At 35.7% G+C, this 144,179-nt stretch overlaps 5 protein-coding genes across 6 annotated transcripts; 3 read left to right on the top strand and 2 right to left on the bottom strand.

The window, feature by feature from the left end:
* Nucleotides 1-5,968: 5,968 nt before the first annotated feature.
* Nucleotides 5,969-15,434, bottom strand: LOC128229293 (N-acetylgalactosamine kinase-like). The gene is made up of 10 exons (XM_052941126.1): nt 15,354-15,434; nt 14,114-14,202; nt 13,521-13,644; nt 11,745-11,827; nt 11,302-11,456; nt 10,795-10,893; nt 10,309-10,461; nt 9,441-9,651; nt 9,007-9,202; nt 5,969-8,089 (listed from the first exon to the last, which is right to left on the bottom strand). Exons 1-10 carry the CDS (start codon nt 15,407-15,409, stop codon nt 7,885-7,887), a joined length of 1,371 nt encoding a protein of 456 aa, XP_052797086.1. The 5' UTR covers nt 15,410-15,434; the 3' UTR covers nt 5,969-7,884.
* A 64-nt stretch (nt 15,435-15,498) lies between these two features.
* On the top strand, nt 15,499-25,491 carry LOC128227265 (28S ribosomal protein S30, mitochondrial-like). The gene is made up of 5 exons (XM_052937628.1): nt 15,499-15,696; nt 18,820-19,451; nt 21,244-21,355; nt 22,792-22,956; nt 24,631-25,491. Exons 1-5 carry the CDS (start codon nt 15,507-15,509, stop codon nt 24,996-24,998), a joined length of 1,467 nt encoding a protein of 488 aa, XP_052793588.1. The 5' UTR covers nt 15,499-15,506; the 3' UTR covers nt 24,999-25,491.
* Nucleotides 25,492-25,622: 131 nt separating this feature from the next.
* Nucleotides 25,623-94,034, bottom strand: LOC128227264 (adhesion G-protein coupled receptor V1-like). The gene is made up of 85 exons (XM_052937627.1): nt 93,839-94,034; nt 93,206-93,337; nt 92,694-92,908; nt 92,154-92,392; nt 91,457-91,717; nt 89,751-89,888; nt 86,811-87,083; nt 86,284-86,487; nt 85,828-85,951; nt 84,841-84,974; nt 84,341-84,491; nt 82,291-82,463; nt 81,306-81,561; nt 80,902-81,027; nt 80,573-80,691; nt 79,732-79,910; nt 76,772-76,949; nt 76,296-76,454; nt 75,565-75,940; nt 75,003-75,128; nt 74,437-74,619; nt 73,906-74,045; nt 73,083-73,182; nt 72,707-72,886; nt 72,183-72,437; nt 71,734-71,818; nt 71,330-71,477; nt 66,492-66,633; nt 65,490-65,734; nt 64,800-64,984; nt 64,339-64,498; nt 63,847-64,044; nt 62,887-63,033; nt 62,447-62,721; nt 61,771-62,036; nt 61,315-61,546; nt 60,658-60,862; nt 60,253-60,411; nt 59,876-60,023; nt 59,508-59,679; nt 59,029-59,158; nt 58,579-58,755; nt 58,030-58,269; nt 57,413-57,535; nt 56,992-57,159; nt 56,471-56,675; nt 55,996-56,183; nt 55,554-55,748; nt 55,154-55,279; nt 54,637-54,746; nt 54,156-54,301; nt 53,111-53,353; nt 52,683-52,870; nt 51,648-51,923; nt 51,158-51,310; nt 50,616-50,836; nt 50,158-50,317; nt 49,727-49,889; nt 49,394-49,507; nt 48,987-49,168; nt 48,656-48,838; nt 44,948-45,106; nt 44,534-44,621; nt 43,837-43,986; nt 43,329-43,522; nt 42,377-42,517; nt 39,821-39,973; nt 39,242-39,388; nt 38,864-39,009; nt 38,286-38,594; nt 37,971-38,087; nt 37,427-37,540; nt 36,949-37,200; nt 36,391-36,454; nt 36,061-36,141; nt 35,681-35,784; nt 35,176-35,380; nt 34,842-34,946; nt 34,327-34,467; nt 33,843-33,924; nt 33,495-33,609; nt 33,074-33,231; nt 32,375-32,496; nt 31,556-31,777; nt 25,623-30,187 (listed from the first exon to the last, which is right to left on the bottom strand). Exons 1-85 carry the CDS (start codon nt 93,934-93,936, stop codon nt 29,906-29,908), a joined length of 14,628 nt encoding a protein of 4,875 aa, XP_052793587.1. The 5' UTR covers nt 93,937-94,034; the 3' UTR covers nt 25,623-29,905.
* Nucleotides 88,024-89,714, top strand: LOC128227266 (perlucin-like). Its single transcript, XM_052937629.1, has 2 exons — nt 88,024-88,836; nt 89,251-89,714. Exons 1-2 carry the CDS (start codon nt 88,335-88,337, stop codon nt 89,493-89,495), a joined length of 747 nt encoding a protein of 248 aa, XP_052793589.1. The 5' UTR covers nt 88,024-88,334; the 3' UTR covers nt 89,496-89,714.
* Nucleotides 94,035-125,966: 31,932 nt separating the features above from the next.
* LOC128228895 (glutamate receptor U1-like) lies at nt 125,967-133,607 on the top strand. Of its 2 annotated transcripts, none has more exons than XM_052940439.1 (6): nt 125,967-126,100; nt 127,899-127,979; nt 128,237-128,413; nt 130,205-130,496; nt 132,076-132,788; nt 133,006-133,607. In XM_052940439.1, the coding sequence occupies exons 1-6, from the start codon at nt 126,053-126,055 to the stop codon at nt 133,057-133,059; spliced, it is 1,365 nt and encodes a 454-aa protein (XP_052796399.1). In that variant the 5' UTR covers nt 125,967-126,052; the 3' UTR covers nt 133,060-133,607. The 2 variants fall into 2 exon arrangements, with proteins under 2 accessions (XP_052796399.1, XP_052796398.1); XM_052940438.1 differs by having other exon boundaries at nt 125,990-126,100; nt 127,896-127,979.
* The last annotated feature ends 10,572 nt before the right edge of the window (nt 133,608-144,179 follow it).

Consider the following 144,179-nt stretch of genomic DNA (forward strand, 5'->3'; position numbering starts at 1 on the left):
CAATATTCATATTATGAATATTGAAAAGTATCAATTTCTACTTTAAATAGACAATATTATAAGGGAATAAAGCAAAAAATAAAATTGCAAGTTGATTTGTCATTTTGCGAGTTGCCTCAAAATGCACTCGCAAAATTTTGCGAGTGCTCCTCAAAGTTAAATTCGAACCCTGCTGTCCCTACCTAAGACCACTTAGCGCGTGCATGGCACGTGTCCTAACCTCTGAGTCAAAGGTCACACTGTTTGTTCACAATGAAATTATGCATATAAAGACAAAGAGTATAGGTGGTTGTGTCCGGGCTGTACCTCACTCTTTTTGTATGGTACTTTCTACATGTATTTTTCACCTTCATTGTGCCACTGACTTCTGAGTAACTGTTGCACTTTTCTGGGCAACATATTCTAATGATGACTAAGGCATATAAAATCTCTCAAAGGTCTATGAAATTGGGTTTGATTAAAGGTTGGTTAGAAAACGCAACTGACTCAATGATAGTTAAACCTTGGTAACATTTAAGAGGCCATACATGTATTTTAGATGCCAATCAGTATCAAACTCGGCTAGAACATGTGTCTTCATAAACACATGGTTAATTTTGAGTATGGGTCAAAACTTGTCAAAGGGTAAGATAAAAGGTCAAATGTTGGCAACCTTATGCTCGTCTGTTTTTTTTGCGAGCGTCTGACTTGATCTTCATTAAACTCAAGATATTCAACTGGAACACAAGTGCCACTTCTCACGTGCACAATAAGGGCCACAGCCTTATATTTGTCTAAAAAAGAACCATGTTAAAAGTAACTGCTTGTTATTTACTCAGATAGGACCATTATACTGTGACACCGAGCAGGACACTTTGTCGGCTTCTTTCCACACGGCCACAAGTTGACATTTTCTGTATTTTTCAGAAAACACGGCTTTAAAGTTTTTAATTTGAACGCTCAAAAAGAACTTGAGGCACTATTGAACTCTGATTAACATTTTTTAATAATACTTCATAATTATGATAGATCTTTTCAAAAAAAAATCCAACAGTACCAATGTCTCAATATTTTCGAAAAAGTGTTGTAATAAAAGTGTGGCAATAAGCAGACGACTTTTGCACTTTTTCGCGTTTATTTACAGTTGTTATAAATTGTGAAACAAGATTATATTCAGTATTTTTTTATATTCGAAGATTTTATTCTTATTTTAAATAAATATGTAGCGAATATTCCAGAGACCATTCTCACTGCAACATGTACTCTCCGGAACTTGGTAGAAATCCGCAGAAAAAAAATCTTGTCGCGATGGCCCGATATTGTAATTGTATGTGCTGCTACCGACGTTTTTCAAGACGGATTTGAACGTATGAGCTGTTACCAAAGTTAATTGATAAAGCCTGAATGAATTGACTGAATTTCACCAGGTATAAAACAGTGAAGAATTGCCACACCGATGACTCCATTTCAAAATAGTTTTATTGGTCCTCTCTTTACGTTGTTGTTTAAAATCTTTGCTGTATACGTCATGTCCGGTATCATCTTGGAACTACATGTAGGTGAGCCATCTAATGTCACCATAGCTCTTATGTTAAAGACATATTGACCTGGAAAGGAACCCAAAAAGAGCATAGAATGCCTCCCGCTCATGACGGCAATATACGTGGAGAAATTATGCATCTGATTCTCACAAAAAATAATTACAAAAATAAAAAAGATATAAACTGAACGAACAAGAAACCGAGTATCTAAATGTTGTGAGATTAAATTTATTCCATGGCGTTTCACAATAATAATAATAATAATAATAATAATAATAATAATAATAATAAAGCAATCATAATGATAATGATAATAATAATAATAATAATAAACAACAATAACAATAATAACAATAACAATAATAATGATAATAATCATCATCATCATCATCATCATCATCATCATCATCATCATCATCATTATGCGTCGAAGTACACAGAAAAATTGAATGTTAATTCAGTTTCAATCTGAAATTTTAATTCCGCCAAAGAACGCCACTTCAATTGCGTTATATATATACGAGCAAAAACAGACACTTGAATAGTTTCACCAGTTGCAAACACAACAACATTGCATGATTAGTTTTGTAAATACACCATCAGTTTGCAGCTCAATCGACCGGAAGTGTTCATTCCCGACTGTTCCGGAAGCGACGCCACTCTGTCTTGGCCTCCGTGGTACAACGGGTCAGCTCAATTTGCCACTCCACGAAGCATGTCTTTGAAAACATGTTTGTGTAGTGATACAGTCGGGCGCGCATTCCCGTCTCCCGGACCGCGTACTTGTCCTTCGCCGGAAGGTTTAACCGATGAGACCGGAAGCTATAGTCATCACGTGAATCTATCAGCGTCACTTTCTTCGAACGGCGACCGACGAGCGCCACGGACACCTTCAGTTTAGAGTAGCGGTATTTGTAAAGGCGATCAGGGAGAACACCTGTTTGCTGCACGATAATTTCTAGATTCGTCGTCCCCGGGACAAACCTATAAATGAAGCCCACCCAGTAAGACGGTGGCTCCCTGACAAAATCACATATCTTCAGGTCATTCGAGATATACTTTTTTGGCAAGTACCTTTCAGACAAATACTTTTCATAGTTGTTGCAAATATTGCCTTGGGTATCGCTTTTTAAATAGTCCAATCTTCGAACCGGCTTCTTAGTGTTGTCCCAACAGAGTTTTTCAGTTTCTTGATAGACCGAATGAACACTTTCCTTGTCTTTTTTCGTTTCGCAACGATTTGGTAATGTTTCACAATCTTGTGGAGTCTCGGCTACCGACTCTTGCCCATGTTTATAATCCTTGAAAAGGGCCTTGTCAAGTAGAACGTGGTCAAAAACGTCGTCAGAACTCACGCGACTGAAGAAACGTCGACGTTCACCCATTTTTATTATTATTATTATTATTTAACAAATAAAATCTTACATTTGCTTTGTGGTACGGTCATAGAAGTTGAATACGTACATAACCTACAAACGCTTATATACTCATTTTACATGTGACAATCCTTCCTTTGGCAGTTTGGACGTTATGTTAGCGACATTAGCACTAGGACGTTGTGTTTTGTGCATAAAAAGGCCAAGAAAACCTGCTGAAATGTTGGTATTGTAGAAATGTCTGAAAAAATTTATCTCACCAAACAACGTCCATAAATGCAATTGTTCTCTCTTACCTGTATATATTAGCAAGCTCCTTTCGCCGCGGACCCTCGGGTAGATGATGATTTCTACCCAATTCTGACCCGTTGAAATTGACAGCATGTGTTGATCACTGACCCTTATAATTGTTAATAAAAGTGGTTTGAAACTGATCGATCGGTGTTATATTTTGAACAGCAATGGTGTCATTTTAAACTGTTACTATGAAAAATAAGTGTCAGCGATCGCCTGTCCGCAGAAAATTAACACATAGAAATCACCTAGGTAACGACATCCGCAAACTCATTTGCTTACTTCTTTACGTACAATGTCGAGGCCGAACTGGAACGTACAGTTTCCTCGCTGGTGATAGTAGTATCTATATATGGTACACACATAACTGTTAAAGGCAAGCAAACACTACTTTCAGTGATTAAATCCAAGGAGACCGGGAGGTATGAATATACAGGGGATATTGGAGATGTTTTTTTAAATAAAGAGAATGGATGGGGGAGGTAGGCACGCCGAGACCGCCACAAATAAAGTGTTTTTGACCGTTTCTATCACGGACTTTAAATTCATAGATATCCCCCAACCTGTTTACTGGAAAAAAAACCCGTCTGTTTCAGAGACACCACTGCTTTTTGTAATATGAATGAATCGCTACCGTATACTATTTTGATTTTTAAAAAAAGAAGGAACCAGAAGCTTTTCATGAGGAATGCATTCAAAGCAAATACAAGTATTTCAAACAAATACAAAACATTACTGTCCTGCACTGACGAACTATTTGGAGTGTATAAGCTTTACAATTTAAATGGAGTATGGTGTGACATTATAAGTTTATTACTGACAGTACAATCAATGGCAATCGACTATATTGTGTACTGTATGGTAATAAGTAACATATGCATGCGACTATTGGGTCAGTTTTTAACGTTTCGAAATGTCCCGACTACAGTTTGGGTGGTATTCATTATAGGTCTTAATTGTATTTATAAATTGATGTAGCTAATCGGATTGCATGGTATAAATGACACACACATATAATGAATAAAGTCAATGACGAACGACTTATCGATTGACTAAAAATTTGATATTGAATCTTTATCACGCGATGAAGGATCATTAATTTAAGGTCGGAATCAGTTTTCCGGTGACAAACGTTACTGGTCTACCGAAGAGGTCGAACTTTAAAATCAATTTGAATGTATGCCTTATCGGTGTGTTGTGTCATTGATAAACGCTACATTCCCTTCTTCAAGATGTTCCGGCAAGTCTTCGCCGAGCACACAGGTCAAGTTCCTGTCAACACACATGCTGTAAATGTGTTGCATATCGATGGCACTGTTTAAAAATGCCGAACCGTCAATGTTTTACTTTTTTCAGGGGAATGAAAAAGTGAGATATATTTAAGTACGCGTATTATATCAATATTCAGAATCCTAAACATTCTTAACATTACTGTTCTTACATATCGATGAAATTAAATTATCCTTAATAATTTAAGTTAAAATTCTATGTTCGGGATTATCATGTTATTTATATGCACGTCAGGGTTTTGCACACTGACACTAAACATATTAATATCCAACAAAATAACAAGTCGACCAAAAAATTCTTTAAAATTCGCCTTGCTGTCAGGAGCAAAAGTAACAGTGATAATAGTGTTCATAGTAATTAAGAGAATATTTTTTCTATATACATTCGTGTTACAGAAACATCGGAATGCCAATTCCGGGTAAATTATTATTTTTTAAAACAACAACAACAATAAATTGATCAGCGCCTACTTCCTTTTGTTAGAATAGTTGATACTAAACAACCTTAGCTTTCCTTATATAACTATTCTAACTCTATTTTACCAGGTTTTCAAAAAGTGAAATTTGGTTATTAGAATGACGTATGTCGTTGTTCGAGCGGGCGTCGTCAAACTCACCTATGAAACTGAATAACTTTAGTAAGTAGGGACATATCTTGACCAAACTTTGTAAATAAGAAGAGATTGAGGATATCTGTTATGGAATTGCGTGTGGGGTCCCTAGAGTCAAGGTCAAGAACACTGTTACTTAAAATAGAAAAACGGTCGAAACTGAATTACTTTAGTCAGGGTTGACATCTCTTGACTAAATTTGGAATTAAGGAAGAGTTTATGGAGACCTTACATGGGATTGCGTTTTGGGCCACTGGGGTTAAGGTCACTGAAACTAAAAATAGAAAAAGGGATGAAATTGAACTTTAGTTAGGGTTGACATATCTTGACTAAACTTCATATAAAGGAATAGTTTAAGGATATCTTTTATGTGATTGCCCTATGAGCGCCCCTAGAGTCAAGGTCAGGTGAATCCTGTTGAATCCTCGAAATATATTCAACGAAATTGATAACATATTAATTGAAAAAAAACATCTGCAAATTATTGACCTTTATACAATGTACAGTAGCATGCATATACCTGACCAAAACACTTTACAAGATTTTGATGCGAATTAACTGTGTAACTGCTACTAGGAGTTTTCATACAACGAACATTTTAACGATCGACCGACGTAAACCCTGAGCAGTAACGCCGCGTTTTTCATAATTGTTCAGCAATTGTCTTTAGTCGCGGCGAGTAAGCACGATGTGTCGCGGCGGATTCCGCGTAAAGAATTTTTTAACGATATGGATATTACCGTAGTCGGTGTCGTTGTCAGGAAGTAGTATATAAGTCAAAACGGTAATATCCATATCGTTACAAAAATCTTTACGAGCGATAGACAATACCTCAACTGCAAATTAAAACTTTCTAAAAGATATACACAAACACGTCAAATGTAAATAACGCTCTTTATTGGAATGATACAATTAAAACAAGTGGCCCTTTATCGCTCACCTGATTAAAATGACCAACAAGTCAGTGGTTATAAAGGATGTTCCTGATTGCTATATATTAAGAAAGTGCAGAAGGGAGAAAGCCGCATTGAATTTAAGTATTGTATATCTAAGACAATACAGTTCCAATGAGGTCATAGCCAGAATTTTAATTTCATTTCCGTGTTTAAAAGTGTGTTTACTAGGTACTGTTAATATAGGCAAACTATTACACATTCTTACTTCTGAATAATCATGAAAATATTTATAAATGAAACATTATTGAACAATCTTGGTTAATGACCACTACAAGAGGCTGCACAACAAATATCAAGGGTCTAGGACTTGCGGTATAAGAGAAGACGATTTTCAAAGATTTACCTGTATTTAGAAAACTTGTGGCCCCTTGGGATGGGCCACTTTTAAGGGACATAATTTGAACAATCTTGGTAAAGGACCACTACCTGAGGCTGCATACCAAATGTCATTGGTTGAGGCCATGGGGTTTCAGTGAAATTGTTTAAAGTTTTTAACTGTTGACGTTGGATGCTGGACATTGGATGATCACAATAGCTCATCTTGAGCACTTTGAGCTCAGGTGAGCTAAATTACAGCGTACTTGTGCAATCAAATTATATAGTCACCCCCTTACAAAATATCTACACTTAATGGTATAGATTGGCTTTCTAAAACTAGGATCAGTTAGTTAAAGAGTAAACTTAAACACATACATATAATTATATATACATTTATAATATACTTAACGCGACCAAATTTTATATTGCACCAGCTAAACATTAAATATGAAATACTATGAACAACCAATTAAGATTAACATTATTAAAATCATCCCAAACTTAACACCTACTACTATGTATTCCTTATTAAATGAACATATAAATAGAGTATGAGTACTGAATGTATATCATGAATGTATAACAAAATCCCCACCCCTCCAGACAAAATACACTCGTGCATGGACAAAATACCCTCCTGCTTCTGAAATATGCTGCTGATTTTTTATCAGTTGAAATGTTGTAAAATGTAATAAAATGATATATTTATTATACACTTTGTACAATGCATATGGTAAACAGCTCTATGAAGATGGCAAGAAAAGTTCAATGCCTTGGGGGGGGGGGGGGGCATTTTATCCCACTGTGCAAAATTTTATTTGAGGGGAATTTGTCCGATGGTGGGGATATTTTGTCCGAGGGAGGGGGAAGTTCATCTGTCACTAATGAATGCAAAATTAAGTCATGTATCTTTAATCATTGAATTTACATTTTACAGACATGTATTCATCAGCAAATAACACCCAAAACAAGCATAAAAATGTTCTTTGAAAAAGCATAAAAATATGCAGTGAATTCCTGAATATAATTACGACCTTATTAATTAACTAATACTCTCAATAGAGATCATGTAGTTAATTGGAATTAGAAGGTTAAAAGTAAACCTGTAAAAAAACAGTACATAATTTTAATCAATAATCTTAATGATAATACTATACACTCATAGCAGACACCTCATTGCAAATTCTTCAAACAGGTTGTGTCCACACATTTTTTACTCACAAGTCAAAGTTGTTTATCATGATTGTGCCAGACTATTACCTTTTATCTTTTGAAGGTCATCAGATACTATGAATTCAGCTTTCATGGCAGATTAAAAGGAATAAAATAGTTTTTCATTTTAATGAACATGTATACATGTTACTTGGAAGATTAACATAAATTTGTTACGGAGATAAAATAAAATGTGAATTTATGTTTGTATGGGTAATTCACATTAACCAGTACTGTCATGTATTTGGTGAGGTACACTTCTACTGCCTTGCCAGGCTTAAAAATTTGCCCTTTCCCTGTCCAGCCATTCACTTGGCAAGGTACACAGCAGCTCCACTGCCAGGTTGCGTGGCAAACAGAGCCTCATTCACTGCAGCTCCCAGTCCACGGGGCTCGTAATACTCCCGCCGCACCCGCTCGAGGAAATCACCCAGTTTCTCCCTTGGGACCATGGATATGGCGCACCCACCCCAGCCTGCGCCTGTCAAACGAGAGCCTATGGCACCTGACTTACTGCAAGGAAGATTTGTTTATGTCTTAGATATAGGAGAAAAGAAAAGCACTTCAAGCAGACAACAATGCTCATCCCTTTTTCACTGACATATTAAATAAACATAACTCAACAAATACTTCTTCCGAAAATTGACAAGCTAAATAGCAGATCATTTACATCTGTTAATATAACAATGGAAACTCCACGGACAAGCCCAGCAACCTAAAATTTAACCAAGATCCTTATCAAGGATCAAGGCCTGACAACATCAAACACGAGACAAGAAACATTGTGGGGGGGGGGGGGGCATTGGTGCCTCGTTAGCAGGCAATCATACCTATTTTTATGTATGTTCAAAACACTTCATTAATCAATTTTAATCAATTTTACACATTGTTATAAGTGTGTGTTTTGTAATGTTATTGTTTGCCGAATATTTAGGTGGTCTGGTTAGCACATGGGTTAGCACAATCATTCTCACCTAGTGGACCTGGGTTCGATTTCCAGTTCTTGGCTAATGTGAGTTTAGTTTGCGGTCACCAAGCTAGACAAGTGGGTTTCCTCTGGGTACTCAAATTTCGCCCACAACACAAAACCTCACTCTCGCATCACATCAAGCCAATGAGAGTGAGGAATATAATGTTGTAATGACTTGTTCCACTATAATCGTAAAATAAATATGTTTTAACCTATTAAATTATTATTATTATTTAGATTACAACAACCATAATTATATGACAAGAACAAACCAATGTCAATCTATTTCTAGCATTTCTCAACAAAATGTATTCTGTGAACTTCAATCTATTTTTGTTTACCTTAACTGAACATAAAGAAGATGACTGCCCCTCTTGCCTTTATTCTTTTAAACCAATTTTGGCATTTAAGCATTTTGCCTACATTTTCTGAAATCCGTGGCAGACAATACCTCACTTACACACACAGTGCGACCAATTCATCCAGCTCTGCACAGCTACACTGGTAGAGTCGGGAGCAGCTGTCATGGCTTGCGTTCATCAATCCTCCGAGGGTCAATGAAGCCCCGCTCGTGTCACATATTGCACGGAATTCCTCTACACGCCCTGCCTCACCGTACACGTGCATGGCTCGATCATACAGTTGAAATGCCTGAACTGCAAATGTTTCATTGATTGATATTTAACACTGATGATAACCCAACAATAAACTCTGTAAGCATGAACACACCTTCACCTTTTTTCTTGGATTTATCACTGTCAGATGTCACATCATACATAAAACTCCAGACCTATTTTCGTAAGACATACATGTAGCTTCTAACAGCATTCACAATCAGACTAAAATGAATGATAAAAAACTTAACTCATGAATAATATGTGTGAATATACTTACCATGTAAAGTGTTTGGGCTAAGGCTTGTCTCTGCCAGCTCTTCAGGTGTGACACCCAGTATCTGACACACCTCGGGCTTACTGTAAGTCCCCGGGTGTAGCTCCGCCCCGACCACACCCATCATATCACCAAGGCCCAACCCCAGACACCCCTGCAGGTCAGCAAATCGCCGGAACTGACGCCACTCTAGACCCTTCGACTTGGCCATAATCTAAATGAAAATTAATGTAAATGATACCATAAAAGTACACAGCTCAAGTCAGTATACTCACAGAGCACATAATACACATTGCTGAGACTAATGCCATCATCCCCTGACATAGGCTACAAGTTAAGAGGCAGGTCACCTGGGGTTTAGCCAGACGAAAAGGACAGGGAGCTAAGAGCATGGTCGGCAGAAAAAAGGCACAACATATCAGGCTGTGAAGAGTTTTCATGATTTCAGCAATTGACAGAAGTCAGTTTAGGATTAAGCAATCAAATATGTAAAATTTGTACGTGCATATAATAATAAAATAATTTCTCAGAACAAGAGAAAATAATATTTGATTATAAACATAAGCATTAAATTCTATGAAGGGTGCACATGTTGGTCTCATGAGAGCAGAAGGAGGGAAAAACAAGGACAGGGGGGTAGCCCTCTTCTACAGTTGCATAGATAAACCTAAAGAGGCGGACACATCACGTTAGTAGACCACCTCTATTCTGGAAATTGATTTTAAAATGCTTTATATCAGCTAGCACCTCTCTAATCAATATATGATAGACAGATGGCTAAAGGAACATTTGGAAACAAGGAAACTAATTACTGTAGAACTGGATATGTATCTGTTGAAGTTGACGAAATAAGGAATTATGCAATACCAACCTGTGAAGCGATCCTGCACTCCACTACACGAGTGTTGAAGTCCGAAGAGGCAGCCTTGTTTTTCTCTACACAGCAGTTTGACACAACAAACACGACATCACCAGGCAGGCTCACAGACATCTCCCGAAGAGGGTTGAAGTCTATCTTTTTGGCCTAGAATAAAAGAATTTCCATGAATACAAAATCACTGTGAATGGGATTAATACTGCAATATTCTCAAGAAACATTTCAGGTTGCCATGCTGATATTTCTAACATATCATTATCCCCTTACTTTTATGAGAAACGAAAATGTCACAGAAGATAATGGAAATCACAAAATAAAACAAAAGAACTTCAAGCCCCTTGCAGGTGCAGTGATACTCCTCTAAAACACCAATCCTGCCTTGTTTGAGATATTAACGTCATTGCAAAAATTATTATGGATTTACTGTTGAAAAGATGTTAACCAAAATCATTTAGCATATCTCAAAGAAATAAAGTATACCGTGCCGGCCTCTGCCATAAAAGAGATGGCCTGGTCCATTCCCCCGCCCTGGGTCCCAATGTAGCGCTCACACGCTGCACACATGTCAGCTATATCTTTCTACAGTAAGGTAAGACAAGATAAGATAATATTTATCCAAGGTCAGCAAGTTACAAGTCCTACAGAGCTTTAGAGTTGACTACAAAACTTTTGCGATTTTCTGTATGTCTAAGAGTCAGTTCAACATAATTAATCATTACTGTTGACATAAACATTATTTACTGGTATATGCAACTGTCTTACAAAGAGAAATGTTGAACAAGTCATACAAAGTAAATCAAACAATTAGAAAATGAAACTGTTATAAGGAATATCAGGAGCCTTGTAGCCTTAAGGAATGACTACAATTAAAGAAGTGTAAAAATGCCTAAAACTATATGGCTGGTGTCCTTATTCCTTATACCCCCCATCCCCAAAATACCCTTCAAATGTTTTACTTAGAGAATTAAGTGAAAGTATACAGCTTACCTTGGACCTGGTACTTCCATTTGCCTGCATGGTTGCAAGGGCTGCACAGCACACAAGGGCGCTGGAACTAGAGAGGCCAGCGTTACACGGAATGTGCCCATCCACTATACACTCCATGCCGGTTGGCCGGGAGAGCCCGAGCATCTCACACATACCTAAATATTAGTTTTGACACACTTAAGAATGACAAGAGTACTTTTTTTTCATGATTGTTTTACATATTTATAGCAAACAAATATTTTATAGGAATTTTAGGGCCACTTAAAGAGTGTATTAATACATAAAATAAATAAAGCGTGCACATTTTCAACACTATTCATTGATGACATCATGTCATACTGGTAAGTTATTACGTTTGTTACATATACAAAAAAATATTGAGGTTATAATCATGATGGTGAGGTTATTTATGCAATAAAAACATTTATAGACTAAAACTTTACCTTTAAATCCACAGAGGAAGTAATGAAACCACTGTGGACTATTCTTGTCAATTTCATAGTCATCCACACTGCACTCAAACTGCCTGAAAACATTCAAAGTGTGAATACAACAAGATAAGTTTGTAAAACATGTATGCCCACTAATGGTGGCAAATTTGTCATCTGCATAAGTTGCATTTGGGTTAATAAGATCATGACCTTTAACCTACTGACCTCATAACCAATAAGGGTCATCTGCTTGTCATGACCAACCTCTGTACTTACACAATTTGAGCCGTGACAGCGCCACTATGGGGTCAAGCCATAATGCAGCCAATGGGTCCGAGCAGACCTCAATAAAACTCCATACTAAGTTCAAGGACTGTACACCAAAGCATATTCTAGTTATCAATCAGAATAGCTTTTTTCTTCTAAAACACCACAACCTTTGACCTCAAAATCAATAGGGGTCACCCTTTGATCATGACCAACCTCCCTAACAAGTTATTAATCAGACAAGGTTTGGTCTAGTGACAGACTGTTTCAAACCCTAGTCTTCATTTGTAATGATATGGGTTAAATACCAAGTCCTCCATATATTTAACAATCAGGAGTACATTTTCATAACTTCAAGACAAATTTGACTGAATTTGATCAATTATCTAAACACTGTTCTTACCCCATATTTCTGTACCATTTAACAAAATTAGCGCATTCATTTCGTCAAAAAGGTAAGTTGAACTTGCAGGCCATCTGGTTTACAGAGAACAACCCTTGCTTGATTTGTATAATCAATGAAAAAGATGGCCTTGACATGTAGATTTATGTGTGGTGATTTTGAGTGCAATTTCAAATATTGTGTTATATCAAAGGAAGCAAATATTCAGATAACATTCTTTGGGATGTGCTCTTATATAAATGTGTAAATTGAAAAGCAATGTTTTAACTAAATATGAAACTGTTTTTAAGCAATTAAAAAAGAGTTTGATTGAACTAATGTGTAAAAGTACAGTTTGTGTCCATATTTGTTCTTTATATCCTTAAAAAACTTAAAACTAGATTTCAAACTAGACATTACCCAGATAAGATTTCAAAGTTCTTGTTGATATGAAGGAAAACTGAATTTAGTATATTTTTTACAGGCATTGTTTTTCAAATATTGATAGTCATATATAACTGAACTGTGTGGTATTCCAAGAAATGCGGGTACACAAGTAATATGCATGCACTTTAAGTCATAATTATATGTGTATTCAGCTTCCAGATTGTTATTTCATGCAGATTTTGAAATTTAAGTATTGAGACATTGATGCATTTGTAGCTAATGCTTTCGTTCTTATTTGCTGTTCCATATCAGTGGTGCGTTAGTAGCTGTTCCTTACAGAGGCACATTAGAGGCAGTCACTCCTCTAACAGTAGCATTTTTGTAGTCATCACTTTCCTCCCTGTGATGCATTTGTAGCTTTTGTTTTCCTCTAAATGGATCAATGATAGCATTTATTTGCTTCAGCAAGGCTATATCATGAGGATTTGAGCCATGTGGATCAAGATACATGTATACTTTTTGAATAATTTGATTTTCATAAATACATTCAGATTGAAGATTAATACTCAAATCATCATTTGAATAATTCATTACATTTACTTTATATGCATTGAAATGAGAGAGTGAATGTTTTATCAATGAAGCTTCAAGCCCATGAAGGCATCACCTAATATATTAAATTGCAATGGTATTACAACAAATAGATATGCTTAACTTGAAAGTATAAATCCTAAAGGATTGCAAAGTCATACCTGTATTTTTGATCTGCATTGGCTAGTCTGAGCTTGTTGGTGTTGTTGGTTGAAACAGCAATGACAATGTCCTGTTCCACTGCCATTGGCAGTACTCCATATCCGCAGTAGTCAATGTGCTCTCCTAAAACATGGACATATACCGCTAGCTGGTTAACAGTGAGAGGTCTAGCTGGACCTCCAGACAATGACTTTATACTTCCCTATTTCATACGAAACATTTGATACTTATACAAAATGTACATGTTAATGCAAGAAATTGGAATGACTTATTCACTTTAATCACTTGAATATATCAGACATTGCTTTGTCAAAAAATAAACTTAAAATTCATCAAAACGATAAATAGCCCAGTTAAACTAGAAGTGGTTTAGGGGTGCGAGTGGTCTAGTGTCTGCCTCTCACCCAAGAGGTTGTGGGTTTGATCCCCACCAGGGGTACTCTATCATGGTCTCTCTCAAAAAAAGGACAGAATACTGGTTTCTGCCAAAGAAACAGGCTAAAATAAATAAGTATAAACTAAACTAGTACCATGCATTGAAAGCTATGGCATACCATTAATTAATTTGACCTTACACAGAGAAATTTATTACCAATCAAATTCACTCTTCCTGGTGCTCTGGCATAAAATGATGGTTCAGTACCAAAGGTTTCCATAAACTTTTTACATATTTCATTGTACCTGAAATAGAGAGAATAAGTTAATTTACATCAACACATCAGACATCTCATCTCACTTATCCTTGTCTGAGACCGGAATAATTTTTTCATTGACAAAAAATTTAGCTCAGTATAGGAAGTGTTCAGGTCTAACATCAGGGAAAATGTGCAAATTATTGTGGTTGGATTTAAAAAGGAGGATTTGTCTTTTATAGCTTATGCAATACTTTTATAAATGTAATTGGACTACAGGATAGATTTTTGCAATCTGTTTAATTGTGTTTGATGTTGACACAATTGATGAATTTTGCCATAGATATTGATTAGTAAAGTTATAGTAAAATAAGTAACAAAAATTATCCCCTGTGAGTGAAACACATTTTTGTGACTTTTTATTTTCCCAGTATGTTCAAGTTTGAATAATTTTGTTTTAATTATGAAAACGAGCGTACACCAGTTTGTAACCTAAATGGATGTCACACATCTTCTGGAATTTTATCCTCGGAAATATAGTATGTTTTGAAAGTAAACAGCTAGTAAATATTATTGATTATCTTAAAGCTGTTATAACTTAAAAGTGATGTCCCGAGTGTAACACTGTCTTGAAAATGTTATAAAAAGGCACCTGGAATTGTTCAAAGCTTGTCATTTGTAGTTTGGTTGCTTTCATAAATGGAACTTTGACTTTAAGCAGCTTGGAATGATAGAATATTATTTTATAGAATATAGTATCTTACTTGATAGAATATAATATGTTATTTAAAAGGATATAATATGTTATTTTATTTTTTAAGGTCTGTATTTAATAAACAAAATTAATACATATACTTATAGAACAAATGAAAAAGAATCAGTGGAATAGAATGATATCTTCATTTGACCCTCCTTTGTTATTGTACACAGTAACACATGATCCCCCTTTTCTTAATCCACCCATGTTTGTGTAACATATCCCTGTAATACAAATGCCCCAACCCAGACTATGCAAATCTTTGGATTCATCATCATTTTCTTGTTGAGTACTACATATATGATAACAAATGGTTGTATGTAATCTTCAGCATACGTTGCAGTATTTCATTGAAACGAAATTGTCACGCTTTGAAATCTTAAATTTATAAAATATTCCAGTATAAAGTCGTGTTCACGTGTCCAAAAATATGTCATCTTTACCTGTCAGCATACAATAAAGGAATTTCATTATTTACAGGTGGTGGTGCATCAGCCATTTTCGGATCATGTGACGGTATTAAGTCAAAACGTCTCTTAGGTATCAGTTCAGGATTTTCCCATGCAGATATTTTGATTCGACATTGGAAAATCAAAATGGCAGCGCTCATGAGAAATGGCATTTTGTATGCAAAAACTGTCAATCTTTTACCATCGATGAGAAGTTTAAGCTCTAAGATAGCTGCAAATGTGAATGATCTTACAGATCAAACTGCGCTAGTTGAAGATGACGATGAATTTAAACCAGATCCTAAATACCCCCGAATTTCAACAAGGTTCCCCCCAGGTATGGATTTCTCAAGGTTGTTTAAGTTAACAGCTCCCATCTTGGGACATCTGACAGCTGCTTCAGAGTCTTTGACGTTTTTTGTGTTGGCGACTCTACGAAATGAATATCCAAATGTAAAAACAGTTCCCGAAATGCGCATTATTGTGGCTAAGCTCCCATCTAGTCTAGTCTAAAATTGGAATAGACATGTTAAACTGGATTCTTCCAATCCCTAACGTTTAAACGGGGGTGTTTTAAATATATTGAAATTGTTTTATGTGAAGTATTTTATGGTTAAAATTAATCATAAAGAGTTATATTGATATTTTACCATGTAAGTGAAATGTTATTTTGCACTAAACAAGCATTTAATGCATTAAAACAAGTTGTTTACCTTTCCAATAAAACGAAAGTTGACTGACACAGACAACAATTATGCGAAGGGGAACAACTCGATACAATGGTAATAACTTGGCCTCCTCCAACAAAGCTTCGAGATAGACCTCGTTATACAATCGTAACATTATTCGGCCATGGCCGAAATGTTTCGAGCGATTTAAAACTGTGCCCTGAAGTCTTGCAGGTGCCCTTCATGTATATATCGTTATGTTTTGACAGAATGAAATGAAGAAAAGCCGTCAAACTCATAAATATAAGTTGGATATTTATTGTTTGTGTATGGAACTAATATAAAATAACATTATCTGGTAATATTTCTTGTTTTTATGATATTTTATAGACGCTATATGCTTTAACCCGGAATCCTGATCAGAACAACTACCCACTTTTGATACTAAACAATTTGTACGTGAAGGATTTGCCATATCAAAAATCTAAAAAAAATCCGTCAACGTACAATTATTTGGACTACCATCTAGTCTAAAATTATAGACGTGTTGTACAGGATTCTTCCAATCCCTAACGTCTAAACGGGTTTGTGCAAAAACCGGGAGTGTTTTGAAAAATATTAAAGTTGTATTAAGTGAAGTATTTTATGGTTTAATTTGATCATAAAGGTTTATATTCATATTTTACCATGTAAGTGAAATGTTATTTTGCACGAAACAAGCATTTAATGCATTAAAACACATTATTTACCTTTCCAATAAAACGAAAGTTGAATGACACAGACAACAATTATGCCAAGCGGAACAACTCGACCCAATCGTAATAACTCGGCCACCTCCGACAAGCTTAACGTACAATTATTTGGACAATTATTTGGACTAAGCTCCCATCTGACTCAAGAGTTCTCAAAAAGTTAAGTTTCCGAACAGCTGCTACTTATTTTAATAAAATTCACTTATTAAGTAATTTTTTTCCAAATTTGAACAGGCCCATTTGTTATTTGAAGTGTCCAATGAAGCTGGCAGCCAGTTCTTATTGAGAAGGCTGTCAGACTTTTCAACCCTTTTGTCATTTCAACCCTTAAAATTAAAAGTGCTAAAGACTTTTAGGCGTAGCTGCCTATACACAAGTATTCTGACACAAAAATTAAAACAATCAGCCAAAGTTGCAGTATGCATACTTCACTATATACACCAGTTTATATTTAGTAGAGCTGCTAATAATTCAATCAGACTGCCAAACAGGTCTAGAGCAGACGACTGCAAAATTGCGTAAATTAATTTTCATGCCAAATGTCGTAAAATTTTAAACATTAATTGAAGATAAATAAAACTTTGGGAATGTTAATTCTATGCAGTAATGTTTTGATCAAAGCATTAAAAGATATGTCTTTAAGATTAACAAAGAATATTTATTAGTAGGATGCCAATTAGCAAAGAATGCTGAATAGTAGGATGCAGGTGATCTTGAGTGCTGTAACTTAGCAAAGATCTTGGCTGAGGTGTTAAGTTATTTGACAGGTTGTTTATTGCACCAGTTCCTTAGATTGACAGATTATGGGGCATGGTTGAAAGAATTTTGAGAGTTTTCAAATGAACAAAAATTGTTTAGATTTTTGTTTTTCAAGAGCGGTAGTGTTTGTCGGGTACAAAGTGGTAATTTTGCAAGACATCAAATCTATGTGGTTTAATTTGATGTGACGTCAACATTTCTAAATGTCAATAGGCACAGAGCAATGATGTTGCAGTGGGATTTAATTGTTTTTAAATTGAAATCCTCCAATAAATATCATAGCGCATCACAGGTTCCGGAAACACATTGTTGTTATCCAAAATGGTGGGGTGGGTGTAACATTGGCTAATTAATCATGCTGAACATAAACAATTATGCATTAATATTATATTATTCTGATCATGCATATATGGACTTAGAGGTAACATTTTGTTTTATTCCAAACAAAGTAAAAGTCAAACAGGCTGCTTGAAGTTTATTTCTAAAAGGGACTCGCCCAAGTTCTGGCTTCAAAAATAATTCTCCCGGTAATGCATCTGAAAACACATAATTATTGTAATTATTTTATTCTTGGATACCAAAATTGGAGAAATAAATACAATTTAAGTATTTAAAGGGGCTGTACTCCATATGATAAAATAGCAAAAATAAAAGAAAATTGTTGAAAACTGACATAAACTTGGCATCGATGTGTACAATGCATTGAAACTTACTAACTGAAGTACCCCATAGTTTACAATTTATTTAAGTTTAGCAGTTATTTCGTATTTTTCCATTAATAAAGATTACTGGGTATGTCTACCAGGTAGAATTCATTCCTTATACGTGATTGGCTAGTCGGTGTTATCAGGTGATATTACCGAGGTAGGTGTATAGCTTAATTATGTCACCCAATTAGAGTAAGCCTTCAGAGCTCAGTGGATACGACGCTGAACTGCAATTTTGGCGACACGGGTTCGAACCCGGTCTCCGACAATTTTTTGAAGGGTTCCAGCCATCAGTATCTTAGTTATAACACTCCCAATCATTTGCCACACTTCATTTCTTATTATATATTTCTAACGGTGCATTTTACAAACCTTGAAAGTCATAAAACTTTAATTTGCCATACCGGTAATTTTCTGATTGCCTGTTTGAATGTTTTTACTTTATTTACATTTTTAAAACTGCCATACATGCAGCCAGGTTTTTTTCCAGGGCCTTCCATTGTAGCACAAAATATTGTTTTGTGTTCAGTAAATCATAAATGTTCATGTTGTGTATGTACAATGTATGTTTCAGGAGACTGGAAAGGGATGGACAGGTTGTTGGCCTGGAATTGGTACGGCTATCATCTACACTTCAAAAGAGTTAAGGGACCTGCCACTAGCAAGATCAGACGCTTGAACCAACAATCATGCACTACATGGGCCTTCCCAGCCATCAACAATCAGCCGGGTGCCTATGAATATCAACAAAAGATAACTAACACATATTTGTTGGGATCTAAGGATACAGGGATATTTTTACCAGATTTGTATCAGTCTGTTGATGTCACTGAAGACTTTCCAGCCTTGAAATCTGCCATTGTTGAGGCCATTGAGCTAGAAAATGATATGTACAGACCAGCCCAAAGCAAGTTGACAAATGCTAACCGCTACCTGCATTTCAGAGCTTGCTTGAGAATGGAGGCTATTGTGAATACCATTTTAGCCATGCTTGGTGCAAAGTATCAGCATATTGGAAACTGTTCAGTAGACCGCTCTGTAAAAGTGGAAGCATGTTTCAATAGACACAATGTCAAAAGGGTTCATGTTCCCAGAAGGTTCAGGAATCCTCTTAAGAGTGACCTGCTGTACAAGCAGAACAATGCACCATTTCAGGGAACAAATAAAGTGGATTTTCAATTCAGGAAATCTTTGCCTCTACCAAATGTAAGTTTAGTTATAATATTCAGGCTATATTTGTTAAAAAATTACAGATATTAAAGTTATGTGCAGAAAATACATATATTTTTTTTAACTGTTCTAAGTCTTAAAAAGTACATGAACTTATGATATGTTTACATATATGCAAGATGATCAATGCTGCAAGTAAGGCTTACTACATACCATACGTGGAATATGATCAGTGCTGCAGTTCTACAGGTACATGTAGCTTACTACATACCTCAATTATGATCAGTGCTGCAGTTCTACAGGTGAAGCTTAGTGCATATGCGTTATGATCAGTGCTGCTGTTCTACAGGTAAGGCTTAGTACATGTGTGTAATATGATCAGTGCTGCAGTTCTAAGGGTAAGGCTTAGTACATGTGTGTTATATGATCAGTGCTGCAGTTCTAAAGGTAAGGCTTAGTACATGTGTGTAATATGATCAGTGCTGCAGTTCTACAGGTATGGCTTAATACATGTGTGTTGTATGATCAGTGCTGCAGTTCCAAGGGTAAGGCTTAGTACATGTGTGTTATATGATCAGTGCTGCAGTTCCAAGGGTAAGGCTTAGTACATGTGTGTTATATGATCAGTGCTGCAGTTCTAAAGGTAAGGCTTAGTACATGTGTGTTATATGATCAATGCTGCAGTTCTAAAGGTAAGGCTTAGTACATGTGTGTTATATGATCAGTGCTGCAGTTCTAAAGGTAAGGCTTGGTACATGTGTGTTATATGATCAGTGCTGCAGTTCTAAGGGTAAGGCTTAGTACATGTGTGTTATATGATCAGTGCTGCAGTTCTAAAGGTAAGGCTTAGTACATATGTGTTATATGATCAGTGCTGCAGTTCTACAGGTATGGCTTAATACATGTGTGTTGTATGATCAGTGCTGCAGTTCTACAGGTATGGCTTAATACATGTGTGTTGTATGATCAGTGCTGCAGTTCTACAGGTATGGCTTAATACATGTGTGTTATATGATCAGTGCTGCAGTTCTACAGGTATGGCTTAATACATGTGTGTTGTATGATCAGTGCTGCAGTTCTACAGGTATGGCTTAATACATGTGTGTTATGACCAGTGCTGCAGTTCTACAGGTAAGGCTTAGTACATGTGTGTTATGATCAGTGCTGCAGTTCTACAGGTATGGCTTAATACATGTGTGTTGTATGATCAGTGCTGCAGTTCTACAGGTATGGCTTAATACATGTGTGTTGTATGATCAGTGCTGCAGTTCTACAGGTATGGCTTAATACATGTGTGTTATATGATCAGTGCTGCAGTTCTACAGGTATGGCTTAATACATGTGTGTTGTATGATCAGTGCTGCAGTTCTACAGGTATGGCTTAATACATGTGTGTTGTATGATCAGTGCTGCAGTTCTACAGGTATGGCTTAATACATGTGTGTTATATGATCAGTGCTGCAGCTCTACAGGTAAGGCTTAGTATACATGTGTGTTATGATCAGTGCTGCAGTTCTGCAGGTAAGGATTTCTTCATATGTGTATTATGATCAGTGCTGCAGTTCTGCAGGTAAGGCTTTAATAGTACATGACTATGTTTAATATGATCAGTGTTGCAGTTCTGCATGTAAAGATTCCTACATATGTATATTATGATCAGTGACACAGTTCTACAGGTAAGGCTTAGTACATATCTGCATTATTATCAGTGCTGCAGTTCTATGGTTTTGGCTTACTACAAATGAAATAGTGCATAATGATCAGTGGTGCAGTTTTACAGGCAAGGCTGTTTTTCTAGATTTACATGCTATATATATTTCTACTGCAGTTTGTGCCTATCGATTCGGAGGCATGTAAGCAGGCAAGGAACCTCCAGCCGGAGTATAACCCCATGGTCCAGGGACAGTTCTCTCGTAGAACGACACTAAACATCACCCCAGGTATGGGACAAACTAAAGATTGCTGGGCTTCTTACAAATTAATAATTTGTTTTCATTGACAATGTCTGAATCTTGGAAATACAAGAGAAAGTATTCTGCAGTCAGCTTAACATAATTGTCAAAATGGTGGTTTGGTGTATGTGTGTGCATGTGTCTGTCCACTGTCTAGGTCATTGGTCAATGCATTTGGGGATTTAAATAATAGTTTGCCATCAAAATGTTAACATGAGAAGTGTGTTGCCTACAAGACCAATGTCTGTAGGTAAAAAGTCACATCTAGTTTTGGTCAAAGTCACATGTATGTTCTGGCTTGTTTGACATCATATGTCATGCATAGCCATTGACTTTTCAACAATAACTTTCAAGATCAGAGAGCAAATTTTCTCAGAACTGTTCCATGAGTTTGACATAATTAAGGAATGAATTGCGGGGTTGATGTCATTATCGGGGTATGAAAGCAATTGGGCTGGTCAAAGTGTGTGGAGTCCGAAGGACTCCACATGTACTTTGACCAGCCCAATTGCGTTCATATCCCCGATAATTACATCAAGCCCGCAATTCATTCCTTATATTTACACCAATAGTTCATTATTTCATTCAAGAATTGTTCAAAAAATATTAATTTCATTTAAGAATTTTTTTTAGTTATCCTTTCTTACCCATTCTGTAAATAGACTGTAACCGGAAACATTTTTTCAAATGACATCTCAATAATGTGGGAAAAGATCGACCACTTAAAATCACTTTTAAATGTAAAATTGAAACACTTATGGCAACAAAATATTTAAAATATAATAAATTAACACTTTCTATAATGTTGATTTATATTTTACGGGACCTGCTGACACAATACAAACAATAACAAGATCAATAGTTTCCATGTTTATTGTTATGCGATGAATTGCGATCCAAACTTATCCGAAGATGTTGCGTTCATCGATTGATGAAAGCAATTGTCGAAAGGCAGTTCATAAGGAATGGAAGCTGAGGTGTTAATATTGACTGTGTGTAGTTCAGAGTTATTGCCATATCATATTAAACAATTATAGTATTTTAATGTCTTGTGCAGGGTCTGTTGCAAGCATGGGGCATAAAACAAGGTGTTTACAGCAAGCATGGGGCATTCAAAACGTCACTATGTGCAATTCATAGTTAGCTTTTATATTATTTAATTATTGCCCTTAAAACTGATCTAAAGTTGTGAATGATTGTATTGCCGGTTAAGGCATAATATTATTATATATAGGCGTATATATATTTGACATTAGACTCTGTGTATGGGATACTTCGCTTTAGATTATGGAGGCAAAATAAAATAAGTTTACAAATGATCAAAGTTCATGTATGATACTACACCGTTATTATTCAATACTGGTCTGCAATCATGTGATATGCATTTTATATTATATATCATATCTAAATTTTGGTATTTCCAGGCCACAACATTGGTGATGAAGATTTTTTCACCAACCTGAGTGTAATGTGTGCTGGGCTGGAGAAGATCCGGGAGTGTCACGGGGAGGAGACCTGGAAATCGACACGCTCAGGGCTGTCCCTTGTCACCGGCTTCCTTGCCTGCCTCTCACAGGCACATGCAGTTGGTGAGTTGATTTTAGTTGAAGGGACGGAGAGAGTGAATGTTTCTAGCTCACCTGACCATGAAGTGACTCACCAGACTCATTTTTAGCTCTACTGGCCAAAGGCCAGAAGAGCTTATGAGATGGTAATGTGTACGTAGTATGTGCATCCGTGCGGTCGTGCGTTCGTGCGTCTGTAAACAATTGCTTGTGAACACGATACAGTCTTCAGTTTTGATTGTATCTCGATGAAACTTGTACAGTATCTAGATATCCATTAGAGCTCGGTTCCTTTTGAAAACCAGCCATATCCGCCCATGCATGCCTAGATTATGGCCCTTGATAGTATAAAAAAATGCTATTGTGTATACAATTGGTTGTGAACACGATACAGTCTTCAGTTTTGATTATATCTAGATGAAACTTGTACAGTATCTAGATATCCATTAGAGCTTGGTTCCTTTCGAAAACCAGCAAGATCTGCCCATGAATGCCTAGATTATGGGCCATGAAAGTTTTAAAGAAATGCTTTCTATTTTTAGCCAGGTCTGCATGAGGGAATTCTATTTTTAGCCAAGTTTACATGTATATGTAAATTCAAGTCTAGAGTTAAGGGAGACAATTTGCAAGTCTAGGATTTTGAGAGACAATTTGCTTTTTGCTTCTGCAGTTGATTTTGTGAATTACTCAGCCTTGTTCTTGTTGAAAGCCCAAAGGCCATTTTTTAGCTTTAAGTTCTGTAGTTTGCGCATTCATCTTAACAAAATTGGTTGTGAATGTGTAAGTTATGCACCTGTTGTCATTACTGGCCACACCCAAGGTTCACAGGTTTGGTAAACATAAATCTGGAAAGGTTTGAAAATCTTTTTGTGTGTTTGTGCATCCATCTCAGCACAATTGATTGTGAATGTTTGTTCAAATTGATCAATGTTGTCCTAGGATGCCCTTGACTTTGACCTTTTGACCAACTTTTTTTAACTTTTAAAACTACAGAAATTTTTACTATGAGTACAGTTTTGAAAGCATTTTTTTTTTTTGTCAGATGACTTTTACTTGGCACATATTAAAATAGTTCATGCAACTTATCTGCTTACAATACTTTCTGGGCTCAGATGTTGAACGTGCTACGTTTTCAGGTAACCCAAACACAAAACATAAACTATATGTCTGTTGCCTTTTACCCATACATACATGCTCTGGATTGATATGACCACAAAAGCCATGCCAGTAGAGCATAGGCCCTTTTGGGCCTCTTGTTATTTGTTGCCTTCAAAGCATGGGCAGAGGTCTTGCGAGGTGGCGCCTTCTGCAAAATAATCGCCTTAAATTTCAAGACTTCGACCATTTATAACATCAAAGGGATATTGAATTTGCCGACAATTTTTAGCAAATTGGCGGATGAACAATTTATTATAATGGATGCTTTGTTCTGTATATTGTGCCAGCATACATTATGGGGCATATACCTATGTCCAAGGACTCTTACTGTCCCAGATTCAACAGTTAAACTCTCTAGCAGAATGTCACACTTGTGCAGTATAACAGACTTGGTCAGAATGTACTTGGAAGTATTTTGCACAAGTGTTTACCACTTAAAAAGGAAATGTCTGCTGCATGACTAGTCTAAAGTAACCTGTTAATCGATCAACCAATCCGTCGTTTAATGTTTATTTTGGTTATATTTATTTTTTAATTCAGGTTTCAACATGCATGAGGAGCTAAGATACCCCATATCAAGTCAGACAATTCTGACAGATGGCCGTACCTTTGAATTTTCTGGCTACCAGCTGAACACCACTCAACTTTGGAAGCCTCCCTCAGCCAACCGAGTATCAAACGTGGCGTTCGTCAACCCCAGGGAGGAGCTATACAAGGACTTTGAACACGGCCGAGTTGTAGGCTTCAATGACAATGTTCTGAAGACTTTGTTGAAATATTTCTTGGTCAAGCCAACTGACTTAGATGGTGCCGAGTTGCTTAACTGTGTGAAACCAAAGGGAAAATCTATCGCAAATTACGTAAAGGATAATGTTGTTGTTAAAAAACTGCAGTATGACCAGGACTAGGATTAATTGTAATGAAAAGTGCCCTGTTGTATGTGACTTGTTAAAAGTTAGTATCAAATTTGTCTTTTTTATGTCAGAGCAGTTTGTTGTTCTATTGAATTTGTGGGGAAATTTGAAAGTTCTTCATTTATGATTAACACATTAAAAATTTAAGCTCAAAGGTCAAACTTCAAGCCCATTAAGACATTGTTACAGTTGTTAACATTTTTTTTCTTTGGCAGGAATTTCAAATCCTCTGCCTGGCACCTTTTCAACCACATTCCCCCGTAAAATAATTTTTTATTCCCCAACAAGGGTCAAAATTCCCCAGCAGGAAAAGCATTGACAAAAAGTCCTCTATTTTTTATGACCCTTACATTCATATAGAATTAAGATAAAGGAAGAGCATATTTTTTTCTAAATACCGGTACCCAATTTTGTTTGATATATCTCATGTCAAAAGCCTACAGCTACATTGTTACATGATGAGGTGATAATAAAGACAAGAAATTGATTGGGGTTATTAATTTTATTGCAGATCATATAGAAATTACAAATACACACTGCACAGTTAATATGTTGAAAGCTGTGATTTTGAAAAATGGTCAAACAAATACATGTTCTGACTGCAAACTCAATGTTTGCTGTTATCATCAGTATCAAAAATACCTCAAATAGTATGAAATAAAATATCAACAACAAATATTCATATAAATAAATAATTTGACAAGTTGATCAAATTTATGTGTAAATAGGGTACACTAGACAAACTACAAATATAATTATTAAAATACTACACAGAAACTAGACAAGACACTATTGTTGAAAAAAATATTTTGGGTTTAAATCTGTTTGTATTTTAGTTATAAATACATTCATTTTTAGCTTGACTATTCGAAGAATAGGTGGGCTATACTACTCGCCCCAGCGTCGGGTTAAAGTTTTAGGGCAAGTTTGGGATTTTCACTTAAAACTCCCAGGGTTCGAATTTAGACTCGCATACTCGCAAAATGCGAGCGACATTTGGAAATTGCGAGTGACTTTTATTCAAGCTCGCAAAATTCTGCGAGTGGCTTTTTCTAGACCACAAAATGTTAAAAGGAAAGTAGAATAAACATGAACTTAATTCCGCTATGTAGTCGAGTGTAAACAGCCTATAAGTGGCATGTTTACACTACCGGTATAAAGAAGACAGTACGGAGTCACGCTCTAGTAGGTTTTCAAAAATAGAACAAATACGGAAAAGGCGGAGTTTTATATCGAATTTTTTCCGGGATGCTCCGAGGCGTGCATAATACAAAGTAAATACGAATGACGTAATCACCTAGCTCAATCATTGGCTAAATTTAGCGCTTTTGCGCACTATATGTAAACCCCATCATCCTTTGAATACATTTCCGCCCAACTGTCAAAATGAATAGACTTCGTTGATCGATATATTTCATGGTCCAAAGTATCCACGCTACATTTACTGTTGCTTTTTTATTTTAAATTTATTACTTTATTGTTTTTAATACTTATAGACTTAATGAAATCTGTAGCGTGCTTGTCGAATGGGAATTAAATTACCCGATGGCGAGGGTAAATATACAAAGTGAACAATGTCAAATTATTGGACAGCTTTGTTATCAAAAAGCTGCCAGCATCAGACGAGTCTTTCCATACCCCCCAAATAGAATCAGCCATCAACAAGTTCTAGTAGTCGAGTCACTCAAGATTGATACTTTTTAATATTCATAATATGTCTTAGGTGTTAATTTCTACTTTAATATAAAAATATTATAAGAAAATAAAGCAAATAATAAAATTGCAAGTTGAATTGTCATTTTGCGAGTTGCCTCAAAATGCACTCGCAAAATTTTGCGAGTGCTCCTAAAGTTAAATTCGAACCCTGACTCTAATACCTTTCATTCAATTGAGTTAATACTTCACACAGTTGTTCAGAGCCATCACATGATGAGGTTAGATAACTCCATATTATTCTTTACACAGATTATGGCCCCTGATTGACTATGAAACTCGGGTTAAAGTTTTAGGGCAGGTTGGGATATTTATAAATAACTTCTATACCCTTTGTTCAATTGACTTAATACTTCAAACAGTTGTTCAGGACCATCACACAATAAGGTTACAAAACTCCATATTATCCTTAATACAAGTTATGGCCCCTGATTGTCTTAGGTTAAAGTTTTAGGGCAGGTTAAAGTTTTAGGGCAAGTTGGGATTTTCACTTAAAACTCCAATACCTTTCATTCAATTGAGTAAATACTTCACACAGTTGTTCAGGGCCATCACATGATGAGGTTAATATAACTCCATATTATTTTTTACACAGATTATGGCCCCTGATTGACTATGAAACTCAGGTTAAAGTTTTAGGGCAGGTTTGGATATTTATAAATAACTTCTATACCCTTTGTTCAATTGACTTAATACTTCACACAGTTGTTCAGGAGCATCACACAATGAGGTTACATAACTCAATATTATCCTTAATACAAGTTATGGCCCCTGATTGACTTAGGTAAAAGTTTTAGGGTAGGTTGGGATTTTCACTTAAAACTCCAATACCATTCATTCAATTGACTTAATACTTCACACAGTTGTTCAGGAGCATCACACAATGAGGTTACATAACTCAGTATTATCCTTAATACAAGTTATGGCCCCTGATTGACTTAGGTAAAAGTTTATGGGTAGGTTGGGATTTTCACTTAAAAACTCCAATACCATTCATTCAATTGACTTAATACTTCACACAGTTGTTCAGAGCCATCACATAATGAGGTTAGATATTATCTTTTATACAAATTATGGCCCTTGATTGACTAGTGGACTTAGGTTAAAGTTTTAGGGCAGGTTGGGATATTTATTAATAACTTCTATACCCTTCATTCAATTGACTTAATACTTCACACAATTGTTCAGGACCATCACCCAATGAGGTTACATAACTCCATATCCTTAATACAAGTTATGGCCCCTGATTGACTTAGGTTAAAGTTTTAAGCAAGTAAAAGTTAAGGGCAAGTTGGGATTTTAATAAAAAAACTTTTATACCTTTCATTCAATGCACTTAATAAAATTCAAAATTATTTACGACCATCTTACAACAAGAAACATAACTCCATTTTAAGCCTAAATACAAATTATGTCCCTTGAATATTTTTTTTTTTTTTTAATTTCTTTTGACAGGCACATTTTTACATTCTTAACCAGTTTTTTACCAAGGGAAAACAAGGAGGGCTATACTATTTGGCCATTGAATTTTTTGTATTATTATAAAAAAAATTAAATTTTATTTTAATTTCTTTTGAAAGGCATATTTGTATATTCTTTACCACATTTTCATAATGGGAAATCAAGTTATTTGAATGACTTGCGTCATTTTTCGGGTGGTCGGAGGGCAGCATCAAAGTCACCTTATGTATTGAATAATTTTAGTTAGGTTTGACATAAATAGACCAAACTTGGTAATATTACATTGTTATGGTATTCACTTCTAAGTCAAAGCGGCGAAGTCAAGCACGCTGTCTTACGACGGCTCTTGTTTATCAAAGATCTTCTCTACAATGCAAGATTGGCTGAACTGAGCCAAGACAGTTGTTTTTGAAAACAATTACAGATGTCTTTCCCGTAATTGTCTCATTTTAATCCAGGACACTTGATGTGGAAATATTATATAATGAAGCAAATTGTGGGCATTGTGTTCATGAGGTAAACATTTTACCAAAATTTCATAAAAATCCTTTAAGGGATTAAGCTGTTTGTCGAGTGCTGCTTTTTACACATTAATTTTTTTAAGATATTCACCAAAGAATCAATAACATTTTTTTTCAAGGAACATTCCGTATTTCCTGAAGAAATTATTAAAAATATATTTGATTTGTGTTTATTTTCAAGGAAATGCACTAAATTATTAATAAGAGTTTTCCTGAATAGAAAGTTTCAGGAAATGTTTGTGTACAGGCTACATGTAAGTGCAGTTTATTTGGTTAAAATTACAAACAGTTTGAAATAACATGGAAATAAGCGAAGGAGGCATATAATAAAAGGACCATTTTGATTGGACACTTCTGACAATCAGTATCATGTCTCGTTGATGTTCGTATCGACCACTATGAGGTCTTGACTGTAATGTGTTACAGTACTGAAATTCATGTGAGACAGACCTCGGAAATGCTTACTATCATAATAACCCTTATGTTGTGCTACATTTCTTTAATACAAAATATCATCCAATACATGTGCACGAGCAATACAACAGCCAGCGTGTTTTTAATTTACGGTGTGCTTGATAAGGAATGTAAATGGAATAGCAAACTCCATACAGAGTGTCATATCAAATGGTGAGCAACTTCTATTTCAATTTAACATAAAAATAAAATCTAGTCACATCAACAAGAGGTGATAAAATAATGACATGAAAACCGCCATTCATCTCGTACAACTACAATTAAGATGAATTAAGTTATAAAAATACAAGCTTTGATGATTGTGTAAGGCATATATATATCATACCAGTAGTCTACACACTTGCCACTACACACCTAAAGTATTGCACATTTTACATAATACAATGTATTTACATAATTAAGCATTGCAAATGAAATAACATCTCCATGATCTTTACGTACGAAAGTATTGCAAGTTGCCTTAAAAAGTGTCTTATAAATAGTTTAGCAGTGCACATAAAATTATACCTCCATGACAATATCTTGAAATACAAAAGTATTGCACAGTGTACATAAAACAATGTTTGAAATAGTTAAGCATTGTAAATTAGATTATATGTCCATGACGATGCTTTTAAGTACTAAAGTATTGCACCATTTACAAATGAGTATCTGCATTATCGGGGTATCTATTATCTATAATAATGTTAAATGTCCATGACGATGTCTTAAAATACATAAGTATTGAACAGTTTACAAATGAGTATCTGCAATATCTATCCTCCGCAGTTCGTACTTGTCAATGTTACTTGACTCATCCGATGCCCGATCACTAATCACACTTCCATCACTGGGTGTGAAACTTCCACCAGTCTTCAGAGCGTACAATAGATCATCAAAGTCCTTGGTGTCGGATATGGTGTTCTGGTGATAAACAGGGGGGTCCACATAAAGATTCCCGCTATGTGGAAGGGTCCGCTTCACCTTCATCGTGCTCCTCGTCCCACGGGAGGGCAGCGAATCCCGCTCCCAACTCTGACAGGTGAGAAGAAATTGGTAAAGATTTTTCTTAAATAGAGGAAGTTTTTATTTATCACAAGGGATTCAGCAACAGGAAAGTATCACTTTCATATATTCAAGAAAGATTAAGATACCAGTAGTTTTGGTTCTCATGTAAACTCTTTGACAGACAGTATTCATAAATTTCTCGAGTTGAACACAAACTTGAGCTTATAAAGGGAGATATTCGAACTACTTTTAATAACTATTTATATAAAGCTAAAACAATCGGCAGTTTGCCATTTGCCTTACAGTTAATACCACCAACTGAAATTCAAAATATAATTTCTTCATTTTAACAAGTATTTTTATGTAGAACTTGTTTACATATTACACTTAGCAATTCTTTTTTTTAAACCAGGAAATTTTGAACAATTGTGACAAACATGTAAAAACACTGATAAAATTGATATTTCAACAAATAGTATACACAAGAAAAATACAAGGAATTATGAGTCATGGCATTGTTGTGTGACATTGAACTTTAACCTACAGGACATATGTGTACTCATGGATAACATTTGTGCCAATTTATTTTAAAATCAATCTATGCATGGCAAAGTTCCACCCTGAACATAAAGAATAAGGCATTTTAACCAATGGACTTGAAGTGTGACATTGACCTGACCTTTGATATACAAACCTGGGTATTGTACATGACACACTGTCTAGTCATGGAGAATATTTGTATTTTTAAAACCTTCTATGCATGCAAAGAGTCAAATACAAAGTACAAGGCATTTTGATAAACGACCTTTACTTGTGACCTTGACCTTTGATATATAGACATGGGTCTTGTACAGGACACAATTCTAGTCATGGAAATCATTTGTACATAGATATTTAAAAATCCCTCTGTATGGCAAAGGCAATTTGATCAATAACCTTAAGAGTGACCTTTGATATACAGACCTGTGTTTTAGGGGGCCAAACTACGGATAATTTGTTACAGTATGCCTCATGTAAAATCTTAAAATTTTGGGCAAAGATATTTTTCTTTTTAAGTTGTTTCACTGTTCTTGTGTAGGGAACCTAGTCCAATCAAACGTTTAACACTTCATGCCATAGCAGCCATGTACAATGGCAACAAAAACATTCCATTTCAGCAATGAAATGTGAGTCTGTCTATGGTCAGCAAACACCAGGAAATATCATGCATATAATCTACTTGACAATAATTGTGAAACAAGTTATTACAACAATACGCACATCTATTAGGACAACTTTTAACAAATAGGATGTACAACATCAGAAATTGGTTGCACCAAAACACAAAAAACAAAAGCCATGCCACACTAACACCAAACCAAATTACACAATGCCAAGTATACACACTGTAAGTACCTCGTTGAGAAGCGATGCTCTTGAGCCCTTGAGAGATCCCACATCCAGGGTAGAAGGATGGAACTGGTACTGACCCTGAGGCGGTCCAGCGCCCTGGTGTGTGGACAGGGCTGGGTCAAACATGTGCCCTGTCATGGAGTAGGAGCTAGCCCGCTGTGGAGCCAGGAAGCCCGCCAGGCAGGGGTTACGCAGCAGGGCGTAGGCAACTACAGCCATCAAACCCTGAAATACAGATGATAGATTTGCTCATACTTCTTATTACTTGAGTATCAAACTTGTATCAGAAAATTTTACTCAACAGGTTTTGAAAGATTAGAACAGTTATAAATGGAAGATATGAATTGATCGACTTGCTTTAATGATATTATCTATCATAAAAATATCAATTGATTGACCGAGGTAATTAGTTAGTTTGTCTGAATAGGTCCCTGAAAAGGGTTGAAAAAGCCGAACATATCTAAATGACTAATAAAATTGCTTTCATCCCTTGATTAATTATGTAATACCCTTTTCCAGGACCCATGTTTACGAACAGTCAAGACCCAAGACTAAAAACTGCAAATCTTAATTTCAATAATTTTTTTATATAAGAACAGCTTAGATTATGAAAACCGCTGTATTCATTACCATACAGGCATGTCATTGCTATTGACAAAGATTATGTGAAATAATTTCATGAGTTTTAAAAATTTGCTTTATAGACTCTAAGTCTACAGTGTGGCTTCAGTCTACTAATAAACACTGGTTCTGGCACTTTCTGAAACTACTATTGATAAGCTTTGTACAAAATTATTGCATTAGCAAATATCAAGTACATACCTGTAGAATGTTGAAAATGGCAAACATTATGAGCATCCAGAGTTGGCCGTACACAAGATGGAGCCCGCCCCATAGCCATGTTATAATAATCACACCCCAGAACAGCAACAGGGTACGGACCTCTGAAAACATAATTCAACAAGTCAGTTGGTTTTGTAATAAAAACAGATGTATCCCCCTATGGTTGAATGAGACATTCAGTTCCACGGCAGTTCTATGACATTTGACATTGGGAAAAAGAACAAAATATGGATGGAAAAAGCATATTATGCTTGAAACAGAAGGACATAAACAACAAGTACCTACTGTTGCTGACACTGTCATCTGAATAAAATGCTTGAGACCAGGTAGGTTGTATCTTCAAGGCATGGTAGTCTGGTTAAAGTGATGTACTCTGTTAAAAGTATACTTGAAGATGAGTTTGAAATGGGACACACTGATAATCAGTAGTTTCCATATTAAGGGGGTTTTGTGATTTTGACCTTGAACGGGGCTTATTGTTACATTCGCTCTGCACATCATCTCAATATAGTGAGCAATTGTGGGTAGTTATTTCATAATCCTTCAACGGATTTGGAGCGTCAATGATTTGTGACAGACAGACCAGCATTACTCTTGTGATTGAAAGTCCACTCTCATGCTAATGTGCTTGTTTATAATCTTAAAACTTGGGTTTTAGGTCCCATAACTCTTCCTTACCGCTGATGTTGTATCTGCCCCTGTAAATGTCATCATAGGCCTGCCATTGAGGTGTGACCTGGAATGCTTTAACGAAGACGACAGCAACAACAACCAGCATCAGCAGCACTGGCAATATCACTCCCGCCAGACCTGCATACGCATTCGTTATGAAACACCTGGAAGTAAAATGTGATCATGTATTAAAACTTATTGCATTAACATAAGCTTTGAAATATCAACAGTATAGTGTTTTATTTGTTGCCAAATATTTTCTTTTTTTATTAGAAGATATAGTTCTCACAGGACAAAAGCGAGAATTGATGAAAAGCTGATGCAATGTTATTACCGGGTATAAGCATTATCTCAGAAAAAAAAACACATTTTAAGAGATGTTCTTAAAACTGAAGTGTAAAGAACCACTTCTACTCTCTCTACTCACATGTCTCCGTTATTGTTAATATCTCCATAGATGAAGTCGTATGGCATGTCATACACATACTTGTACAAGTTAAACGTCACTGTGTAGAATGCTGCTACAATTACAACTGGTAGTCCTGAAAAATATGAGTATGAAGAGTTCTACAAAAGAGCATAAATATATGATTTGTGCAGTAGAGCTAGTAAGTTATATAGATGCCTGGAAGGCTTGGGATATAACTTGTTACACCGTAACATTTTTAATTATTTTAATTGAGCCGCACATGTTCACCCCAAATAACAAGATGCACAGTCCTCCTCAAGGCAATATGTACATACATGCAGTCATTTAACCTTGAAAAAAACTTACCCCACCCGAGCAGGAAAAAGAGCACATATTTCCTGTCTGTGTGTTCATCATTCATGATCAAGATCTTCCAGAAGTTGATGGCCTGTAATATCAATTAAGCAAATCCAAACACAGTTAAAACTCGCTATGTCAAAGTCATTGGGACCTAAGGAAATACTTGAAAATTTGATACAACAATCATACAAAACATGTCTTATTAAACCCAATATATATAAAAAAAAAATTTGACATAACCAGACCATCGAGATAACAGAGTTCAACATAGCCAGTTTCGACAGTAATTTATTTTTTAAAAATTGTAAGAGGCATACATAGTCTATTCTTAAACACACTTCATGGAAGTACCTAGTTTTTTTAATTTTAATACCTGTTTTCAAAACATAAAAGATAAAGAAAACCTTTGAAAATGGATACGGAGATTCTCTTTTACACAAAAATTGTATACAATGAAATACTAAAGATGATCTGAGAAGTTTTTTCTCACCTGTGTCATCATCCATGAGAACTGCGTCAAGAAAAAATAGTGTAGAAAAAGCCCCATCACAATACATCGGTAGTTGTCCTCTCCGAGTGTGTAGACGAGGATCTCATCTGCACTTAGGTACGCTGCCACCACGTAACAGATCTAGATAATATGAATGCATATTAATGTTTAAGTTGATCAAAATTAATGTTCAGCAGACAAGAGACGCCATGAACATCAATTTTAGTTTATCAAAATAATTATCTGCAGTTAAGTGCCGCCATGTACATCAATGTTATAGTTTATCAAAATAATAATCTACTGACATGATATCAATGGGTTTTTTTATGAAATGTTGGTCTGCAGTAAATCAGTGCCCAGACTTGCCTCTGCATTTGATGAATTAATTTCAGTTATACATATAAAGTGGTGGAATCATTTATCAGGTCATGACATAATTACTTGAATATCAATGAGCACATTTATTCCGTTAGATACATTTTAGGAGAGGCAGAAGGAGGCAATGATGCGTGTACCTGTGTTGCCATGGCAGCAAAGCACATGTGCATGAGAAGACTGGCTGCAAACATGGCGCTGATAGAGCAGAGATGGTGTGCCAGGATTGCCAGGAGAAGACCCGCCTACGAGAGGAGAAAATATCACATGGTTATGAAAGGATGAAAAAAACAATAAACAAGTAAACAGTCCCATCAGCTGAGCGATTAATAGTAAACAATTAAAGTCATCGACCTGACTCTATTTACAGATAATGGGAATGTGAATATTTTCTTATTTTGTTTGTTTTGATATGCAGCCATGTGCAGAGTGCAGATGTTTGTGTTAGGTAAACCCTTGTGAAGCCCATCTCACCATACAAATGAAGCATGAAATGAAGAACCAGACTGTATATCCAACCAGTCCAGGGTCAGAGGTTGTGGCCTGTACTGCATAGTGGGTCAAATGACGACATGAACACCCGACAAAGTCATCAACCCCAAGGTCAAGGTCATTTGTGACCTCACAAATCTCGTTTGGGGACACCCACGTGCGAACTGATAGGTCGAAGTACACACACCTGGGAAAAAAGAAAAATGACTTGTATTATACTTGTGTTATATTATTATTATAGTTCCCTACACCACAAGGGGTAATGTTATCAAGAATTATAGGAGTGGTTTTGTACTTCAACCAGAACACTGCAAGTGGATGGTAAGTGTTTGAATCAATGCTTTTCAAGAGCCAGAGTTATGGGTATGGCTACACATATGCATAATGTCACAGTTTATACATATACTAAGTTTAATGTGAATATTTTTTTGAGTTTAATGCATGAAAAATCAAGCAGAAATCTAAAATGCCAGAACGGCATACATACTGGGCCTGCCTGGTAGCAATGCGTCGGTCAGGGCTGTGGATACGGTACACAGCAGGGTAGTCGGAATAGGACGATGGTCGCCCCTTCAGTCCAAACGATATGACCTGAAATGTTGATGCAACACTATCATTTTCAAGGTAATCATGTATTATCTCATCACAACTTTAATTGAACAATTTAAAAAGTATTGCATACTGCATCAGAAGTTCATAAGACAGGAGATACTGATTATAACTGCTATCCCTTGCTTAAAGCCACTTTTAATTAAGTGATTCCAAAAGGAGTTGTATACTCAAACTATTCCGAGATTGGATGTTAATAGAGTCATTTAAAACATATTCAACTGGAGTAAAATATTGACTTGATTACAAATGCATTACCTTGTTGCTAAGGAGCTGTTTTTCTGCCGATCTCTGGAACCATTGTTCGCTGTTGTACTCGATAAAGTGGAAATCTGCACACTAAAGAATTAGAGGTTAAATATGTACCATAACTGACCATTACATGTACATATAGGTTGTCTCATTTTCAACCAAAGTCCATTTTTGGTTAATCAAGATACTGGAAAACATTCAATAGAATAATGCAAAATGTTACTGATTGTATTCAAATCCCCTCTTTTTTTGGTTTCTAAAATAGTATTGGAGCTTTTTTTTTCTGAACAAAAAACAATTTTGATAAACTGTTATTTTTTAACATTTTTAACTTACTGAAGAATTGTCGTTTGTTGTAGCATCAGGGATTGTAGAGGGAATTATAAATTCATCTTGCCTCCTGAAAGAAATCATTGTTATTTAAACTTCAACATTATTGCCTCACAGTAACAAGAATGAAAAGTAAAATTGCAACACATACAAAACCTACTGAAATTGGTGATATTTTATGGCCAATATTTGTATATTACATGCAATGATTTAATTAAGATAATATGTGGACAGACACTATTCAAATCAAAAATCTTTAAAATTTAATCAATAAAATATCCCTTATGCAAATGTGACTTTAGACAGGGGATTATTCCCAACAAGCAGGATTTTGACCGAATTGGAATAGACTTGGCTGGAACTGGATTTAGTGGGGAGCATCTACAGTCACAGAGATTTCACATTTTTCTCTTTTTATGCAGTGAGATTTTGACCAAACACAACAGTTTGTCTGAGTCCCATGTGCGTCCAGCCACCAGGGGATTGGCCAAATCTTTGATAGATGCATAGTATGCCACTAAGAACATTTTGCCTCCAACCCTCTTATGCTGTCATTGTACTCACTGTCCCTGGTACTGGAAGCCTTGTATCTTGCCAAGGGGCCAGCGCCCAGCCACAATCTTGGCATGCACACACTGCAACTGGAGCACGTCTGGGGGACTAGGGGTGGGGCACACAGCTCCTGTAACCATCATGTATGCCGTGTCCTCCAATATGGCAGCAAGCTGGGACCGCCCTCGTGTTGCGTCATCCTTGTCCGGGGTAAGGAGCTTACATAACAGTGACAGGACCTGGTTGATAATGGTTGATGGTAACCTGTAAATTAAACTCGTGATTATGATTTCATAGAAATTATTATCTATTATGATATCAAATTCAATGTCCAAAACAGAACTTATCAATCTAATAAAGTTAACAATTTTATGCCTATAAACAAAATATGCCCTAAGCAGTCATTCACACTAAATCAGCTACACTACCACAATGTAAAACTTTATCTATCTTTCCCATTACATCATCTATCAATGTTATCTCCACTTACGGTCTATCAAGCCCCTCTTCTATGATCTTCTCCAGTACATCTTCAGTCAGTGTAATCTCTGTGTCACTGACCGCATCTGTCACCTGTAGCGCAGTGTCCAGCTCTACCAACACACTGAAAAATAGCTTAAGGTTATTTTATACCAATTAACTTTACTTTACTTATCAATGACAGTCATAAACTGATGAACACATTGCAAAGGAGGGTCTAGTATTTTTCCAGGGAAGAAATCAGCCTGATATCCACTTAGAGTTTATGATAGACAAAAGTGCGCCTTTGGTTTTCAACCCAGAATTTTTTATGTGATGTATTAATAATGCCAGTAAACCAACCCCAACACGGCTGGTTTAATAAATTGCATGAAATGTATCTTGGGATGATATAACACACTAAGGTCAGTAAGGAGTAACTCTCACTTCTGCAGGTTACATGTTGAAGATGAGAACTTTAAAGACCTGCCATTAACACTCATTTGTGTACTTTTGGATTAGTGAATGTTTAGAAGAGTTTAAATCTGGAGGCAAGTTTAAAGCTGGTGCCCTACTTCCTGATCTGGTCGTTGGAGAGTGGTCTGTCAGGCATGCCCTTGATAATGTCCCAAATGTCAACATCCCTGTCCTCCACTATCAGGATAGACGCCCTGGAGGAATCTGGGTTTACACTGTGGAAAATAAATATCTTTATTAATCCTTGAATAACTTCCTCTGGTAACAAGTTATTATTAAGATGAGACCTGACAATTTTCATTTACAGTCTTCTTAACAAGTAGGATTTCTATAAATTAATTCAGTATTTCTTAGAGACCAAAAAAACACCTTGTTTAAAACGAAATACTTAGCTCATGTAAAAATTAACATACCTAGCCCCATTAGTTGGATTCCTAAGCTCTAAGAAGAACTGTTTTGGGTATGGGTTACTGGAGGCCTCAAAGGGTGTAAGTGTAACATCAATGTAAGCGATCTCCTGCCGTCCTGCCTCGAACACCAGTATCCCCGTCTGCCCTGTGTAATCCTCCCCCTCAAGGGCAGGGTAAACAGTGACTCCGTCCTGGGGCTGCTGGGAGGTCATCATAAGGGATCGGTACCCGACCTCAACACGATAATCCTGACCCATCACACGCTGTACACCCAACCGCACCACTGTGTCTATGTTACTGGCTATCATGCTCCTGGATGTTATAAATACATTTTTATTGAAAAACTAGTCTAAGATGTAATTGAAAAAAGGCTTGTTAATGACAAAGCTAACAAAACTGTTCAGTGATTTCATAAACTGTGATCGAGTTCATGTAAGGGTAAAATTTAGTTAAAATTCTTGGTCTTAATGGAAGATACAAAACTGAACCTAAGGTATTATAGCAATCAGTTTTATTATGAATCTGAATGTTGTTGTTTTATCAACGTCACTATTATACAGCTGCAATAACTGAGGCCTTACCTAGAGTCAATTGTAAACTCAACAAGGCCCCGTATGTAGTCACTGGCAGCCACTGTAACTTGTGCTGTCAGGGCCTCCATGTTTAATTTGGCATCATTCTTCACTGACATGAGCTTTACCACGAAACTGTGCTCTTCCTCAGGGATCTAAGCAGTGGAAACATATATAAAAGCTTGTAAGCAACTGGATTACAATCCACCTCACTCAATTTAAGACCAACTTACAGTAACATCAGTAACCTTAATGGGCTATTTCATGTGAATTTCGTAATGAGAACACTAAATATAACTAATATGCTGTATTATTTTTTTATTTTTTTTTTACATCTTTCACTATTAAACAGGAAAGTCACCACACAGACTATGAACATCAACTAACGTCATCATTCTGAAGTGTAATATTGAAGAGGCAGACATCTTTGCGCCCCGGGCAGATAGCAGTGCCTGCAGTCCGCACGAGTTGTGAGGCTAGAATCACATCCTCTGTCTCCGTACTGTCCTCTGACACCTTGGCCAACCATGAGATCTATATATGAAGTTTTTTATAATTACAACAAACACATTTACAACAAACAATGTGTTTGTCATAAGTCATTAATGTATTTCTTTGTCAAAATTATTTTTATCTTGATTGTGAAGACAACTGGGAGCTACTATGGCTTACTCTTAACATTGTTCAATGGATTTTCTTTTTTCTTTATTTCAGTAAAGAGAATAAAGTTCAATTAATTTAATAATCACTATTACATTGCAATCATGCTAATTATAATAACATGAAAGGTTCAATATCCTGTCAATTGACAATTATCAATAAGACAATTATGATCAACAGATTGCACCTCCACTTCTCTGAAGCTAATTTGAAAGTGTCAATCATTTCCTCATGTAAAATCTATTGTGATTTAGTAAGAACAAGATTCAGTTTTTGTTTTTTGACAATTATCACAATGAGTCTCACCTCCACTTCTCCAAAGAATGCGTCAGTCCTGGCCAGCTTAAGACTGACCACTGGAGACTTATCCTCGTCCGCAGTCACTGACATGGAGTCTGCGGAGAAGCCAATCACACCGTTGGACAGGTCATTCTGGGCGATCGTTATCACAGAGTAGCCCTGACATGGCAAATAAAGATGCTACCGAAATGTATAATTAAAATCTTACATTTGCTCAAGATAACTCTAGGATCAGAGATTAAGTATTTTTCTCTAGATGATATATTATTTTCATTCAATACATCAACAAAATGCATAAGTTAGTAAATACCATCACTTTACTGGCATGTAATTTGTTACGAAATACATAAATATCGTAAATGTCCTATTAGTTGTGTTGCTCTAAAAAACAGACAGGGGGTCTTTCTGTGGGTCTCTTCCAATTCTGCAACTTAAACAATACTTACCCTAACTTAGAACTTAAAGATATGCAATTCATTCCAATGACAAGACGCCAATGCGACAACGCCGCATTAAAGCCGGATTTTTCATTTGAAGATGCAATTTTGCAATCCTAGGATTTGAGCTAGTGACCTAGTATTTTTAAACCAAAAAGACCCATATTTATATATCAGAGATATCATTCATACAAATAATCTGATCAACAGAAACTATTCAAATTGTGTGAGGAAAAAATGAACATTTTATAAATACTTGATATAAAGATTTGGCAAAAATTATTGAATTTTTATGACCGTGGTATTCTTTCTCCTAAGATTTGACCTTGTGACCTAGATTTTGACCGGGGATGACCCATATAAAAGAACTTTAAAGATATTATGCAGACAAATATTCTGACCAAGTTTCATAAAGATTTGACAAAAATTGTTGAATTTATGACGTAGAAAGATTTTCCTAAGATTTGACCTAGAATTTGACCCGGGATGACAGATTTATAAAAAATAAGCAAGATATTGCAGACAAATATTCTGACCAAGTTTTATCAAGATATGAAAAACTAGAAATGTGTCCATAGGACACGGATGCCCCCACTTCGATTTTTTGTCACAGAAAATAAGCCATAATGATTATTCAGGATAATCTGCACATATAGGATAAGTTAAGTTGAGTTGGGTTTTACGGCATCGCAAGACTGTATAGGTTATATGGCGCCATTCAGGCAGGAAAAAACTTGTTGGATCCACATTGGACACATACTTTTCAAGAATTAGATTGGAAACATATATTTTTGAAGTATTTTTGGCAAAAAAGGGCCGTAACTCCTAAATGACTAAAGCGATTTCCATGACTATCGAACTTGATCAAGATATTATGGTCACAAACATGTGTTTAAAGTTTGGTGAGGATTGGACAAACAGTTTTCAAGAATTAGATTGGAAACATATATTTTTGAAGTATTTTTGGCAAAAAAGGGCCGTATCTCCTAAATGACTAAAGCGATTTCCATGACTATCGAACTTGATCAAGATATTATGGTCACAAACATGTGTTTAAAGTTTGGTGAGGATTGGACAAACGGTTTTCAAGAATTAGATCGGAAACAATCTTCGGGACGTACGTACGTACAGACAGACAGACGTACGTACGGACAAGGGCAACCCTATATGCCGCCACTTTGTGGGGGCATAAAAATGTTAAATTTATGACATGGAAATATTTTTCCTAAGATTTGACCTAGTGACCTAGTTTTTGACCCGAGATGACCCATATTCATAAATATTCAGGATAACATGCCAACAAATAGTCTGACCAAATTTGATAACCATTGGATAAAAATTCTTGATTTTATTACATAAAATGAAAAGTTTAACGCAGAATTGTTAACGCCCGCCAACCCGCCCGCCCCCCGGTCTTCGTCATTCTATAACCTGTAATTTTTCGATGAAAAATCTGGCTAAAAAGCATTACATTGGTGCCATTTGTTTATTGTGCATCTGCCCCGGCTTCAGCAATTATAATAAATCCTATCATTCAATTAAGGTTACACTCATAGTCAGTATTTGATATTTATGACTCTATGCATGACTGATTATTAAATTTAGTGAATTTTAAATAGTTTGTTAACAGGGAAAAAAACAACTTATTTAGCGGGTATAATAGGACAATTATGGAAGAATGATAAAAAATCATGTAAAATCAGTTGAAACTAGAGCTATAGCAGCAATGATGAATACCCACAATTCACAGGATGATTAAATGTTGTTGATATGGATTTAACAATATTAGTATGGAGACTATAAAACCCGACATCATTCGGCCATTGTTACATCAGCCTGGAGGTTATATGATCATTGTTTAAAAGTAAAGGGCAAAAACAAAGGAAAAGTGTAATGTCACATAAATCCCAGGTGCACAATATCCCAAGTTGATCAACATTTCAATGAAGTTTCATGAGTGCAATACTTTTGGAGCTACATGCAAAACAAGACTTTGTGACGTAACGTGACAAGCCCATCTCCTATTTATAAACCCCAGATATATCTATCTGTGGATAAAGAGATACATGTCACTACAGTACACAGATCAGTTAAGACTAATCAATTCATAATATTCACTGTATACCTTTTTCCCGCCATCTGGTTCCCCGGCAGCTATTCTGGCTCCCCCTGTAGGCTGTGTAAGGTAGACTAGTACCGTCTCTGCCGGTTCAGCCATGTCGTCAGCAAGTATCGTTACGATAACATTCTTCTCCAACTCACCAGGCTGCAAAACCCAGGGAATACAGAACAAGGCATCTTTTTGTGTGATTGTTTACGCATGTCATGATATGATGTAGGAAAAAAACTATGGTTACATGCATTGTTGATGCAAAACTACCTCTATCCTTTAATACAATAAATCTGATTTAGTGATGAGACAAAAACTTCTGTTTGCAAATTAACTTAGCATTTCAAATTTGTTCAAACATTGAATGATAGTGCCTATAACACAGCCTAAATATGTCAGTAAATTTAAAATCAAGTGCATCATTTATAGCCTGTCGATGGACTTTACACATCAAAGAAACTGACTGCCGCCATCAGCGACTGGACATATTCTCCCTTATATCACATTGAACTTACTACTGATAAAGCAAGCTCATATCCCCACAAAGCACCCATACATGTACAGTTTGCATTAGTTTCAGTTCAACCAACCGACAGAAGCAAAGCTCTAAATTAGGCTTGCAAGAACAGCATGGTGACAAAGATACACTTTTAAGTGTTAAAACTGACTGTCCCAATCTGGTATAGGGATGATACAAATTGAAAGTCTTTTCAGTGAAAAGTGGCATTGCAATTGGACATTGTTGAACTGACTGACAAGCAAGTGTATTCGCTAACAGTAGTCACAATGCATAATTTGTTATTGTATCATTCTTATGCTGGATGAAAATCTTAGCAAAAAAACATTTTCATAATTCTTCTTTATAAAATGTAACAATTACATCACTGCAGAGCTACCAAAAATAGGATGTTTACTTATCACCTTAATGATCCTGTATATTTTTTTTTATGTGGCTATGAACACTTACCTTGAAATCTACTTTAGTATCAAGTACAACATAGTCAGTGCCGCCAACAGCAGAAGTGAACCTGTCCCTGTTTCCCAGCACCTCAGTGATTGTATCGTTCCCCTCGGCCCTAGGGCGGGACACAATCTGTGATGTCCAGTCCTCTCCACCACCAACTGTACGCACCAGTACACTTACAGAGCCAAATATACCTCCTGGTAACAGTATAAGACATTATCATGTAACAATTCATACAATGAAAGAGATATTTCTATATTTTGTATAAACTAATTCCACTTTTTTAAATCAAAAACCCATTTAAGCCGTGATTAAAGACACCGTTTTTGGTCTTTCAACTAGTAGGTATAAAATAAGGTTTAAAAATATAATGGCTACAAATATCTTGACCAAGTTTCATAAAGATTGGATAAATACTGTTAAATTTATGAACATAATTGTGACCCAGTTTTTTACTAAAGGTGACCCATATTTCACACAGACAATAATGTAGTACAATATGAAAAGGTACCTGTGCGTTTCACAGTTATATTGACATCCTGGTATATCTCGGCAACCTCGGAATGTTCAGGCTCCATATTCAACACACCGTATGGGTCGTTACTTTCCTTGATGGTCACTACAGATCCTCCATACAGGTAGCTGATACGTGGAGATACACCTGCATGTCATAGTTTATCATTAATGTCTACCCCTGTACTTACTTTCCTATCACTTCATTTTTACTTCTTTTGCCATTTCAAAACAATGGGCAGATTGTTAATTGTTATTAAAGTTCAAAATGTGATTAAAAACATTTTTGTTAACTTTTAAAAGTGAAAATGTTGAAAATGTGCTCATATATATACATAATACAAGAAACAGCTTTTTCAAAGTTTGTCACAAATACTGCAGATCACAAAAAAGTCATGTGTATCCATTCCAGTGCAGTATAGATTTGAAAGTTAACAGCAAAAAAGCTAACAACGTTACTGACTTGACTATTTGGCACATGGTGTGTTTGCAAGCATTATTAATATTATTTGTATATAACTGTTAACATGTGCAAAATCAATTATAAAAAAAATCTAGTCCTTGTAACAGTATAATTCTAGATACAGGGCTGTTATAAAATGATTATACAGCTAAATGAAAGAGAAGTTTCATGCAAACAAGATACTTCAATTGATATTGACAAATTTAAGAAATTATTATAAGTTAATTCTTACTAGGTTTTGTTTCGGTAGGGAATTTCTCCACTGCTGTAAGATTCACATGGAAGATTTCTGCCTGCTCTGGGGTGTGGTCTTGTACAATCTGTAAAACATTTGGGATGTTCATGAAATAAATACAATTATGACAATTTACTGTTGAATATTCTCCTCCCACAGCAGATAAGTAGATCTTAATCTGGGTTGGAATGAACCTTTCTTACACTCTTGACCATGAAAGATACTTATAATATAACATGCCAACATCAATGTAAAGAATTGAAATTTTATCTTTGCAAATTATTGTACTCAATAAAATGAGCATTTCAATCGAAGTTACCACAAACAGACACAAAATCAGTATGTGGCACTACCCCTTAAGGCAACCAAATTCTAGCAACTGTTTAAATACATAAACTAGCTTAAACTCACATCAACCAGGATGAGTCCTGAGGTTTGCATTGGCTCCATGACGACTGCATGGTTCTCTATGGTATTGAAGTCAAACGGTGATGCGGAGATACCCTCAGCAGTATAGCGGACCTCTAGTTTCCCCTCGGACCCATACACACGAAGTACTTGTAGGTAAATCTTAAACAAAAGGACATGGATTATAATCTTTAAAACAGTGGATCATAAAATTATGGTACTCAAACCCTACAGCAATTGGTCAACAAACAACCCCTGTGGGTACATACCTGAAACTCAGGGGCAGGGGTGGCAACTATGTTCATGTTTAAATGTAGATCAAAACAAGTTATATGCTTAAAATAAATTATATCAACTAAAGAAATGCCAATAAATTGAGGATGAATATCACTGGATAACAATGATTGAGCAACATCATCTCATAGTAACAGTTTTGGCTCATGTTTTAATGTAGAACCAGCTTTGTAGAACCAACAACCTCATGCTCATTTCTGGTATAAACTAGAAATGTGTCCATAGGACACGGATGCCCCCACTTCGATTTTTTGTCACAGAAAATAAGCCATAATGATTATTCAGGATAATCTGAGGGCCCTAACTCCTAAATGATTAAAGCGATTTCCATGGCTATCGAACTTGATCAAGATATTATGGTCACAAACATGTGTTAAAAGTTTGGTGAGGATTGGACAACAGTTTTCAAGAATTAGATCGGAAACAATCTTCGGGACATATTTTTCAAGTCTTTTTTTGCAAATAAAGGGCCGTAACTCCTAAATGACAAAAGCGATTTCCATGGCTATCGAACTTGATCAAGATATTATGGTCACAATCATGTATGTAAAGTTTGGTGAGGATTGGACACATACTTTTCAAGAATTAGATTGGAAACATATATTTTTGAAGTATTTTTGGCAAAAAAGGGCCGTAACTCCTAAATGACTAAAGCGATTTCCATGACTATCGAACTTGATCAAGATATTATGGTCACAAACATGTGTTTAAAGTTTGGTGAGGATTGGACAAACGGTTTTCAAGAATTAGATCGGAAACAATCTTCGGGAATTTTTGGCAAAAAAGGGCCGTAACTCCTAAATGACTAAAGCGATTTCCATGACTATCGAACTTGATCAAGATATTATGGTCACAAACATGTGTTTAAAGTTTGGTGAGGATTGGACAAACGGTTTTCAAGAATTAGATCGGAAACAATCTTCGGGACGTACGTACGTACGTACGTACGTACGTACGTACGTACGGACAAGGGCAACCCTATATGCCGCCACTTTGTGGGGGCATAATAAAAGTATACCCCTTTCAGATTGCTTTTTTAAATTATCTTCAAGACTAAAGACTGTGCTGAAGGTGGAAAGAAACCCCTTCCCATGATGTTCAAGAGGCTACGTGTAGACTACATTTATTTCTAAGTTGGCATAATGACTCAACACCATGAGTAGATGTAAAAGGTTTTCCAGTCACATTCAAGATGGTTGACTGGCTGTCATATTGGATTTTGTCCATACTTTTGTGGAGCGAACTACTCTTCATGATACTTCACTTAAATAAAAGTCTTGTTTTCAAAATAGCTTCAAGATGACTGACTGAAAGCCATATTTAAAAATGATAAACAACAAAATGTACAAATTCTTATGGAATGGAAAACCCGATAAAATATCAAGAAATCAAATAATTCAGGAATATGAGAATGGTGGTTTAAAAATGCTCAATATATCTATTTTTGTCAAAGCAATTAAAGCAAGCTGGGTAAAAAGAATTGTTTTAAACAAACAATCTATATGGGTTAAATTGTATTATATGCAAATGACCAAACAGTTTGGAGAAGATCTAATTTTTAAAAGTTGTTTGGATCCGAAAAGCACTCAAAATCTTAAATTAAAATCTGTTTTTCTTCTAGAAGTCATACAATCATGGGCTTCGTTTACATATAAGACGGATACTGCGATCGTAGCAAAAGAAATTATATGGAACAACATCAAAATAAAACTCCCTAATAATCAAACATTTTTTTACAAAGAATGGCATAATAGGGGTATAAAATATGTCGAACATTTGTATGACTACAGAAAAAAAACTTTTTATGACTTTAACAACTTATCGAGACTATACCTATATATATATCTTGGTACACATGATTTTTTGAAATATCATGCTTTAATCAGCAGTATTCCTGATGACTGGAAAACCCGGTTGAAAATGAAGGCATATCATATAACACACCAACTTACTTTGTAGATAAAATGGAGGAAAATACAAAAATTAGTAAAATAGTCTACAAGAATCTTATTATACAACTTAAACCTGAAAATAGATCTCGAGAAGAAAACTGGGAATCTCAATTTGATCTTAACTCTATACAATGGAAAAATGTGTACACACAGGCGCTCAAACTAACAATAGATACGAAACTTCGGGAATTCCAATATAAATACATAATGAATATCCTTCCAAACAATGATAAGCTTTACAAGTACAATATTGTTGCATCAAGGTTATGTGATTTTTGTGTAATGAACATCGACTCAAACATCCATATGCTTTGGGAATGTCATATTTCGCAGACGTTTTGGGGTGAATTTAGAACATTCATAACAAATTCTTTCAATGAAGTGAGCTTTAGAGAACTATCATATAAAACCATAAGCTTTTGTGATTTAATGCCAAACAAAGAAAAATTTGGTTATCAAATAAATTTTATGATACTTATAGGAAAATATTTCATTTTTAAATCAAAATGTGAAGGAAAGATACCAACATGTGCCATGTTTGTCCAATATCTCAATAAACGACTAAAAATAGAGAAAACAATAGCAACAATGAAGAATAAAATCAACACCTATAATAGACGATGGCAACAATTAGAACACTTATTATCTTTATAAAACAGCTCCAGTATATAGTAGTATTGTAAAGCGCATTTGAATGAAATATCCACCAAAGAACTGCACTTTATAAGATTCATTTTTTTAAACTAAGTAGGTTTTTTAAAGTTAGTAGGCTTTTTTTCGTTTTTAAATTTAACATTTAAGTTAGGAACACTATTCTGAAACATCAAATACACACCACCTCTTCCATTTTTCATATTATTTTGTGTACCTTTTTTTTTTAGAAAAGTCCCAAACGCTTATAGGAGTTTTCATACAAAGAGTTAGATCAATATTTATTTGTTCAAATTGATATTATTTAGTATAACGGTTTGTATTAAATGGTATACATATATATGTCATTTATAAATGTTTGTATGAATGAACATTTGGGCAATAAAAAAACAGAAACCAAAAAAAAAGATTTTGCCTTTGTTAGTTTTTCACATTATATTGTCCGTCAATTAGATTTGAATAATCTTCCTTTGTTTATTGATTGTCAACCATGCAAAAAATCTCAGCAGCCATTGTCCAGCAATCTCTGAGTTGCAATTTTTGCAATGGTCCTCTTCTCTTGGCATATTGAGGTGGGGAGGGGGAAATAAACTTTTCCCTAGAAAAATGTCTAGTTTGATTATCTTAAACGGTAATGGCCTTGGTAAAATTGTTTGAGCGCCGACAAAGATGCTAAGGCTATAACAATACCTTGAATCCTTTTTTGAAAAAAAACAGACAATCTAAAAATAATCATTAAACAATTTCTGGATTCACAAACCGATACAGAACAAGTCTTTGATTATTCCATTATTATTCAAGACTTTCAACCCACCTTGCCATACATCTCGGAGACCTCTGGCTGCGTTGAGTTCTGGGCAAACCTAACAAGGCCATATGGCTCTATCCGGACCATGGCAAGTTCTGGAATAAGCCTTGTACCACCGGGAACGGTCGTAGATGGTGGGCTTGGCAGGTGCACAGCAAACAACTCCGCTGTGTTCAACTTGGCTGACAACTGGAATCATTTTGAGTTTTCGTTTTCAGTCACTTAAATGAAATATCAATTCTAGCAATTTTAAACTGACTAAAAAATGCCACAACTTGGATCATTGAAATATATTTTCTTTATAATATGAACAATCACAATTCCACTGATTACATACCTCCACCGTGAAGTTTTTCTCAGCAACACCATGCGTTATAATGACACTGCTGGATGCCGGCAGCACGGTACCCTCAGTGAATCCCGCCAGAACACGTCCGCCAGGAAAACCACTCTGCCATGATACGTTCACTGTGCCATATGTGCCCTCACGCCGTACTGTCAGGCTGCAGGTACCTGTATCTGGAGGGGATATATAAGACTATCTCAGCTATGGAAATAGCATCTTAAACATTCAAAATATGTTCCTGCCTAATCAACAGACCAAATTTTTCAACAGCTGTGTGTTCAATACTCATTAGGACAATGAAAGTGAATCTTTATTTCATTTTTGTCATTTAATTTAAACTAATAGCATTCAGCAATGAAAACATTTTTCCTATATTACAGCATTCAGTTTATCTTTACCTTCCAGTACTGACGCGAGTGTGGTTTTGAAGCCCACTTTACTGTTGGCAGCTTCAAAGGGTACAGTGACCTTGGCCTCCGTCATACCAGCCCGAAACTGTGGAGGCTTTGTCACTGAAATATGCATAGTAATATTGATTACAATTAAGTTGTAAGAAATAAACTATATGATTATAAAAATGCATGGAGGCTCTCAGTCCTATCGAAAATACAGATGTAACTATTTTAAGTATTTACATAGAAAATGATTGTTCCGCAAACAGCTTACATTAAGTATTTATAAAATACTATTCACAAATCTGATGCCAGACAAAAAAAATGATATAAGCTTACCTCCTTCCCCAAGATAATTAACCTCGACGAGTTTTACAGAGAAAGTGGTTCCCAGCTCAAGGAAGCCGGTTCCCTCAATGCCAACCATGACAACTTTATTCCCCTCTCCCTCCCCGAAAGTCACAGTACCGTCAGACAGCGAGAGCAAGATACCAGACTGGGGCTGAAAGTTAGAATTATTAGTGTTTACTAATACTCATTTTAGAGGCCAGGAGAATGTGCCCCTGAGTTGTTTTTAAGAGGCAAGGAAAACATGGCCCTTAATGAGAGGCATACACCTATATCACCTCATAGATAGAAGATAGAACTATTGTTATTGCTAGTATCTGCAAAATTATTCAGTAGGAAAGAAGGAAATAATTAACTATTTTATAAACTCATGTTTTTATTCCTTAAAACACTTTCATAACTATACAATTTGCAATACTTACAATATCATATTTGATGCTAAATGTGAGTATGACATTTCCAAAGTGTCCCCCATATCGTGTAATGTTGAGCTGCACGTGCCTAGTCAGGTCCACAGGGTCCACCACAATGGCTTGGTACTCTGGCATGATACCAAACAGGCCGTGGGGTTCATCATTGAACCTTAAAGTTCATATAGTGAAAGTCTTAGTCTTAGCTAGATCATAGTATGTAAAGTCACATACATATTAAAACAGTCTACTCCTAACAAGCATGATTGCTTTTTTTATTCATTTGTTTGCATATAATTCAATCAATAACAATTAAAGACGGATTTCTTCCTTCTCCACACAAAAGTCTCAGTTTAAAGAATAAATATATGCATGTTGAACACATAAAAGTGATCAAGTATGTATTATCAGTGTCAACTGTTTTAAAACAAACCACTTTTGATGGGCTAATATTAGGCCAATGTACATACTTGATGGTGAATGTTGATAGGTTATACTGGGTATCAATCTCTGCTCCACCCACAATTTGAGTAATGGCGAGCCTGAATGTCTCGGAAAGTTCCGGAACACTGTCAGGGAGAATCTCCAGCGTGATGCTGGATGTACGCTCCTCATCGGCAACTAGCACTGAGCCGTTTCGAGGCTGAAAGTCAGCAACCTCATCTTGATGGCCTTGAACCTCCCAGAACACCTGGTGAAGAAAATGTGAATAGAAAATGTGTTGTTTTTTTAATCGATAATGCAATCAAGTTTAGCAGCTAATGATCGTTTTAATAATAATTACTGGTAAAAAGAAAGCAAATCAAAGAAAAAAAAAGCTGTCATATACTAAGTAACAATCATCATAATAAAGGCAGTATTAGAATTAAATATTTAAAAAAAATCATATACATTGTAATTAATCATGACATCCCAAATTATGATAATGGGCTTGCTCAGACTATATTATTAAAGGCCATAAATAAGATAAACTGACATCATCACATATGATAACACACCTACACGGACCTACCTCAATATTTCCCACAGTTCCCGTGTCCTGTCTCCGTATCAGTGGGAACTGCACAGTCAGTGTTCCGGTCCCCTCTGGTTCCTCATACTCTCGTGCAAGCTGTGCTGGGCCGTCAAAACGCACTATACCATTCGGATGACCAAATTTGGAAATCTAAAATTCACACGTGTCAAATTATTACTATTACCAAGCTCTTTCAAAATGATTTTACCAGCTTGGTACTCTTCCAAATATATCTCAGTATTGTACACAACAATGTTAAATAGTAGTATTTTCCTCTTTTCATTTATGTCTTAAATATGTCAATATGTATTATTTTACTATTGTTAAATGCATGAGCATTTTTACAAAATCCACTCAAAGTATGGTTACCAGATTTGGTTCGTCAAACAAAATTTGTCTTATTTATTTTAGTCATAAATGGTAGGTCATAACCTTTAAACATTATTGCTTTACATACTCACAACAAACCTTTACAAAAAAGACTTACAGTCAGGGAGACACTGCCCATAGTTGGGCTGACCTCCCCATTCCCAACAGTGGCCGGCGACCCCTCCACCTTCTCAAGACCAATCACAAACGTCTTCTCTATCTCCCAGCTTGAGAACGGCTTAATATCCAAGGTAATTGTTCTTTCACCTGCCTGTCCGTCCGCCCACTTGAGGGTCCCTGATGTCAACTCCATGTTTCCAGATTTGAACGCAATGTCATTTGTGGATTGTAGGGGTGACTTGGGGTTATTAGGGCCAAATATCCTCCAGTAAACCTGCCAAAAATAAAGTTCATGAATTCCTGGATTAGAAGTAGGGCCGGTATTCAAATAAAATTTTAAATCATTACTTAACTTTCATACATGTAAGTTTACTTGCTATTCATATTTTCAAATCAAATTCAAAGAAAAGTATAAGTGTTTTAAACATCAAAGTATTATAATGTGTGTATAATACATAAAATAAGTACATTATTTTATTTATTATTAAGTTATTATATCATATGACCAGTGTGATACTTATGTTACAGCTGAAAAAGGATAGTCACTTAAGTTGGAAAATGATTTAGGATGTTTTATGAACACTGGCCCTGTACTAGTACCAATTATGAAAGACAATATGAAAATCATTCAGGATCAAACTAGGAATCTCTTGAGTATGAATTAAAAAAACACATCCTATGTACAAATAAGTAAATTATGGATGCCTCAGGTGACCCAGATTATTTTGGTATCATTTGAAAGGGTTTGATGTCTAGAAAAAGAATATGAAAGGTATACTGAAAACAGTATCACAAAATTTTTGGCCTTGAAAGATTGTAAAAAAAGTAATTCCATGTATAATATCAGATGCAATACAAATACACAAACTGCAATAACTTTATCTGTAATTTATGTTACATATAAGTTTTCAGCAAGCAATTACATTTGAAATAATACCACACATATATGTGATGACTAGGCATCAAAATTAATCATGCAATATTTGTCAAGAAAGAATATAAAGCCCTTCAAATTGCCAAGTCTTTAACTCACAGTCTGTTCGCCAAGCAGGCCTCCAGTTCTCTCCACTGTGAGCATGCGCTGTACCATCTTGGCCGTATTATTCATTATTATCTTCGTGTCAATCCCTGGCTGACCTTTAAATCCAAACTGCCCATTGGGGTAATCTGACTTGGCAATCTCCACTGTCATCATCTTTCTCACCCCCAGCCTTGCCCCTCCTGTATCATAATAAGTGATGCATCATATATTTGACATGGAAGATATTAGATTAACTAATATTCATTACAAATTTGAAATAAACCCATTTTACATGTTCATACCTGCTTCTTGAAATTACAACATTCTTTTTGTTCACAGAGATATAAACAGGGATTCAAATATTGGAAGTATTTTTATCAGTTAAAATAAATACAATGGAAACAAATGCCAAAATTGTATAATTCAACTACAGTACCCACCAGTTGTGCTAACCAGCTCCACACTGAAGGTTTCTGCATATTCCATCTCTGGATCATTTCGTATTGTAATATCCAATGTCGCGTTTCTTGTCCCATCGGAAAAGGACACCTCCCCTTGCCTGCCAACAAAGTCCAAACCCTCTGTGGCAGTGTCGTTGTGGACAACATAAAGGACGGACACAGCACCGAAGTTTCCGCCACTCCGCATCAGCGGGATCTTGGCCACACCCTGGTCTTCCGTTACTGTCAGAGGATAGGAATAAAGTGTTGGTATACTCAAATTACATTATTCTTCTTTATAAGTACATATCCTGTAAAAATCTTAATGATTTATAAGAGAGGAGCTAATAAGCCTTCGTAGTCATTAAGACTGTTCACAATAGGTTTAACTGACTAAGGTTATAAAATGTCTTCTGCAGACAGGTTTAAAATTTTGACGATATGTCTGTTAAGTTGAAAAACTAAAAGTCTTGACAATTAAGTTCAGTAATAAGTGGGGACCAACAGGTGATTTCATTGGCTGGAAAAAAAAGGTTATAATCTACAGATAGAAAAATCGTTTTGTATCCAAAGTATCATACAGGTTATATGAGTTTAACAACACTCTTTTGCTTATGACAGATTTTATCACCACACAATCAATTATGTATCTTTACACTTAAATGTTTATGTTACACAAATATCTTTGTAATTATTCTACTAAGAGTATTTCAACTTAACCTCACTTTTTTTTAGATGATTTTATATACAAAATAAACATTTATTATGTACAATACCCCAAACAAGAAATTGCAAAGTGACACTAAACCTTCACACATACAGAATTTGAATGAAATGTTGGGGTCTGACATATTCATATTTGAACTATACATCAATGGTACAGCTGATGATGCCGATACATCCATGCTTAACATCATTTTGGAAAGTCAGAGAAACTTATTGCACAAATAAGTATAAAATCTCAGAGAACAGAAAGGTGAGGCATTTGATACTGTAACTGATGTAGCCCAGAGACATTGGCCTCGCTACACCCCTATACATGTACCTTTAAACTGTGCGGCCTCGTCCAGAAACTGTATGGTGCCCTCCGCATTATCATTTTTCTCTATCTCAATGATCTTGACACCTGGCGTCCCGATCATTGGTTTCTGGTCTAGCTGTAGACCGTCCACGATGGTGTAGTTGTTAGTGCTGAAAATATAGGAAAATTTAAATGGCAAATGTATTATATATTTTTTATATATATGTAGCGTCAACAAGACTTTCTTTGCACATTCAAAATCCATTGAAGATTAAGTAAACATTCTTGCTTGAATACTTACAGCTTACATAATACATGTTTCTCCAGAACATGTTGAAGGTTTACATAAATTAACAAAACTACCGTAATGAAATAATTGATAAATAATGGTGCAATGAAGTTTCACCTTGAGTCTGGAAGAATTAACAAGGCTTTACATTGAATAATGACAACTTCTATGGCAAATTTTTCATAATGTACAATATGCATGTAAACTAAGTATCACCTTGTGTCTACAAGCCTAGCTGATGTAAGATTGAGGTAGAAAGTCTCAAGCCCCTCCGGGATATCATCCTGCTTCAGCTGAATGTCTATAAACAGCTGATTTTGGCCATGCTGCAAGTAGAGGGTACATCATTATATTAGTAAATGCTAGTAGTCCTCATGTTCCAGTGCGGTGTCTGGTCAAGTCTTGTACGCCATAAACATGATTTACACTAAACTTAATATAACACATGCAAACATATAGCCTGAAAATACAACTCTTCAATCCCACCTGGAAAGTGAGCATGCCCTATGCGGGAAAGTAGTCCTCAAGTTTGGGTGCGGTGTCTGGTCAAGACTTGTATGCCACAAACATAAGGATATATGCTGAACTTAAACCTCTCATGCTAACATACAGTCCTCATGTTATGGTGCAAGGTCGAGCCTTGTACGCCACAAACATATGATACATGCTGAACTTGCTGAACTTAATACCATCCATGCTACCATACAGATAATATATATCACTACAATCCTACCTGGAATGTCAGCGTGCCCTCCTTGGGAAAGTAGTCTTCAAGCTCATGTGCAGTGCCTGGCCAAGTCTTGTACGTCACAAACACCTGCTGGTTCAAACCAGCCCGCCGTATCACAGGTAAACTCACCTAGAAATGTATGTAAAGAGTTTCTGGTAAATCACATGTGCTTTTAAATATATGATTATAATTTTTAAGAGCAACATTCTTTTAATAACCTGAAATCAAGATGGCAATTGTACATATGTGTTAGACAATACATCAAATACACTCACAAAGCTTTCAATTGCAACACAGTAAGACACATTTTAACAGTTTTTTTACTTTAAAGAATCAGTTTAATAATACCTGTTTAACTGACAAACTTAGAATGTCTTGTGATATATTATATGAGAAACCCTACAGAGAATCTGTCCTCAGTGGTGACAGTGGTCTGTGGCAGATCGAACACAAACTCCCCATGAGGGTGGTCACTCGCAACAAACACAATGTCTGCTGTTGTTGCCCCGGTAACAGATGACAATATGGCCCCACCAGTAGCCGAGCTCAGCTGCAGTGTGTAGATACTGCGCAACTCCGGGATTGTGTCATCCAGGGCCTTCAAACACGTATATATAACATTAAATGCCCATCCACTTTTTTCTGTAGATCCATGCCAACATTGATTTAGAATGTATAGTAAATCATCAATATCTTTAAAATCATCATATCAGTTATCATATACACAATAAATGCGAGGAAAAAATATGGTAAAAGGTACAGATACTATTAAATCTTAACCTAACTTTTTTAGATTTTTAAATAAATGCAATTTAAATATTATGGAAAGCCAAACAAAGCTCTACCTGTATGGTAATGGCTGCCTGTTTCTGCAAGTTAGCTATTGTGACCGTGCCCTCGACCTGAAGGAAGGCACTCTCGTCCCGTGGGGTGATGGCCCAGGATACAGACACATCCCCATAAATCCCTTCCCCACGTGTCAGCACGACCTGCACCTGACCTGCATAGTTTGGGCTGCTTTCACCTGGCTCACCTGGAAATAAATAACAATGTAAAAGAAATCGCACAACATTCAAACTTCCTATGGGGTATTATAACAAACTTGTCAATTATATATTTCATTATAGATTGATTAAAATTCTTACACAAGAATAGTAACATGTAATTGTATAGAATAGAACAAGTAATGTTGATATCCCCATTCATCTATTTTCAAACCAAGGTATTTAACCTATCCAGATCCTAATTTAAAAATTCATCACTTTTCTCTTCTCGCCAATATTGATTTTAATCACAAACTTATAGTTCATTCTTGCTTACCTATATAAACTTTTCTATGTTCCTGCATGATGGATATAGTGCCGCTGGCCCCTGGGTCAGGAAGCACCCTTATCCTGGCGTCACCCTGGGTGTGACTAATGTCTGCGTTGTTGTCTGCGGTTATCAGTGACACACGGAACTGTTCCTCACCCTCCAGAATGTTGTCAGGTCGAGTACGGAGACTCAGTGATTTTGTCTTCTCTCCCTGTGTAATACCAGAAATATAATATGAAGAAAAATATAGCATGTGACTAAAACAAATTAAACTTAGACCAACCTTAATACAGAGTGACAGGGCAAATTCTATTTAGAGAGCACCCTTAAACCTTTTCCAACCTTTGAACATTAGCATGCTTATCAAACATAGGACTGAAATTCAAAAGTTTATATCTTGTCAATGGTAAATTATGTATGAAATGTACACTATTATTCTAAAAAAAATCTTTAAATATTGTTTTATCTGAATGATTAGCTATGATGCATTGGTTTCACTATTGTCATCAAAATATTGTCTGTGTTACCTGAGCAAAAAGAAGCGTCCCAGTGTGTGGCTCGTAGAAGTCATATACAGCTTCTGCATTGAGTCTCCATTGCACATTGACCACACCCTCTGACCCCTGGATACGCTCCACAATCAGCCGAACCTCACCATCAGGGTCATCAGGGGTCAAGGACTCTCGCACCACTGCCTAGGCAAAATTAAAACATAACGTATTACTTAAATGAACAAATAATGCATTCTGATATAATCCAAATTTAAACTGTAGACATATAATGTAATCTTTTTGGAAAAAGTTACAGACTTGATTAAATATATTCAAATTATGATTTTATACATAATGAAACTGTCCTGTTTCAGCAGTAGTTTTTTTAAATATGTAAAAGTGACGAAACAGTTTTTCATTGCATTAATAATTCTTTGTAATTTTAAAATGAACAGACCTGTGTGGAGACAAATCTAAAGAGCCCATTTGGCGAGTCATTCTTGAGGATAGCGATGCGGACAGAACTGACAGGTCCTAACAAAGCCCCTCCTGTGACACTGATCAGCTCTATGTCAAACGTCTGTGTGGAATAGACACATGTATATTTAGTATAAGTATTCTTTTTTACAAGAACAAGGGTTGTATGAAACAAAGTTTGAGCAACCTGGCGAGTGTTTTCTTTGTTTTTGTTTATTCATTTTCTATTTAATTATACAATGAACATAAATATAAGTTATGAGCTTTGATCTGGAATCAGAAACCATTACTTTTAATAATTCTTTCATAGTGTAGTATATATAAAAAAATTGAGAAATGATAAACTATCTCCCCTGACAACTTGTTAAAAAAATACATGTATAGACCATGTTAAGTAAAGTGTCAATTCAATAAACAAAAGATACAAGCCAAATTTACTAATGTGGTGATTTTAAGCTTATTTCACCTCTTAGAAATGGACTTCAATCATTCAAAATGACTGTGCAGGAGACTAGGAGTAAGCATTTATGCTAACAGGAACAATAATACCTTTTTGTTTAAATATTAATTTTAAGAACTGAATCTCACAATTCATACCTCCATATTTTCAGGAATACTATCATCCACCACTGTCACATATATATTGGCACTCTGCTGTGTGTCTGCCAGAATCAGAGTGCCACTGGATGGGCTGAAGTCAAGTATAGTCGCCTCCCTTGGTTCAGCCTGCCATGTAACGGTCACCTGACCATGGAAGCCGACAGTCCGGCTCACTGTCAGTGGGATGGTTGTGTTGAGCCCAAACTCTTCATATACATCTATCCTGCCCTCTATGTTCTGCAATATTCATATCAAGAAATATACAAATAAGAAACTTTGCCTATTTTGCATTAAACACAGATTTCAAGAGCCTATTTATTAGATGTTAATGAAATTATTACCTATGAGCAAGTTAAACTGCATTTTATTACACATTTGAAATGTTCTGTAAATTTAATTTTGATTGCCAATTTCAGTTAATTGATATGACAAGGCTCACTGTTAAAGCATTATTCAAACCTTGATCTTCATAAAACCTTGCTCAATGTATTTACTGAACCACTCACTAGTAACATAAAGATATATATTTCAAATTGAGTAACATACGGTTGTAACATTAAACTGCACTATTCCCCTAGCATTGTCATTCTCCGCTATGGTGACAGCCACAATGTTGCCTGGGATACGGACACTTGGCTCCGCCCCTGGGGGTGGGACATTGCCTAGCAACACAACCCCAGTGATGTTCACAAGGAACATTTCCGCTGCCTCAGGAAGGCTGTCCTGAAGTTAAATAGTTAATGACACATACAAGCCTAAACTATTAGTCACATGGGGTTAAAAGTAAATGTCGATAAAAGATGCGCAGTTAAGTTTCATTCATTATTCTATGAAATAAAAATTGATGATAACACATGAAGTGTTTATAGTGTAAAGTCTAATATCTAAGCCATTTCTGTTCAAAACATTAATTTTGCTAATTACTGGACAACACAAGCATTTTAAAAGAAGCATTAATTAAATAAAAGAGTTTCTAACATAAATAGTTCTACAAACCTGTTTGATGACGACCTCTACAGGAACCTTAGAAACGTTCTCCTGGAGTATGACCATCCCCTGACGCGAGATGAAGTCTTCCCCCGACACCGCCTGCTCACTGGATGTCAACCTCCCATCAACTGATGTACTGGGTGAAAACACATAAATCTGTATCAGTATTCCATAAGAAAAACATACAAGTACATAATATGTATTGTTCAATTTCAAATTATGTAGCACAATCACTTACATGTAATTTTGTAACCTAAATGATAAATGGCATTAAGATCATTACGATAAGAATCAACTGTTGCTAACAATATCAGGTCAAAGACTGTCCAGTGTCCATTAGGCTGTATTTTAAAACCAGGGATTTTTTATTTGAAATGCAGATTATTCTATTCATTTATTAGTATATACATTTATTTAACAGTATATAAATGTAGATGACAACAACATGTTCACATGATCTGGTAATTTCCGACAATGGTACGTACATGTATGTGACCTGTAGATCCCCAGTTAAGCCTTGTTCCCGCACTATGTTTAGAATAATAGTGGCATCTGACCCCTCTGGCTCCTGAACAGTGATGGTTGATTTCTCCCACCGCACTACACCATACGGTGAGTCATTCGCCAACACAATAACCATTGCTGTCTTATTGGCACCTGGTTTGGCAGTTGTCAAAAATGTATTCAAAATATTTGTTTTCAAATATTGCAACAAAAGCTCAATCAATTTTCTTTTCATATGGATTCCAATTGTTTTAGTCACAGCAATTAAATGTACTTGTAACTTTCCACAAACAAACTTGTTACATTTGATACAAAAAAACAAATTTCAAACAAATGTTGCCCAACCCACCTATTACAGCTCCTCTGCCTGGCAGACTGGTTCCCGTCTCCACAATCTGAGTCAGTTGGATGTATGTGACTTCCTGAAGTTCTGCAACATCATCATCCCGCACAGTCAGGCTCACTGTCGACACTGCCTGGCCAGTGGCAAACTCCACCTACAAACATTGACAAGGAGATACACGCACACAATCATAATGATTTGAGTATCAGTAACATTTATCTCCACTTTCACTTAAAAGAAGCAGATGACTCAAAGTATAGCTAACTAATAGGAATTGTTCTTACTGGAACACTGATTTTTTTTTAAATTTATCAAAGGTTTTCACAGATTAGCTCTTTCATTCATAAACGATGTGTATTTCTTCTGTTCAAAAGCAGACTTACAATGCCCTCTAGAGGTGTGATGTCATTGGTTCCATCATGGTCGCCAGTGGCAACCCACTTGACAGTCACATGACCAAAGAAGCCACCATGTCTGATCACGTTAACCTGAACTGTGTTGTCACGATCTACCAACTCTTGAGTTTGTAACTCGATGGAGTCCTGAAAATATTTATATAAATCCATATATAGGCAAACTAAATGCTACATGAACATGTATGTGTGCTTTTTCATTTATCATATTAAAAACACATTGATGCATATATATAAATATGATGTCATATGATGGAGGAATCTATTTCTAGGAAAATGTTAACACAAATTATTTTAATTTTGCAGCTTACATTCATTTTCAGAGTCATTATCAAATTCAAAACTATAACCAAAAAACCATAACAGAAATCTTACAGGCGCAATCTCTATCACCCCATGTGCATTATCATTGGACAGAATGTTAACAGCAATGCGATTGTCAAGGCCAATCTCCGCCCCACCCCCAGAGTTACGGAGTGTCACATAGAAAGTTTCCGTATCTTCAGGAATGGTATCCTGAAACACGTACACAGTGGCATGGAGAAGGTCTTCATTCTCATCCATCGTCATAGTAACCGTCCTGAAACAAAGATTATTTTGAAAATAATTCATTGAAGCAACAGAATCTTTCTCGCATTATTTGTTAAATGAATGTTTTTTATGTATAAGGACAGAAAGTACTTTATTTAGCAAATACTATTCATTTAGATCAGGCTTTTGTTTGAAGTGAACATTTTATAGGTTTTCCAGTCAATATTGCATTTCAGTTGGAAAATATTTGTACTGCAGATTTATCATATTCAATCTGTGAGGGTCAATTTTCTTCCCGGATTGAAAACTTCAAAAAAACAATACATGGAAAACCAACTGTGTAGGAAGCAATTCATATTGAAGAGGTTAAGACAATACCTATTGATACAGACAAGGCTAAAATAATGTTTATTATTTACTAGTAAACCTGCTTGAATTTACAGCAATTTACATTATTAAATTTGTTGGCATTGAGACACAGACTAAACATATAGTTTTCACCTTGGGGCAAAGTCACTGTCCTTGACCTTAACAAGCTGGTAGAGGGTGGGGTTTGTGGTGATGTTCTTGTTGGCAACAGCAACCAGGTCCATTTGGTTGGTCCCCTGCTTGATGGTAATTGGTTGCATGCTTAGTGCAGGGGAACCAGTCCAGGCAGATTGGAACCGGATGTTTTGGATGTCCCATGCATACATTACAGATGAAGAAATTGTATTGGAAAACACTGCATAGACTGAAAGTAAAAGAATTCGTATGTTAAAATATATCAATATGTACATTTAGAAGGTTCACTTGGTCCAATAACATGCTGGTAAAGACATGCAGAACTATTTAAGATAAAACAATAAAAGAAATTGGTTAATAAGACTTTTATGTAATATAAGATTGTGTATCAGAAATTGTAACTACAACTAATAATCTTCAAACAATTGATCAAATTATTTTTACAAGTCCCACCTGTATCATCAAATGCAGTGAATATCTCCACATCCTGTACGCGGTTGGTTTCCAGCCTCTCATGCAGCACAAATCCCAGCTGGGTCACATCCCAGCGATATACATCAGATTTTTGTGGACTGCTCACTGTATTGTCCCGATTATTGGCGATTATGAGAATGTCAAGGGAGCGAATTTTTGTGTGTTCCACATCAATGGCCCCAAGAGTTGGCAAGCTTTGATGTTGGGAGAACTGGCCACTTGTGTCAAACTTGTAAACTTTAGAACTGAAAAAGTTCCATACAATGTAAGACCAACTCTTTAAAATATTCAATGATCAAAAAGCATAGATCAGCTTAAACATCAGCAGACAATTGTTTTAAGACATTGATAAATTGTCCACATGTCATTTATTGGTTGGCTTGTAATTTTAGTGAGTTGATTGGTTAATAGTATTAAATTGATAAATATCAACCAATCAAAAAACATTTTGGTAAACTTTGATCAAACCAAAGAATTAATTGGGTTTATACAATTGGCTGCAGCCATAGCCGGCAGTATCAGTCAGACATTCATCATTCAACCGCACTTGGCCTAACAACAATGTACAACTACAGGCTACATGGCCATTTACACCAACTTTAGTAACATAAAGCCAAAAGCAAATTCGTCTGGCCTGACTACAAGAACAACTTACTCAACTTGGTATGTCTTATCCACACTGTCATAATAGTTAGCAACAGCAAGGAAGAGGTTTCCATCGATGTCCACTACCTCCACCGCTTGTGCCCCAACTGTTTTCAGTGTGGACACTTTGGAGAAGCGTTTATTTCCTGGTTCCCACCTCCACACATCAGAATCAACCCTTGTGTTTCCAGAGTTGTCCTGGGAGTTTGCTATGACAATGTAGTGGATGGTGTTCTTTGTGAAGTAGGCAATGTCCGTAGCACCCTTGGTGTCCAGGTTTTGAAGCTAAATTAGATATAAATGACAAAATTCAATGATTGTGGAGGCTACTAATTTTTTCATTATTTAGCAGATGTTTTAAAACCGCAAGTTTTATTAAAATTAAACCAAGAGATGAAAGAAGGTGAAAACATTAAAACATTATAGATATTGTACTCTCTCAAAACATACTAGTGTAAGGGAGCCATCCGTGTTGATCCTGTACAGTCGGGAGACAGTCTCGTATCTATTATGGTTGCCCTTGTTTACGACCATCAGATACTGAACCCCATTGATGACAAATGACTCTGCTCCGGAAACACCATCTGTCTCCACTGTCTGTAATATATTAGAATTAAAATGGGTTGAAAATATCAAAATTTGCCTTGCCAGAACCTTGAAACCAATATAAAATTTATAAATGTAATATATATATTTTTTTTAATTTTCTTATTATTGAGATATGGCCCTACCAACAAACTTAATCAAGCTTGATCTGGCAGGTGAGTTCAGTTTAATACACTAAACACATATTGAATATGAAAAATATGTTTTAGTTTTTCTGGTAGATATAAGCAGCCTATTGTATAAAATTTGGTTAGTTGTCCAAGGGTTATCTTCAGGCCAGTTTGCAAATGTAGATGATTTTGATTGGTTAACAGTAATTATTGGATAAATATTGACTAATCAATACTCATTTTAGCTAAATTTTACAAAATCAAAGAATTAACAGGTAAAATACATTGGCTGCAGCTTTCCAGTAAGCTTGAGGTAAATTAAACACTGTTATAGAGGTGAGAACAGTATCTGGGTCGGTATTCATAAAACGTCTTAAGTCATTTCTTAACTTAAGTCAAATTCTTAAATTTTCAAAGTGAAATTAAAAAGGAAATCGTTGTTTTTTGAAAAATGTAAGTTATTATGTCAAATGACCAGTGACATACTTAATTTAGGAAAATGACTTCAGTAAGGAAATGACTTAAGATGTTTTATGAATACCGGCTCTTGCCTTGCTAAACTGAGTAGAAAAGATGGCCTTTTCCTTCAATTCACTTTTGCTTTAAGTTTAGTTGTAAAGAGAATGTTTTTGGCGATAAAAAAGATAACAGGGGAGAGTACCCCATCTTCTTTCGAAGCGCAAAAATACTCTACCTGTACTGGAGTAAGTTCCCCTTGCCAGCGGAACAGTGTGGTGTAAAGCAGGGTTGCCATGTCAACAGGCCCCTGTGAACCATCTGACCCCATGTCAGAGGTCAGTTCCCCAACCACAGATGGCTTCATCATAAGCAGGTACACTGTGCCATTCACCATGTAACTGTACCAGTCCTCTACGTATGTGGTGGGAATAACCTTTTTTTACAAACAAAAAATATAATTGCATGCTGAATGTGAAATTCTGCAGATAAATCAATGCAGCATATTTCGAAACTGACTCCAAAACTGTTTTCATAATATGTCAATCACTTCTATATCTATGTTTTTTATCAATTATGTTTATCATACAGAGGAAGTATATTGAAATTCACCATTTCAACATAAAATGCAAAGCTGTTAGATAAACTTTTAGTGTAAGCGTAAATAACTTGTGACTTTCATGTAATTGGTATTCTGAAGCTTTTGAAGGTTAATAATATAATTTCTCACCTGGACGGGCACCAGATGAACGCTCAATACATCTGCCATTGTTTCAGCAGTGCCGGGCTCTGTTGCCATGTCAACTGTGACAAGCCCTTCCATCCCCTGGGTGCGGACAATGTCAAAGTGCAGCATCCCCACCCCCTCCTCGACAGAGATCTCACGCATTCTGGAAAATTAAAAAGTGCAGATCTTGAACAAACTGTAAATGAACAAACATTAACACCAAATGAAAACTAAAAATATAAAAAAATAAAATCAACAATACAGACATTTATGTCATAAAATTTCTGATTACTAAACCACTAGTCAAAATTTCTATACTAATTTGTAATAAATAAAAAAAAATCCCTCACTCAAACACATTGTGTTTGTTAGTTTAAAACACCAACTTATATTTTACCTATGAACTATTGTGAATTTTGATCACTGCAACTGATGATATTTTTACTCTTTATCTACATTCCTACCTGGTACCAGCAGCGTACAGACTGAACAGCCCATTAGGGGAATCGTTAGCGTTGACGATGATGGTTCGTTCCGTCTTGGTGCCAAGCTGAGCAGTGTTGTCTGGGGTCAAAAGTCGAAGGGTGAACCTCTCTGTGTCTTCCGGGATTTCATCATCAAGCACAGACAAGGTCAGCATCACACTGGTCTGTAATATGAGCAAGATAGTATTTATAATAACTTATATAAAGACACAGATTGAATAAGTTTTATTTCCTTGTAAATATTGTATAAACAGAGTTGATTATGTTTTCAATATTTTAGAAATTTAAAGCTGCACTCTCACAGAATGACTGATTTGACAACTTTTTCATTTTTTGTCTCAGATTCTAATCAGCTGATTTTGACATCAGTGTTTTCAAATCAGTCATATAGGATAACATACAATAGAACAGATCTTAATTGTTTGGAAAACTGCTGATTTTTCATTTTTCTTAAAGCGGTAGTAACGCTTTTAGCCATAAAATATCAAATTTCAAGCGTAAACATTTTAAACTGCAATCTGATCTTTTATCAGCAGTCTTATATCACCCTTTTTCAGACAATTACGCAAAATTTGGCTGATTTCAAGACATGAAATTGTCAAAAAGCATGATCTGTGATATTTTTACATGTCTCTTAGAGACTATTATGGATTATTCTTGCTCACTGACCTGTTTATTTTCGAATGTAATGGACCCCTGCATGGGAGAGAGGTCATCTCTGTTCTCCTCAAGCTCGGGTATAACTTCAAATGGCACATTAACTTGACCGTACATTCCTGGTCCACGGCTGACAGCAATATTTACGCTGGATTTGAGGGAACCGTCCCGCAACGGCTCGTCCAGGGTGATCAAATCAACTGATTCCAGGTAGACAAAACCAGCCGGGTCATCATTGGCCAGGATTGTCACTGTGGCTAGAAATTGAGTCAAGTTTAATAAATTTCTAGACTTAAATCAGATTATTTCAAATGATGCATCGTTTTCAAAGATTCAACATAAATTCTGAACAGACACTAGTTTATCTCAAAACCCTTCTATTCAATTAAAGAACTAAGACACAATGAAATACACCATTTCATTGGATGATAAGTGCTGGTTTTGATTCAATAATGCTTCAAACCCTATCCTTAAATACATATAACATTCCTGCACTGATATCTTTTTTAAATTAGAACTTTGTTTAAGTCAACAATGCTGTTAAAAAATGAAATATTTTAAGATAAGCTCATGTATTTGCATATTACAAATACTCCTAAAAAAGCTGTCTCAAAATATTGTTAGAAATACTGCTGATCACAAGTGTATCCATTAAACTTCCAGTTCAGTAAAAATTTCATAGTTAAGTCATGATTTTTAAGTAAACAATGATGATGTTTAGAACCTTGATAACTTTTACAAAGTTCTGAGCAATCGGCCCATTGTTTACCATATCATTTATCTTTCAAATTTCAACTACTCATGGACACATTTGTGATCTGCAGTAATTCTTACAAATGTTGAGACAACTCAAAACTGTTTCTGCTGTGCTTGTTTTAATTACATATTTTACCACATCATACAATAGTTTACCTTTAAAATGAACAACAAGGCCATTTACATTGTTGTTAATTTTAACAAAGTTCAGAAAATCGGCCGCCAACACATTATGAGTAAAATTTACTTTTCACCTACCTCTGCTGGGAGTTCCAAGCCTGAGGCCATTTTTAGCATTGGAAAGGATGACCTCAAATGTTTCGTCTGGTTCTGGGATTTCATCGTCAATGATCTCTATAAGGATCTGTTTGCTTGTCTCACCATTCAGAAACACTATTTCCTATTTGTAAGATGAGGAATAATGTAAATAAAGTTAGAATTAAGACTGGTTTGCTTGTTTTCTACAAACTGCTTTTCTCACTACATAAAAATGTACTTATTTGAAATATGCTCTAGTAATTTACACCTAGTTACTTAAAGCAGCACTCTCACAGATTTACCGTTTTTACAACTTTTTTGTCTTGGAAAGAGCAATTTTTTGCATAAGTATCTGCAAACCAATGATAAAAGATTGCTGACAAAAGATCAGAGTGCAGATTTGCATATTTCCGTTCGAAAATTAATATTTTATGGCTTAAACTGTTAGTAACGGTTTAAGAAAAATACATAAAACATGAACTTTTTAACTTAAATATAAAGATCAGCGATTTAATTTTTTGTCAGCAGTCTTATATCACTGGTTTCCATGGATTTTCGCAAAAATTGTCTCATTCCAAGACAAACTAGAAGTGCCGCAATGCGACGAAACCAGGTTTTTGTTATGGGCAATCAGAAATTATAGCCAATTAATTTGTTGTATGAGCAAGTTCAATCTGCAGCTTCATATAAGCTATATTCACACTAAGATTCATCACTATCCATCAATTCTAACTAAGTTGTTGGGCAGAAAAACATTTTTCTATTTTTAGGAACAGTGACCTTGACCCCACCTCCCAAGCTAGCTCTTCACATAAGCTACCTTCCCTCTAAGTTTCATCAATATCTATCAATGCTAACTAAAGTTATTGGGCAGACACCATTTTTCTATTTTGAGCAACAGTGACCTTGACCCCCCCCCAAAAGAAATTCCAAGCTTGCTCTTCACATAAGCTACTAGTACCTACACACAAAATTTCGTCAATATCTATCAATCCTAACTAAAGTTATTGGGCAGAAACCATTTTTCTATTTTTAGTAACAGTGATCTTGAACTTAGCTCCACCCCCCTCAAAAGCAATCCTAAGCTAGCTCTGTACATAAGCTACCTACACACCAAGTTTTATCAATATCTATCAATGCTAACTAAAGTTATTGGGCGGAAACCATTTTTAAATTTTTAGTAACAGTGACCTTGACCTTAGCCCCACCCCCCTCAAAAGCAATCCCAAGCTAGCTCTTTACATAAGCTACCCACACACCAAGTTTAATCAATATCTATCAATGCTATCAAAAGTTATTTGGCAAAAAACATTTTTCTATTTCAAGTAACAGTGACATTGACCGTAGCCCCTCCACACTCAAAAGCAATCCCAAGCTAGCTCTTCACATGCTACCTACACACCAAGTTTCATCAATATCTGTCAATCCTAACTAAAGTTATTGGGCAGAAACCATTTTTCTATTTTGAGTAATAGTGACCTTGACCTTAGCCCCTCCCCACTCAAAAGCAATTCCAAGCTAGCTCTTCACATAAGCTACCTACACACTAAGTTTCATCAATATCTATCAATACTAACTTATGTTATTGGGCAGAAACCATTTTTTGTATTTTTAGTAGGGATGGCAATGAGTACCCGAGTACTCGAGTACTCGATCGAACGTCCGAGTACTCGAGTACCAAATCACTTCTCGAGTACTCAGATTTTTATTTTAAAAAATCTAACAAAATAAAATACACAATTTACAGACAAAATATCAGATCTGGTTAGTTGCCAAGATGACAATTTACGGTCCCTCTAATCCCCGCTGTGTACACAATTGACCTCAATCAATTAGTTGACAGTTGTTGTGATAGTTGCAAACTGTCAACAAAGGACCCCTATTTCAAATTAGCACTTATGTCAAATAGCGAATTTTGATAGCGGTACTTTCACCTACACAATACTATTGTATACCAATTAGAGACCTATCACCAAACAATGGACACTAACGAGCGAAAGAGTATCGACCGTTACGCGAATTGATTTCTTAATGGGCGTATTTTAACTATTTTTGCAATGATTATCACAATTGATTGGTTGATATTTTAAATCAAGAATTATAAATATTAATGAGGTAAACAACAATTACACAGTACGAAAAACTATCATTTAAAAAAAAATAATTTGAAGAGTAAACAACTGAACAACTGAACTTCGTATTGAATTTCGTTCACTATTTTTATGTATGCTATTAGATTTCGTTCATTGTAATTCTAATTGTTGTTCATTTCTGCACTGCATACTTCTATAAAATGAAACAAATATGACAAATTAAAAGCCTGAAACAACAATTGTTTCCTTTTTATATCATTTTTTGTTAAAATACCTAATTGAAGTTTACTTTAAAGGTGAAAATGACCAATGATACGACCAACGCACAATACTAGTATGCATCATTAACGATACATGTATACACAATCTTGTCTTAGCGAACACATACTGTATTCAATTTTTCCGAGTAATCGAGTACCCGAGTACTCGATCGAACGATTGTCCGAGTACTCGAGTATTAATTTTACTACTCGTTGCCATCCTTAATTTTTAGTTACAGGCGACCTTGACCTTAGCCCCACCCCCCTCAAAAGCAATCCCAAGCTAGCTCTGTACATAAGCTACCTACACACCAAGTTTCATCAATAGCGGTCAATGCTAACTAAAGTTATTGGGCAGAAACCATTTTTCTATTTTACGTAACAGGCGACCTGGACCTTAGCCCCATCCCCCTCAAAAGCAATCCCAAGCTAGCTCTTCCCATAAGCTACCTACACACCAAGTTTCATCAATATCTATCAATGCTAACTAAAGTTATTGAACAGAAACCAATGTTTGACGAACGCCCGCCCGCCCGTCAGCCCGTCCGTCCGTCCGCCCCCCCCCCAACGACAACCTCATTCTAATAACCCGGTTTTTGTTGAAAACCTGGTTAAAAATTAAAAAGTTGTCAAAACATTCAATCCGTGAGAGTGCAGCTTTAAACTTTGTTTTCCTACATTAAAAACTTCTCATCATCAATGTTTAAAATAGTATGTTTTTTCAAACATAATGATTTAATTTGATGCCAAACTTACTGTGATATAATTACTGATTCTAAGAAAGATGCAACTGTAATCTGTGATATTTGTTTCATTGATGTAACATGTACTGTCTGTATTTACGAGCTATTTCATTGCATGTCTATCCATCTATTCAACATCATTAATTTGATAATAGACTTGAAAAAGAGGCTGGAATGAAATGATGGATAATTTTTCTCAGTGATGAAAAATCAATCTTTTCATGTTTTTCAGATTTAAATGATACTCTATCTTAACAATTATTGGAATACTCAGAATACAGACAGATGTTAAACTTAATATTGTGTGTAAAAGAATTTTTATTGAAAACAAAATTGTTGTATGACATGCTGATGAACATATTCAGAACATATGCCATTTTGTTTCCAAATGTTATGATATTTTATTGAGGTTCCATTTATGTGTCAATAATTAAACACAAATTATTATACTGGCAATATACTGCATTAGAAGTATCTGATATGAAATAGTCTTAACATCAATCAGAATGTTTATGCAGGCCTATCACTTTCTATGCAAAATATACAAAGTTATATGAACATTTCCAGTACAGTGTTCACATTGTAAAGCAGCAGTTCAGTACCAAGTGAATTCATTAAATGTAACTGTTTCACAATAAAAACACTTCAGTGTTAAGGCTCATGCCTCAGCCAATGGGATCGCTGGACAGATTCACATTTAATCATTAAGAAGAGCACTAACCATACCGACAATAATAAAAATCCATAAAGCAGATTACAACCACAAAATTTGCTAGTAATTGGCTTTACCAAGTGGGTTTAATAAGAAGGGTGTGTATGTGAGCTGGTTAGCATAGAGACATTTCAAGCTCAACAGTATGGAAATAAGGATTTTTTATCAGTCTTTTAAACACATTAAAAACTCATAGGGGTCATTTCATCAAGAAACCAAGGAAAGATTTATAGTACTGCAGTGTTTTAAATTCACTCTTAGGTATGAAAACGGCCCTTATGGTTCTTAATGAAACAGCCCCATGGTTAGACTTTTTCTAAAGTCTAATCTTACCTGGCCCCGTCATCCCGTAAGAACCAACACCAAACATAGGAAAGGTGCAGATGTGAGCTCAACTAAACTGAAAATCATGTGATATAAACTCAAACTTCCCGCAACCATGCCATGGTGATAATAAAACTTATTTACATGTGGAAACATAAGTGACTAGTTAACGCCTACATGTGTCGAAAGTAATTGAATAATACAACTTAATAAAGTAACACTTTCTATAATCAGAGAAACATGATTCAGGTCTTCCAACATACATTTCGCTGTTGTTTTTTTACGTTTTAAGTATAATTGTAGGAACCAATGTAGTGGTTTGCACTACATATCACTATTGCGCCATGATTCTTTAGTATTAATTTATACACACATTTAATATTCCATGCATTACTATAAACTACTAGTATTGTGCTGTTATACCTGAAACCTTGAAAATGCAAACTGAATGTAAATAATATCAAGATCATCCAAACAACGTCAAATATATCAAACAAAACATCTTCCAAGTAAACTCCATGCCATGCCATTCTTATTTAAACATTCTTCATTAAACATAAAATTACAGACCAGCAAGTCATAATTTTATTACAACAAAACAATATATTATACCAGGATGATCGTCAGGCAAAAATAAGAAAATCAATATTAGTCAAACCAAAAAACACCCTTAATATTCATTCAACTCCAAACATGCACAACCAACCTCTGGTGTAATTTTGTAGTCCAGACCTAGGTTGGTTCCCTCGACGACGCTCTGGGCATAGAAAAAGACAGAGACATCCCCGAATGTTCCGCGAGTACGCTCCACGTTAAGTGTAATGTTACGACTGGTTGTCTCATCCACCAACACACTGCAAACACAGGAGGTTTTTCTAGTACAGGTCTGGGAAATGTCTAAAGGCAATATGTACAAAGTGAAGCAAATGTTTAGTACGATTAATATTGTGGCTTTATCCTGACAAGGTCATCAGTCATTAGTTTAAACTTTCATTGTTTTGTAGAAGCATGCATCAGTCAGTTTTAATAGAAATAAACGGCGCTTAATTTTCCTTTTGTAGTTAAAATCAAATTTGTTATTAAGACAAACTTATTATTTTTAAGACATACTTCACCGAGTCCTGTTTGAAGATGACTTCTCCTTTCGTTCCATCATTGGCGTTAATGATCACTTGCGAAACTGTTCCTGTGCTCCCTGCAAACATTTCAAATAGGAAATATTTATTTTTTGTTAGGCTACTGGTACTCATTTTGATCATAGATGTCCTTAAAACTGAGTTACAAGCACTGCACACCCATATTATCATACTATTACAATATTACTTATGGGCTAATCGAACAAAAACACAGGCATTAAGTACAACATTTATCAAACTCAATTGTTGTTGTTTTGTTTTTGTTTTTTTTCATATGTATACAACAAGAATATAGATACAAAACATGGTATATCATATGCACTAGTGAAAAGAAGATATCCTTCTTCGGAATAAATGTTAAAAGAAATATCTTTTTTTGACATACTAGAAATGACTAGTAAACACAAGTCTGGTTTTGCCTACCTAGAACTGGGGGTTCACCCGATGCCTGCTCATTGATGAGGGTGACAGACAACAGTCGAACAACAAAGACCTCATCAACTTCTGGAATTTCATCTTCCATTATTGTCACAGTGATTGCAGCAGACGACACACCTTCCACCAAATCTACAAATGTCCTCTCAGCGGCAAAGTCTTCATTGGCTGAGGCGTAGATCAGTTCATCGTTGGTCTGGGAGAGTGACCCTGCAGTGATCTCGTATTCCACCCTGATGTTACCTACAAATCAAGGAATAATGAAATCATTCTAAAACATGGCAACATTTACCTAACAGCAATGAAAAAATACAAACTTATCATTTCTTCAACAACTATATAATGTAGAAAATGTATGGTCTTATGTGCATCAATAGATACACTGTACAATCATGCAGTGAATATAATTTATTTACCTCATTACATTTCATTTATATTATTTGGATACATGTAAGAATACAAGTGGTAGGGCTCAAAACTGCAAATGTTATTTTAATTAATTGAATAACTACCGATAGCCCCAAACTTCCTATCCAGTTGTACGTTGACAGACCCACTGGCCTCATTGACTCGCACATTGAGCGAATTAGAGCTGAACTGGAGCACGCCATGGGGGTTGTTGCTGCCCTGGATCGTGATACTGGCCGTACGTAACTGCGGGTCCAGAGTCGCTGAGCCACTAACACCAACACCTGGCAGGTGAACAGTGCAATTACACAATCATAAAAATAATTTAATCTTGACAACAATTATTATACTTTTTAAACAGAACTTTCAATCTGGTCTTATATAATGAAATAAAAAATATATTAACACACATGACTTTGACATATCTAAGGACTCATCTCAGTAAATTATTACCCTTATGGACTGTGCAAAACCACTTACCTGTTGTCCTGATATTGACAAGGTGTAGTTCATATTCCTCGTTCACTTCAGGAATATTATCTGTTAGCACGTCCAGCACAATTGTCTTCCTCTCAACACCCTGACAAGAAACACACATGTTCATTGAGGTTGACATCAAGTAGGTTTTCAGGGGCATTCAAGGGACTCATACACTCTAAGACATCAACAAGTTTTAATTTTGTGTGAAATGTGAACAAAAGGCTTGTTTCAATGATAAGTTCAAATAAAAGCTATATTATTAATAACCCCTTAAAAATGTGACAAAGAAGCAGAAAACTACTAACGCTATTGAAAAAAGTTTAATTTGAATTTTCAATATTCTGTTCAAATGAGTATCTGCCATTGCTGTTTGGAGTATGTTCATAACAGTAAGGGAAAGAACTTATGTTCAACAAAGCTTTAAACAACTGTTGCCAATGTAAAATCTGTGAGGCCCTATTAATAAAGAAGATTTTTGCCTACATCTCTCGACACTTTTACTGATATTTCCTACTCAAGGAGTCAAGGTATTTACTACAGTAGTTTTATTAATACCCATATTCTGAAACCACAACAGTTTTGGCAGTTTAAATTACATTTTACATGCTTTGATTTCCAATCATCAATACAGTTAATTTTGTGTGTTTTTTTCCCTCATGATTTTGTGGATTTTGCCAAATTCACAAGGTTAGAAATTTGCGACACCATTACTTTATTGTTGACAAATTTCCCTTTGCAAAAAATGACCAATTTACACTACAAAATTGCTGTTTCTAAACATGTTCCTTAATACCTAATAGTCTGCAATCATGGCACAACTTACGGGCAAGAACTGCAGTGTTCCCTCATAGGTCTGGAATCCCCCAGCAGGGTCAAGGCCATTCAGTCCCTGTATTGACCAATCAACATTCACCGTACCAAACTGGGAGGGGCTACGTACAACATCTACACTGATTGTGTCACCTGGAAACCAAAAAAAGGCAGGTTTCAAAAAGTTTTGCAATTGACATGAAAAAACCTCACCATTTCTGTATATTCATACAAAGAAAAGAGAGCATATGGTTTGCTTTTAGTTTTGTATATTCAGAATTTGGAAAATCAACTGACACTAATTATTGCCATGCTATGTGGATCTTTCAAATAACTTCCTTTTTTTTAACATCAGGTGTATTTTCAACTAAGTCGGCAATAAACTTTTTAATTTTATTAAAAAAAACAAAATAAGAATGACACAACATAATGATACTACCATGACAACATCTTCAAATTGACATTTGTAGGAAAGACATACTTCAACTGCATTAGCAATAAGAATTCCAACATACTATTTAACATGTAATTTTTGAACACCGACCTTCTTTAGCTGGTAGTGAGGTAGATGTGAGGGAGAGGACGCCGGCAACATTGTCATTCTCCATGATGCTGATAGTAGCATTGTCGTAGTTGATGGTTGCTCCTCCTGTGGGGGCAGACAGACGGACGACAACTGTCTTCACCAGCTCTGGCATTGTGTCGTCCAGGATTGTCACACTTATTACTGTAAAAATGCAAAAGTTTCATAACAGATTGCTTTTGATTGATATCTTATAGATAAATTATATAAGTATAGTATAATACCCTAGTTACAGTGGCTGGAGATTAAGATTTAAGGATAGTTTGATAGCAAAGTACTTGTTTCCAAAGAAGTTTCTTCCTTTATTAATATAAAGATGCAAAAATATTTGGAAAACTACTAACATTTATGTTAATATTATATTTTTATTAATAAGCAAGTATTATATAATAAATAGGGATTGATATATTAGTCTTTATGTGGGCAACTTCAAGTGATATAATCCCACAAATCAACCGACATGATACTGTCCCCAAGTCCATATTCTATGTTTTAATGACAAATTGTTGCATGCTTATAAAACTCACATTTCCTGCTCTCTCCAGGGTTGAATGTAAGTATAGCGCCGTCAGCTCTGTAGTCGACCCCATACACAGCAGTGCTGGCTGTTCTGTCCACTGACCACATCACTGACACAAGGCCAATTGTCCCACCTGGAATCAGAACATATAAATATTGAAACCACATGGATTTGAATCACTGATACAGGATAGCAAATAAACTGTTCAACAGAATGATTTTAAGTTTTATGTGAAAAAATAAATCAATTAGAAATAAGAATAAAATACATGTTACAGATGCATATAAGTTTGATAAAACTTCTACAGAATCAAACTTTAAAACCTTAAGTTGTAAGTTTCATTTAGGCCACACCAATTTATTATTTTGTTTGACAGATTTTGGCTAAAACATTGGAACAGCAAGCAATATCACCACAGATGACACTTTTGTTCCATTTGAAGTGACAATGCTTCACTAGAAAGCATTTTTTGCATTTAGTAGTGTCAAAACATGACAAACATTCTGATTCACAATTTTTATTGGAGCTTTTTGCTGTGACAATTAGCCTTGATAGGCTTTAGTTCTCACCTTGTCTCTCTACAATCAAGTCCACCGCATAGTTTTGTCTTTCTTCCACCTGAATCAAATGACCTTCGTCAGTAGCCAATGGGCTGTCACTATACACTGTAAATGCCCCGTAAGTATCGTCATTCGCCTGTATGGTTACAGTGGCGTTCCTCAGATCCCCGAGATATGGAGAATTCTGGGGTGAGGGGGTGGCTCCTGTGACATCAACACGTGTCAAGGTCAGAAGAAACATCTCATCGAGTTCCGGTATGTTGTCAGTAATGATCATGATTGGCAGTTGACCCTCTGTTACGCCCTCGTCAATCAGAATGTAGCCATTGGTCACCACACCATAGTCATCTCCAGGAGTGGCTCTTACCCCTGTCAGCTCTCCTGCCTACAATTTGTAAATCATGAGTCAATATAACATAATTTTTATTATTATTTTACTTTTGGAATGGTGTTTATAAGATTTGTTATTCAAAATAATTTCTTAGAACGGCATTTTTTTCACAATGAGTTTATTTCATTTCTAATGCTTATAGACAACGGCAGAAATTATGCATGCATTTGAACAAAATCATACTTTCTTAAAAGGTTAGTGTGGGAAGGATTGGCTATATAACAGGTCTACTTTTTATTGTATTTTTAAAATTGTTATGACCGTATCATTGTCAGCCTTGGTTTCAAAAGTTAACCCATTCAAATTAATGATTAAATCGTTTTTAAAGAAGCTCTAATGGCAATGTGACCTTGACAAAGTCCTTCTCATAGTACTGTATACTGGTGGAGGAGATGGCGAGTGGGTCGGAGGTGGTTGTTTCAAACAGTGTACATGTGCCTGTCTCATTGAACATGTACACTTCGAATGCCAGGCACGCTATCCTTGCCAAGCAAGCTTCTGCGCATGTCTGAAATAAAAATGTTATTGTGAAAAATGTAATGAACCTTTCATATTCTTAAGAAATAGCAGAAAAAAGATACGGACACCACCAACCCTATATGAGTTTTTATGATTGATTCAACAAAATTTAAATTTAATATTTACAATTTTTCATTCTATTTTTCTTAAATCAATATTACCGGTATATTTTTGATCATTCGGTTGTCGTACCATTGAAAAATTGTCAAAACCGGCAGCAGTCAAATTTGTTTTATTGAATCCATTGTTCACCATAATACAAAAAATCTATTTATTATATTATTAAGTTATAATACTATAGCCTACCACAGAGTAGTCAATGTTTTCCTCAAGGGGAATTGGTATTCCCATGACCCCACGACCACCAAACACTGGCCCCTGGAAGTAGGTCAGCACACGTTCGCCCATAGAGGACACATCTTCCAGCACAAACATGACCGGCCCTGTACTGTAGTACACCTGCAACTGACCATAACTGCCACCACTGAAATTGAATGTGACATAGCATATGTAGTTATATTAACTCAAATGAATTTCACAAATTAAAAGAACCAAAGTAGTTGTCAGTTCAATGATTAATGAACTCTTTTGTTACATGTCATCAAGTATTATTGAAAGCCCGAAACAGCAATGCGTTTTTTTCTCAATGATGTACACAGTTTATTTAAAATAAAAACATACCCCAGGGTGAAGGCACACACTATCATCATGTTATCAGTCACAAGTTCTAGCTGTATTGCACATAATGGAGTTCAATAACTATTAGGGATGCAAACGCATGGCAAAACAGATATTCAAATATTTGGTAATTCTTTTGATCGAATATTCGATTACCGAAATACATATTTTGAAAGATGTATTAAACTACTATTATTATTCGCTTAAGTAATAGCCGGGGCAATTTTACCCTATTTGTTGTAGCGGCGGACCCTGATTTTCCCCAAATAAGCCTTTGAAATTCGCAATTTTCAGGAAGAAAAAAACAATACATTATAAACAGAACAAGAGCTGTCACAGAGACAGCGCGCTCGACTATTCCGCCGCTTTTCAATGTAAGGATTGAAAAGTTTTGGCGAAACATGCATGGATCACCGTTAGATTAGATTTCAATGCAATACATGGTGTGCTGAGATATAAACATAAATGTGGTTCCATGCAAAATATTAACGAGAATTTCTAAGTCTAATAATAAAGGGCCATTATTTGCAAAATATAGTTATCTAACCTGGTTATTCAATTAAGTTGGGTGGATGAAAACCATTGTATAAAGTCTAATATCCTATGTGTGCTAACATGCAAGACCTTAACCAGAATTTCTAAGTCGCATAATAAAGGGGCAAAAATTATATATTATAAAAGATAGAGTTATCTTACTTGATTAAATAAGAAGGTTAAATAGATGGGAGCCTGTGTGTAAATTTTCAATGCAATACATGACGCTAAAGTATTGACTTAAAAGTGGTTACATACAAAACCTTAACCAGAATTTCTATGTCGAATAAAAAAGGGGCCATTATTTTAATTTAATGCAAACTGGAGTTATCTTACTTGGTTATTTAAGTAGATGGTTGAGTACCATTGTATAAGGTATCAATGCAATCCATCAAGTAATTGCTGAGATATTAACCTATGTGTGCTTACATGCAAAACCTTAACCAGAATTTCTAAGTCAAATAATAAAGGCCCATAATTTGCATTATATTCAAAAAAGTGTTATCTAGAAATACACATCTAATGTTTCAATGCAATACATGATATATTTGCTGAGATATTGACTTAAATGTGGTAACATGCAAAACCTTAACCAGAATTTCTAAGTCGAATAATAAAGGGCAATTATTTTGCATTAAATGCAAACTAGAGTTATCTAACTTGGTTAATTAAGTAGGTTGGATGGTTGACTACCATTGTATCAAGTATCAATGCAATACCTCAAGTAGTTGCTGAGATATTAACCTATGTGTGCTTACACGCAAAACCTTAACCAGAATTTCTAAGTCGAATAATAAAGGGCAATTATTTGCATTAAATGCAAACTAGAGTTATCTAACTTGGTTAATTTAGTAGGTTGGATGGTTGAGTACCATTGTATCAAGTACCAATGCAACACCTCAAGTAGTTGCTGAGATATTAACCTATGTGTGCTTACACGCAAAACCTTAACCAGAATTTCTAAGTCAAATAATAAAGGGCAATTATTTGCATTAAATGCAAACTAGAGTTATCTAACTTGGTTAATTTAGTAGGTTGGATGGTTGAGTACCATTGTATCAAGTATTAATGCAATACCTCAAGTAGTCGCTGAGATATTAACCTATGTGTGCTTACATGCAAAACCTTAACCAGAATTTATAAGTCGAATAATAAAGGCCTATTATTTGCATTATATTCAAATAATTGTTATCTAACTTCATTAATTTAATATGTAAGATAGTTGGGAATACATATCCAAAGTTTCAATGCAATAACTGATGTATTTACTGAGATAATGACTTAAAGGTACTAACATGCAAAACCTTCACCAAGGTGTGACGCCAACGCCAACGCCGACGCCACCGCCAACGCCGACGCCAGGGTGAGTAGTATAGCTCTCCTTATACTTCGAATAGTCGAGCTAAAAACAACAAACTCAAAAAATTCAATTCCGCCGCTTTTATGTAAACAATGTGAAATTAGTCAAATAGCGTTTTGCACCAACGGAGGGTCTTTCCATAGGACAAGCAGCCTCGATCTGAGATTGACCTCTAGATTGACTATATATAACTATGGAAAACCCAAACCAACTCGGGAACTAGTAAAATAATAAAACGAATCTGGATTTGACTCATCCAGTGTTAAACAATAGAGGAAATATATCCTAAAACGATACACTACACATTTACATTTTTTCAAAGCACGTACATTGTATCGAAGCATGGAAAACAATTTAAAGCACATATATGTAACAACATATTGTCATCACGGCCATTTGAGCTATGTTGCTAATTTGCAGCCAAGACACAACATTGCTGTTTAAGCCGATTCCTAGTCAGTTTTTGTAAAAGTAGGGGGACTTTTTACAGTACCCGACAATATGTCCCTAAATGACATATGTCAGGTGTTTAGTGTATTGTCATCACATTCACACCTCTGGCAAAAGGGGTCAGTCGTTGTAAAAACAAAACAACGATTTTGACATTCGAATACCAAACGTTTGATCTAATATTCGAATATTTGTTTGCATCGCTACTATTAATTAAATAGCCTGCCTAGTAACCACCACTTACGTTCTGAGCACTTGTATGTTCTGTTGTGTGTTGGTGGGTCCCTCCAGTACATCATAGGCTTCCATGGCAAATTGCACCACCCCATGTGGATTATCATTGGACAAGATGGAAAGAGTAAACACGCCCCGAGCCCCAATACGACCCCCCTCTGTCACACTCACCAGGCTGATCTTCACATCCTGCGAAAATAATTCATGAGATACATTTACATGTCAGTATTTTATCCCTCATTTAAAGGGGTGAAGAGAGTCAACATGCCCAGACCCAAAACATCAGAACCCTCAACCTCTACTGATCATCAAAACCTGGGAGATAAGTTAGTATGATATTACAAATACCTTAAGTTTTAATATTGATGACAGGCTGGACAGAATGCCATACATATGTAACACATAGATGTTCACATGCAAACTTGTCCAAAATGAACATTTAACAAACTTATACCAATATAAAAGCCTTTTTAAGAACTATTCATAACATAATCTTCCTTTTATGTAGATTTCAGCAACTTGAGAACTGAAGACAATCATAACTATTTAAAAATATATTCCTTCATGGTTTTTGTGTTATTAACATCTCCAAAAACCTTAATTTTTGTTATTTCTCTTGTTAAATTTTCTTGTTTTCACTCTTTTTATTTTTTCCTTTCATCCCCAATAGTAAATGACACTCAATGTTTCTGTACACGTATATGTGAACATAACTCAAAAACGCCATCTGATTAAATACAATTCTATTATTTATTTTTTAAATAGAAGGCCTTAACCCTCAAACTGCTTTTTTAATACCACAGTAAAGATAAAGGATAAACAAGTTTGAACCATTTGTTTTGTTATCTTACTTCCTGGCCTTCGGGAATGTCGTCAGGCAGTACAGAGATGGTGATTTGTCGGCTAGCCTCGTTACTCACAAAGTGTATACTGCCTGATGCTGGGCTTACATCATCACTTGCCATGCTTCCTGCAACATAGGTTACATTCAGGGTACATTCAATAGAAACCTGCATGGTAACATATTATACAAATGCATTGTGCAATGTGAATAAAAGAATCCAAAAATATCATTAAGATTCTTCTTTTAGATATAAAATTTGCAAATTTTATATTTTGTTCAAATCCAAACTTCCTATTTGATGTAATGTGACTTTTGTCCATAAAGATTCCAACATACCAGCAATCATGGCAGTCCAGTCCAGACTCATGACCCCTAGTGTTCCTCCTGTCCGTATTACAGTGAGGTTAACAGCCAGCGGAACATTCTGTGGCTCTTCTATTGACATGCCAGGGGCAGAGAACTCTGTAATGGAGAGAGGTATATCAGGTTGAGTCGGAGTTCCCTTTTAACATAAGCATTTTTTTTCTCTAATTGAGAAATAACAGTTGAGCATTTATTCATTTCATATTTCATCCTAGATAATCAAACATCTTGTTGAAACATACTAAATTTTGGTTTGAGAAACTGTGATAATAAATGTAAATCATTGACACATATACAGGAAATAAATAAGCATAATATTTGCATTAATCTGGAAATTTTAACTAATAATAATGTTACTTCAAGAAATAACCACATACCAAAAGCCCCATTGGGGTCATCTGATGCATGTATGATGATGGTAGCACTGGTGACCGATCCCAGCACACCTCCGCCAGACACCTGGTCTAGCTGCACGGAAAACATCTCGGCAACCTCGGGTAGGGTGTCATCAATCACTCGTAATGGGAGGGGTGCTGACGTCTCCCCCCGCTTCAGCGTAACAGAGTTGAATAACACCAGGAAGTCAATACCTGACAGGGCTGTACCATCGGTCACTTTGAATGTAACTGTCACCTGGAATTAGTTTAAAATATCAAAGACAAATATATTTTCAATGTCTGAATGTCTTGAGATACCAAAACATTTAAAACACTCTCCCAAATCAACAGTTTTGACTGTTACCCAAATAACCGTGAAATAACTGTTCAGTTATTTTGATCAAATGTTTACCTTAACAAAAAAGGAAATAACTGTTTTACTTCCCGATCAAAGTTGAACAGAGTGTTAAAATAATTAAAATACCGGGTATGTTAATGATGTGCATCTGAAAATGAAATTTGGCAATTCCAATAATGTCTAAGCACAGGTCGGACACAGTTCATACTTTTGACTGCGGAATAGTTCAATCCAAGACAAATTGATAACTTTCATGTTAAACAGCCAAAAATAACAGATTTGTATTTTTATAATGAATCAGGTAATAATACATACTACCACTTTGTGTATAAATTATTACTGGAATGTCAAGAATCATATTGTTGCCTGAAGTTAATGTCACTATTACATTGACATACTGTCCCCAAAATCAATTGGGGTCTTCTAATGACCATGACCAATGTGCATATGAAGTTTGAAGACTTTCAAAAGTTACTGATCAGAAACAATAGTGTGATGAAGAAGACATGAACGATTACACTGAAAAAATAACTGGTATAAATCAGCCAGGCTTTGCAAGGGACACAAAAACTGATTCTAATCCTACAATTAACAATTACATTGCCATCAAATCTGACATGTTCTCACCTCTCCAAATGCACCTCCATATCTGGTGATGAACAAGAAAGGCTCTGTCTGGTTCTCATACACGCTGGGACTCAGGGGAGATAATACCAGCTCTCCATTGGCATTGTCATTGTAGTTGATGATTACCTGCCCAAACGAGTCTGTGTCCGTACCAAGCCGAGGTGAGTTGTCCACTAGAAATGTAGTTTAATAATGTAAAACAATGTCATGTTAATCTTTTTTTTAAATTGAAATTCTTCAATGATTGGACATGATTCCAAAGGATTATGTAAACTCTCCTTTATCCTACCCATATTGGCCCATTCACAATAATAATTCTCACCAAATTTTGTGATGATTGGACAAATGCTTAAAAAGTTATTGATAGGACAAGAGCAATTTCAGGTAATTTCTATGATAAAAGCACAATAACTTTCCGGTAACTACAGCAATTTTGCTAATTATCAAACACGTTCATACACATTCTGACCAAATTTGGTCATGATTTGACAAAGGGTTCAAAGTAATTGATCGGAGTACATACTGGATGGTGCCTGTCTGCCCTTCCATACACCTTAGGTGGAACTATTATATGCCCAGTTTTTTTAAACACATGACAAATATGTCTTTGTTTAAAAAGATACAAGAGGCAATAGCTCTAACAATATTTAGGTTGGATTTATATAACTCTTCACAAAAAATCACAATTTACTGTGAATAAGTTCATAAAGTTTGAAGTTGGTACCTTTAATGATTTTAAAACAATAAAAAAACAATAAAAAAACTTATATGACCCATATTTAAACTTGACATAAAACTTATCAAAACAACCTTTCTGACAAATTTCCAGGATATTTGGGCTGAAAATGTTACCTCTAGAGTGTTAAAAGGTTTTTCCATATTTGGGCTCTGTGACCTAATTTTTGGCCCCAGATGACCCATATTCAGACTCGAGCTAGAAATCATCAAAACAACCTTTCTGACCAATTTCAAGGATATTTGGGCTGAAAATGTTACCTCTAGAGTGTTAACAAGGTTTTTCCATATTTGGGCTCTGTGACCTAGTTTTTGACCCCAATGACCCATATTCAATTCGAGCTAGAAATCATCTAAACAACTTTTTTGACAAATTTCCAGGATATTTGGGCTGAAAATGTTACCTCTAGAGTGTTAAAAAGGTTTTTCCATATTTGAGCTCTGTGACCTAGTTTTTGACCCCAGATGACCCATATTCAAACTTGAGCTTGAAATTATCGAAACAACCTCTCTGACAAATTTCCAGGAAAATTGGGCTGAAAATGTTTCCTCTAGTGTGTTAACAAGGTTTTTCCATATTTGGGCTCTGTGACCTAGTTTTTGACCCAGATGACCCATATTCTAACTCAGCCAAGTAATTACTGGGACAAACATCCTGACCAAGTTTCGTTACAATTGAGGCAAAAATGTGACCACTAGAGTGTTAACAAACTAAGTGTGGACAGATGACAGACGAGGCACGACGGACAATCATCTATCCTAATAGCTTACCTACGGCGAAGGTGAGCTAATAAAAAAGATATGTCTGTTTCCTCGCCCAATGTGGGCACTAGCAATCTTGGCCCTACACAAGTCACTTATAAATTTATACAGACATTGATTTTATCCTCATGTGCACTTCATCCATTCCCATTGTTCTAATAAATTCACAACACTCACATTCATGCCGGCAGATTTTGGGCTTTGATTGTTTTTGTGCAGACATAAAAAACTTCATAATAAGTGTAGTGTAAGCAGTAAGGGTTTAATTTTAGGGAAACAGCAAAAGCATGTGTCATTTAAATTTTACCATCTTATTTTATCCAATTGTTGCAAATAAGAATAAAAATAAAAAGATATACCATTATGCGCTAATTTATACAAGCGTTTTGTATGGAATATGTTTTAGTAACATTCATCATGTACATTCTGTACTAAACACACTTATTTTCACTATCAAATAACATAATACACAAACAACCTTTACCGTTATATCAATAATTCTGTTAAAAGAAATAAGCAATTTCTCACAGACAATAAAACAATTTGTTAATACCTGGCCTTATCTGTGCAGCATCCAGGAGGCGTACTCCAGACAGACGGACGAACACAGCCTCATCTTCTTCTGGCTCAAGGTCATCAAGGATCTGAAGGTCAAAGGTTGCCACCTCTTGACCTGCAGCAAACCTCAGGGAGCCTGTTGTTGCCTAGAAATAGTAATTCCAATTTAATTGTGATTGGATGTTCTATCATTCTTACAATATTTGATCATGTTCTATCATTCTTACTTTATTTGATCACTAATCCCAAAATGTTAAAGCTATAATTTTGTGTCCATGACAATACAATACCACACAGGATGCTGTGTATTACACAATGTATGGCAAGAAGTCTCATTCGAAATTGAGGACATTTATGGGGGTCACGGAAGCATAGAGCATTTAAGTCTTTGCCTGGAATTTAATACAGTCAGCATGGGAAGAATAAAATATAAGACCAAGATCGTATAGTTTACCCCAATCCTCATCCATTAAAATATAAAATATAAAGGTTTACCTGGAAGTCGGTATAGTCAGCCCTGGGAATAGCAGAGGGAATATAGGGATATGTCTCTGTTGGAGCCAAGGTCGTGTAGTTGACCTCCACTGCCCCAAATGTTCCACCCACACGCCGCACCTCCAGTCTAACCACTGTAAGGGATGTCATGAAATAAAATGTTATCTAGGTAAGTTTTCACTAATCTACTTAAGCTGGATTATAAAAGCAGCTATAAGCTGGTATGAGATTGTTTCCAAGGTAGAACTCAGTTCTGGTGTCTTAATTTTGCGACGTCTTCAGAATTTTCCTTTATTAAGGATCAAACCCAGGCAGAAACCTTTAACCAGTAGACCACTCTCAGCTTTACCCAAATAAGCCAAAGTTAGTAAATGCACTAGTGACTACTTGTACATGTATATTCATTAAATTTTAATAAAATCTTCATGAATGCAGATTAGTAGCAAGTGCATTATAGGTTTCTTAAGACAAAAGAAAATTATGTTGTGGTTCCTGTTACATGCAGACAAAAACAGGCTACTTAGGAAGGGAAAACATTGTTTTATGTCTGAAGCCTTATACTATAGAGAGGACGCAGGCATTCTTTTAAAATTTAATTGTGGGCAAAAAAGTGCTTCCTATACACAGTATACTACTGCTTTGTTTTGCTTACATACACATTCTGACTTCAATGTTGCCAAGATAGTAACAAAATACAAATCAACTATATCACTTTGTACAAATAATAGTGACACATAGTTAATATTACCAATTCTTTCAGTACAAATAAAAAAAATCTAACTTTTTATCATGTTTGTTCTCAAAGATGTACTATTTTTAATGTCACTTCCAGATAAAGAGGTTTTGTATCAGGAATTTTGAAAGAAATTTAAAAAAATAGGGTTGGAACTTACAAAAAAGGGTCAATTTACCAATTTGGTCGATTTACCAAAACCACAAGATTACACCTTATTGAATGTAAAGTCTATCAAAACAACATGTACTTACACTGGTTAGTTTCATCAACAAAGACTGGCCTCATGTCTGTTGGGAAAACAAACTTGCCATAGGGGTCGTTGTTGGCCTGCACAGTAACCTCTGACCTCAATGCAGATGCCTCTCCCAACTCTCCCTGCAAGGAAACCACCAATCAAAACACATATTGTGATGTACATGTGGATATCAACCATATAAACCAGGCAAAATGCCTGCAGGCCAAAACATTGGGGAATCTGCAGTAGTGTTTATTGCAATCAATGAATATATTGTGCATCATGAGTTAAATAAGCTTAAATACCTTCAAGAAAGCCATCAGTAATCTGAAGAGTGTAATTTTAAATGTCAAAGGTATAGCAACAGGCTATGGGAAAATGATGAACTAATACATAAGCCTCTTCAGTGGGCCTTCACACTCAGACTTGATTAATTTCTTAAGTTATATTTCAACAGAAACACTTTACTCACCCTAGATACAGCAGTGATAATAACAACAAACAGCTCATCTAGTTCAGGCACTGTGTCGCCCCTGACCTTGAGCTGAAGGTCAGAGGTCAACTGACCATGGGTGAATGTCACGTTGCCTGCATGATCTACAAGGTCATTGTTTTTGTCACTCTGTACCATCCATGATACGACACTTTGACCAATACTGCCTCCCGTCCTCTCAATCTATATGGTAACACACCGTCAGTTATAATTGGTGATGTTTATTTAGTTGCCTTTTCTTGTTATCAAGCAATACATTTTGTTATAACAACAATTCAGGGTCAAGTTGAAAGACTGTGATATAAGTTGAGGACATCACAAGGTTTGATTACTGAATTCTAACGCAGACACCACACAAACATTGCTGAAAGCCTTTGTCGCAAAATCAAAGAAAGCCAGATTTTATTTGCTATTTCAATGAAAAAAATGTCATTCATTCCATAGTTCCTTCTACCATAATAATGATATGAATAGTTTTTAAATATCACTTGACAGATTAATCTCACCTGAAGAGGGACAACATTAAATCCACTGTCCCCCGACTCCTGTGCCTGAATTCCCCTGAACATTGGCCCAAACTGGAAAACTCCGAAAGCCCCGTCTGAGTGCTCAATCACCACAATGACAGCCGACCCCTGACCCAGGGTGGCCCCACCCGAGGGATTAAGGAGGGTGACGATAAAGGATTTTTCATCCTCTGGAATGTTGTTGTCAATGATTCTGATGTCAATGAAGTTGTAGCGCTCCCCGTCTCTGAAGGTCAGGCGACCTACTGCAGCCTGGGTGGAAAAGATCAGAATGAAAGCTCAATAACTTTATTCTTTTGCAAAAATATATAATAATAGGCTTGTGACATATTCTACACAAACTAAAATTGATGACATTGGTTGCTCAATGCAAGCTTATTATTAGCAATTACTGGTAGAATATAATGCACTTTTAAACAATTTACATGTACACATAAAAGTTATTAAGAAAAGCCACAAAGACATGTACACTTCTTATTCATCATAAGCTTAGATGATTATGTTATAATAATATTGTTCCTTTACATAAACTTAATTGTAAAATTCAAGCATCATAATTCACCATCTAACAAAAGAGGGGAAAAGTATGGCGTTAAACCATGAAATCAAATAAGCAAAGATGGGATTATATGCAAAAATGACCCAACACCAACGGATGTTGCGTTTAATAATCTCGAACATTTAAGTTCAGACACTAAACTGAATAATCTTTTATAACAAACTCAATAGAAATGAAAATTACATGTTCAAACTATATCATAATTATAGCAGTTTTGGTTCACCACCAGATATTTAAATAACAGATGATATTCACCTCCGTCTGATTCTGATAATTAAAATACAGGCAGAAATAATGCTGTGTAAATCATAAATGACAGATTTTTCATTAAGGCAAGCCCAAATTTATTCATAAAAAATCGACCCCTTTTCAACTTTTCTGTGGCATCTTGTATCATCAAAGCTTGATTAGCATTTCTAAACAGCTTATCTCCCACATGAATTAAAGCAATGAAAACATTTAACTTAATCTGCATTTTTTGAAAGGGAAAATTCCTAATAAATAAATGAATTCAGATTTTCAAAGTAAACACATGTTAACATCTTTATTTTTAAGACCCATTTATTCAAATTAGGAGCATGTCTGTATGGACATTTATTCATTACCAAAAAACACTGCTGTTCCAAACTTAATTGAATGTTGCAGTCAAAGTAAATTTGGAGCATAAATAAACTTCTCTCAATAACACAACGGAAAGTGTGATACTTGAAATTAAGAGAATTATCTAATTAAAAAATAATGAAAATGACAACAAATATGTTATAAATAAGAATTCCTTTTGGTTTTAATGAAGAATTAACATTTCTCAAATGTGGTATTATTAGATGTGAAAAACAGATGGATCTTTTAACAGAATTAAAATGAGAAAGTAACATTTCATTGGTAATTCCTGTTGGAAATAAGTATTCTAAGGTGTTGAAAAACAATATTATAAATATTAAAATATGGCAACAGTGATCAGTCTTTGTCTACTGGTACTTATAATCAACTGTGTACAGAGCCAGTACCACAGACGAGACTTGGACATTTGTGAAGTAGCTATACACAAGAGCAACTGTAGCATCCAGACATATGTTACCAATACACAGTCCGACCTGACAACAGGGATTAACTCACTTACAGAACGGTACAAAAAATTAGAACACAAACTAAGCAAGGAGATGAAGCAGCTCTCAAAGCGTGTTCTTCGTGGAGCGAGAAAACTTGAGAGTCTCGTCAATGAATTTGTTGACACCGGGAAAAAGGGTTCATGGTCAAGGTCAGGGCAGTGTCCAGAAGGGTTTGTTACCCATGACGACAAATGGCTAAGCTGTTACATGATGTCCAGTTTTAATGCAACTTGGTACGAGGCTCGGGAGATATGTACGGCCCTAGACAGCGACCTTGTCTCGCTGAACTCAGTCAAGGAACACTTCCTTGTATCATTCTTCATTAAGAACAATGCAGGTCTGTTGTTTCTATATTTAACAACTCTTTTGCTTATCTTTCAGTAATTGAATGTGAAAATACTAATAAAATCTATGCCAGATGTGACAATCATTAACGCCAGAGTTGTCGGCCTTGCTGTACATGTGTATAATTATTGTCTTCGGTTGAACATCTTGAATGTTTACAGTTTTTCCAAAATGATGCCGAGACAATGACTGATGAGCTAATAATAGGAAGACTGTGGAATTTGTCCACTTAAATCACTTGTAATTCTTCCATAGTTTGATAATTTTTATTTTCATGATGTCACCTGCAATAACCTCAACATTATTTCAGCAGATACATATACAGTATTGAAAAACTGTCAATTTAAAATAGACATAAATAGTTGAAAGTTTAGAGAGATCATTAAAATACAGTATTCATTTCCAGAATACAACAAGGCGGCGGGCTGGTGGACCAGTGGTACTTATGTGACCAAGACAAAACAGTGGGTTTGGGCCTCAGGTTTGGAAACGCGCCCATTCACCTTCATCAAGTGGGCCGTCAATGAGCCAAACGAGGAGCACGACCGCGAGCTACAGTGCGTCATGATGTACCACCTTGATAAGCTACTTTGGCATGACCAGATATGTTCAGACAGCTACAACTTTGTATGCGAGAAAACTATGACCTGAGCCTCATATGCTAGGGACTGGTTTTTTAATTGTGTTTGGATAAAATTTTAATGTATTGCGATAAGTGTATTCATTTTGTAGATAATTTTTAAGTCTTATTATAGATTGTAAATAAAGTATGAGATTACCAGCAAAACATAATTATCTTTTAAATTAATTCTTAATTATGTATCCAATAGTAAAAATCCACTTTCAAATACACACATGTAGTTGAACAACTCAAACCTACCAAATATATAAAGTTTATTAACTTACAGAGTAGTCAATGGGAGTCTTCCCACTGCTTTTAGCGCTGCCATCAGTTGTCCGCCACTCAACAGTTACCGCCCCCTGGAAGCCCATGGCTCGTACCACCAACAGGCGGGCAATACCTCCCTCTTCCTTCACACGTACCTATGAGGAAAAAAACAAACTTTAACCATATTATCTAACAGTCCCTAGTTTGCCACTAACACTAATCTCCCCTTAGTAGCCCATACACCCATAAATCCTTCACTTGTACCTAAGGCAACAAAGGAAATAAATTAAGTATTACAAAAATACATAAATCAAATTCAAAATCAGCCAAATTCAACTAATACAGTCAAAACTCGTTGGCTCGATATCGCTGGCTGGACATCCGCGTTGGCTTGAACCAGATTAAAAGGACCGATTTTTCTACTAAAAAAATTATGTTCATATAAAATTATATCGGATGGCTCGTTATCTTGAGGGTCAATATTTCTCCATGTTCGATGTTGTTTTTGCGGTCCCTAGTAAGAATTTCACACTTTGTTTTGTTTGTTTGCCTCAATGTCATTTTCGCAGTCTCTAGTAAGATTTCTTACCGTACTTTTGTTTGCCTGGCTTTATTTAGCACAATTAAAATTGCTTGATTGGTATCATAAATATTAACAAATTTAAATGGTTTAACAGTGCAAACATGCCATCACTTCAATCGGCACGAGTACAAACGCCAAAATTATGTCATTACGTGTATAAATCTCAGTGCATTTTGAGTCATTAAAAATATTGCACTGAATGTTTCTCCAAATGGAAGAATTTATACAAATGTCAAATGCTGGCTGAGCAATTTAGAGGACCCGATACAACCTAAGCTATGCTTATGTGTTACTCAATGTATAAAGATTTCTTGTATATTGTTTTTTCATAGATGTGTTTATATTTATAGTTTTATTGCATAAATATATAAAAAAAAATTCATATGATATTTTCAAAGTATCAAATGCGTAATGTTGTGAACTACATGATGTATGTACAGTAACTATGTCAAATAAAGACTCTTCTCTTGCGGAAATAACGTAGCAAATAACAAACAAGTTTAAACAAGACTTTCTTTAACGAAAGAAAAGTACACATTCAGTAAGCAATCCTGCTTGGCTCGATATTCTAGAGGCATGAAGTATTTTGGCCGGTCCCTGGAATATCAAGCCAACGGTTTTCAACTGTATATGAAGTTAAGACATTGGGGTTTCCCATTTCTGGTTAAGCTCCTAATGATCTATTTTCAGATATATTTTGTACCAGGACATATAATTTACGTAGTATTTCCAATCTAAAAATTGAAAAAGGTATTTCATATGGAGTGTAATTTTTCCAAATGTGTTTCGTTTTTATCATCTTTTTTCGAAGATTTCTGTCAACTTTCGCATTTATGATGATATCAAGTGTACAGTACAACCAGTGTATCACTAATTTGTATTTGATAAGGATTAAAAAAGCATTTGCACTTGAGTGCCTAATCAAAGGAATAATTTATAAACTTGGCATCAAAATTAAGAACCATAAGATAAAGGTGTTGTAGTTGCATATTTATATATATATTTTTGAGACTTATGAAATTTTCGTCAAGGACTCATTGAACACCAAATGCATCATCAGCCAGGTATCAGTTTTCCGGCTTTAAATCTTTTTTTCTTATGCACAACAATCAAACTGCATGAATTAACGATATCACTTACTGTGGGCCTCTCCTCTAGAGGAGGTAAGAAGGGATCACCAGGAAGGGGCGGAACTCCGTCGGCCTTAAACTCCAGTAGGCCATTAGGGAAGTCGTTTTCCCGCATGGTGATTGTAGATGCAGAGTTGGTGGGGTCGATACTGGCCCCACTTGTATTGGTACTACCCCCTACCCCGTCCTCGGTGCTAGTGTTGGTGAGGCGTACCTCGAATACTTCTTCCCCCTCGGGCTGGTTGTCGACCTTAAGCTGTACAGTGAATGGCTGAAGAGAAAATTATACCAAACTTTTAATTCATTTAAAACTCAACTTACATTTCCTTTCAGCTTAAGTAATATTTTATTATCATTTTCAACTACCAATTAAATGAATGAATTGAAGATCACCACACAAATGTAGAACAAGTAAAATTTGTATACCGTTCGGTCCATTCCATCAAGAATGCTGGGAGAGTTCAGAGTGTGATTATAGCTAATATAGTACTCCACTGTGAAAATAACTCCAATGTATGCTATTGCTTCTTGGATTTTTGATGAAATTTCCCCATTATGTTTATTGAAATTTAAGGGCAGGCTACCAACAATCCATAACTGTTGTGGTAAAAGACTTCTTATACCATATGCATCAAATTCTGTTTTTAAATCATAATTTTTTTTTTAAATATTATTGTATATTAATACTTTCATTCACAGAAACACACCTTTGACCTCTCCCCAGCTTCAAACACAATTTGTCCAGTGTATTCCACAAAATCATCGGCTGCTATGACAGCTTGTGAACCAATTATCTGGTACACCGCCCATGTGACTATCACCCTCCCATCATCCCCTCGTTGCCTAGCAACTGTACACATGACACTTGCAGACTCAGTGATTGGTTGTGAGGGCTGACATTGGTCCGGGAAATAGAACAGTCCATTTGCATTGTCACTCTTCAGAACTAGAAAGGAAACCAATGATTAAAGAAAAATTATGTCATCTTTGACTTAAAGAAGCTATTGGTTGAATGAACATAAACTGGACATACGTAGTATTCATTTAGTTTGACTTGATACACCAACAGTCATTAAGGTTAAAGAGAAACAAGTTATTTTTAAAGTATATGACTTAATCATGTATTTCGTAAAGTCATTGTTTATTAAACCAATGAAGGGCAAAGAAAAATAATAACATTATTTGGATAATTGACAAAACACTAAAGAAACATGCATATTTTTAAATTATATATCTTAAAATTTCACCAGTGAGGATGGCAGAGCTGTCGACTTCGGACACTGTCGCCCCTCCCTTTCCCTGGAGTAGTCTGATGGTGAACACCTCGTTACTTTCCTCATCTGTATCCTGTACAGCAGCCACATCAATTCTCCCATCCCTCTGGCCCTCCATATATGTTGCGTACCCAGATATTGGTGTCACATCCTGCCTTGCTGGCATGTGGTACAGCTCAGATATCTCACTTGATAAAAAAGCAATAATAACTCTGATACAGTTACAAGAAATATTTACAATATCTAACTAAATGAATTCCCACTTCATAGCTCTGATATCAAACTAATAGTAATTCAAGCTATATTTTTATGTTGAATGAAACCAATCCTAGTTAGCTTTAATTTAAATCAGGGTATGGTTTGTTTGCAGCATATCATCTGGATGAAAACCAAAGAATCATTTTTGCTACAACAAACAACAGAGAAGTTGTTGCTAAATGACACCATTTGAATCTAAATGTTGCTTTTTTGACTGGGCCACCTACTCTTTTGAAAGTTTCCGAGTGTAAATCCTGACGTCCTGCATGTAGCCACTGAACTGCTGGTTGCCGGGATACACTGCACCCACTGTTAACCGACCAGTGTAGTCCATCAAAACCTGTGAGGCTGGCAGTGCCCTAGGATAACAAAAGGATGAACATGTTCATTCATAACACAGTGTTTATTTTTTATCATTTGCAAAATTTCTGTCCTATTAATTGTGACCCTACATTATTATTGAAATCAAAGTGGATTTCTTTCTCCTTTTGATCTCTTTACTTAATTTTATCAAACACACAAATGCGGCTGAATAAATGCTTGATTATACTCCTGAATTACGGGATAAGTTAAATTTGAGGCCAAGCTTCAGTCCTGTGTAATCTGAAAAATGTCCTGGGCTCCAAGAATTAAAATATGAAGTTAAATTGATATTATGTCAAGAGTGTATAAACACTGTGGCCTCGTCTAAGAAAAAAATACAATCACTTTTCCAAATTTGATATTAAGGAGTGTTATAAAGAATTGTTTTGCGTTTTTTAAAAAAGTATTTTTTCCAGTTGAAATGGTGATATTGACATCATTACTAACTGAAGTTCTTGATTTCACAATATTTTGAAAAACATAAAACATTTGTTCACCTCGTTCCAATGAATGTGTTGTCAATGTAGAAGTTGACGGCGCCAGGTTCATGGGTCATGACCACATGATGCCACAGCGTGTCTTCGATGTTCCTCATGTATGTCACCGAGCTGAATGCATTCTCCTGATATACAAGGACATATTGACTTAATGTAGTACACTTGAACAAATAGGACTAATGGTATTTTAAAGTATATTTTCAATGTAAGGAGTAGCTTAAGAGTTGTTGTTTTTAACATGAAAAAAAAAATCATGTTTGCCTTTCTTTCATCATAATTTTTAGCATCAATTACATATAACCATAATGAAGGCAAATGCATTTTATAATCTTGATTGGAAAGATATGACATCACATGTGTGTATTGCCATGGCATTATATGCGTGTGTGCCATGACATCATATGTGTATATTGCCATGACATAACATTTGTGTATTGCCATGACATCATGTGTGTATTGTCATGACATCATGTGTGTAAAACCATGACATCAAATGTGTGTAATGCCATGACATCATGTGTGTATTGCCATGACATCAACTGTGTGTATTGCCATGACATAATGTGTGTGTAATGCCATGACATCATGTGTGTGTAATGCCATGACATCAAATGTGTGTAATGCCATGACATCATGTGTGTAAAGCCATGACATCAAATGTGTGTAATGCCATGACATCATGTGTGTATTGCCATGACATCATATGTGTGTAATGCCATGACATCATATGTGTGTAATGCCATGACATCAAATGTGTGTAATGCCATGACATCATGTGTGTAATGCCATGACATCATATGTGTGTAATGCCATGACACCATGTGTGTATTGCCATGACATCAAATGTGTGTATTGCCATGACATCATGTGTGTATTGCCATGACATCAAATGTGTGTAATGCCATGACATTATGTGTGTGTAATGCCATGACATCATATGTGTGTAATGCCATGACATCAAATGTGTGTAATGCCATGACATCATGTGCGTAATGCCATGACATCATATATGTGTAATGCAATGGCATCAAATGTGTGTAATGCCATGACATCATGTGTGTGTAATCCCATGACATCATATGTGTGTTATGCCATGACATCATGTGTGTGTAATGCCATGACATCATATGTGTGTAATGCCATGACATCATATGTGTGTAATGCCATGACATCATATGTGTGTAATGCCATGGCATCAAATGTGTGTAATGCCATGACATCATGTGTGTGTAATGCCATGACATCATATGTGTGTAATGCCATGACATCAAATGTGTGTAATGCCATGACATCATATGTGTAATGCCATAACATCATATGTGTGTATAATGCCATGGCATCATGTGGGTAATGCCATGACATCATATGTGTGTAATGCCATGACATCATGTGTGTATTGCCATGACATCAAATGTGTGTATTGCCATGACATCATGTGTGAGCAATGCCATGACATCATATGTGTGTAAGGCCATGACATCAAATGTGTGTAATGCCATGACATCATGTGGGTAATGCCATGACATCATATGTGTGTAATGCCATGACATCATGTGTGTATTGCCATGACATCAAATGTGTGTATTGCCATGACATCATGTGGGTAATGCCATGACATCATATGTGTGTAATGCCATGACATCATGTGTGTATTGACATGACATCAAATGTGTGTAATGCCATGACATCATGTGTGTATTGACATGACATCAAATGTGTGTATTGCCATGACATCATGTGTGTATTGCCATGACATCAAATGTGTGTAATGCCATGACATCATGTGTGTATTGCCATGACATCATATGTGTGTAATGCCATGACATCATGTGTGTATTGCCATGACATCATATGTGTGTAATGCCATGACATCATATGTGTGTAATGCCATGACATCATATGTGTATAAAGCCATGGCATCAAATGTGTGTATTGCCATGACATCATATGTGTGTATTGCCATGACATCAAATGTGTGTATTGCCATGGCATCATATGTGTGTATTGCCATGACATCATATGTGTGTATTGCCATGACATCAAATGTGTGTATTGCCATGGCATCATATGTGTGTATTACCATGACATCATATGTGTGTATTGCCATGACATCATATGTGTGTAATGCCATGACATCATATGTGTGTAATGCCATGACATCATGTGTGTGTATTGCCATGACATCAAATGTGTTTATTGCCATGACATCAGGTGTGTAAAGCCATGACATCATATGTGTGTATTGCCATGACATCATATGACATCAAACGGAAGTTCAAATGACTTCGTGATTATCTGTGTACGGACCAAATGTTTTCATACACAGATAAACTGCAATTCTAAAGTTTTTTTATCATCAACACAAGTTTCTCTATAATAATCCAAGTTTACCACTGAACATATAAAACAAATGGCTGTTTGAACAGTGGCTGCATCAAAGATGTTTTATCATATCCACATATATTTTGACACAATAAATGTCATCTGACCAATGAAAATTCTCGTTTATGATCTATCTGAGATATTCCTAAGATGTATGGCTCATCCCAATATGAATGCAGTTGAAAGAATAAGTGTTTATCTAAAGAAGAGCAATAGGAAAGTGAATAGTGTGTTTTGACCATTTCCACAAGGTCAAGTCTCTATGACATGATGGTAATTATGCTTCTGTAATGCCTGGGTTTCCTTTTCCTATCCTTTTACTAAGTTTTGGTGTTCAAAATAAAATTTTATCAGTGATTATACAAATGCCTTAAAATTGGCTTCTTTGCAAATTAAATATCTTTTTAATACAACAGTGTTCCAATCTTTAAAATTCTATACAACATTCATGCATGCAAACAATATAAATATTTGATATTTTTGCAGAAGTTTTATCCATGAAGGTCATTTTATTCTTTTTTTCTCATTTATTTTTTTACACAGAGTACAAAACAATACACATACAATAAGGCAGTAATAACATTATAACTATTCTATGTTTTTAATTTATTCTTAATACATAAACTCAAAGAATTATTTACAAAAATGTGACTGAAAAGTGTTCAACAAGTGATGTCAAAACAGAACACTGTGCGTTATGATAAAACATTTCACAATGAATCATTACCTCTAGACCCTGCAAAACAAACAAGGAATTTTGAAATAGCCACACACACAGACTTACAATAATTATCTTATAACTTCATTTTACAATTACAATCATCGACATTGTAGGTAGTGAAACTACAACCAATTGGTTTGTAAAGTTGGACATAACCATATGTTTAGCTGAAAATGTTTTATCATTTTCATGTGAAAATCATCTATAAATCTGACACCTACAAACATGAAATGCATGTACATATATGTATGCCTTACAAAAACAGTTGCTATAGCTACATACAGTAGGGAAATGTGTGAATTAATGTGTAAGTTGGCATAGCTATATGTACATTATGTGTTTTACATACAAACATTCAAACTATATCATATTCAGGGACTAAAATGTGCATCAAGATGTAGACAAAGCCAGATGTAACATAATTCAGCACATGCACCACTCTTTGCAACACTTCGATTTAGAAAAAATAAAATGAAACTCTGAATGTGACGGTATTTGATGTACAATTAAGCTTGCCAATCCATCAAACTAATGGTGATAATGTTGACATTTGATGCCTGTCAACCTCTTATAGTGGTGGTATCATTTGGAAGGGTATAATAGTGGTGGTAACATTTGGAAGGGTATAATAATGGTGGTATCATTTGGAAGGGTATAATAGTGGTGTTATCATTTGGAAGGGTATAATAGTGGTGGTATCATTTGGAAGGGTATAATAGTGGTGGTAACATTTGGAAGGGTATAATAGTGGTGGTATCATTTGGAAGGGTATAATAGTGGTGGTATCATTTGGAAGGGTATAATAGTGGTGGTAACATTTGGAAGGGTATAATAGTGGTGGTATCATTTGGAAGGGTATAATAGTGGTGGTAACATTTGGAAGGGTATAATAGTGGTGGTAACATTTGGAAGGGTATAATAGTGGTGGTATCATTTGGAAGGGTATAATAGTGGTGGTAACATTTGGAAGGGTATAATAGTGGTGGTATCATTTGGAAGGGTATAATAGTGGTGTTATCATTTGGAAGGGTATAATAGTGGTGGTAACATTTGGAAGGGTATAATAGTGGTGGTAACATTTGGAAGGGTATAATAGTGGTGGTAACATTTGGAAGGGTATAATAGTGGTGGTATCATTTGGAAGGGTATAATAGTGGTGGTAACATTTGGAAGGGTATAATAGTGGTGGTAACATTTGGAAGGGTATAATAGTGGTGGTATCATTTGGAAGGGTATAATAGTGGTGGTAACATTTGGAAGGGTATAATAGTGGTGGTAACATTTGGAAGGGTATAATAGTGGTGGTAACATTTGGAAGGGTATAATAGTGGTGGTAACATTTGGAAGGGTATAATAGTGGTGTTATCATTTGGAAGGGTATAATAGTGGTGGTAACATTTGGAAGGGTATAATAGTGGTGTTATCATTTGGAAGGGTATAATAGTGGTGTTATCATTTGGAAGGGTATAATAGTGGTGGTAACATTTGGAAGGGTATAATAGTGGTGGTATCATTTGGAAGGGTATAATAGTGGTGGTAACATTTGGAAGGGTATAATAATGGTGGTATCATTTGGAAGGGTATAATAGTGGTGTTATCATTTGGAAGGGTATAATAGTGGTGGTATCATTTGGAAGGGTATAATAGTGGTGGTAACATTTGGAAGGGTATAATAGTGGTGGTATCATTTGGAAGGGTATAATAGTGGTGGTATCATTTGGAAGGGTATAATAGTGGTGGTAACATTTGGAAGGGTATAATAGTGGTGGTATCATTTGGAAGGGTATAATAGTGGTGGTAACATTTGGAAGGGTATAATAGTGGTGGTAACATTTGGAAGGGTATAATAGTGGTGGTATCATTTGGAAGGGTATAATAGTGGTGGTAACATTTGGAAGGGTATAATAGTGGTGGTATCATTTGGAAGGGTATAATAGTGGTGTTATCATTTGGAAGGGTATAATAGTGGTGGTAACATTTGGAAGGGTATAATAGTGGTGGTAACATTTGGAAGGGTATAATAGTGGTGGTAACATTTGGAAGGGTATAATAGTGGTGGTATCATTTGGAAGGGTATAATAGTGGTGGTAACATTTGGAAGGGTATAATAGTGGTGGTAACATTTGGAAGGGTATAATAGTGGTGGTATCATTTGGAAGGGTATAATAGTGGTGGTAACATTTGGAAGGGTATAATAGTGGTGGTAACATTTGGAAGGGTATAATAGTGGTGGTAACATTTGGAAGGGTATAATAGTGGTGGTAACATTTGGAAGGGTATAATAGTGGTGTTATCATTTGGAAGGGTATAATAGTGGTGGTAACATTTGGAAGGGTATAATAGTGGTGTTATCATTTGGAAGGGTATAATAGTGGTGTTATCATTTGGAAGGGTATAATAGTGGTGGTAACATTTGGAAGGGTATAATAGTGGTGGTATCATTTGGAAGGGTATAATAGTGGTGGTAACATTTGGAAGGGTATAATAGTGGTGGTAACATTTGGAAGGGTATAATAGTGGTGGTAACATTTGGAAGGGTATAATAGTGGTGGTATCATTTGGAAGGGTATAATAGTGGTGTTATCATTTGGAAGGGTATAATAGTGGTGGTAACATTTGGAAGGGTATAATAGTGGTGGTAACATTTGGAAGGGTATAATAGTGGTGGTATCATTTGGAAGGGTATAATAGTGGTGGTAACATTTGGAAGGGTATAATAGTGGTGGTAACATTTGGAAGGGTATAATAGTGGTGGTAACATTTGGAAGGGTATAATAGTGGTGTTATCATTTGGAAGGGTATAATAGTGGTGGTAACATTTGGAAGGGTATAATAGTGGTGGTAACATTTGGAAGGGTATAATAGTGGTGGTAACATTTGGAAGGGTATAATAGTGGTGGTAACATTTGGAAGGGTATAATAGTGGTGGTATCATTTGGAAGGGTATAATAGTGGTGGTATCATTTGGAAGGGTATAATAGTGGTGGTAACATTCGGAAGGGTATTGCTTGCCGATTACTTATATATAAACCAATTGGATGCAAATACATTATAAAGTTATCGCAGATGGTAATTCTGTTCTTTATTAAAACTGAAATCGGATGTCAATATTGCAATCTTTTAATGGCAAAGAAGCAATTTTTATTAATACTATTTTCTGCATATTTTTTCTATATTCTTTCTCTACACACAGAATGCTTTGAAATGATTGCAAATAATATGGCGTAACCAGGCAACGCAAATTGACAAAATTGTACATTGGATACCCGGACTTGGCTTAAGAGGAATAAAGAAAATACATAAAATCAGAATCTATAATATTTACTGAAAATTATTCTGACTTGATGGTTTGCACTATACATGACACGTGTTAAACTTACATTAGCGCCTGTGACGGAGTGTCCAAATACGAGCTGTGTCTGGAGGCTGTTCGTAAGGAGTCTGAGCGTGTAGAAGTGACGTGACCCGTCTGTGTTTGTCTTGGCCATGATGTAGCCGTCCGTGTTGGTGAAGGGTTGAACCCAGGCAGACATGGTGAAGCCGTCTATCATCTCTGCACTTGGTGGATGGTACATGCTCTCAACAGAGACAAACGCCACTGTAGTGGAGAATAAATCATGGATCAATGAAAAAATAGCCTAATAGTATTCATTATAATTTATAAAATTGATACTTACAGCTGAGACTAGAGCTTTACTAGATTTGTGCACTTTGCTACTGCAGCCAATTGTATAAGTTAAGTCAAACCAGTTAGGTCAAACTTATCCAAAACAATTTCTTAATTGGTCAATATTTATCCATTAATATCTATTAACAAATCCAACTGTTTTAATGAGTCAACCGGCTAAAATCTGTGAACAACTTATCAAAGCTTTATACAATTAGATGCTGGGTTGCTTCTTTGGTTTGCTTGAAGTTAGCCGAAAGTTTATTGTTGGTTAATATTTATTAAAAAATTACCATTTACCAATCCAATTACTAAAATGTGCAAACTAACCAAGAGATAACCTCTGGACAACTTATCCAAGTTTTATACCGGGGTACTAGTGACTGCTGTACGTAACTATATTTTAGCAGAAGATAATATTGAAATTTTGCTCATCTTCAGATTCTTCATTTTAAGAACATCTATGATCAATATTAGATGAGATATGGCAATACCTTTTATTATATTAATTTGACAGTCCCTAGTTGTTCAGTTTTTTGTATTAATGATACTCTATAGAAGCATTTGCAGTTCAATGTTAATGTTCTACCTACCAGAGTTACCGCTGAAGGAGACACAATGTGTCCCGGTTCCCGGCCGTCTGAATCCTGGTACGATCATGAAGGTCGAGGGAATGGTTCCCAGAAACAGGAGGTCATACACAGGTGGAAGGGAACCGGCTACAGCTTCTGAATACACTTCCCATAGCACCTTGTGTGGAAAAGCAATTACTGTTATTAGGTTGAAAATATTAAAGCAGGTCTTCAGAATGTGTTTCCAAATGAAATGAGATAAATGACCTGTTATTGGTTATCCATTATGATTTTGAAGCCATTTTATCAGCGCAAGTATCAGATGATCTCTTTTGAATCAAAATTTCTCAGTAGTTAAAGAATCCATTTTGAAACCAAGACTATAAATTGTCCATTCAGGCATTGTTTGTTGATTTCGCAAGAAACACTTGATTTATGAAATGCTTGTTCGTACTATATTTTCTTGTTGTTCATTGATAAGTGTATTCTTAACTTAGAAAAGAGAAACTTACAGAACATCTAAGCACTAACAGGATTAAAACATAAATGTTCAACAGAACTCATCTTGAGTTTTGAAACAGAGGCAATAAGCTTTTTTATTAAGCAGTTTGAATGCAAAAAACAACAACACCTCATGTCATATGCAACAAGCTAATTACAATGAAGGTATCAAAAGTGCATCCTATTAAGACAATACCTCGACAGGTCCGTACACGCCCATCCTGCGTTCGACAGCCAGACTAGCCCGACTGGTATCCTCCATGCCCAGGGGGTAATCCTCCGCTATTGACACCTCCTTGGCCGCCAGCGGGAACCCAAACCTGCCATTGGGGTCATCACTGGCGAGGATGGTCACCATAGCGCTGTTGTCAAAGTCTGATATACGAGCCAGGCGGACATCAGTCCTTCCCTCAAATACTAAAAATATAACATCAATTATATGGACACCAATAAACTTAACCACTGGGGGCAGAAACAAATTAGTTTTATTTTATCTAGACTATACAGTATGTATTTGTGTACATAACAATACGTATGATAATTCCTTTAAAGTTTATCCATTTTTTTGAAATTAAAGTATATGACTGGGTTAAAAAATAATACTTGTCCAACGCAAAAGCAAATAGCCAAACTAGAACTCCGCGCGTCGGATGTGACGCCTGACGAGTTATTTACTGTCAACATTATAGCTATTAGATTGGCATTTTATTCATTTATAGACAATGATGTTGCCATTTAACTTTCAAGTGTAGGTGGCATTTGAACTGAAGGTAACAACGTTAAGCCAGGAGTAAGCAATTGGTTATATAAGCAAAAAGAGGGAAACCCACGGAAGCTTCCTGTCAAATTTCATTGAATTTGGCCAGGTAGTTTCAGAGGAGATGTTCTTTAAGCCATTGTTGATGGACAGACGACGGACAAAGACCGATCACAATAGCTCACCTTGAGCACTTCGTGCTCTGGTGAGCTAAAAAAGTGTGCAAGGTAAAGTTAAACAGGAAAATTAACAAAGGGCAATAACTCTAATATGGAAGCAATAAGATCTATATATCTATAAAGTTTCAAGTTGATAACTCTTATAGTTTTCGAGAAATGCCCCGGACAAAATTTAAGCTTGAAAATTAACAAAGGGCAATAACTCTAAACATATAGATGCAAGAGTTACAGTTTTTGTGCACTGCACTTTCCCTTAATCAAATATACCTACGGAATAAGTTTCAGGTTGATACCTCCTAAAGTTTACGAGATATGCCACGGACAAAACCTAAGCATAAAAATTAACAAAGAGCAATAACTCTAAAAATATGGCAGCAAGAGTTACGATTCTTGTGCACTGCACTTGCCCTCAATAAGATCTATCTAGCTATGAAGTTTCAAGTTGATACCTCTTATATTCTTCAAGATATGCCCCGGACAAAACTTTAAGCATGAAAATTAACAAAGGGCAATAACTCTAAACATATAGATGCAAGAGTTACGGTTTTTGTGCACTGCACTTTCCCTCAATCAGATATACCTACGGAATTAGTTTCAGGTTGATACCTCCTATAGTTTACGAGATATGCCACGGACAAAACCTAAGCATAAAAATTAACAAAGAGCAATAACTCTAAAAATATGGCAGCAAGAGTTACGATTCTTGTGCACTGCACTTGCCCTCAATAAGATCTATCTAGCTATGAAGTTTCAAGTTGATACCTCTTATATTCTTCAAGATATGCCCCGGACAAAACTTTAAGCATGAAAATTAACAAAGGGCAATAACTCTAAACATATAGATGCAAGAGTTACGGTTTTTGTGCACTGCACTTTCCCTCAATCAGATATACCTACGGAATAAGTTTCAGGTTGATACCTCCTATAGTTTACGAGATATGCCATGGACAAAACCTAAGCATAAAAATTAACAAAGAGCAATAACTCTAAAAATATGGCAGCAAGAGTTACGATTCTTGTGCACTGCACTTGCCCTCAATAAGATCTATCTAGCTATGAAGTTTCAAGTTGATACCTCTTATATTCTTCAAGATATGCCCCGGACAAAACTTTAAGCATGAAAATTAACAAAGGGCAATAACTCTAAACATATAGATGCAAGAGTTACGGTTTTTGTGCCCTGCACTTTCCCTCAATCAGATATACCTACGGAATAAGTTTCAGGTTGATACCTCCTATAGTTTACGAGATATGCCATGGACAAAACCTAAGCAAGAAAATTAACAAAGGGCAATAACTCTAAAAATATGGCAGCAAGAGTAACAGTTCTTGTGCACTGCACTTGCCCTCAATGAGATCTATCTAGCTATGAAGTTTCAAGTTGATACCTCTTATATTCTTCAAGATATGCCCCGGACAAAACTTTAAGCATGAAAATTAACAAAGGGCAATAACTCTAAACATATAGATGCAAGAGTTACGGTTTTTGTGCACTGCACTTTCCCTCAATCAGATATACCTACGGAATAAGGTTCAGGTTGATACCTCCTATAGTTTACGAGATATGCCACGGACAAAACCTAAGCAAGAAAATTAACAAAGGGCAATAACTCTAAAAATATGGCAGCAAGAGTAACAGTTCTTGTGCACTGCACTTGCCCTCAATGAGATCTATCTAGCTATGAAGTTTCAAGTTGATACCTCTTATATTCTTCAAGATATGCCCCGGACAAAACTTTAAGCATGAAAATTAACAAAGGGCAATAACTTTAAAACTAAGAAAGCAAGAGTTACTGTTATTAGGCATTGCACTTGCCCTCCATGAGATCTATCTACATATGAAGTTTCAAGTTGATAACTCTTATATTCTACAAGATATGCCCCGGACAAAACTTTAAGCATGAAAAATAACAAAGGGCAATAACTCTAAAAATATGGAAGCAAGAGTAACAGTTCATGTGCACTGCACTTGCCCTCAATTAGATCTATCTACATATGAAATTTCAAGTTGATACCACTAATAGTTTAGGAGATATACCCCGGACAAGCGAAAATGGGACGCGGACGCCGCCGCCGACAAAAGTAACCCCTATATGTCGTCTTTTCAGGCGACACAAAAATGAGTGGGTGATACCCATTTTATTGAAAGTTCTTATCTGGATTTCTGTTTGAGGATTCATTGATTTATTTTTGGCATAATGTTAAGTGACTTTTGATATTACACACAAATATTTAGCTTCATATTAATAATTATTTATAAATTTTATGTATTTTTTTATTCTGTGTTAAAAGGTTGAAACTTTTAATTTTAAGTTTGAAACACATGTTACATTGCTTTCACCCGATTTCTATTACATATATTTATGATGCTAACAAACACTGTCATAACAACTTACTTTCCAGTCTTGCCAGTTTAATGGTGTATGTTTTCTCCTTCTCAGGCTGATTATCAACCCTGGGCGATATCGGGATATACTTGGTTCTCTCCCCTAGCTCAAACCGCACATTCAAATTCTCCGCCTCTAGGAAATCCCCGCCATTCAGAGCCTTCTCATTGGTTGGTGTGAAGTAGAGCTCGTAGTACACGTCAACACCACCAAATGTACCTCCACTACGGGTGATCCTGTAATTAAAGTTAAACCAGTTGAAATTCACATGTACATGTTAGAATATTAAGAATAATGAACATAAAAATGGCTGTTATATTTCACATTGGTTCTTCCTCAGACAGTTTGAAATAAATGCAAAACAAAATTTGTTCCCTTACAACTGAAAAGAAATCATAAGATGCAAAGTTAACCTACCAATATTTAAAAATTTTTAACTACAATTCCACAAAAACAGATGTGTTGCCCGTCAAAAGCACCGACCCTTTTCTAGTTAAGTCATGGGATCACCATGTCCTTGACCTTTGACCTATTGAACCCAAAATCAACAAGGGCCATGCACTGCATATGCACAATGTGCAAAATAAGTTTGAAGACTCTACAACAAGTCATTCACAAGTTATTGATCAAAAAATAAATAGACGCGGACACCAACAATGAGAAAGAAATCCCTGTGTCTGCCATACCACTCAGGAAGGCAATATAAACAAGAGCTGTCACAGTATGTGACGAATGCCCCTGAATGTGACATTGACCTACGAACAAGGTCAGTACATGAACAGTTGATCTTGCCTTTACGTGTCAAATACATATGGCAAGTTATTTTAAATTGCCTCTGAACATAAAAAAATACCACCCATACTTGACAACCTACACTGTTATGTCCGTATATTCAGCATTCCATTGTGAATAAACACTAAGTGTGACCTTGACCTTTGAGGTAGGGACACGGGTCTTGCACGCAACACGTTGTCTTGGTATGTGGAACACATGTGGCAAGTTATTTTAAAATCTGTCCATACAAGGGAAAGTTACAGCCCGGACACGACAACCTATACTCTATGTCCTTATATGCAGCACTCCATTGTGAATAAATACTATGTGTGACCTTGACCTTTGAGGCAGGGACACGGGTCTTGCATGCGACACGTTGTCTTGGAATGTGGAACACATGTGGCAAGTTATTTTAAAATCTGTCCATACAAGAGAAAGTTACAGCACGGACACGACAACCTATACTCTATGTCCTTATATGCAGCACTCCATTGTGAATAAACACTAAGTGTGACCTTGACCTCTGAGGTAGGGACACGGGTCTTGCACGCAACACGTTGTCTTGGTATGTGGAACACATGTGGCAAGTTATTTTAAAATCTGTCTATACAAGGGAAAGTTACAGCCCGGACACGACAACCTATACTCTATGTCCTTATATGCAGCACTCCATTGTGAATAAATACTATGTGTGACCTTGACCTTTGAGGCAGGGACACGGGTCTTGCATGCGACACGTTGTCTTGGTATGTGGAACACATGTGGCAAGTTATTTTAAAATCTGTCCATACAAGAGAAAGTTACAGCACGGACACGACAACCTATACTCTATGTCCTTATATGCAGCACTCCATTGTGAATAAACACTAAGTGTGACCTTGACCTTTGAGGTAGGGACACGGGTCTTGCACGCGACACGTCGTCTTGGTATGTGGAACACATGTGGCAAGTTATTTTAAAATCTGTCCATACAAGAGAAAGTTACAGCACGGACACGACAACCTATACTCTATGTCCTTATATGCAGCACTCCATTGTGAATAAACACTAAGTGTGACCTTGACCTTTGAGGCAGGGACACGGGTCTTGCACGCGACACGTCGTCTTGGTATGTGGAACACATTTGGCAAGTTATTTTAAAATCTGTCCATACAAGGGAAAGTTACAGCCCGGACACGACAACCAATACTCTATGTCCTTATATGCAGCACTCCATTGTAAATAAACACTAAGTGTGACCTTGACCTTTGAGGTAGGGACACGGGTTTTGCACGGGACACGTCGTCTTGGTATGTGGAACACATTTGGCAAGTTATTTTAAAATCTGTCCATACAAGGGAAAGTTACAGCCCGGACACGACAACCTATACTCTATGTCCTTATATGCAGCACTCCATTGTGAATAAACACTAAGTGTGACCTTGACCTTTGAGGTAGGGACACGGGTCTTGCACGCGACACGTTGTCTTGGTATGTGGAACACATGTGGCAAGTTATTTTAAAATCTGTCTATACAAGAGAAAGTTACAGCCCAGACACGACAACCTATACTCTATGTACTTATATGCAGCACTCCATTGTGAATAAACACTATGTGTGACCTTGACCTTTGAGGTAGGGACACGGGTCTTGCACGCGACACGTCGTCTTGGTATGTGGAACACATGTGGCAAGTTATTTTAAAATCTGTCCATACAAGGGAAAGTTACAGCCAGGACACGACAATCTATACTCTATGTCCTTATATGCAGCACTCCATTGTGAATAAACACTAAGTGTGACCTTGACCTTTGAGGTAGGGACACGGGTCTTGCACGCGACACGTCGTCTTGGTATGTGGTACACATGTGGCAAGTTATTTTAAAATCTGTCCATACAAGAGAAAGTTACAGCCAGGACACGACAACCTATACTCTATGTCCTTATATGCAGCACTCCATTGTGAATAAACACTAAGTGTGACCTTGACCTTTGAGGTAGGGACACGGGTCTTGCACGCCACACGTCGTCTTGGTATGTGGAACACATGTGGCAAGTTATTTTAAAATCTGTCCATACAAGGGAAAGTTACTGAGCCGGACGGACGGACGGACGGTGCGATTTTTATATGCCCACCTTTGGGGGCATAAAAAAGACTTCTCTTAAAACCAGAGCAGGCAAATACATTTTGCAACATACGCATAGTTGACAGTGCTGCCCTCCTCCACTCTTTGGGAATAGGGAGCATCAAAATGGAAGATACCATAAGCCTCATCATTGGCAAGGATTGTAATGTTGATCTGCTGTGGACCATCAAACACGACATCACCTGTGTAGGAGAATAAACATGCTTGTGATTTTATATTTGATTTTTTTGTTTAAATTATGAGTTTGGAATAAACTATGGAAAATTTGTTCTATTTGTAACATTCAAAACCACACTTTCATGCAAAAGCAATCTGCCAAAAAGACATGAATTTGATGTTGTAACCGTTTGTTACACATTGTTGTAATGTAGTAAGTTTAAGATAATTTTAATTATTGGTTCTATTGATACTTATGCATTCATTTTTTGTAGATCTGTAAATGAACTATTTTTCATGCAAATTACGGTTTTATTTACCTCAGCAAGCCCTGACTGGGCCAATGAACTTCATGTACATAGATTAACTAATGTTCATACAATTATATTGTACGGAAACCACAATCTGAAAATCATCAATGAAAATTTGCCTGTAACATTTTGCCTACCAATGATATCGTAGACCTGTAGATGGAACATCTCCGCCCCCTCGGGTGTTGTGTCATCTCTTACATGCACAATCACTGACTTCTCTGTCTCCCCAGGGTTGAAGGTCAACTGGAATATAGGGCAAACAATGATGGTAGATGACTGACATGGTGCTATATCAGATTAAGTCGGAGCTAAACCAAAACCAAACCAATCTTTCAAATCCAAGCCCATATACAGTTCAACACCGTTAATCCGAAATCGTAGGGACCCAACAAATTACTTCGGAATAGCAGTGTTTCGGATTAACAATTTTCCGCAAATGATGGGCTTGCGAATTATTGATGACGTGATATACTAAGTCGTGAAGATTGCAATGTCAGTGACTCGTTACCAATACGATACACTCTGTTTGAGTTATCTTTCGTATACAAAAATATTTAATGATTTAGTGTTTATTGATTGACAAAAATTGACATAAAACATTTAAAAAAATGACAGCACATGAATGCATTCGGATTGTTCAGTTGTGGGTCAAGTGAGCAATGCGGCGATCGAATCAGATGAGATAGAAATTTTCTAATGATATTCAGATTGTGTTAACCAGCAATTATGTACACACTACATCACCTAAATGAATCGCTCATTTTCTGACATCGATGTTTATACCATACTCATGCTCAATGTCATTCTTTAACAAGTGCTAATTGTGCTCCATTGTCACCTCAAGCCGATGCCACTCTTTTCATTGAGTTTAATGGTTAAGAATATTTTATTGGAGCTAATCTGCATGACATGACAATTATTATTGGTCATGATGGTGCTTCTGCTTCTGATTCTGATGATGATCATGATGATGATGAAAATGAAAGTACAATGACAAAGAGCAATCCTTTCAACAAAAATTGTTAATCATTTAAGATGCTGAAGATGTGAATGTGTGCAATTCAAAGTGGAAAACAATCTTAGCATTAATACCTTTACAGACTTAAGGGTATAATATTCTCCATCATACTATTGAAAATGTTAGATTTCAAACATTGGATTTCTTACATGTCCATTGGTGATGCGTGTATAGTCACCCTGTGCACTGCTTGCAGTTCCATCCACTGTTTGGTATTTAAGGATTACTAACTGGTCAAGAGCCACTGACCGCTGTATCAACACTGTTGTCTCAGATGGTTCCTCAGCACTGTATTCTGATGCTTCAAAAATTAATTTTCAATGTTATTGAGACATACTAACTTACAGTGATAATTAATTTATACATATTTGCACTATTATCAACATGGTAATTATCAGCATCTGAATTCAAATTTATCTAAGATTAATATATTAATTTCAATTATTATACATAATTATGTAAGCCTCTTATAAAAATGACAGCTGGTACATAGTTATTTTCACTGAAATGCTTAATCTATAATATTGGCAGACTAATATCTTTTCCATTTGGCATCATTACTCACATATACATGAATTTACCACCTAAGATCTACAAGAAATCACTTACTTTCGAAGTGTATGGGGAAGTCATTGGCATTGATGACAACCATGCATGAGGAGTTCTGACCAATCACAGCCCCTCCCTGGGGGTCACTCAAGGTCAAGGTGAAGGTCTCGGCAGACTCTGTGAACTGTCAGAAAAAACAGTAGTATATATGTTATTATGCTTATGCAATCCAGAGTTTATTGATTAATTTCCCGCAGGAATCCAAACACCTCTGTTAAAATTAAACAAATTAAAAATAATATATGTCAGAGAGACATTGTAAGCTCTGTTTTCATTTTATTCTGGTTAAATATGTTTATGATAGTATAACATATAATGTTACAATCTGATGTTTGATAAATATGCTGAATAAAATGTATTTCAACAAAAACTAATAATAAATACTTCTGTTTTAGGGTACTTTACCTTGAAAATTAAAATTTTATGGGGAATTTCCAATTTAAACTCAATTTCAAACAAGCAGCCATGATTTTATTAAATCCCTCACCTGAGTGAAAGTTTTATGTACACATGATCCAAATTTCATTGCTGTAGCTTCGAAAATAAGAAAGTAGGTCAAAATGTCACAGTCAAGGTCATATAAGGACAATATTGATATTTGTTTTCAAAACTGCACACATGGTCCAAATTTCATCGCTGTAGCTTCAAAAATAAAATAAATAGGTCAAAAGGGGTGGAGTTAGCTTTGACTCCAGGGACATAATTTTGGACAGGGCCATTATGTGATGCTAAATAACAAATATCAAAGGTCTTGGCCTTGTGGTTTGACACAAGAAGATTTTCTTATATAAGTCTTTAGAAAACTTGCGACCCCTAGGCTGGGCATGTTTTGATCCCAGGCGCATTATTTGATCAAACTCGTTAAAACACCATTATATAATGCTACATACAACATATGAAGGTTCTAAGCCTAGCAGTTCCTAGGAAATTTGTGAACCCTGGGGCTGGCCAGTTTTTACCCTAGGGGCGTAATGTGAACAATCTTGGTACAGGACCACTAGTTGATGCTATATACCAAATATCAAGTGTCTGGACACGCTGTTTTGGAAAAGTAGATTTTCAAATCCCTATACTTTCATCAGGGCAAGCTCAATTTTGACTACAGGAGCTTAATTTGGACAATCTTACTAGACAATGTCACACACCAAATATAAATACTCTAGGCCTGAGGGATTTTGTCAAGAAGACTCTTAAAGCTTTTCTTTTCAGTTCCATGGCACCCAGAGGTCTGCATGGAATTCATTTCTTGGAACAAATTAAGAATGGTATCACATAAAGAACATCCCTGAGAAGTTTCATCAAAATTGTTCTAGCAGTTTAGGAGGAAATGTTGTCTAAAGCAATTGCTGACAACGCACAACAGACAATAGACAATAGCTCACCTACAGCACTTTGTGTACAGGTGAGCTTAAAATGAAAAAATCTAAATTTCTTCCAAAACAAACTGACCAAATGAATTTTATGACAATTGAACAAACAACTTGATTCTAAAGTAGATGAAACACACAATAACATATAAAGTAAAACTAGACTGAACATCCAACTGAATTCCCCCCACCTCATCAGGCACAGACTGCAGTGAGATGTGAGCGAGCTCCTGGTCCGAGGTGAAGGTGACAAACCCCATGGCAGGACGAAGATCAACCTCATCCCCAGGGGTCAGGGTCCAGCTGACCTGGATTCCTCCAAACTGACCCATTGTCCTTCTCACTGGTACCGTGGCAACCTCATCAACTCCACTCTTGCTCTCATCTGTGGAAGAGAATTTGAGATGAAGCTGTTTTATAACTAGGTTAGTACAAATTTGGATCACAATAATGTGTTATGCATATATACATGCTAATTTAGCAGAAAAAAAATAACAAGGGAAATAATCTTAATACCTGATATTACTGAAAAAGCTAAAACTACAACTTTGATCTTTCTTTTAGAAAACAGGAAGTACACCAATGACTTTTCTCCCTTTCCTACTTCTTGTTGATTTTTTATCATAAAACAAGAAGGTCTTATGCATTCATACAAATGATGCCTGTAAATTTAAAAACATTACCATTTTGGCATACTTTTTAACATTAACCCCCATAATAAACACTTACTAAGATATGTCACTCTGTCTGGAAACTGTAGAAGACCATGAGGGTTGTCGTTCTTGGTGATGTGTAGCTCAATACTGGAACGTGGTCCTATAGTGGCCACGCTTGACCCATAACTCTGTAGGCGCAGGGTGAACACCTCTTCCAACTGTAAAACATGCAGATAATTAACTAGACTGATTGGAACACTAAAAGTAAACGTGAATATGGTATCAAAATGACATGTAAGAGTATTAAACATATCAAAGTCACAAAAAATAGTGTAAAGACAAATATATATACCAATACTTTATTAAAAGATACCGCAATACTATTGGGCCTAATTATGTCTCTTGCTGCCTTACAGATTCAATCTCATCATATATTGTTTACAAAACATATAACCATGGACTTATTAAGTGAAGTTAGTAACCATTTCTACACAATATACTTCAATGCAAAACTTCCATTATTTCTGACACAAATGCAAGCAGAAAACTTATAGGGTTACGGTAAAGCTGGAGGAAACCATTCAACTATTTGGACTAATGCCACTTGATATCTTAGGAAATTATTATATTTCTATATCATTGCACTGAGCCCCCTAAAATTTCACTCACTTCAGGAACCCCATCCTGCTTGGCTGCGACTGAGAAGTGCCTGACACGAACTCCCGCAGGGAATGTGAGAACATTTGTTGCTCCGAAGAAATCATTCTCGCCTGAGTTGATCACATACTGTATTGACTGCTCCAGTAGTGCCCCTGCCTCTCGTATAACTGTGAATTGCTGCGGTGATGCTCCCTCCTGTTAACGGTATTGAGATGATCTTATTATTGATTTTTTACACTAGAATGTCCATGAATTATTGATATCCCTACTGTCACTTTGAGTCCTGTTAAAGTGGATATGTGAGTGAGCCCCTTCCATATACTCTCAGCATATGACAAACTTTCTACATACTTCATATACTATGCATAAGATACTCATAATTAGTTGTCCACCATTCCTATAATTCATAACACAAACTTACATTGAGGGTGTAAGACAGTTGCTGGCTAGGATCAAACTGGAAAACCCCACCCGGGTTGTCATTCTGGGTGATAACAACTGTCCGCTGAGTATGCCCAACCCGTAGACGCTGGGTGCCTACGGGCTCAACCGAGTTCAAGGTCAAGGTCATTTCCTCATCCAGTTCCGGAATGTCATCGGGCAGCAAGGTCAGGGTTATGTATGTCACCGATGAACCTGTGACACATGTAGAAGATATTCCTATTCATGTAATATGTGACCAAATGTTAAATATTAAAAAAATCAAATGATAAGTATAGTTTGTATTGAGTCTCGGTAAATAAACTGTAGAACTGCCAAAGGCTGCTTTTATATAGACTACAGTTATAATCATATTCTTAAGTTTTAGGAACTGTCCATCACACAAACATGACTCCTGTTGAAAATTGTTCTATAATTCCTGAAGATTTGTAATCTGCCCCCCCAAAAATCATCTCTTTGTACCAGTATGTTGTGCTTATATAAAATCCTTTTTAACCTGACCTGATGTAAACATCATTCTTCATCTTTATCAAGGAAACATAATGCCATTTGGACACCCCTTACCTGATGCCATGGTGACTGTGCCCTGCATGTTAGCCACATCGTCTGTGGTGACCTGCCCAGCACTGACCCCTGACCCCTGCAGTGACCAGCTGACCACAACTTGACCACTTGTCCCCTCCCTGGACAGGGCAATCTGCACCTGGGCTTGACCATTGTCTGGCTCACTCACCTGAAAATGAACAAGTGGCTTTCTAATTTCCATATTCCTTTTTCCACTTTAGAAAGTATGAATTGTTTGTCTTAATAAAACCACTTCCATAACTCAATACTTGTTTTTTTATTAATTACGGTACATGAAAATCTTTATAAGAAAGTCAGTAAACCTATACTTGAAATTTATAAAAGAGAGTCAACTTTTTGTTTTGTGTTAAGAGCTTTCACAGTAGTCTATGGCTGTAGGACAGAATAGTGCTGAGCTATAAAACAGTTTCAGTAGTTAAAAATATAAATTAAAATAACCTACTTCAAGCCTGTTGAGTGTCTGGAAGCCTATCTCTCCGTTTGCCTCAGCAGCAGTCACGGTTACAGAGGCTAACATTCTGGCACCCAGGTGTGGACTGTTATACACCCCTAAAGCTGGCTCTGTATGGAATTGAATAAAGGTACTGTGTAAAATCACACTGAAATTTATGAATTAGACTACAGCATTTCAAAACACAGTGATAATATGAATTTTTAGGCTTTTTTTGTAACTTTCCAACCATTTTACTGGTCTATTCTTCACATGAAATGTATGAATCAGGCCTGATGAGTTAAACTGTATTAAAATAAATTGTAATTAAGTTAAAATTTTCGTAAGAAAGAAATCTCTAAAAACATATTAGTCTAAATTAGTCCAGGAACCCTCTTTAATGTCTTTTTGATTGTAATGAGATATAATTGTTTTGAAATGAATAGTTTCGCTTTAAATGCTACACTAAGGTTATTCAAATTTGCAATCAGAAGTTTTAATTTGATGTCTGACCGCCGCTCAGTAATCAAAAACTATCTTGATCCTATGAGTTTGTTGTTCCCTCTTGGATATGACGCCCCCATAATAACATACCTGGCACAAGCAGGACATTGAGCAGCTCCGCAGTGAAGATCCCACCCACCTGGATAAACGCCCCCACCTTGAGGTGAACATGCTCTGTAAGCTCTGATTGGCCGGACTGCATCACAGTGGCAACAACAGTCTCCTCCAACACATCTGACAGAGGAAGGAATTCAAAATTTTAATTTCATGAGTAATTTCATGATAAAAATAAGTGATTTATAAAAGTTCAATCATGCCTAGATTTACAGACTGTTCAATAAATAAAAACAACAGATTTTATGATATAATAATCAATGAATAGATTACAATTTTTAAAGAAATATTGACAAAAAGGATGGAGGTATTGGATTAAAATTAATGTTTTAAAATTTTACATTTTTGTCAACAATATAGTTAACAACTACAAGTATATTTTTCAGCCTTTGATAGCCTCAGATCAATAAAATAGTGGAAAAAATATTTAAACATGAATTGAACTAAAACTTCTTACCATTACTGCTTCCATCTGAGGGCTGGTAGGCCAGGGAAATGTTTACATGCAGATCTCCACTAGTGGCTCCTGACCGAACAAGAACCAGTTGTAACATCCGCGGGTCAGCATCCTGTAATTTCCCACAACAACTTTGTATCAAATGTAAATCTATCATTATTTTTACATTAGACTATTTTAATACTTAATATTAATTGTCCAAATCATACCACATCCTGCTATTTCAACTTCTGTTCACTAAAACCTCAAGACTATTTCCAATAACGTACCACCACAAGTTTCTGCCTGCTGTCCTCAGCAAACTGCACGCTTCCATATACATTATCACTGTCCTCAATAAGGATTATCCCCTCCGTAATCCCCTCCACCTTGGCCCCACCAGTCACTGAGCCGGGCACCAGCTGCAGTTTGAACCTCTCTGTAGCCTCGGGCAAAGTGTCTGGGACAAGGGAGATAATTATCTGTTTCTCACGCTCTCCATTTGCAAACATCACCATTCCGGTAATAGGGGTAAGATCCTCACTAACCTACAGGAGAAATGAACATTTAGTCCTATTGTATGACATTATAGCCTTTCATTTAAACACACATATAACATAAACATTAATTTTGTTGATTGTCTTAAATATTTCTCAAGTTTCTTGTGTTCATCAATCACGTCCTATAATTGTTTCAATTTTATTTGTTTGTTCATTACAATTTTTTGGAGGCCATTACAAATTTTTAGGCTGTTACAATTTTTTAAAAAGTTAAAATGCAAGGAGGTATGATCTAATAAATTACTTATTATGTAGTAGGCAGTGCTTTTTTTCTTCTACGGTAATGTGAAAGTCACTAAAGATAAAGCACTTACCTCCCCAGATCCGCTATCATTCCTAACAATCACCCAGTTGACACTAACTGCCCCAAACGACCCCCCAGATCTCACAACTGTAAACACTGTGTCACTATCAAGGTCCTCATTCAGCTGGCGTAGTGGAAGGCTTACAAGATCTAGGGACCGAAGGCTTAACACACCTTCTGGGTTGTCATTGGCATTTATAATTCCCTTGACCCTGTCTGGTTGAAGTAAAACAACATCCCCTGTCGGCGAAGATAACACAACCTAGATGGGTGTAAGATTACCAGTATGTTCATTTCATACAGGATCATTATGACTGTTATAATTAGGTTTTAAGGAGGAACGACACTAGAAATTGGCTTTAATGTACACACAATTAGCCAATAACTTATTTAAAAAATCGGGTCACATTTGATTGTTTTATCATTGCACCACATTTTAAAAAAAGTTAAAGAAAAGTTGAAATTAAAGTTTACCTACAACTGAACAAAGCTTACCAACAACTTCAATACTAATTTAAAAATGTTATAGTATGGAACCTAAGCCATAGTTCACTTGTTCAAAGAAATGACACAAACCTGAAATGATTCTTCCATCTCTGGTTCACTGTCATCAATGACCTGGATATTGAGAGTCAATGACCTCTGACCCCTACCAAAGGTCAACTGACCACTACTCTGACCCCCAGGACCACTAAAATCTAGATTAATCTGGGCAGTGTCTGGTAGGAGTATGTAACTGATGGCAGCAACCTCTTGCACTGATCCTATTTGTGTGACGCCATCCTGTTCATAGCCTCGTAAGATTGTTATGTTCATAATCCGAGTGATTGGATTCTCATCATATCTGAACTCAGGCTGAATAAAAATAAAAATACTGCTAACAAGTTATGTTTTTCATAATAGTCAAAGAACAAAAGTAAAAACAAAGAGTCAGCAACACTGTCACCTTCACATCCCTCGGATACATAGTTAAATATGAAGAGTATATCATATAAAGAAGAAGTTTGCATGTAGAGCTACCCATACCTGTAGGAACCTGATGGGGGCATCATTGGCCTGTATCACAACTGTAAAGTTTGTGTTCACTACCCTGGCCCCCTGTGAAGCTCCGGTAAGAACCAGTTCAAACAGTTCATCGTTCTCAGGAATCTGAAATTATTAGATTTGAATGTGATATATTTTATCTCACCTTTTTAACTCATTCCTCAAACATTTCTTTTATGAGTGAGTTATGTACTCTGTGATATTCATATAAGAGCCTAAGGCATGTTAACCATATGATTTCGGCTAGAAAAAAACCTTGCATGAACCCAGTGCATTGCATTATGACGTCATACTAGTAATTTGTTCTATTGCTACTCTCAGATATACATTCATGATGTCGTTTGGCCAAGAACAAACAAAGTTTCAAATAAAATTAAATAATATTTAAAGAAACAAAAAAGGTAAATGTAAGACTTGAACCCTATTTTCTGTGTGTTTATGCAGAATAAAAACAATTGGGATTGATGTTGCAAATAATTTTAATTATTAACACTTATTAACACTTACTTCAATGGATTACATAATGCTCTTTTTTACATGCTCATTTTTTTGTTTTTGATTAATTACCCCCATACAATAAATACAGGGATGTGATTGACCTGATTTTCGGCCATGTGTTTATGGGGCGCTCTTTGGGTCGAAAGAGCACTGCTGTAGAAGAAAAAATGGCTTTTTAGAAGCTGTTTTGAGGGCTCACCTGACTTAAAATTTGAAGCAAACTGGAATATTAACTAAAACAACTGAAAGCAACCAAATATTTTTTTTCAGGTAATTTTTTTTTATATATATATTTATTTTTTTTGTGGGGGGGGGTCTCTGGGGCCATAAGATCGGCGGAATTCCGCGATTCCGCGGACAAATCACATCCCTGTTAAAATTTGATTGATGTAAAGCAGCCTTTAATAGCCTACCGTGTCTGTCCGTATCTGTAGCTGGATTGTGTTGGTGACTTCCCCATTGTTGAACGTAACCGCGCCGGCTGATGGAGATATGTCAAAACCTATTCCTACAATAGCACCATCCGACACACCCAGTACCTGCAATGATAAGTTTAAACTTTATTTATTTTACAACAATTATGAAGAAAGTTATATTTCCTCAAGTAATGCGTAATCACTCGCATCTAGGCACAATTTTGCACAAAAATTTGGCCTTTTTGCATGTGCATGTGTGTAAAAGTGTAAAGATATACAGTGATAGATTGAGCGGGTGATGGACGAGGTGAACTGTGACCCAAGTTAACCAATGCCTTAGAAACTGTGCACCATTTCATTATGGTGTGTGAGTAAGTTCACTTATACTCCCACTTGGGCAAGGCCCATTCAGCAAGTGCTCTAATAGTTTGTCAGTCATGTTAGGTTTTTAGAGCACAGTGCACACACAGAATGTAACCTTGGTTAGAGCTTCCCTGGTTCTTTAACGTGCACCAGTGTATAGCACTGTCACTTAACTTCCCTCCTGGAAGACAATTAGTATTTTTTTTAGTTGTGCTGAGGTAAATTTAACCTGCGACCCCAGATTGATAGTCAAGTGTGTTTACACTAGACCATAGATCGGCCATTTCATTATCGAAGTGAATCACCAGCATGTACATGTAGATGTATATATTGCACTGCCTTAATCAAGTGAAAATTATCTGTGAAGTATACCGGTACCTACATTATAAAGAAGTGTCAAAGTACACAATAGACACTTCACAACAAATAGATTGTTTATCGATTCAGTTTATGTTTTAAAGAAAGCCAATTCAGGATCTGCTTCATATACATAAGTCCATATAAACAGCCACTTCAGAGTCTTTGACGAATTTTGTTGTGGCGACTCTATGCTTCCATATCCAAATTGTTGTTTTCCTAGCCAAAAATGACAAATCCCAGCGCTAAGTATATTGAGCAGAAACTTGCGCCGGAAAGATAACGGGAACCTGCTAGATAGTTAAAACATTGGAGATGCTTTGTTGACAGGCGATGCTTTGTTGACAGATCGATCTGAGGTTGAGTTTCATGATACACTTAAGTGTATTTATGAGAATGGTATTGGCTAAAAATAATATAAGTGTAACTTTTGTGTTTCCATTTAAAAATGCAGTGTTGGATATTGTGGATTTACAGTTGAAGAATATATTTTACATTGGTATGAATCAGTCGACTTGTGGCGTTTAGGGAACAAAATAAATATCCAAATGAAAAAAAAGTTCACTCTACAGTATACTTGTATACTGTTCACATACAACACTAATGTTTTATCACTTTTTTATTTTAATTGTATGGGTACATATGTAATTTATCATGGCCTTCTACACAATTGAACAATGGCACACTATTTACCTGTAGATCTAAAAGTCGCGCAAACCAAACTATGGGATAATTGTTTCAAAGGGAGTCAACCTTTTTTTCGTCACATTCGGAACTTCATGGTGAGTTTTTCGATAGAAAATGACCGAGGAATTCCGAAAGTATTTCGTCATTGAAAATTACTCAAAACGTCCTAAATAAAAACGTCTCAATAATAAGGACATTTGGGATGCAATCGCAACTTCTCGGCTACTTCTGTATTTGGTTTATTGCTTATCTTTAATAGAATAGCGTCGTCTGATTGGTTTCGATGTTGGGAGCCGCACTAATATTGAATATGTATGGAGTATTGTCCAAGATCTGCTCGAAGCTAACCGATGACTGACCAATAGTTACCCCGCAATGATTTGAGGATAAGTGAGCAACTTATGGCCTTAATGGTAATCTTGGAATGAGTCTTTAATCATTGTTTGTATACCTTGATAAATAACTCATAACTAGAGTGCATTTCTAGAGCCAAACATGCAATTTGATCAATGTCGAGATCTCTGCTACACGTACCTGGTAAGTGACGGTGACTTGGCCGTTGAGGCCCTGGTTTCTGATTATGTTCACGTTCACAATGTTGGTCGATACAGGGTCCTCCACGGTGTATATAGGTGAGTCCTGAAATAGTTACATGGTAAAAATGAGCCGTATATTTTACTGTGTTTTTTCCTGTTACCACAACACGTTCGAGTCCATCATGGGTTATTGTTAGGGTTTCTTGTACATACGCATGTAGCATCTTTGAAGAAAACAAATACACTTTTATTACAAGAAATTAAAGGCCGTGGCTTGTAAATGAATCTCGATTTCTATGCTTATTAAAAGCCTGTTTTATACAAACAAACATTTAAGCAGGGAGTTGTGCAAAACGTATATCGAACAATGGCGGATTGCACATAGTACTAGTATATCAAGATGGGGAGTTATCTTACATCCGTGATAGTAAAGACGCCGTACGCGTCGTCGTTGGCGAGAATGCTGATGGTAGCTATGTTTGGGACCGTGACCGTCGCCGTATTGCCGATCACCGTCAGCTCAAATGTGTAGGTCTCTTGTACTTCTGGGTCACTGTCATCTGCTACTGTGAACGTCACTGATGTGACGTCACTTCCACCAGGCGCAAATGACGCCACCTGGCTACTTCCAACAAAGTCTTGATTCAAGTTGTTGACCTTGAAATTTTGTGAAATGGTAACATATGGACACCATAAATCCAGATCTTGAAATTATTGAACATATATATATGTTTCCAATAAATATTAATACAAAAATGCAAATGTGTTATTCGATGATAAATTATTCATATGATACCAGAGATTTCAAGTACAAATGTATCAAAATGTACGAAAATGACATGACAAAATATGTGATGGAACACACTCAGTAAGTCTGCCCAGCCCTGCCCAGAGCCTGGCGACAGACACTGCAAGCACAGCACACCTATTTAGTTTGATATAAAGGTTATTTATATATATATTCTATTGCAAATCAAACCGAATGTCGGAGTTTTCACGTAATACTTGTCTTTCTTTTTACATATTATACATGTTGTACATTTTTTGCAATAATTTATTATAAAACCTATATATGGTTTAATGTGAAATTGAGCAATTGAAAATCGCACTCTCAATATCAACAATGTTGTTGTTGTTGTTTATTGCGCATACATGTATTATAATATTTATTAATATTTTTATTATTAATTTCAATGACAACCGTTAAGCAAAAGTTATTTAAGGACCCCTTTGAAAATAAGTTGAAGATGTTTAATGGGTTATCCTGTGTTATATATTTGTCACATAGAATAAAATCCATCCATCCATCCATCCATCCATCCATCCATCCATCCATCCACCCACCCACCCACCAACCCATCATCCGTCCGTCCGTCCGTCCGACCACCCACCCACCCACCCGTCCATCCATCCATCAATCCATCCATCCGTCCCATCCCATCCCTCCATCCATCCATCCATCCATCCACCCACCCACCCGAAAAAAATGTAACTAAATTTAGGGTGTACTCACCCCAACAATGACATTCACGATCTGTGTAATCGGTCCGCTGTGTCCAACACGGAGGCTGAACTGCGTGCCCTCTTCCACAGCCAACTGGGTGTCCACGAAGTACACGGACCCGCCACTTCCAGGAGTCGTGAGCGCCGCCAGCGCCAACCACCAACACCATACAGCCGCTCTCATTATTGCGGCCACTCACTTGTCTTGTTTCAAACTCTCAATGTGTTCTTATTCCATTTATGAATTCCTTGAGATTACATGTATGTCCAGGTAGTAACCTTATGTTCGAACAATTTAGTTCCGATAACTTTTTAAACTCATTGAAGTTTGATTTTAGTTGTCAATTTCGTCTGTAACTTTTAATGAAAATAAAAGATGTATCTTGCTACCTCAATAGTTCAAACTGAATCATCTACTGTGAAGCAAGCTCATACTCCTGAAAATAAAGAAAAAAAATGGACCCGTCTAATTTGGTGACTATTTGAAATCAACACAAACTAATATGTTTGTACTCATACCGACACTGCGTCATATCAAAACAAGTTAGTATGTATACTAGTCACTCTATGCATGTACTTCGGTAAATTGGTGCAAGAAAACCAGAACATCCTTTTACGTACTTTCTTATTCTGACTCAATCATATATTCGTCAATAATTCATGGATTCCGGTTACCATAACAAAGTCCGCCAGATGGCAGCGTAACAAGGCGGCAACAGCTGGCCATGAAAGATGGGCGTCTGAGGTACGACGCCCTTTTGTGTGTAATACTGTATAATTGTTTGCAGTCAATGTGTTGCTTATTTCGAAATGTGCGCTAATGATCGAAGAATGACGACAATTAATTATAGCAATGATTTTCTAAGCTAATAATTATGTTATGTGCATTTCAATCATCGCGGGGAAATCTAATAATAAGATAAAGAAAAGTTTAGTTAAGTCACATAAATGTACTATTATTTCCTTATTTATTGTGAATTTATCAAATTTCAACAGTTTTAAACCAGCACAAATTAAATATATATTTCAGTCTTAATAACTTTTGTTCTGAATTTACTCATTTTTAGAAGTCCAGAAATTATGTTATAAGTCCTATCGAAGCACAGATTGTGCGATTTGGGTTTCTTATGAACCAACAAATAACAGAAGCCCGGTCAATATTGCCGGTGATTCTCATACATATTTTATACACAAACACACGGGTCGGGGTGGAAGATTCGTGAAACGTGTTGCCGCATTTATATAAGACCTTTACCCGAGATTCATTAAAGCCCTCTTTTAAACTTTCATTGTTTTTATTCAGAGAGTAAAACAAGAGAGTAAATCAATCAAGAGTAAAACATGTTTTGGGTGAAATATATAGATATGTCAATCATGAATAAATATGCGTTAAATAAATCAAGATTTAAAAAAATATTTTCTAAAAATGAAATAATTTTAAGACTTCTTACTTCTCATATGATTGCCAGGAATGTAATTGGATGTGTTTAAATGTGTATATATATCTTATATAACCTGTTTATAATGACAACAAAACGAAGTTTAAGGCACTTTGTAACGATTTGATTAATCTAATCTAATATATAAAAAGAAAAAGAGAAACATATATGTTGTGGTCAGTCATTTGTATCATTATTTATAGTGTTTGAAATTATATTTTGTACAATGGGATGGTAAATTTCTCATATCTACCGTATGTGCGTGTCGATTAATCAGCAGTCAGCCGTTGTTAATGTTAATATGAATAGTAGAGTAGCTATAATCCAAAACAACAGATAATCAGGATAATTATCGAAATTATAATTGGTCCAAAGCGACTGCAGTACTTTTATTTTGGTAGATCAGCAGTCAGCCAATCAGGTGAACTTTCTTTCTTTCTTTTATTACGCTCAACACATTATACATGTGAATAGAGGTAGACATTATATTATAATATAATAAAATTATAATATGAAAAACAAAAATCAATGAACCAGGTTTTTGGGGTCAGATGTTAAAGCATAATATATTTGAATTTGAAAAGACAATAATAAGTGATATCCGAACTATTCATCTTTAAACAGAGACTGGGTTAGTAGAAAAAAAATCAAATACTAAGGTGCGACAAGGCAGGTCCCTGTTTTATGCTGAATGCATACTAATAACATTTAACCATTACCGAAAGAGAGGGTTAAGCATGTGTCTTTTGATACTCGCGTGTAAGGTAATGTGTTCATGTGAGGTATGGTATTGACCATAGGGCTAAATTGCGTAAATATATGTACTGTGGATCCTGTTCATCATATTAATTAAATAAAAGGACAACATCTATGTTTTTTTCATCGACATTATAACATAAGTTATAGATTTAGTATTAACTCTTTGAGTTTTTACGATCTGTGCCAATTATTTTTAAATCATCAACACATACTATATAAAAGAGAATCACCGCCTAAAAAGGCCTTAATCAAATGAGTTTCCTAGTAGTGGGGAACAGAACGCGAACGAACCTTTGTTGTTGTTAATACTGAGAGTTCTTTTTTCTTGATGTTTTTAAGGTTTCACAGAGCACGAAGGTTCTCGTTAATATATATGATTTTGTATTGTATACATTTATATATAATTTTAACTGATGTATATACTTACCGTTGACTCTAACCTCCGTATATAAGTACACCATTTTTGTTTTTATATACTACTAAAATATATTCACATTAGTTGACACAGAAGACAAGCAGTTCATGAATGTATATCAATATATCGAGTGATTTCCTAGCATTTGGAGTAGTAGGAACATATGTTACCACATGGTCCATCGATTTGTTGCCCGTACATACTTCATCTTACGATCGCCTGACTTTCTACCTTTCAAAGTCCTGCATCGCATTAATAATTCAAACTTGGCTAATTACATGCGCCTTTTTCAACAAAGGTAACCTAACTGGTCCAAGAGAAATATTTTATTTAGTATTAAGTACCAGAAGTCAATACATGATATGAACATGACTTCAACAAAAAGAGTATAAATTGTTGTACACATATTCATGTCTTCTCGTACATTTTGCAAACAAAAAGCGATGAATATGAAGTTATATGCATCCCGAATGCCACTCAGCGTAGACCGTTCTCTCTGCGCTAATGTGGTCCCTGCCGTCACATTAAAACCTTTTATTGGAGAAATCCAAGTGTTTTCAAAACGCTTTCACTAAAAGAAGAAACGAACTTAATAATCTTGCCACATATAAAAGAGATGCATATCGAATTAGAAATAACATATTAAACAACACTGTATGATCTTTTTTCTTTGCATAATATATCCAGGATGTGATGAAATATTATAATTTGTTCTCTTGTTTTCATCTTTATGAGCTCATGCACTGCTTAATATTCAATAATCACTTTGTTAATATGTAGCAACTCATATATCTTGTATTGCTTATTGTTTAACATTTGTATTTATCTTGTTCGTATATCTTTACGATGAGAAACCGTAATGGTTTAAATCGATTAAATTCTGTTCTGTTCTGTCAAACAAATTTACGTCACGTGACTTCGTTTAAAAAGTTAAAGTAATGAAGCTTGTATCATGACGTATATTTGTTATTCTTCTTAATTTTCATTTTATTCATTGATAATGTACAGCTAGATTTACGAAAAGTTATAACATGTGAATTGGCCCTGGCAATAAAACCATGAACAGCAATATAACTGTAAATGTGAATTATAAGGGTTATAAGAGAGATTAACTTCAACGGAGGAAACTCTTTTCATTAAATAATCGTTGCAAATTGGAATAACAACCAGTTTAACCTTTAGTCAGGCAGGAGGTGCCATTATGCTTAAACCAGCGTACTTTATATGACCTTTAAACAATCGTGTTTGGCAAACTACCAACCATTTTCAAAAACGATAAAGCTTTTTATTTCCGACCATTATTAGGTTGTATGTAGCAGGCTTGCAAACTTTAGTTAAAAGGATAAATGCGCCGGGTTACAAAAGTGGATGTATGATGTTATACGGTTTAAAATGCATGTAGTGCGAAAAAAAGACCACTTACTTTAAATACGTTCATAATATTGCAACATTATTGTGAATTTGAAAGCAAACTGAAGACTCTTAATAAATATTAGCGAGGAACCGAGAAGAACATATAATTATAGATAATTAAACAGAATTGGAAATATGTTGACTAAAATACTCTGCCTTTCATTATCTACTACAATTAGTCAAAACGTCCTCAGTCAAAATCGAGTTCGTTTAATTAACTTTACTCTAGCAATACACATGCGAGATGAAAGCAATGTACATTTATATCGTAATACATATTTGTTTATCAGTAACTGTAATGAAACTGGCTAATTGAATTGGAAATTCATTAGGGCTATTCAAAAGATGTTTTTTGATTCGATTTTTATTGCCTGTGAACACTATTGTAAAATAAATTAGAAGTACGCTTGTCGCGCCTACAGCCGTTAAACGCTTTCAGCGCTTTCATTGTTATCGCGGGGTACACATTTAAGCACAGTTCACATTGGCATGGTAGTTAACTACTGCGTTCAAACTGTTGAGAGGCTCGAAAGTTGCCTAGTGTAAGAAGACAAGATACCAACGATGAACGGATTTGCTTTTATCATTTGGTTTTGTGTCTCTGTGATTTTGGTAAGATGTTTTTGGTAAACATTACCACAAGTTGTACTTATGTTGTACTTGTATTGCTATTTCTGCTTGTTTTATTCAGATTAAGAAGACAATATTTGACAATAATGGACAGTGTTTTCTCTGCTTTCTTAGATTAACGCCAATTTAGCAAGTGGGCGCTTCCCGTGCAATAAATTTAAGCAAATACTTCTTGCTTAACACCATGGCATTTGCATAAAAGTTGAATGTATAACTGCACCGTGTTTGATACTAGTTATTCTATATACTTATATTGACTAATTCTGAAACGTTATCGAAAAAACAAACACAAATAATTAATGCGTGCGACCTTTCAACCACATGTCAGTTGATTGTAACATTCTGAAATTATTTATGAATATTTTTTTACAAAAATCTCGAATTCTATCACCTTTACACTTAGTCACATTTCATTGTTCATAGAAAAAAGTATACATGCGAATTCATAATTGTTCTATTGTTTATTTTATTTATCATTTATTGTGTTTAAAAATTTAATTTAAAAGGGATGTCTTTAGTGAACTTATGGCTGAAACAAACCATTTCAAAACTGATACTAATACTGCTGAGAAATTAAAACAATTTAACCAACATGTGTAAATGCGATATTTTTAGTATTACATAAATAACCTCAAGGATGTAATTAGTATAGAATTACAGCAAAATGTATTTGCAATGAGAAATGAAAGGAAAAACAGCAGGCTTTCCTTACGTATTGAAAATACCAAGGTGATTACTTATAACCTTAACGTTTTGTAAGATAGTTAACTGAGTAGACATAATTTAAAATGTTGTCAAAACTGAAACGAAAGTTGTCAACATTTTATTGTTAATTGTTAATGTTTTAAAAACTGTTGTGGGTTGCTGGAAGATAAGTTATAAGTAGTTGGGTAATGACAATATTTCAAGAGGCTGAATTTGACCTGTTCTTATATTGAGTAAAATTGCCTTAATTGCGCCAAAGTAGCAAAGTAAATGTATATGCTCAAGTAAAACTGTGTTATTTAAGTCTATGCTTGCACCAAATGTGTGATGAAATGCTGTTCCCGAAATACCATTCTATAACTTCGGAAGGGAAACTACAAACTCAATAACATAATGTTATTATTTAGGAGGGGGGGGGGGGGGGGTTGGCTACATTATTGTGTGCCAAAGTCTCAATATTTTTGTATTTGCTCAAGAAAAACTGTGCTTTCACTAAAAGTCTGATGAAAAAACTGTACTTATAAGTTTAGTACTAGTATATGCAATTTTAACTTGTCTAAGAATCTTTGGCAAAGATATATGTGTAAAGTTTTCTGACTTCTGCTTGGTGAATTTCAATGGCTACTTTAGAGTAGGCCTTAGAGGGGGGGGGGGGGGTCACAAGGAAATTACGCCCCTTCCTGATATATACCAACATGACATGGTTTAAGTGATTTAATAAGGGCTTGAGATCGCTCCCAAGGAAACGTTTAGCCATTCAAGTCTGCAATAATGCATTCAAATTCACCCTTTTAGTATTCTTTCTCGGATATTGACGTCACAAGTAAATTAAAACAATTGATGAGGGGGCTCGCGCCGGGTACGCCCCCGTCTATAACCGCTAGTGGTTTTAATCGTTCATGTGATAAGAAAAATATTCTGAATCAATAAACAAATAGCAACGACAAGCATAGGTGTCATTTCCCTGTTAAAAGCATTTTTAGTTACACATTCGGATGGGCACTATTCAGTACATCTTTTTTCAGACGAACATTTTTTCAGACGAACATTTTTAACCATAATTTTGTTTCAGCAGACACGAGCGGCTGTTAAGGCTGACCCTGGCGGTGAATCTGGCATAGTTCACAAGCAAACCTTTTCGTTCACTGCTTTGATGGTATGAATCTTGTAATTGGATTTAATTGGGCAGAAACAATAAATCTTGTATGATGGTTTATAAAGGAAACATCTTTCGATAAAAAGCTTAGCTTAGTAGTAACCTTCACCTTACCACAAACATCCTGTCGGCGTCGGTGATTTTCAAAGTCATATACTATAATTAAGTTCAAAATAACATATTTTTTAAATATATAATTTTTATACATGTAATACCAAGTCACACGTTTCTTAAAGATGCGACATTGTTTATTGCAGAAAAGGCCATGGATCTACGAGGAACAATCCGTTTACAGGGGCTTTCTTGTGGATCTGATGGAAAAGATATCCTCGATTCTACGAATTGATTTCAAAATTATAACATTGATCGACGATCAATATAACCGAACTCTTTCTGAGTTGCCTGGAGGGGTGCTTACAGATAATATATTGAATGTATGAAACGTTTTCTTCGTTGTCTTTTAAATTAATGTTTCAACCCCAGTGATCCAAAAACTTCATATGTGGGCACTATAACTAGAGACGAAAAATCGGTACCGTAATGTATGACTTAGATATATAGGATCTCATTCGGAGCTCCTCGGCCATTTTATAGAAAACAACCTCGGATGTATGCAGGTACATCAGTTGAAGTAGTTCGTAAAATTTTGAATTATATCATTAATTAAATGTAGTGTTTTAGAGTTGTATTTATTGATCTAAGTTTAAGTTGATTGCCATTGAATTGATTTATTGCAAACATAATTAAGAATTCCAAGAGTTAAGTCACAAAGTTTAACTGCTAAATAAAATTACTACGCGATCTACTTGCAGCGGACTTAAACGTACCACTTTTTGAGTATGTAAACCGTCCAAATACATCCGAGGTTGTTTTTGAAAAAAATGGCCGAGGAGTTCCGAATGATAGGATCTGACACGAGTTGTCATTTAATACAAGATTTTATTAAACGAGTTCATAAAATCTGTTAGTAAGCGAGCCTCTGGCGAGCTTACTTACAACTTTCATGGACGAGTTTAATAAAATTCTTGAATTAAATGATAACTCGTGTCAGATCTTTTTTATCACATGCTTAAAACGGTGTTTTTATTACCAATTAAGTTCCACTTTCTGAACCGATTGTTTGACAGCCAAAGTACTCAGAGTAGAATGTCAACGATGCGCCATATAAATAGTTCCAAATTAAAATGATTAAAGTAACTAGCAGTTATCAAGTTTTAAAAGCTGATAAAGCGCTTAACAAGTCACAAATACAAAAATGTGTAGTAAAATATCCAACAACATGAATAACGAACGATTTTAACCAAAAATACCCAATAAGTACACAATTTGATGACGTCACACTCAGAGTACATGCATTTACGCGGTTTATGTGACCTACATCGGTCTGTCAAGTTTTCTGTGTGCACGGATTTAAAAGTTATTCGCTGTCGCTTTCTACAATGATTTTGCAGCGTTTTCTTGGTGTACATGGTGTTTCACAACATGCAGATGATAACGGCGAAGCCTTACTCTGTACTGCATGGATGTTGCTGTTGAAAAAGTTAATTTCCACCAGGAATGTTTCCAGAGAACATGATGTTCTAGCCGCCATGGGATGTGTAATGTGATGTCTGTGCTGCGGAATTCGTATTTGTGTTTTCGGTAACCGACAGCTGATTAGATTGGCAAGCAATTGGCATTGATTGCATATTGCTTGTGTTGGTCAAGATGGAGGTGTTTGAAATGTTCTTGTAGTGTTTGTCACTATTGTGGCTGTATTTGTTGACTGACTGGATATTTCTGTGACTAGTAATCTGCATTATCTGGTTGGCGGAACATTGTTATCAGAAAGTTTTGTACAAGATGCTTTCTGGCACTATGATTTGTTAGCGATTTCTCTCCCGAAAGTCTTACAGCTTCATTATTACGGTAAATATTTGTTGGCATTTAAACCATTTTGTTTACAAACAATGCGGAGGGATATCTAGGTTGCGTGTGATTAGTCTGGCCAATCGAAATGTCTGATTGGTTATCTTACACATGTGTTAAGATAAAAATATTCGTAATGGGTATATTACACGGAAAACAAGGGTAAGCATGTGATAAAACATTTTAATGTTTAAATCGGACATATTTATATAGTTGCATGACTTTTATGTAAAAGTAACCACTCGGACAATATATACCTTTGGGTACAGACTGGCCGGTCCTTATAATGTCATAATTATATTGAATCTATTTTTCAGACTGCAGATTTCGGATTTACTGACGAAACTAAACGAGATGTTGGACCAAACGCCAGTTTTTCTCGCCCAATTTTGTCATCAGGGGCAAGGATTTTAATCCAAAAGCCAAAACTCAAAACGTACAACCCACTGTTGTTTATGTTTTCTCCCTTTTCCACATCATTATGGATTCTACTTGTTGCTACTGTACCGACGGTGCTTGTAGGTATGTTTTGTTTTGACAAAGCAGTTGCAAAGACAACGAATCAAGAAGCCATCAAGCATTGGAAATATGTTGTATATGGGCGCAGAGGTATGTATTAATTATCTAACATATTAAGTTACCTTAATAAGCATCGAATACGACATTCCGGATCAAAACGCAGTACTAATAACCCTTTTAATATATACATAACTGGTTAGATCACCTAAAAGCCACATGTTTTCATAATAAATGTCGTTTTAACGACGCACTATTTTGTTTCATGACGTCATTTTAACATCGCGCAACCATACTTGTTATGACGTGACGTCACAAGAGTGGAATTAACAATATCTGTCATGTGTTTCCGTTCCGAATAGAAAACTCCGACCCGAGGGCACCTGCGTTGCCAGATAACGAGGCTTGCAACACGACCCTCGGGCACGCTGCGTTGCCGGTAACTCGGCAAGCCTCGTTACCTGGCAACGCAGGTGCCCTCGGGTCGGATTTTTCTATCCGAAACGGACACACATGATAGATATTTTTTCTAGCATACATTAAATAACATATTTTGTGAAGAAAATATATTAAAAAGGCGCATTTTTGTACATATCACCAAAAAGCGCGTGCGATGGTGTTTACTGACGTCATGACGCGCAGTAATTTGTATTAACTGAATACGTCAATAAGTTCCTTCGACATTACGTCTTTTAAGTTTTTTTTTGTAAAGTTAATGTTAATGGAACTCATCTATTTAAGTTTCATAATTATGATTACATAACGTGTACTATAAAAGAAATTGAAATTATTACGTCACAGCGCATGACTCATCTGGCATGGGGGGGATGTCAGATGGAGTTTTCCAGCACGGCTGAAATCACCGGAAATGCCTATCCGGTGCGCTAGAATAATAATATCTGTCATGTGTTCCCGTTCTGGATAGAAAAATCCGACCCGAGGGCACCTGCGTTGCCAGGTAACGAGGCTTGCCGAGTTACTGGCAACGCAGCGTGCCCGAGGGTCGGATTTTTCTATCCGGAACGGACACACATGATAGATATTTTTTCTAGCACAAATTAAATTACATGTACATTTTGTGAAGAAATTACATAAAAAAGCGCATTTTTGTACATATCACCAAAAAGCGCGTGCGATGATGTTTACTGACGTCATGACGCGCAGTAATTTGTATTCACTGCATACGTCAATAAGTTCCTTTAATATCACGTCTTTTAAGGGTTATTTTGTTTTGTTTTTGAAAGTACATTTTTGTAAAGTTAATTTTAATGGAACTCATCTATTTAAATCTCATAAATATGATTACATAAAGTGTATTATAAAAGGAATTGAAAATATTACGTCACAGCGCGTGACTCATCTGGCATGGGGGGATGCCAGATGGAGTTTTCCAGCACGGCTGAATTCACCGGAAATGCCTATCCGGTATGCTAGAAAGGGTCGTATTGCACCGGAGTGGAATACGGACTGCCGTATTTTGCGATATGTATTGCGTGTGGATTTATGATGGGCATATAATAAAAACAAATATTGCGCGATATCAAAATGACGGGAGGTCGTCTTCGTCTCTCGTGGATTTGTGCAGATTTTGCAAAACTCCACTCGAGTGGAATACAACATCTTGGATCAAAATGCAGTTATAATAACCCTAATATGTTCCTCTTCCTTTCAGGTGATGTCACACGGGCACTGCGCATTTCCCTGTTTGTGTTTGGCATACTTATGGCGTTTGTATACGTTGCATGCATAGCCGGCAAATTCATGGAATTAAAGAGAGAGCAAGAAGATTCTGTACCATTTAAGACTTTTCATGAAATGGTTACTCAGTCTGAAATACATTATGGTGCTTGGTTTGGAATACAGCTCAACTTTGCTGACGATGATCAGCGAAAGATCTTCACTTACTTGAACACAAGATATTCGTATTACATGAACATTAACGAAGCAGTGGAGAAAGTGAAAGCAAAGAACGGGAGATATGCCGCCATTGTAGATTCCCTCGAGGCTGAATATTTGATTCTTAACGGCGAATGCGACGTTCTGCTATTAAGGGATATTTTATTTCCTCTTGGCTACGCGTTTACCTGCTCCTCAAGCCAACAAGGCGTAGACCTGTGCGAGAACCTCTCAATGGCCATTTTATTGCTGCATGAAACTGGAGATATAGCTCTCTTACAAAGGAAATGGTGGCCATATGAATCCAAGTGCGAGGAACTCTCAGAGGAAGATTTTGTAACAAAGAAGATTTCCAATCCGAATGTTGAACCTTTGAACATTGCAGATGCGTTTGTTGCATACGTTATTCTATGCTTTGGACTTGTGATCTCTCTGTGTGTACGTATTAAACAGCTGGTAAAGGCTGACAAACAGAGCACCGCTAAAGGAGTAAGTTTAGTTTCATGTTACTTAGTACAGTGATGTATAATTGAAAGGTATACATTTCCGTATAGTTTTGATTCCGAATGTTACATGCATTTTTGTAAAAGAAAATGTGTTTTAACAAAAATTGTTCAATTTAAAGCAACTACTTGTTTGGATAATCATTAGCAGCTATGGAACATTTGAGTTGTATCCGACAGAACATTCATTCCTTCTGTTTCAGAAGAATGACGTCACGGTTAAATGTTCGGAGAATGAGGAGTGTCTGGAAGTTTAGCTACGTGGTTGATAGAAGTAAAGTCTACACATGTACATTACGCATATTATTATTTCGTTTTAATTAACCAATAGTATGTATATATAGTAACACAAGTTGTACCTCAACATATCAACGATATATAACCACCATAAGATATGACCTTTTCATAGACAATAGTAAATTATCATGTCCTTCAGTTAAACCATTGAGCAACAGCTAGTAAACGGGTATAAATCGACTGTCTTAAGAAAGATATTCAATAAATAATGAAAAAAAATGTGGATTAAATTCATTTTCTGAATAAAAAATGTCCCTGAAAGATGACCTTTCTTGTGGACATGTGCAAATGATCATCAAATTCAAGTAAACGTACTCGCTTATCGTTTAACTGCCATTCAAGTAAAGCTATTGCCTATGTACGACGTACTCTTTCTTTAGAGTATAAATAATTCATATTATAAATCTGCTCAATATGTTTGAAATTAATAATAGTAAAAATAATATATATATATATGTTTGCCTTATTTTTCTGTCATTGCCTGACTATGTATTCCTATTTGTATAACTTCGACGCCATAAAGAAAAACGGAGCGTATATATTTGTTGTTTTGTTATTGGTATATAATACATGACGTTAACATAACACATCACGAATCACCAGTATATGGAATGGTCCGATTTCGTTAGTTAAGATCATACCTAATGAAGAGAAATGTACAAGCAATCTTAAAAGACTAGATCCTAGAAATGGCATAACTAGGCTGTGTTCGTTAGTGCCTGCAGTCAATGTACCGACTAAGTCCACGGTAGATCAATCGAGGAAGATTTAATCGGATTAAATGAGCGTCCCTATTTTTACTGTGCCTTAAAGACAACCCACGTTCCACAACGCGCCATTTCAGAATGATTTTCAATAGATAACGATGCGTGTTCAACATTGGGGTGTTTTAGAAGGGCAGTCAAAACAAGATGTACGTGTATCTAAAAATATATTACCACAGATATATATTTAAAAAAATTAAAATGGCGACGTTTTTCGAGAATCATTTGACATTGACTTCAATTTCCTGCGCATCTCGACGTTAGTGTCAGTATAAAACAGTATTAACAACATCAAATTTGCTCAAATGTAACATCCCAGGTATGCAAGAACAAGTAGCATTTACCTTTATGCTGGGCGGTTCCAAAGCTCCGACCGTCGGGAACGCTGTTCGGTTATTTCGATTAGTCTAGCTTTCACGTGAAATACTGACTTTTTTTGATGATATTTGTCGTAATACATCGCTATAGAATCGCAAATAGACCGTAAAGGAAACATAAAACGTCATATGAAACTGTGCTTAGGTTCATTGTAAAATGTAGAATATTCGTAAATATTCGTACTAAATTTCGTCAAAGAACCAGTCACGATTTCTAAAAAAGACCACGAATTCGATGCCTGTAAAATATGGCATCACGAGATTCAATTGATACCACTATGACTGCTCGACGGTTTGAACATGTAGCGAATTGCGGTCTCGCTATTAAAGTTTTGATCAGTTCAAAACATTCGTTGCCTTTTCCAATCTTTACGTACTACGCTCGATATACCCCAATGCTTTCCGATAAGAGTTCAAACCTACCTACCAAATATGGCACGGATGCGAAACAGTGGCTCCAGCTCTTTTAGGAGCTGTGTATAAAAAGGAGCCAATGACACTTCCGAGCTAGAGCAAAAGAACGGATATCATCGTAAAACGTAAGTATGACTCGTTATTTGATCTAATATCACAATTATGAGGGCTCATTTGAGAAATCGAGGAATGCAGTGCAATATAAATATGTTTAATCTTCACACGTATTTGGGTTATTTTGTAAACATATTGTTTATGGAGTTGTAAAACCGATTCTCCCATCAAACACATCAATGTTTACAAACGAAAGTAGAACATTTTCACCAATTTTCAGCTGAATTTCACTCAAGAAGCTTACATTTAAGATAAAGCCAGTATTATCAAGTGCTTTTATTTTGTCGGGAATAAAAATGACCGCCTGATTACCGGAATAAGCATGTTTATACTCCTTTTCTGGGTTGAACTGGAGCCAAAGCCAGGGAGCTGGAGCCAAAGCGTGGAGGCTGAGCCAATACGCAGTATAATAATGCATTCAACTGGTCATATTTTGAATAGTTGCATTTTTTTTATTTATAACTAGTATTAAGATAGTGTTGTATTTTTTTAAATATATAATTATTTAGGATTATTTTATGCAAATCATCTGATAATCAACTGACCGCTAGTACATCAATCGGATTGAATACGTGTAAGTGTTAATCTTCTTATTTTTCTGTACATTTGATTTATATTTCCTATATATATATATATATAAAATGAGGTACCCTTTTTACCGACATTAAACGCGAGCTTGGCTTAGATTAAGAGAAACCTAGTGTGAATTCTTACACTAATTCATTGTTTCCTGGACCTACAGCAGTGTCTATACAGCATAAGTAAGCACACGATATTAAAGCTGCACTCTCACAGATAAACCGTTTTTACAACTTTTTTTTATTTTTTTTTTGTCATAATATAACACTACACAGGTTTGCTTTATTATTACGATAACATATTAACATTTTTTATTAATTAATATAGGGTAATTACCCCCTTTTGAGGTTGTTACCATCTGCAAAGGCCCGCAAAATGGTTTACAGCCCGACGAGTAGCGCGATGGTTGTAAACCATTTGAAGGGCCTTTGCAGATGGTAACAACCGCAAAAAGGAGTATTAACCATTATTGCATAAAATTACACACCATGAGTAACTTTTTTGTTGAAAAACTGTTTAATGTCACGAAAATACAGAAACAGTTAGTTCAAAATAACCTCAATGACATGTACTTGTGTGACGTCACGAGTGATGTCACTGAAAAAGTTTTACATTAAGCTCGAATAGGGCTGCAAAGAAACTCGACAGTTTTTTTGTTTGTTTCAACGCCATTTTTTTCAGTGTTCAGTCGATTGGAAAGTGTTTTTTTAAGTAATTTACTGGATTACCTGGATTATTTACACACAATACCTATCGGGTTATCGAATAATTACCGATTTATTCCTACTTTAACATTTATATGTTTTGGCAACTAATTTAAACCGGGAAAAATTGTTAAAATGTGCTGGACAAAATGTTCAGCATCTTCAGCATCTAACAGAGAAAAATATATTTGAAAACTCTTTGTTCATTGCATACGAAGTAATGGAATCATGTCCATATAAGTCGTTTGTTCTGAATAAAATCAACAGAAATGACGAGAGTTGGGAAGAGTTAAACGTTTTAGACTTGATTTAGTGCTTTTAGAGCAAACAAAAAGTCAAAACAACTGCAGAAAGTACTATCTAGTAAACACACATCAGCTTGCCAGGAAAATATATTTCAGAAGGAAATATGTAAGTTATTTGTGGTTTATTTCATTTCTTTAATGTTTGTATACAGCTATATATGCTGAAATATGTTTTAGTGCAATATTTGCATCGTTGACCCACTTTCGGTAAGAAACCAGGGGTGCGTTTCAGATAGATTTTACGATCTGCCATTATCGTAAATTTACGATCATAATAACGACCAACTTAACGATAATCATAAAGGCGTTTCAGAAACGTCTCGTAAACTCTCCGGTCGTACGTAAAAAATAACGATAAAGCACAGCGTTAAAGCAAGTGACCCAGTCTGAATTGAAATGACGTTACGTCATATTAACCTGATGAGCGCACCTGTCGTTTTTATCAATGATAATTATAATAATAATACATAATAATAATAATAACAATGAAATAATAATATCTATAATACTGATAATCTCTTGATTATCAATTAATGTAAATCTCCTTTTTATAATGATTGATACAACTGATACAAACTCGTGGTGTCTATTCTGATTAACCATCTGCTATTTATGTTACAATTGTATCTTAAGTACATCATCATCCGGGATTTTTTGTGATGGAGGCAGTGGCGGGTTCCGACGCTCCCTTTAAAATATGTGTTATTATAATGAAAATTGGACAACAACAAAATACGTTGTTTTTTTCAGGCTGGTGATTGTCTTTGATAAGTGAAATATTATAGTATGCGTATAATGAATGTTCTGTAAAGTAAATGCAAACGTGCAGCATGGTGCTGATGATGATAGTCACGATGATGCGACGACAACGGCGATGATGATTTAACAATAATAATGCGACAATGACACTATAATGATGATGCGATGACGACGAAGTAGAATATTTTGATTATTAAAATGATAATGCGGCGACGACGACTAAGATGATGATAATAATAATGATGATGCGACGACGGCAATGATACTAAATATGATGTGACGATGACGACAATGATCATGACGAGATGATGATGCGTAGATGTTGCTGATGATTGATGATGTGGATGATTATGAAGGTGGTGAAGTTGTTGGTGGTGGTGGTTGTGGTGGGTATGGTGGATGCTGATGATGACTGATTCCAATCATCAACAACCGGCCTTAGTTTAGATAACGAGTAAAGTTCATACGTTTATGCACCAAAACTGTGACTGAGAGTTGTTGTATTGGGAAACAGTTCGAAAATACAATTTTGACTGGTTGGATTTTTTGTATGAAGACAATTCATAAATCCATCTTTATTGTTTCAATCGTAATAACAGTTAAATAAACAGTATTTCAGATCCATTTAAAATACATGATAAAATCTACATTTGCAGACATGCTTCAAATACACAAAATGACTTAAAGAAATACAGCTATTTTACAAGCTCTCTCATCAAAACACATTATTCAGCAAAAAGTATCTTAACTGGTGCAGATTGCCATAGCGGTTAAGTGTTCAGAGTTTCATGCAAATATTATCTATTATCTATTTCAATCATGTTACGGTATACACTGGAATATACACTTTATGTAGCATTCAGTGTTTAACATGAGCCAGTCAAAGTAAAAATAAATGTATTCAGAAATATCAAAAGATTCACTTAATTTCTATAAAAAGATAGTATGAAGGTTTACATAATCAACAATGGTAGTGTGTGTTTTATATATTATCAGTTTGAATAAATGTATCATTTAAATTTTCCTAGATAATTCAAAAGTGTTTTAATCTTTAGAGGAAACATGCACAACTGGATATACATCACAGTTGAAACTGCATAAAAATACATATATTTTTGGAAAATCTAATGCTAATGGCTTTTAAATGCAAAGTCAAACTTAAAAAAAAAAGGAAAAGAAATTTCAAATAATGAAGATTACACACAAATGCCTCACTGCCTATTTAACAATTTAAAGTCTTATGTTGTATTGGGATATGCAATTAATTTCAGGTTATGTTTCAATATATCTGTAGTTATCTGCTGAGTCTGGTATCTCTAGTGTATGTAGGTATAAAGTACTCTTCTGACAGTCTCCTAAAACACACTGGAACCTTTAAGGTGAGTATCTTGAAGACTGACTGTGAGCATATTCTAGATGTTTGAAACATTGTGATTTCTCAGTGTCCTGAAAAAAGACAAAAAGTTTTAAAATATTGTTTAATACAGCACAATATAAAACATTTATGAAAACACCCTTTAATGGTTAAACTACAAGTAACACATAATTTACATTCCAATATATCAACTGAAATAGTTTGCATATTTTATGAAAAATTATTGTCTTTTTTTAAAAAAAAAATAAGAAGAGTTTTTAAGAAAACATGAAAAACACCATTCTGGTCACATTTTATTTCTTGTTTAATGTTCATATAAGTTAACTAACAAGTATGTTAACCAGTTAACTGCTCAAAGTAAGATGCCTAACATTGTATCAATATAAATTAATCTTATTGTATTATTCATAACATTGGTTAATATCCTATTGCATTTTATCATTTCCTACCTACTTTTACATTTCCCTCCATTGCCAGCTTGAAGCATTCCTGATAGTTTTCTATCACCAGTCTGAAATAATTAACTATAACAAATATTTAACAAGTAAAAACACTAAAAAAATGAAAACAAAGAATATCAATAAGCATCTGTACATAGCCTGTGCATTAACTGCAGATACATAATATGGTTTTCAGTTTAATTTCTACATAAGTCCTTTTGACAATGTGTTCATATGTTGAATACACCTCCATTATTATTCATAAAACCAACATTACAATTTAATTCCCTTTTCCATACCATTATTAAACAGAGGTCAATGAAGAGCACAGTATTTTCCACCAAGACCATGACACTTCTGTTGGCAATTTTCATTTCAGTTTTTATTGTACACTTGGCATCAAATGGTATGACTGAAAAAGACAAGATTTAACCTTTGTCAGTTGAAAACTCACATATGTACATATACTACAAAGTTCTACATAAACCATATGATACTTTACCAAAACAAGTTTCAATTACAAGTAAAGGTGAACTAAAATGATTACATTGTCACCCGATAGTGTTCATGGTATTAAAGTAGCCAATAATCAACTTATTTGTTGTGACAGTGTTGTTTACATTACTCATTTACTGTACAGTATCTATATTTACATATTTAGATGTGTAAAATTAAGAAAAATAATTATGTTATATCATGACATGATAATATGGTAACACTGTTTAATAATTCACTGACTACATGCCACAAAGACCGGTAATATAACAACAAAATATGTACAGGCATTTATTTATCCGAATTAAAAACCATCCGAAATAGAAGAATTTCAAGAACATGTTTTACATGACATATTAAACAGCAATGGAACCAAATCAAATTAAACATCATATTCCATGTTTTAGATGTACTCAATATCAGCACATTAACAAAATATAACAAAAAGCTTACATCTTCTACAGTTAAAATCCGTTTTTGACAGAACGGCGGAAATAGAACATTTTCGTACTGTTTTCAGCTATTTTTAGACATAGTTTGAAAATTCCACACCAGCGAACATGCTACACGTAATATTAAACTCTCAAATGTTAATAAAAAGTAAAAATATACTTTGATATGGAGAAAATCTTCGTCCGCCATCTTGATCGTTAAGTTAACGAGTGCCTCTAGTCGGTCGTAGGTTTACGAGCAAAATTAACGATAAAGCAGGTGCACGTTGCGTCTCTGAAACGGTGCGGATCGGTAATTTTGGTCGTACTACCAAAATCAGCTAACGATCGCCTTAACGATCGTCTCTGAAACGCACCCCAGGTCGCTCAGTCTCCATTGTTATGATGCGGGCCCTGATAGAGCTTATGTTAAACAAAAAAGCCGGGAATTAACGGCACGTGAATTTACTGAATAATGCACGTTTTTTTTACCGATAACGCCCGGGTAATTGCATTTTAACACACCACGATAGTGGACCGAAAACACACATTTTATGGAATAATCGTTATTAATAAAGAATTTAGCGTGCGGAATTTGCCGATATTTCTCATCAAAACAGGCATTATCATACAGCGTATTGGCTCAGCCTCCACGCTTTGGCTCCAGCTCCCTGGCTTTGGCTCCAGCTCAACCCAGAAAAGGAGTATAAACATGCTTATTCCGGTAATCAGGCGGTCATTTTTATTCCCGACAAAATAAAAGCACTCGATAATACTGGCTTTATCTTAAATGTAAGCTTCTTGAGTGAAATTCAGCTGAAAATTGGTGAAAATGTTCTACTTTCGTTTGTAAACATTGATGTGTTTGATGGGAGAATCGGTTTTATAACTCCATAAACAATATGTTTACAAAATAACCCAAATACGTGTGAAGATTAAACATATTTATATTGTACTGTATTACTCGATTTCTCAAATAAGCCCTCATAATTGTGATATTAGATAAAATAACGAGTCATACTTACGTTTTACGATGATATCCGTTCTTTTGCTCTAGCTCGGAAGTGTCATTGGCTCCTCTTTATACACAGCTCCTTAAAGAGCTGGAGCCACTGTTTCGCATCCGTGTATGTGCCAAATATTTACTTCGTTTCACTATTTTTCTCCTAATCGAGGTCAAGTTTAAACTAAATCGTGACAGTGACTACCAGGCTTTAGCTCTATAAAAGCAACAACATGATCTGCTGCATTTATTTGTAGCGGATCCATGGTCTAGTGATAACATACTTTACTGTCAATCCAAGGGTCGCAGGTTCGATTCCACACCGCACCTTAAATAGTTTTCCTTGGGTGTCGTTAAATGGGGGACCCGTTTGACAATGCTTTACAGTAGCTCTAACCAGGGTTACTTTTTGTTTTTGCACTATGCCCAAAAGAACATAAAATTACTAACAATCTTATCGAAGCTGTCGCCGAACGGGCCTTGCCCGAGTGCGAGTATAAATAACATGGCCTCTAAACGCCAGCTCGACCACTTAATGGTGGTGCAAATAAAATGAGCAGTCGACACTTCCGTGGTGCAGCTGTGCCCAATGTTTACCTGTTCACACGTGAGTATGATTTATATTGTACTCGATTATTTGATTAAACGGACATATTTCGAAAATCGGAGAATGTGGTACCCTGTAAGAACACTTTTGATGTAAAATTCCTGGCACCACAGTTCGCACGGGAGCAGGACTTTTCAACCCCAAGACTTTTCAACCCCTTCAAAAACGAAGACTTTTCAACCCTTAGACTTTTCAACCCCTATTTCAAAGACTTTTCAACCCCTACCTGTTTGGACTTTTCAACCCCTAAATCAAAGACTTTTCAACCCCTAGTTGAATCATTTTAATAGCCATATTGAAGACTTTTCAACCCTTAAATCAAAGACTTTTCAACCCCTTTTATTTTATTTTTTTGTCATTGTTTTTTTTTGCATAAAACTTTAACACATCAATTCATTTGGAAATAAATGTGTGTTATTTTAATGCTTTTAGAGCACACGTCAATTAGCAATTAACACATTGTTATTGAAATACAGTTAAAGATGTGTTTGACCAAACTTTTGTTGTCTAGATAACAAAACAATACTTGTATAATTGCAAAAGAAAGTAATTGCATAGAAGGTGTCATTTTAATAATAATGTATGTAGTGTAATATAAGTTCAAATTAAGTTTATTTCCTGGGTTGGGATATGAAACTCTTAAAACCATACACAAATTTTATCAAAGTGTAATACGTTACGATTAGTTTCCTGGCTTGGGTTATGAAACTTCCGTAAAAACCGTACACATAATTTATCTTAGTGTAATAAGTTACAGTAAAGTCAGATTTTGATGCCTGGTTACCCCCCAAAAAATGTATTATTCTAAGTGTATTACATATTTGAACTAATTAACATTTATAATGGACAAAGTTATGTTCATACTTTTGTACTTTAAGTAACAAAATTTAATAATTGCAAAAGAAAATAAACACAAAGAAGGATTTACAGAACAAACTCCATATTTTGCTTGTAGAACACCTATACAAACTTTCACTTCAACAGTTGTCGAACTTTCATTGCTTTTAAAACAGGTCAGCGGTCAAAACATATTGTTTTAGTACCATATTGCTATTTCAGTACAGTTCGATTTCTGTTGTTGATCAATTATTATTTTCTAATAATTATGGGAATTGGGGTAGGGTAGTAAGTTAAAATTAAGCTTATTTTCATTTGGGTTTTGAAGTCCGGAAATCATACAAAATATTCATCAAGCTGCTCATGGTTTGAAATGATGGCCATTAGGGTATTACAACCTTAATTAACTGTCACTTTAAAGTCACTATAACCTAAATTAAAGGCGTTATGAAGCCCCTTAATCCCTTAGGAATTTATGACCATGTCACACGTCTTGTCCATTAAAGGATGTGTGATCTTGATTCCATTTTTTAATGCATAAACATTACTACACTTATAGCATTTTTACATATATACCACTTCATAATAGAATGTGTTTTTTTTTAACTTAAGAAAAACATTTATAAAATATTTTGTAACACCAAGTTATGTTTAACATTTTATCAACACATTCGAAAAGCATTTAGCTCTTAGTGATAAAGACCGTTTGTTCTCTTCCAGAGATTTTTGATAATTGGCATAATGTTGTTTATTCACACTTTAGAAATATTTCATCCTGGCTTGACATAATTATTATTCTATGTTATTATTTTTGGAATTTGATAGCATTTGAAACTCAATGTATAATACATTTTGAACAACTTTGAACTCAATGTATACTTTCGTATTTCTTAAACTTTCTCTGCTAAATATAGATATTTTGATATATCAATATGAAGAATTTTATTTTAAGTTCAACTCATTTTGTGTTTTAAAAAATGTTTTTAGTTCTATGTATTTTGGACTAACATAAAGAAAAGATATTCTGTTTCAACTAATTGTGGGAGCAGTACAATGCCCATGATATATTGTGTGAGGATTTCCTCAGGGAGGTAAGGTAGGTTTATTTCTATGCGATTGGACAGCTAAATGAACAGTCATGCATTTTTTTTATTTATTTCCATGTAAATATTTTAGGGATGATTGTATTATCATGTGTTTCTAGAATGTAAATTTTGAGTATGTGATATTGTTTTCTTAATATATTCTTAATTTTTAAAATAAAATTTCAAAATCTATTGCATATTGTTGTACTTATTATCAAGTAAAAGGTGAGATATTAAGGGGTTGAAAAGTCTTTGTTTATTAGGGGTTGAAAAGTCTTTGTTTTATGGGGGGTTGAAAAGTCTTAGCACTTTTAGGGGTTGAAATGACAAAGGGGTTGAAAAGTCTTTGAATTCACAAATGACAAAGGGGTTGAAAAGTCTTGGGGTTGAAAAGTCTGACAGCCGTTCGCACAATTTTGAAACGAAATCGTAGCCAGCCTGCAGGAAAAATGTTCTTACACGGTACCACATTTTCGAAATATTCCATTTAATAAAATTATCAAATAAAATATCATGCTCACGCGCGAACATGTAAACGTAGGGCACAGCTGGGCCACGAAAGTGTCGACAACTCATTTTCTTCGCAACATGATGGAGCTGGTGTGTAGAGGCCATGAATAACACGCTGCGTCTTAATTTAATTGGTAGCGCTTGTCGCAGAAGGAGAAGCGATACTTGTCTCAGTTCTTGTCAATAAAACAGATTAGCCGCATATCTATCTGTCGCGTATGAAGGGACTGTGAAGTTATTGTCAACGGAATGGATACACTGTTTGTTATATTTCTAATATT

Source organism: Mya arenaria, chromosome 3, assembly GCF_026914265.1.
Source record: "Mya arenaria isolate MELC-2E11 chromosome 3, ASM2691426v1".
Taxonomy (NCBI): domain Eukaryota; kingdom Metazoa; phylum Mollusca; class Bivalvia; order Myida; family Myidae; genus Mya; species Mya arenaria.

Excerpts from the sequence above, each read along its gene's own strand:
- LOC128228895 (XM_052940438.1), top strand. The coding sequence starts at position 126,053 with ATGAACGGATTTGCTTTTATCATTTGGTTTTGTGTCTCTGTGATTTTG. Across the intron at positions 126,101-127,895 it reads TTTGTGTCTCTGTGATTTTG|CAGACACGAGCGGCTGTTAA; the intron begins GTAAGATGTTTT and ends ATTTTGTTTCAG. Across the intron at positions 127,980-128,236 it reads TTTCGTTCACTGCTTTGATG|AAAAGGCCATGGATCTACGA; the intron begins GTATGAATCTTG and ends TGTTTATTGCAG.
- LOC128227266 (XM_052937629.1), top strand. The coding sequence starts at position 88,335 with ATGGCAACAGTGATCAGTCTTTGTCTACTGGTACTTATAATCAACTGT. Across the intron at positions 88,837-89,250 it reads CTTCATTAAGAACAATGCAG|AATACAACAAGGCGGCGGGC; the intron begins GTCTGTTGTTTC and ends ATTCATTTCCAG.
- LOC128227264 (XM_052937627.1), bottom strand. The coding sequence starts at position 93,936 with ATGAGGAACATCGAAGACACGCTGTGGCATCATGTGGTCATGACCCAT. Across the intron at positions 71,478-71,733 it reads TTCAAACAGGACTCGGTGAA|TGTGTTGGTGGATGAGACAA; the intron begins GTATGTCTTAAA and ends CTGTGTTTGCAG. Across the intron at positions 30,188-31,555 it reads GAGCATCGCTTCTCAACGAG|AGTTGGGAGCGGGATTCGCT; the intron begins GTACTTACAGTG and ends CTCACCTGTCAG.
- LOC128227265 (XM_052937628.1), top strand. The coding sequence starts at position 15,507 with ATGGCAGCGCTCATGAGAAATGGCATTTTGTATGCAAAAACTGTCAAT. Across the intron at positions 19,452-21,243 it reads AATCTTTGCCTCTACCAAAT|TTTGTGCCTATCGATTCGGA; the intron begins GTAAGTTTAGTT and ends TTTCTACTGCAG. Across the intron at positions 21,356-22,791 it reads GACACTAAACATCACCCCAG|GCCACAACATTGGTGATGAA; the intron begins GTATGGGACAAA and ends TGGTATTTCCAG.
- LOC128229293 (XM_052941126.1), bottom strand. The coding sequence starts at position 15,409 with ATGGCTGATGCACCACCACCTGTAAATAATGAAATTCCTTTATTGTAT. Across the intron at positions 14,203-15,353 it reads CCTTTATTGTATGCTGACAG|GTACAATGAAATATGTAAAA; the intron begins GTAAAGATGACA and ends TCTCTATTTCAG. Across the intron at positions 11,828-13,520 it reads AATGCAGATCAAAAATACAG|GCAGTTTGAGTGCAGTGTGG; the intron begins GTATGACTTTGC and ends GAATGTTTTCAG.